Raw genomic sequence first — 143,550 nt, forward strand, 5'->3', positions numbered from 1 at the left:
CTGAACGCCTGTAGTGAAATAATACAACACTCAACATGGTAAACTGAATTTATTGACTGTAACTCGTGTGTGATTTTTTTTTTCTGTGTGTGTTATAGTTATATTATACAGCGATGTATGTCGAACACACCCACGGGGAATTGTCACATTCTGCAGCTCCACCAAAAAAAAATGAAAATGAATCTTATTTCATGTTTGAGTCATTCTTTGAGCTAGGCCTTAATGTGCATGCTAATTGAAAACAGCATACATCTTATGGTTATTTCCTCGCAAGCGTATAAGTACAGTGTATGTGGTGATATTTCAAACGTTACAATTGAATTCTGAGATTCATCTAAATTCTAGTTATGTTTCGTTGGGTTGTAAATAGGAACAAAAAGGACGACAGAATAAATATGACGTAAATAAATATAATAAATATCAGCCATGAACAATATTATTTGTTCATGGCTGTATTAGTTTTGCCAGTCAATCGGTTTTTCACTATAAATATACTTCAGAAGAACGCTTACGCCCCTTGGTGGTGAGAAAAAGAAATGACGAGGAGATCAGTGTGAAGAATTGTGCCCTCTAACGGCAACATAACCTTTAAGAAATTGGTGTGAATGTGAAGTGCATATCTTCTCACATACAAAAAAACGTAACTGTGTGTGTGTGTGTGTGTGTGTGTGTGTGTGTGTGTGTGTGTGTGTGTGTGTGTGTGTGTGTGTGTGTGTGTGTGTGTGTGTGTGTGTGTGTGTGCGCGCGTAGAGAAAAAATACAGTATTTTCCAGTGTATAAGGTGCACCCTAAAGCCTTGATTTTCTTCAAAAGATGACCCTGCGCCTTATATGCAGTTGCGCCTTATATATGTAGTCATATTGATCCACAACAGGTCTCGCAACTACTGTCAGAAGCCATCGACTTCATTTCCCCCTGTAGAAGAAGTACAGTGCGTAATCGCAGCCTCCACTGTAGCGCCTTTTAATGTGGTATACCTTATACTGCATTTGGAAAACTGTTATATATTTATTTATTATATTTGGAAAACGTTTTTCATTCATTAAAGATGTGCCTTGTAGTCCATTGCGCCTTATGTATGGAAAAAGTTTGAAAATACACCATTCATTGAGGGTGCGCCTTATACTCTGGTGCACCTTATACACCGGAAAATACGGTAAATGTTTTGCGAATGTAAGATGAAATAGTATATTAGCCTCGATGACAGATAATGGGAAAAAGATGGATTTAAAAAGAAGTCTTTCTGAATTACATTAGTCTTTATTTCTTTGAATATATTTTATCAGATTTGAAACCAAACATTGTAAGTAAAGATGTAACAGTTTCTGACTAGCAAACCTCAACACCATCAAAACAGGGGAACATTATTGATACATAATAAAGCGTCGTATGTTGGGTATCAAGGCTGAGAATTAGCCAACAGACCTGTTACAAAATTGTTTTGACAAAGTCAGCCGACATGTTTTGGAAAGAAAGTGCACATACTTGATGCGTTGACCTGGTGCAAAATGCATTTCTTTTTCGTTTAAATCTGTGATCCTGTCGATTGGATATTATTATTTTTTTAAATTCTGTCCTTCAACAAAGTTTTGGAAGACTTTGACTATTTACAATTCAAAAATTGGCCCCAAATGTCAAAGTGCAATTCAGTACTCCACTCTAGGATAACAATTACAGTAAAGTCTCGTTATATCGATATCGGATATATCGATAGTCCCGGTTATATCGATACTATTTCTATGCACGCACTGAGAAAATTACATGCAAACAGGGTCGGATATATCGATAGTCCCGGTTATATTGATATTTTTTCGGACTCCCTTGAATATCGAAATAACGAGACTTTACTGTATTATTGAAATCTGTCATTGAATTGGCTCCTCCCGTTGACCGTTTTTACTTTAAAAAAACCAATTGAGTTTACAATCGCCATTAAGGTGTAATAATAGGGAAGCGGCTGGGGAAATGTTTGAGAAAATAACTAATTGTATGAAATAGTATGTGGGCCGGGTCTATTTGCTGGAGAATTTTCCTTACAACTGCAAGGCCTAAATTCCCAGATAAACATACAGCAACTGACTAAATCCAATCGCATGTCTCCTTCATTTTCATTTTATTTTCAGATGCCTCTAAAGACTTTGGAATGGTTTCACTCGTTTATGCTAAGCTAATTCGCTGTGCACTACACTGTCAGAAATACAGTTGGAGTCAGCTAGCTAATTATGGGGCAGCTAGCTAACTGGTGTACCCTTCCCATGAACTGGAATGTACAAGCATTGTTTCAAAGTTATACAATGTAAGGGTCAATGGTACAAAAGCAGTACTTGTAGGTACTACATTTCATTTCAGACAAGTTAACGTAGCCCTGAAAATAAGATGTGATTTTTATTTTTATTTTTGATTGTATGGCTTTGTATTTGCCTTTGCGTGTGCAGCTTCTCAACTTTTTTTCCACAATATTTGTCCTGGAGTCAACACCACATCATATTTATTTATCCGTGCTGTGATGCCATTGTAGATTAGTGTTGGAAAATTCCCGACATTGTCCAAACACACAGACTGCTTCCAACTACAAGGTATGGTTTATCAAACATGACATCGTTTTAGATTTCGTGCGGTTTTAAGAGCATTTTTTTTGTCCAACGGACTGCAGGGTAGTGGGGAAAGGGGTCATACGATACACAACATAAATACAATTTTACTTATACCACATTGGTAAATTTAGCCACCAACCATATTTCTATTAGAATGGAAAACAAAAACCCGTACTTTGTTGACAAATTTTGAATAGTTGCGTTATACACTGAAGTGAGCAACGTGAGATTTTGAATGGACAACAGTCGGTAGGCAGTGTTTAGCCTGAGCGGAACACAAACAGAACAGTCAGATTTTTTTTCTCTCGAGGATTACAGGAAAACACTTACAGAAGTTAGAAAAAGACAATGGCGTTCACGGTGAATGGGATGATCAGATATTCAATTTTTACACTGTGCAAGGTCAAGTCAACTCTTTGGAGGAGGAGGCCAAATTCAAAGATGATGTCACATTTGTGAATTGAAGCAATAACAGGATCACTTTAATGGCTGAATCAATGGAATGATTGAAGAAATGACGCCGTGGCACATACAGTACATAGGCTAGATAAGGGTTAGAATATCTATACACACACTGTACACATTGTAATATACAATTTGCTGTACAAATTAACACCGGCTGGCTTTCAGTAACTTTCTTTAGCTCTATCCGTCATCAAAAAATAAAGGTGAAATAGTTTGTCCAATGGGTGTTTACATTCCCTGCCTCACTATTCCATCATTATACATGTCGAACATGATGAATAAACAGTCAGTTGATTATCCTCACCAGGTGTTTGGGGGACTGTCGTTGCCTATGCCAAAATCCCTACACCCACCCGATGCTTCATCAAAGTGCTGCTGCTCATAACATAGACAAATACAAGTAATCATCTGCATCTATTTATTGTCTTGGACACATACATGCATACAAACACACACACACACACACCCTTCCTGAGTATGAACTGTAAAATTTTGGCTCTATTAAAAGGAAATGAAATAGCAAAAAGACAGGCGCCACTGAGGCGCTGATGTAGCATGTATGTACTTGAAGACAAGAACTTCTTTGAGGAAAAGTTTGTTTTTACTACTACACCAGCCTGTTTTTTCAATCAGGCCAACCTGATCAGTCTCTAACAATACGCTCACCTGACCCATCAATCTCCCACAGCTCAACTGAGGAGCTTTCAACTAACTACTTTAACAGAAGACGTTGTGCTTTAGCCATCAACACACGTATTACTCAGCCAGATGTTTTCATAAACAGAAACTCTTGACCATCAGATTTCAATTTGTTGGCAGAACAACTCACATTTTGGCTTAGAATTTCCCCAAAACAATTTGAACAAATCAGGAGGTGTACACAATCCACAGTGCAGGACCCACAATCTGCGTTTTGTCCCACTGCACAGTACTTATCCAGCCCATGACATGATACGCTAATGGGACATAAACCACTCATCAGTCACTTATCAGTTGGGTGGATTCATCGTTGTTGGATCATAGCTTATAAGGACGTGTGGCTAGAACACACACACACAGAACACACACTTATACCCTCTCGCTAGGCCTTAGCTTCACCCTCGATCAGTGGTTCTTAAACTGGGTTCGATCGAACCCTGAGGGTTCGGTGAGTCGTTCTCCGGGGTTCGGTGGATCCTCCGCCACAGAGGTCCACTTCTCAGTCTAGTCAGTCTGCAGTTAATGGGCACAGGCATTGAAAGAAGCGTTCGGTGAATGAGCATATGAAACTGGTGGGGTTTAGTGTTTCCAACAAGATAAAAACCACTGCCGTAGATATTGAAGCGTTATCTGAGAAAGGTTTCAGAACTGGTATCACGCGGGATAATTTTCAAAACCAAAACTACAAAATAGTTTCCCCTTAGAAGATATGCTTCTTGGTGACATTCAGTATGTCCTGAGCCTTTTTCAGGATGCCTTCATGCCCCCAGGTCGGTATTCTTCTCCAGTAGATACCACTGGAGGGCCGTCAACATGGTCATCTCGATATTGTCCACCTCTTCCGTCTTTCTGCCTCTCTACTCCATTCTAGTGGTGTTTACTTCAGATTGATGAGCTTTCCCCATCACAGTTTCTCACTGTTCTCTTTCAAAGTGGAAAAACGAACCAACCTCAGCTGAGTTGAGCGCATACTATGCAGTGGAACTGCGGCATCAGATGCCGCAGGGTAGTGAGCCTACAAAGGGACGGCGAGCTGATGGCGAAGGAGAGTACTTACGAGCTGTAGATCCACGCACTGTAATTCCCTCAGGAAAGCAAAACAGAGCTAAAAGGGAGAGTGAATTTGATCAGGTTTCTGCGAGACTCCAAATGGAGGTTGAGGTTTCTTCTTGTCTGCTGGATGTGTAATAAGGCAATCGTTTGCTGTTGCTTTACCAGCTTCCGTTCATATTGCATTTTATATCTATACAGTTTCAGAAATAGGGGAGTGGGAGTCCATTTATGCCACTCAAGGAACAATCTACTTTACCAAACAGACCTAATGGACTCCAAGGTAAAGGTAGACACTGTAGTTAGTGACCAGAAAGGTACAAGGATATATGTTTTCAGAGAGTACATTGTTGCTATGGAGAAATTATAGTATTATTATAATAGTATTCTGATTGTTTAGATAGAAACACTGCATGTAGCCAGGGCCGAAAACACCCTATCTCGAGGCTGCCTGGTTTCCATAGAATTAATTGAAGTCCGACGGGGAAGGTGTGATTGTGCGACTCTTCGCAGCCATATTGCAGACGCATCAGTATCAAATTACAGAGCATTGTATTGGTTCAAGGTGCAGCAAACAACACATCCCTGACTTCATAAGTCAGAATTGAGGACAAAAAGCAGTGGTTTACATTCATACCTGACCCCTGTCTACTTCATGTGGCTAACTTTTGACAAACACACAGACACATCCACACAATCCACGGCAGCCCATACTTTCCGTAGTGTTTGTACCACAGGTGTCAAAGTCAAGGCCGGGCGGCCAAATCTGGCCCCCCACATCATTTTATTCGGCCCAAAAGCAAATCAAACTTGTGAAATTTCATGATGTTTGCTAAAGTCTGAACCAAAATTTCAAATTGTCCCATGTAAACCATCATAATAGTCATTATTCTTGACTTTACATTTGAAAACTAGTTATTCGTTAATTTGTTGTGTGCTCTACATGTAATATGTGGAGGGGATTAAATATTCTAATATCTTCTCCTAATTCATAACGCCCCCTGAGAGGAAATTGTAACTACAATATGGCTCGCGGCAAAAACTGAGTTTGACACCCTTGGTGAAACTCGTGAAATCATACAATGATTGATCTTTGACTCTGAAATGTAGTTGCACTTCCAAGGTCACATGATCCAAAGACAAAATCTAATGTCTCACCTTTTACACATAAACATATGTTCTGTGCTTGTTAATGTGTGTTAGTCTAGGATGCCATGGCTGTGAAGGATGTGACAGCAGAGATCCAGCTCATAATGGATGGCACACTTCAAGGTGTCTTTACCAACACTCAAATTCAACATTCATACTGCACTCATTTTTGCTTACAGCTTGATTGCACTGATTGCACAGTGTGTGCGACCACACGCTATACTTGGTTGAAGGTGGCGAAAAACCGGTGATATACTGTGTCAACTCTGCTACCGCGTTGTAGTCCGACGAGAGCGAACACAGAGTAGATGAACACAGTACAAACATTTTTTTAAGGGGGCCTCCATCATCTATAGTTTGATCAGGCATTTTTCTCTGCCGCTGCTCGAATGGCCCTCTATGCTGATTTTCACCTCCTGAGAGATGATGGAGGGTTTGAGTAGAGTCAACGGAGGCTCCCCATCGACCCTTCTAGTCTGGTCCGACTCTGGAGCAGACCATCGTCTCTTGCGAACAGTGGTTCTGTCTGGATCTCCGTACTGTATTTTGAAAGGGGTGACCTTATCTACTCTATCTGATCCCTGTCTTTTATGTGAAGTCTCAGAGATTACCAGCACTGGGTCTCCTCCACAGATCCCATCCAGTAAACCTGGATTTATTTCCATTTCAGTTGGTACCTGTCGACTTGACCCAGATCCGGCTATCCTTTCGACTCCGGAAGCCTTCATAAGAATACCGCTGTTATTGCCCGTAGTGTTTGGCATTAGACTGTTGCACACAGCGGAATCTGTGTTGTCAGAGAGTCTTGTGGTCTTCAGCCTAGCCCCCAAAGACTGGCTGTCTGTTAATGACCCGTTCCTGAGACCCCGAAGGGTCAACGACACACAAACATCACCTACGCACAGTTTAGCGCAGGAGAGTTCAAAGAGCTGCGTGGTGCGGTCAGGACAGCATGAGGACCAGCCTTGGCCAAATACGAAGAAGGGATATTCTAGCAGTACCTCCACACACACCTGCAGAAACACACATATGTAAACTTTAAGCATTCTGCTAAAACTGAATGTTTTGCCGGGCATGTCTACGAGGGACGGGATACCGCAGAAATACTTTCTTAAGAGAGAGAACTTAAAGAGTAATTTCGCATGATCAAACTTCTTGTGAAAACACACACAAAAGGATCATTATGGAGTTTGCGATTGCAAAATTATTGGGAAACATTGCTTCTTTGTAAGTAAATTCAGCAATTCCACTGTTGGACCTTAAATGTGTGTATGCCTAGCGATTCTACTTGCTAACATACAGTATATCAGATTATTTTACAGTGGGGCAACAAGCTTGATATTACCTGAATGTTATTATCTGTTTAAAGCACGTGTCAAAGTCAAGGCCCGCGGGCCAAATCCGGCCCGCCACATCATTTTTTTCGGCCCGCGAAAGCAAATCAAACTTGTTCAATTCCATGATGATTGCTAAAATCTGAGCCAAAATTTCATATTTTTAGATGGCAACCACAATAAAAGTCATTATTCTTGACTTCAGATTTGAAAACGAGTTATTCATTAATTTGCTGTGTGCTCTATATGTAATATTTGAAGGGATTTAAACATTCTAATGGGTTCCCCAAATTCATAACGGCCCTCGAGAGGAAACCATAACTACAATGTGGCCCGCGGCAAAAAATGACTTTGACACCCCTGGTTTAAAGCAATATACTGTAGATGTTCACTGCCTATTAATATATATCAGGAGTTTGTTTTCCGCCATTTTTATTGCACCACCGGGACCAATGAATATTCTATAAAGTAGCATTCATTGCGAATAGTAGGGATAGCAAGGAAAATGTTTCTCTCACCTGGGCTTTGAGCTCCCCCACAGAAAACTGTATGACCGCAGCATTGGGACTCTTGCCACTATCGATTCGCTCAACTGTGCTGGAGTCAATTTTCAGCTCACTGCTGATTTCTGCACTCTGGATGAAGTCCTCAGTTTTGAGATCCTCCACACGCTTCAACTCACCATCAGCAAGCTGGATGATGGAGCCTCGCATAAAGAAAGGTGGGAGAGCCACCGGGGAGGAGGGAGAGGAGATGGTGGGAGATGCTTTCGCGGAAGCGGAGACTGTAGTATTGATGGGGGCTGGGACTGGGGAAGGAGCTGCCACCACTGCAGAGACTGGGTTTGAAGGCAGGGCCGGAGGTGCCGGAGCTACAGTGGGAGAAACTTGATTTCCATCTGGGACTAAAGACTCACATTTGGACAGCGCAGTGGCAAGATAGGCATGGGGCATGGCTGTGGATATTTGGGGTGTAGTGGTTGCAGTCAAGGAACTGACAGCACGGCTGGTGTCCATTTCTGTTCCGTTATTGGCACTACTGACTGGAATGAGGAGGGACTGACCACTAGGAATGACTAGGTGCTGTGGCAGTGCCGTATGGTAGCTAACTGCATGCTGGTTGGCACTCGTAATATAGCCAATAATGGGTGTTTGTGTAGAAGAATAAAGACTGGCTGGGAGCTCATCAGGGGCTAGGGTCGTCTGAATGACGGTATGCGGTGTGACAGACTTTGTCACCTCGGATGACGAGAGGGAGGAGAAGGAGGAAGATCTCGATGTAGGCTTTCCTAAACAGATGCCCCCCTTCTCAGTCTGGACTAAGGAAATCTTATGTTCCTGATCCGGGTTATGGGTTGGTTGGGCCACAAGTACTAAGGAAGTCTGAAGTCCTGTTGGGTTCTGGCCATATTCTGCAGGTACGAGGATGTGTCTGGTCTCATAGCTCTGAACCTGATGTTGATTTGCTGGTTGTGTTGGAGCTTTCATTTGCTTGACCACCTCTAGCTCACCGTTCAGCATGCCCTTAGCATGCACCTCGGGTTTCTTTCCAGAAGAACCATCCGCATACTGAACAACCAACTGAGAGGGGGCGAGGGTCAGCGTTTGAGGGAGCACAGCAGCATGTGGGTGGAGTTGGAGGTGAGTCCCTGGTGTAGAGACGGCGGTTCCACTGACGGTCAATGGTGTCCTGCTATCAAGTTGGATGTACTGGCTTGTGACTTGTGGAGCGCTGGGAAGGGAGACTGGAGCAAGTTCTGCAGGAGAGAGGCCAATTTGGAACTGCTGTTCTCCTTTTGTGCCAGGCGAGATTAAGGTAGTGGTGTAACCATCCAGCTGAGGGCGCTGTCCTATCGGACTGGAATTGGCGGGGACTACATGAGAGGAGATGTAACCAGCATACGGGCCAGAGCTTATGAACTGAACATTCGGTCCAAGCTGAGCAAACTGAATGGTTCCTGTGGGCTGAGGAATGGCTGTGGGATAAACTGCAGGTAGCGAGGCCAGCGGCACTGCTGAAAGAGTAGTCGCTGAGGTTGGAATAGTGGAAGGAGAAGAGGAAGAAGTAGACGGGATGGGACATCTTGGGCTCTCTGAGTCTCTGGATCTGCACCGTTCACTGGCTACACTTGCCAGCCATGCAAGGTTTTCAGTGTGGGGAGCAGGATTGTGATGGACCATCGGAGGGTTGGATGTTGTCACTGTCATCGGCTTCTGCTCCAGCGCCAGAATTTCTCGCTTTTTAGGCGGCAGGCATCCATTACTTCGCTCCTGGTTGGATTTCATTGCGGCAGATGTGTTTGAAGTATCACTTGTTCAAACTTCTATTGTCGTCTGAGTCTTTCTCGCTCTCAGTGTTAATGTTTCCTTCTTTGCCAAGGCGCAAAGACTCTGGTAATCGACCCTAGCATACAGAGCCAGGTCTTAATCCAGACAAGGTGGAATCGTTGCAGCTCATAAAATGAGCTTGATAAACTTCATGTGGAATCATCTCTCATGTAAGAATGTCTTCCGCAGTGTTAGCGGCAATCTGATGACAGAGAGGCAAAAATAATAGGTAAGTGTGGGATGTACATAGGTAAAGTACAGAGGTGTCACATCCATGTCCAGCTAAAAACCATGCCACAGTTTGGTTTTAGCCTCAGGTGCGTCTATTCAACCGGCAGCTCCAATTCGTGGCTTCAGCCAAACTGGCAGGGTTTTTTACTTTGTGTATCTTAATTTGACACTTCTGACACAATAATTGAATAATTGAACAATTGATTATAGAGGTGATCATTTTGCTCTGGTTCTATCATTGCATTAGCATGTAATGCTAGCTCAGTTAGCTTATCTTTCCTAAACATGCTAGTTATAGGAAGGTGCCAAAGTCTGAATGGTTGTAATAAAAGGGTGTCACACTCATTTTTTTGCACCGAGCCACATTGTAGTTACGGTTTCCTCTCACGGGCCATTATGAATTTGGAGAAGCCATTAGAATGTTTCATCCCCTCCACATATTACATATATGACTTATTTGAAGTAAAAAAAAAAGCAGACTGTTATTGTGGTTTACACGGGACATTTACAAATTTGTGTTCGGACGTTAGCAAGCATGTTCAAATTTCACAAGTTAGATTTGCTTTTGCGGGCCGAATATATAATGAAGTGTAATATACTGTGTAATATAATGATGTGGTGGGCCAGATATGGCCCCCGGGCCTTGACTTTAACACATGCCCTGTAATTCATTCTTTGAAGCTGAAAAGTGTTGTGCAACAAAATATTAGTAAAGTCCACAGTGCAACTTGTATTTGCACTGCTCAACTGTCTCAATCTACTTGGGCGTTCACACCGTCGCTGTTTTAAAGAAAAAATCTGGTTATGCAACACTTGTTCCTTCATTTTTCTATTGAAAACTGGACTTTGAAGACATGTATTTGACAGTTATTACAATCATGTGTTTCTCAAGTGGACATCCAGTTCTTAAAAGGCAAACTTCATTCTGATTCACATTTCCCTCCTTTCATGTTTGTAAAGGTTTTCGGCCTCTTATTGCTCTGAAGTTATTTTCATCTTTCTTTTCAAGCTCCGTCTTTAAGCATCCGTTCAAATTCACAAATTGAGCCAGACTATTAAATTGCCACCATGCAACAACATTTTCCTTGACAGAAATTAGTACAATGATATCGTCATCACTTTTGTAATAAAGGAATGAAGTTTCCTAGGCAACAGTGTGTGCAAGTGAACATCCACGCTCATGTGGAGACTATGTGCATAGCTGTTGGCTATGTTAAAGCATTCTGAGGCAAAGGATAACAATAAAGAGTAAGCGTCTCGGAACATTTCTTTTTTTTTTCTAGCTCTCCAAAGGCCTTGAGTTCAGTCAGGGGCAACTGTAAATACAAATGTTTAACTTTAGCCAGACTTGGTCAGCAGGAGCATTATAAAGACAGAACAAAATAAGATGACATTTACACGAGGAGACCTCGGTAAGTTGTAACAATTTTATCATGGATGAGTTTTGTGACAAAGTCGCAGGCCTGAGATACTTGCTTTCGTCAGACTATATACTGTATGTATCTGCGTCAACAAGTCCATGGTCAATATTTGACTGCAGGGATAAATCAACGTATTATATAGCTACACACACACACACACACACACACACACACAGGCACACACAGGCACACAGGTCGGCCTGGTTCCATTTGTTTACTATCTAACCTCAAACAACACCATGCACACATTTGCCTTTCATTGGCTCCTCTACAGTGGAACCGCTATGGTCAAACACAATCTGTCAGGAAACAATGGTCGACCTCTGATTTGTTAGGACTTTGAAACTGTTTTCCAATGGAAATAGTGGAAACAGTCACTGCATCATCAGATTTATCGCAAATATGCAAAAATAACTTTATAACACTTTATAACACTTCTATCTTAACTCATTCACTGCCAGATGTGTAAAAATGTGTCGACTCCAGTTCCAGGGTTTTTGTCATTTTCACTTAAATTCCAGGACCCACAGAACATTGAGTTATATGACTACATAAACATTCAATGCACCGTACGAAACATTAGACTCTCTTCTTTCATCAGAAAAAAAACAGTTAATTCCTAAATTACAGTAAAGTCTCGTTATATCGATATCAGATATATCGATAGTCCCGGTTATATCGATACTATTTCTATGCACGCACGGAGAAAATTACATGCAAACAGGGTCGGATATATCGATAGTCCCGGTTATATCGATATTTTTTCGGACTCCCTTGAATATCGATATAACGAGACTTTACTGTATATGGATCTGGAGTTATATGAGCTGATGAATGAAATGACGGCAGCTCTACAAAAGGCAAATGCTGCCCCCTCGAGGGAGGGAAAAATCTCACCGAAGCTTGATGGACAAGCAAGAAAAAAACAAAACCCAAATAAATTCGGGAATGGTGCTCCACGTCATGCATGCTTTTCATTTCATGAATTAAATCGGGAATGGCAGCGAATGAGTTAATGAATAACTAGTTTTCAAATTAGAAATCAAGAATTATGACTGTTATTGTGGTTTCCATGGAACAATTTGAAATTTTGGTTCGGACTTTAGCAAGCATCATGGCACTTGACATGCTTGATTTGCTTTCGTGGGCCGAAAAAAAATGATGTGACGGGCCAGATTTGGCCCCTGGGCCTTAACTTTGATACCCATGACCTACAAAAAGCAAAAGAATATGCAAAACCAAAACAAGTATCATGAGGAGGCACAACTGCACTCTCGCGTGCGTTCACGCTCGAAAGCGGCTTGAATTTTAGAAGATTTTCATCAAATTCCCATTGGAGGACTTTCCACTTGTTCCACTGTACTTTCCTCGATGGCCGCTTCTTTGATGCAGGTTTATTTGTGGGTCAGTGAATACGACACTAAATTGCTGACGAGCTCGAGGCAGCGCAGAGATTAAGTGTATGGTATATACACACACATATTACATTGCAGGGGTTTCTGAAAAACTACAAAAGGTCCTATGGCAACACAAAATTCCTACCTATTTCAAACCTATAAATACATTAAGATAAAAATTAGTGCATCCAAAAGATAGGCTGCCAAATGAAAAGCAAAGTAATGTTGTTTATTCGATACATTGTAAAAATGAAGATTGTAAAGAGAATGTACATTGGAAAATAAACAAATGTTCAAAAAAAACTATCACCATGGCAGGGATAATGCTAGCGGGCCTCAATCTGCAGTACATCTGCGTCTAAAAGCTAGCAACCACTCATTTGACGACTGAGGTTAAAATCTTAGCGAAAGAAAAATGATCATTTGAAAGGGGATTAAAATAAGCCATTTTTATAAAACAGCAAAACCCTTCACTAAATCGCCATGATGGTTTAAGATTTAATTTAGACCGTGCATACTACAGACTTCTTTTGTTGTTACCGTGTAGGCTTAGTCATGCTAATGAGGTGAAACCAGAGCGAATGAGGCAATCAGTCAGTGATAGAACATTAGGGTTAATCAGACAGAACAAAAGCTCCCCCAACTTCAGAGCAGGTGATACCAGCGCTAATGAGGCCATCAGAGCCAGGGATAAAACATTACGGTTAATCAAACAGAACAAAAGCTCGCCCAACATTAGAGTAGGTGATACCAGAGCTAATGAGGCAATCAATAATAATAATAATAATAATAATAATAATAAATAACAATAATAATACATTTCATTTATAAGCGCCTTTCAAAACTCTCAAGGACACGTTACAGTCACGGAATATTTTTTTTGGGTGAGCAGAGTCAGCCACACCAGACCATTAGGGTTAGTCAGACAAAACAAAAGCTCTCCCAATCTTAGGGCAGGTGATACCAGAGCTAATGAGGCAATCAGAGCCAGGGATAGACAATTAGTGTTAATCAGAGAGAACAAAAGCTCCCCCAACCTTAGAGCAGGGGCCTATCAGAGCAGAGGTCTAGCACTGCCACCTCTGTCCATTAGGGAGATGTATAGGGCCAGAGTTACCAGCACAACTTCAGTTGGCTGACGAAGCTTTTCGGATGAGGAGTGAAATGTCTGACACCTTCAAAAAAGTACAGATAATGGCTGAAGAAACCTTTTCCTCGACACATATTGCATTTTGATGAGCTACATCCTCTTTTTCCACAATATCAAAGGGACTCATCCAACTAGGCAAACACAAGTGGCCAACATAAAATCTAGAGTACTGGACCTTGGTCAGTTTCTGTTTGGTCGAGCCTTATGGAAGATAAGACATGGTTACAAGCTTGTCAAGGAAGCGGGAACACACAAAAAAAAGACAACTCTGAGCAATGTATATGATCCAAAAACGCCTTATGAGCCACCGGATGTAACAAAGGGAGGATTGCTGGAAAGAAAGAGTGAGGGGGAGTAGAAGAAGAACGGCAACGTAGGATGACAGATAAAAGTGGCGTGGATGGTTGAAAGGCAAGAAGAAGATTGGAAAGAGGAAAGCAAAAGAGAGAGCGAGAATAGTGTGAGAAAGACAGCGCAGGTCCTCCTGACCCACATTGAACAGCGCCTGCAGCATCACCCCCCCCCTCCCTCCCCTGCCTTGCCATGTCACCACACACACTAGACGCCGTGGCAACAACCCCACCTCAGCAACACCTGGTATGACATCATCATCCCAGCGCAACACCGCAAGGCTAACATCGAAAGACAACCTCATTTGACATCACATAATAGTGATAGTCCCCCCCCCCCCCCCCCCCGAGAACAACAAAACACCCGCGACCGTGCACATGGTCACACATAAACATCATCTCTTAATCTTCCGGTCTATTATTAGATCAGTTACTAGCGACCGCATACCCCCCTTTTGTCATGGAGAACAAAAGGTGCACTTTCACGACATGAATGTCACAGCGAGTCAATGGACACTTTGGATCCAGACCCCCTGGATTGCCCCATCCCCCCACTTTGCTAAAAGACAAGCATGATAAAGGGATGACATCAGACACGAAAGGGGCGGAGGAGTCATTTTTATATAGTGACATGGAGCTCTGATAAATAAATATATAGAACGTACCATGCTGTGTACGTGTTGCCGTTGTGTCGCCAGGTGAAAAGCAAGATACATGTCCTTTCTTATGCAGCCGTACAAATCCACCCACCCTGCCTCGCCAAAAACTCCACCTGTCCTTGCATTGATCCTTTGCTTCAATGGGAATAACAACACTGCAGTAAGAACAGAACCACTAAGGGGGTGATTTTGTAATAAAATAACATAAAAAATGACCCTGGACTGACATTCACATATGCAATAATGCTTATAATCAGATATAATCTGCATATAGACCAGACATAAAGTCACATCCTTGTTCGGCGGTGAGGCTATATTTAGAAAACAAAAACATCGTCATTTTAAATCTGAAAGGGGGGGATTACAGACAAAAACACACATGTGGGACTTTCTACGTTCAAAAATAGAACTGTGATTTCATACCGCTACCATAAACAAGGCGAATCAATACAATACACTGAGATTTTCTCCTAAAAGACTCATTTTACTGTTACCCTTCGAGTATCTATGTAGGAAAAAAATGTGTGTGTATCCCTTTAAGAGGCGGGACCGGGCTGTGTGCTTGACTACAGCCAAAGAACAGGCGGATGTGCGGAACGCTCACAGTGTTAGTCTCCACGGTGACTTAAGAGTTCTCTGCATCTGTGCCTGACGTACACGGAATAACATATTAGGGCAAAGAAAATATATAATATTCCATAACACGCCGTTTTGAAAAAATACTACGATGCCACAAATCCAAACGTAGAGACAAGCCTCCTCCCACATCTCTCTTTTGCTGGTTAGAGTACTAAGAATAGCTCACCAGTCTTTCCACAGCTTGCAGAACATGTGCAGCGATTCCTCACCGGAGTGGATTCCTGGACCCGTACTTCCTTCGGTAACCGTACTCGGCGGAGGGAGGGGGGGCTTCCTTTGTGCAGCATAACACCTCAAGAACGCTCTTGTGAAGACCCTGTTGAAGCTTCGTTGGCCCTGCAATCGGCCTGATGGCAGAGGAGGTCCCCCCACCATCCCCCTCCGCCGGCCCCCCCTTTCCTGTGCAAAAATAAAAGCCCGCGCCAGGTCTTGCGTGCGAGGCTTCTCCAACGTGTGTTATGCAAGGCCACCAGACCGCCAGCTCTCGTCTCTCTTTCTCCCCCCCCCCCCCCCCTCTCTCTCTCTCTTTCTCTCTCTCTCAGTACTCCAACTGACATGGCTCCTCCTCCCTCCGCCAGCCCCATCACCCATCAGGTATTCATTCAAAAAAAAAAACACACTACACTTGGCTCAGCGCCCAGACTACGCTCACGCAGGGGGTGGGGGGTGCACTGTGAAACAGACGGAGAGTGGGGTGGAGGGGGGCAAATTTGGATTGGATTGGATTGGATTTGCCTTTATTCGTCTCGCAGTGGAGAAATTTACATTACATTAAATTTAGAGAGTCAGCGAGGCTTTACGTAGATAGACATGGGCGTGCATGAATAGAAAGAAGGATTCACATGGGTATATTCATGCAAAGACGTTGGCGCATGCGCACACAAACAAAACTAACTATAGGATTAAATTGTGGAGTGGTTTAGCAAAATTCCCTTTAAAGTCAAAGTCAGCTTTATTGTCAAATATGTTAATATCAGTGTTTGAAATAACGTCTGCCCGGAGGCCCGGGGCGTACAACTTTTACTTTGGGCGTACAACTTTCAAAACGTCTCGACCCGGGTGGCCGACAACTTCTTCAAGATTTTTTTTTTTTCAAATCAAACGTTTATTTTATTCAGTAAAGCAAAAGCTACAAGCAAACCGCTACAAGCCACATGGACTCCTCCTTGTAAGCGCCTTTCAAAACTTTCAAGTACACTTTACAGTCACGGAGGTATAGTCCGAAGCACGAAACAGGCCATTGCCAAATGAACGTTCGTTTGTCAATTATTATTATTATTATTACTATGACAACCAGTCTTCCCCTACTGTAACTGGCGCCAATATTGTCATTGGTTGCCATGACAATAAAATGTATAATTTATTTAGTCTTATTTTCTCAAAGTGTTGAACGTTTCTATGTAAACCTTTATACAGTGAGACCTCAACTTACGAACTTAATTGGTTCCCAGACAGAGTGTGTAAGGCGAAAAGTGTGTATCTCAAAAAAAAATCCCATAGGAAACTATTAAAATGGGAATAATCCGTTCCCGGGTTTCCATAAAATATACCTTTCAACTAAATAAGCCTTAAAACTACACACAACATACCTTATTCTATGTATAATAAATGTGCTATTGTATTGCAATGAAAGAAATACACTGCATTGTATCATAAAGTCACTTTATTTACGTTTGTGATGGTAATTTATTGCTTGATGGAATGGCGTTGGAGGTCGAAGATCAAAGGGAATTGCTGTTTGAAAAGAGAGGCACATTACATGAGGACTGTAATTAAAGAAATAAACTGTGCTGTAAAATAAAGTTTTATTTACCTTTTTGATGGTCGTTGATGCTTATGGAAGGAGAGTCACCTTCCATAAGGACTGTTGCTAACTTAACCTCTGGTGCTGTTTGGTCGTGTGCTTCCGCCGAAGATCACTCCGCCAGCCGTGGTGGGTGTGTATTATGAAAATAGTGCTTATTATAAGGTTTAATTTTCATAAATTTGACGTTTGTAAGACGAAATGTTTGTAAGATAAGGTGTTTGTAAGTTGAGGTCTCACTGTATTTAAGTTTCCTTAAAATCGTTCTTAATACGTTATTTTGAATAATTTGTCATGATCACTTCCGGTTCCGTGTCACGTGAGAGAAATTGCTTGAGAGAGAGAGAGAGAGAGAGAGAGAGAGAGAGAGAGAGAGAGAGAGAGAGAGAGAGAGAGAGAGAGAGAGAGAGAGAGAGAGAGAGAGAGAGAGAGAGAGAGAGAGAGAAAGAACGTGACAAATGCGGGAGAGATCGCCTGAGAAAGGGAACGATAAAGTCTACGTCATTAAGTTTGTCTACTTTCGGTTTACAAGGTGCACACGGGACGTTATTAATTTGCTTATTTATTGTATGTCTTGTCGAACATATTGTACTAATGTCGATTGTTGTTTTAAATGTCTTTTAGCTTTCACGGTGTTCCACAATAACCGTTTGTGACATCACTACGAAGCGTCATCCTTGACCGGGGTAGATACACTTACTTTTTTTTAAAACCAAACTGCACGGATAAACACCCACAAAAAGCCACGTAGCCCTCTTCGGTCCACTTCGGTCCACTTTCCCCTGCTGGGTACAGGGCAGGGAGCGAGCCAGGCGTCACTCTGGTGCCAGGACAGACTGCTATCTGCTTGTTTGCAGGCGCCACATGCACGGTGGGCCTTGCTAAAGTGACAGCTAGCACGCTGTGGGGGGGGAGAATGGGATCCAACAAAATTGGGCACTGACAAGAGGACTAATAAATATAGCGAAATGTCCTTTGGATATAATGGAAGGGTTCCAAAGTTTTCTTTGGAGGACCAGAACAAAAGGTGGTTAACTCATTCACTGCCAGATGATGCGCAAAAATGTGTCCATTCCAGTGCCAGGGTTTTTGTCATTGTCACTCGAATTCAAAGACCCACAGAATATTGAGTTTTAGGACGACATAAACATTCAATTCAGTGTAAGAAACCATAGACTCTCTTTTTTCATCAGAAAAAAAAGTTAATTCCTAAATTATATTGATCTGGAGTCATATGAGCTTGAAATGAGGGCTGCAAAAATACAATACAATACATACATATCGGTTAATGTAGCACTCTAACAACAGCTGACGCTGGAACAAAGCGCTAACAGAAAAAGGGACCGTGGTCTTGCCCCCAAGGACGTTTGATCAGGCACGCAGGATAATTTAAAAGTGAAAAAAAAATGCACAAATGACATGGAATTCATATTTGCTATTTATTAGCTATCTATTAGCTGTTTGGCTGTCTATGTAGCTAGCTAGCTATTAGCTATATGGCACATCTGGCTATCTTTTCTATATAGCCGGTTATCTATTCGCTATCGATCGGCTATCTATTAGCTAGCTGGCTAGCTTTCTATCCTTTTGAGTTACTTCCGGGTTGAGTGAACACTGGCGCAGGTGGCTGCCGCTGCTCACCCACAGAAAAACTTATCCTGTGAGTGTAAAGTGACCATGAGAGTTTTGAAAGGTGCTGAGAAATTCAATGTATTATTATTATTATTATTATTATTATTATTATTATTATTATTATTATTATTATTATTATTATTGTTGTTATTATTATCTCATGGGCTGTTTAAAATTAATGAATAACTAGTTTTCAAACTTGAAGTAAAAAATAATGACTGTTATTGTGGTTTACATGGGACATTTTGAAATTTTGGTTTGGACTTCAAGCATCATGGAACTTGACTTGCTTGATTTGCTTTCACCGGCCGAATAAAATAATGTGGCGGGCCAGATTTGGCCCCTGGGCCTTGACTTTAACACCCATGTGTACAAAGTAGTCTTGTCTTTTCAACTGAGGGTGAATTAAGACCTTCATTATGATTTTTTTTTCCACTTTTTACAGTTGCAAAGTGAAATTTATTTTTGAGTCACCATGCCGTTCTATGGGCATTTTTTGTGCTAAATGCTAAAGCTAGGCGTATACTGCCTATTTGTCATAATTGGGTATTGTTGTGCACTAGATATCCCACACGCAGTGTAATCACATATCAGACAGCAACACAAAACCTCCAGTGGTTTCCCGCTTGAGCAGCAGAGATGCTTTGAGACCGTGCCCTTTAACCCCATCTAAAGGTTCCATCTTATGTGAGGCAATACTTTTTTTTTAACAGAGCAAATCTATCCGAGTCTAAAAGTCGACATGTTACAGTACCTCAAAAAAGTTGTCAGTCTTCACAATGAATGGAATCCAAGTGTCATCACTGGCCTGTGGCTTTTCTGTTTCCTCACAGCACCGTTGGCGTGAGATCCTCCTGAAAGTGTGGCAAACATGTCCAGACATGTTGCACTGATCTGTACGCTGATTTAATGAGTGATGTGATAAATATTCATGAGGTCAGCGATGGGTGTGAATGGGGTGTCTGAGGTCACTTGATGAATGATGGCGTAACATGGAGGTAAATGACAACAAGCTTGCTGACTGCAGAGCTCATTCCCACAAAATCGTTAACTGGGCTATGTTGTTTGTATGAGGTTTGTTGTTGGTATGATATCAGAGGACGGACAATATGCGAGCGGAAACAAAACGTCATGAGAATGTTTGTTGCTTTTATTGCCCTATGGTGTTTTTGGAGCAAGGTGGACATCACAATGGAACATCACAGGAAGTGGAATTTGTTGTGAAAATGATTCCTGAACTCAGTATGCGTATGTGGAACTGTCGCAGCTTGGAAATGAAGCGGATTTACGTTGGGACAGGAGATGTGAGACAATCTCTTTTTGTCAATGGATGCTACAGCTTGGTGTTTGCTTTCAACATTTAGCTTAGAGCTGACGTGCACATTTCACCATGACGTCCCGGATCCACTCGTGAAAAGGAGGCTTTGGGCCTCTCCTGTTTCATTTAGAACTGCTTCATACAACAAAGAGGGGGCAGAAAGTGCTGTAGATTGAATGACTGTCTTTGTGTTGTCATATTATTTTTTTATTTGTTCTTTTGACTTCAAGATGGAGAGTGGTTGCCTTTACAGCAGCGCCTGTATTTTGTTTTTCTACTTCTTCCTTTCCTCACGTTGCTGCTGTGAAATGTAAATGTGTCCACTGCGAGACTAATCGAGGCTAACTAATCCAATCCAATATATCATGAATCACACTAACTCTAATGCAATTTTTTGTTGTTGTTTTTGTGTTTTGTTTTGTTTTGTCGCATTGTTTTTCTTGTTGCGTCATGTGGACTGGATGTGGATTCTTTTTCAGCATTTTTTTAGCCATGACATTTTGAATCGGGAGAAATGTCAGTGCCATTTGAGTGTCATTGTGAAACTGGGAGTCGCGGCTTGGAAATGAAGTGGGTGTATACGGGACGGGAGATGTTAGCTAGTCTATCTTTCGTCAATGGACGCTACAGCTTCGTGTTTGCTTTCAAAATTTAGCTTGTAGCAGACGTGCGCATTTTCAGCATGACACGTTCACTTCTACTTTTTCATCTCTACCTGCTTCATACAACAAACAGGATGCAGAAAGGTGATTCATGTTGAATGACTGTCTGTTTCTTATGTGTTGTTGCATTATTTTGTTAATATGACTTCAAGATGGCGCCGTATGAGTGGCTGCCTTTACAGTAGCTCCAATACTTTTTGTTCTTCTATTTTGGATTGGATTGGATTGGATTGGATTTGCCTTTATTAGTCTCACAGTGGAGAAATTTACATTTCACAGCAGCAAATTCTTCTTTTGATAACTTTGTTGCTGTAAATTCAGAATTTCTCCATTCTGAAACAAATAAAAAAAATCTTATTTTTATCCTATTTTATCCATCCTAACTCAAAATGTAATCTTATTTGAACGAGTCACGTAATAATCCGCTACTGTCTTCATGCAGTAGGGCAAGGAAGCAGTAGCCAATCATATTTCTGCAGGGTGTCTCAAACTGTCTCATGCCTGGAACTTGTGGGATGCATAACAAGACACTTTTAATGATTGAAAGGGGCTGGGGGCTTTTTAATTGTGATGTTAAATGTAATGGTGTTTTAGTGGTTTTGAAACCATAACTTTTTTAAACCATGGTTTATGGTCAAACTGTTAACCAGGGTGCATCTCGCCACTTGCCCATAACCCTAATCAGCATTTGAAATGGAACAATACTGTCATGGTGTGTGTGTGTGTGTGTGTGTGTGTGTGTGTGTGCGTGTGCGTGTGTGTGTGTGTGTGTGTGTGTGTGTGTGTGTGTACAATATATAGATAAATAAATAAATAACTACAATAATTTTTGATATGCAACAATAAGAATAACAACCACAAATATCATTTATAAGCGCCTTTCAAAACTCTCAAGGTCACTTTACAGTCACAGGATAACATGCGTATCATACCGCTGAAGATGGAGGTTACTGATTCGCTGTGGCGACCCCTTGAAGGGAAAAGCCGAAAGGAAAAGAAGAAGATAAGTATTTCTGTGGGTGAACAGCGGCAGCCACACGCGCCAGCGTTCACTCAAGTAACTCAAATAGATAGAAAGCTACCTATCTAGCTAATAGATAGCTAGCTAGACAGCTAGCCAGCCAACTACACGCTAATAGATAGCTAATAAATAGCAAACAGATAGCAAATAGATAGGTAGCTTGACTGTCATCATTAACTCAAATAGATATAGAGCTAGCTAGCTAGCTAATAGATAGCTATCAAGATAGCTAGCCAGCCTGCTACACCGCTAATAGATAGCTAATAGATAACTAACAGATAGCAAATAGATAGATAGGTATGTAGCTTGATAACTAGCTCGACTGTTATAATTTATGATGAAACAGAAACCCTATCCATGAAGTGTTTTCAAAGTTTAGGCATTTAGCGCTTTAACAACAGCTAAAGCTGTAACAAAGCGCTAACATGGACTAAAGGCAAATGCTGCCCCCTCATGGAAGAGAAAAACAATGCCAGAGATCTGACCAGCGCTTTATTGACACCACCCGCAAGAAAAAACAAAACCCGCGCTCCACGTTGACTCTTTTCAATTCCCAAATAAATACATAAAAAATACCATGAGTAAGTATGGGCTAACAATAAAACTAAAGCTTGGCTTTGTTCCATTCTATGCTAACCAGAAGTGGTGGGTCACCCTGGGGAAATTATTTGCATTAGTAAAATAGAAAATGGAGAATTGTGAGTGGGAGGCAGAATGATGGGAGCATGTGGTAGCAGAGTTGGAGGTAAAACCACCCTGGCGATGTCTTGCCTGAGAGCCTCCGGCTGTGGCTGGGCACCGGTTCGGAAGTATAGCAGCACGAATGCTCCAATGCTATGCGGGGAGAATGTGAAAATGCTTGCTGCCATGGCAACAAAGCCGCTCCACACTCTCCAGTCCGCGTTAAGAAAGACGGCTCGCAACGTGGCCGCGGCTCAATGGCGAGGAGCATGACACGCTGAAAGAGCCTATTGAGGAGCTTGTGAATTAGTTAATGGCCACAGTAACAAATCAACAATCTACAGGGAGGATGACCTCATTTTAGCTATTTGGAAATATCACATCGCAACCCTGTCGCCATTGTGCCTCAAGGTAAGAAAATGGACACTGGTGTTAGTGCTACAAATTAAAGGAACAAAATTAATTAAACGCTTTTATAACTACACCTAATTTTTAAAAAATAGACACAATTAAAGAATGACCATCCCCTCATGATGTCATTAAATCACCTATTTGGTCGATGTTGGTGGTCCAGCGTTCATGCTAACGCGTGTCAGGATAACATATGTTAGCATGAACGCTAATACTAGCATCCCTATTTTCAGGTGTGTACAATACTTATATGAACTATAAGACACCAAAATGTGTAATTTAGTAAACGCCGGTTGTCCTGTACAACACTTTAAGTTAGCTTGGCTTCTTTAAAGTCTGGCTAAGTGTAACATGACCTTCAAAGTAAAGTTAGCTAAATCGTATACAATTTGACTAAAAGGTGAGTTCATAGTAAACATGACAAAAATATACATGTTGTCTTGAAACTACCCAAAAATGTTTAATTGACAATAATCAACAACTTATGCTAACTACACATAAAGTCTTAACTCGTTTAACTTGAGTTAGAAACTAGCCAATTTGTTTTTTTGTGGCTAACAGTGGCTAAAAAGCAAATCGTATCTTTACAACAAGAGGAAGTGGTAAAACAAATACAGTGATACCTCATCTTACGAACGCTTTAGCTCACAAACTTTTCACCTTACGAACATTAAATTCACGAAAATGTAATCTTGGCATACAAACTAGTTTTCGTCGGACTAACCAAACCACACAGTGCCACGGTGGCTGGCGGACAAGTTTTCCACACCCACTTTCTTTGAGTGCAGACATGGTTTGTTATCGAGTGGAGTACTTTTGGTATTATGGGACCTAAAAAGACACCACTACAGGCTAGCGTTAAACCGAAGAGGCCATAAAAGAAGATTATAGTCGAGCAGAAGAAGATCATCGAAAACCACGAATGAGGTGTGCGTTTGTGTGACTTAGCGTCCCAGTACCCGTATGCTAAGTCGACCATTGCTACGTGTGGCTAAGGGTGTTTCTGTGTTGTCTAAGCAACGGTCTCGGGCAATAGAAGATGTTGACAACCCTCTGTTGATTTGGATTAATGAAAAGCAGCTATCATGGGACAGTATGTGTGAGGGTATTATCGCCGAGAAAGCATTGCAACTTTACTCGGATATCATCAAGAAGCAACTACATCAACTCAACATCAAATAAAATGACTTTATTATGAAGTCGAGTTTATTTCTTCAATTACAATCCAATAGCACAGTTATTGTACATAAAATAGTTTTAAAGCTTATTTAGTAGAAAATTATGTTTTTGGGAACGGATTATTCTAATTTTTAATGGTTTCTTATGGAAAAAAAATGTTTAGCAGACGAACTTTTCGCCTTACATACACTTTCTGGGAACCAATTAAGTTTGTGAGCTGAGGAATCACTGTATATTCATCACTGTTGTTTTAAATGTGTGCAATTGATATTGGTATTTTTAATGCTAGAAAAAAAACATACTTTAAAAAGGCATTTAAGTTTATTGAATTGCTTTAAAAGCTTCGGGCATTTCAGTTACGGGAAATGGTTATAAATACATGCCCGTAACGTCGGCTGTTCATTGTACTGAAGGATGTTTATTCTTTTATACCCGGAAAGAAGTTTGGAAACATTGTTATTTTCTGCTCAGGATGTTATTTACTGTAAATCGCTCAAAGTCACCGTTGAAAAAGTGTCTGGATGACATTTGACAGTCAATACACCTTTTCCAACATACAGTAGACGACAATGAACCACAATTAATTTCTTATGGAGATACTGAAAGTGAAAATCATCAGAACCAAACAGGTTTCTCCTCGACTGAATCTGAGTGCCAAGACTCCTTTTCATTCAGCTCAAAATAGAGTCACTGCTTACGCACGTCTCCACAGCATAGTTTAGGCCGGGGGGGGGTGATTTGTGGGGGTGGAGTAACAAAATCACGAGGAACCAAAAGTATCTGGAAAATGCCAAACGCAACCGGGCTGTAAATCATTGGCTTCATCTGCATGTGAAAAGCTCAGCCGCCTCTCGGAATTAAACCAATGCGACATTCTAAGCATGTTTGGAACATATTGATTTAAATGCTGCGCCATGTTGTCTGACAGGTTAGGTTCATATGAGGATTCCAAGCATCACTTCAATGACCCACTGAAACTTGCCCAGTACACCTCCCCACTGCGGCAGAATCACTGCAGCATAACAACAGCAGAGGGCAGCACTGAGCACATTACAAACACATACCGGTAATTATTTATCTATTGAAGTAGCTGAAGATAGATATTGAATTATATTGATAAAAATCAATAAGGGTAGTATGTTAAATAAAACCTGACACATCCATCCTAATTTTCAATCATTCATTTGAAAACAATTACATGAGATTTCAAATATAAAGCCTATATGTGCATATATATGTGTATTTGCCTATATATATATATATATATATATATATATATATATATATATATATATATATATATATAGAGAGAGAGAGAGAGAGAGAGAGAGAGAGAGAGAGAGAGAGAGAGAGAGAGAGAGAGAGAGAGAGAGAGATTTATTCCATAATGAGGTCATTTAACACAGGTTTGTCATAAATTGGAAGAAATGAGTTGGTCTTTTCTCAGAAATCTCACTCCTGTACATTTTGCCAACGTACAAAATCCACGCAGAGCATATACGTATATGGATAGCTAGATAGATAGCTAGCTATCTATATAATGTAACTAGCTAGCTAGTTAGATACTGTAGCTAGATACAGTAATGGAGCGAGATAGCTAGCTAGATAGCTAGGTAGCTAAGTAGGTAGGTAGGGAGGTAGATAATTAGGTAGGTAATTAGGTAGATTATTTGATACATGATAGATGAATATGTAGATAGGTAGGTAGTTAGGTCGATAGATAGATAGATAGATAGATAGATAGATAGATAGATAGATAGATAGATAGATAGATAGATAGATAGATAGATAGATAGATAGATAGATAGATAGATAGATAGATAGATAGATAGATTCAGTATTTTTTTTCGGCAGAGATCAAAATTTTCGTTTTAAACCTAAGTACGTAGCAAGAACCGGAGACAAATATGATCAAAAAGAAATTGTTTATTTCAGTTAAATAGCATTTGTGACAGTTATGTGGCATCTGCTGAGTCAAAGAATGATCAGACGTTCCAACAAAATGTTGATGTTATGTATGTACTTTGTGGTCGTTTTAACAAAAGATCCAAACAGTCCTGGTGTTTAAGCCTGCTCTCATCTCAGGCAAAGTGTGAGATTTTTAAAATGTATTTATTTAGGTAAAAAAAGTGTAAGCAGATCAGACTGCTGACCCTCGGGTTAGAACCACAATAGTCAAGTGTCCCCAAAGTCATGCAATTAAGTGATTAGAAGAGAAATATTCACAAATCAATTCCCCATGCCCTGATTGCAAGCAGCCTCACATTTAAAGCAGTAAGACTACAGTGCCGTATTGTCACTTACAACAAACAGGTTATATTTTAACTTTAATAATAGTTTGTCTTTTGCCACTTCCTTTTAATTTATTTTTGGTCAAGACTCGGCTTTTGTTACATTGAACTAATTCACTGGCAGATGATGTGCAAAAATGTGTCCACTCCAGTGCCAGGGTTTTTGTCATCTTCACTCAAATTGCAGTACCCACAGAATATTGAGTTTTAGGACTACATAAAGATTCAATGCAGCGTAAGAAACCTTCTTTCATCAGAAAAAAAAGTTAATTCCTAAATTGGATGGGTCTAGAGTTATATGAGTTTGATATGGGGGTTGCTGTACAAAAGACAAATGCCGCCCCTTGTGGGAGGGAAAAACATTGCCAGAGGTCTGACCAGCGATTAATCCCGTCCCCCCCCCCCCCCCCTGCAAGAAAACCCAAAACCCCCAAAAAATTGTGAATGGCACTCCACCTCATACAATTCAGGAATGGCAATGAATATGAGGACTGGTTCATTTCCTTTAAAGGACAACCGACGTCTCCGGACAAGTTGTGTCCATAATTTGTAAAATGGCTTCAAATGACTTCTACTGGGTGTATATTAATAAGATGCCACCGCGTATACTGTAGCTATATTTTACGTTTTAAGACTCGCGCTGAATATTCAGGAAGTCTTGTTTTCGAGTTGAGGACGATGCCTGACGTGACGTCACGTCTGCAATGCCCCTGACTGAGAAAGCGACACACAATGCATTTTGGGTACTTTGTTTGGTCTGAAAACTTTGTGTTGATCCGTGTTGATGGCGAATTCAGAAGGAAAACACATAAATAACGCCATGGTGATCGTTGTGTGTTGCACCAAGACTACTATTTGATACTAGTTGACACAAATTCCCAGCAGAAAATCAGCCATTTCCAATGGAGCTTGGGCGCCATCTTGTGCATTTTCTGGGACGCTACAGTCCTAAAACAAAAAAAAAAAAGGTGTCGGTTGTCCTTTAAAATGAGATGGTCAGCCTTAAAGGACAACCGACGTCACTTTTTTGTTTTTTAACTGACACCAGAAAAACGTTTTATAACATCTGAAATACCCTAAACACGCAGTATATTATTAGTCAAATGCAAAACACCAATAAAAATGACTTAAAGTGTCCAAAATCTGCAAAAAAATTGAGCTGCGAATTGGGCATTTTCAGAAAGTCCCGCCCCCAGTTTGTGACGTTACGCCAAGACGTCTTGCATTGCTAGTGAATCAAAACAATGGCTTCAGATTCAGAGAATATGCTTTCTTGTTCCACATCATTAATGTCTCTCTGTGTCTTTGTTTTGTCATATTGTCTCTATGCTGTCATGTTATTTGTTATTTAGTTTTTTTTGTTCTTTTGACTTCAAGACGGCGCCCCAAGAGTGGCTGCCTTTCCAGCAGCTCATGTATTTTGTTTTTCTACTTTCATTCCTTTCATAACTTTGCTGCTGTGAAATGCAAATTTCTCCACTGTGAGACTAATAAAGGCAAATGCAATCCAATCCAATCCAATCCAGTGATGAATATGTTTCAAATAGTTCTGAAGAGGAAAGCATACATGTTTGCAATCGATTAAAGAATTTATTTGTGCCATTTTGAGGCAACATTGGGGAAAAATCGCTCACCCAAAAACAGAGGCACAAAATGGCGACCTCATGTGGCCACCTCCGTTTCCACAGGCTGATGAATTCCTTATATGGCGCTTGGACGCCCTCTTCTGGCGGCTTTTGGGTGCAACACGAGGTCCCCAGACAAAACAAGTACAGCAAAATACATTGAGGTGATGGAAGGACCGCTACAATGCGTATTTTTTACGGTAAAGGGCGGTCCTTTAGTGACGTCACGTACGGACTCGTCACCAACTCAAAAACAAGACTTCCTGAATATTCAGCGCGAGTCTTAAAACGTAAAATATAGCTATATGCGGTGGAATCTTTTATAAAATACGCTCAGTAAAAGTCATTTGAAGCCATTTTACAAATTATGGACACAACTTGTCCGGAGACGTCGGTTGTCCTTTAAGTTTGACACAAGTGCCTTAGCGGCTCCACTGTAGTCCAATTTCAACCACAAACGTTTTTCCATTGTGTTCCAATAGCTTATGGTATGTCACATAAAATCATGCAAACTGACAGAATGTGCCAAGATGAAGAGGTCAAGTTTCAAAACACTGATTGTGCCTTTGAAAAACAAAAGTCCTTAAGCACCTGAAACAATAAACCAAAGGGCTCCATGTTTTGATGTTTGAGTTCACTGAAACTGAGGCTGACGTGCTACAAATAAATAGATTGCGAACTGAAATATAGCGTAAACAAATACTCACCCCGGATCGAAAATAGTCTTTTAAAAAAGGCAAATCTCACCCCGGCCTTATTTGAAGAAGAGACATGAACTTGGCACAGACCCATACCCATGCAGCCGTTTGGTCAGACACAAACTAAGTGCAGGTTGAGGCTCGGCGATCATCTCTGCCCTCATAATGGAGCACTGGTGCACATGAACCAGAAATAAGTCCTGCAACCTATTTAGTTTCAAATACTAGATGCGGTGCGCTCTGTGGGTAGTGGCGATGCTTGCTGGGGGTTGGGGGGTCATCTGACCCTGGAGCGCTTGACAACAATGGTGCCAGCGACCATGTCGTATACAGTCCTGTTATGCTGGAAGAACAGAAGTGTGATGAAAGCTGGGAAGAAGAAAGCGATTGAAAAGTTCTTGCTCAGGGCTCGCACAGTTGATCTGTCAGGATGCATAGAAGGAAAAAAAAAATTAGAGTTGGACAACACAAAAACTCCAAACTTGGACACCTCAGAAGAATGTAAGACTGCACCTCCAATTATAAAATAAAACGAAACAAAATAAAATAAAATACAAAAAAATACAATAAAATAAAATACAAAAAAAACAATAAAATAAAAAAATAACAAAAAAAATAAAATACATCACAATTAAATAAAATAAACAATAAATACAAATAAAATACAAAAAAGACAATAAAATGAAATAAAATACAAAATAAAAAATAAAGTAAAATAACAAAATAAATACAATACAACACAATAAAATTAAATACAAAATAAAAATAAAATTTCAATAAAATAAACAATACATTAAAATAAAATACAAAGAATCTGATAAAATAAAAATAATAAAAGATTTAAATACAAATAAAATACAAAAGAATTAATTTAAAATAAAAAATAAAAATAAAATACAAAACAACAATAAAATAAAAAATAAATTACAATAAAATAAAACACAGCAAATACCATAAAATAAAATACAAAAATAACAAAAGAATACAATAAAAAATACAATACAATAAAATTAAATAAAAAATAACATTAAAAAAAATAAAAAATAAAATACTAAAATAAAATACAACACAATAAAAAATAAATTACAATAAAATACAAAATAAAATACTAAAATAAAATACAATACAATAAAAAATAAACTACAATAAAATACAAAATAATGTAGAATAAATAAATAAAGTTGTATTTTTTTTATGTTGTCATTTTAGTTTAAAAAAAACATCAAATGTGTTGTGGGAGTGACAATAATAATTTATTGAAGGGTAGTATGGTTGCACTCACGCAGACAGAGACACGTCAGTTGCCGGCACCACGAGGACCCGGTTAGGTTGAACCAGAACTGATGAGTCACATGTCACAACTCGAAGTCCAATGAGGAATTTTCCTGGCGTGGCTCCTCCAGCTCCCCAAATGCACACAATCTGCAGATACACGTCAGTGGTTAACTACATTGCCGACTTACAAAAAGTAAAAGTATCATATTTACCAAACACTGCCTGTCCAAATTCACAGACTATGTCCTTCGGAGGACCCTTCACATGCTGGGTCCTCCAAAGGCTTGTCCTCATGTAGCTTCCGTGAACTGCATAAACAGTGGTAAATTTGAACAGGCCGACCATAGTAATAGGCCTTTGAAGGATGTAAACTATGAATTTGGACACGGCCACTGTTTTATTTTTCAAACAATGTCAAAGAAAGACAGTGGAAAATTTTAAGATGAATGATCATGAGGGCCGACAGTTTTGGAAATAGAAAACATTACGCATGACGTCCCCGATGCCATCAATCTTCTTCTTTTCCTTTCGGCTTTTCCCCTCAGGGGTCGCCACAGCGAATCAATGTCCTCCATCTATCCCGGTTTTGCGCATGCTCTTCTCTCACACCAGCTACCTTCATGTCCTCTTTAACAACATCCATAAACCTCCTCTTCGGTCTTCCTCTCGGCCTCCTGCCTGGCAGTTCAAGACTCAGCATCCTTCTCCCGATATAGTCACTCTCTCTCCTCTGGACATGTCCAAACCATCTCAGTCTGGCCTCTCTGACTTTCTCTCCAAAGCCTCTAATATGAGTTGTCCCTCTAATGTACTCATTCCTGATCCTATCCAACCTGGTCACTCCCAAAGAAAACCTCAACATCTTCATCTGTGCTACCTCCAGCTCTGCTTCCTGTCTTTTCTTCAGCGGCACCGTCTCACCATGGTTTTATACACTTTTCCTTTCATTCTAGCTGAAACCCTCCTATCACACATCACACTTGACATTTTTCTCCAGCCACTCCAGCCTGCCTGGACACGCTTCTTCACCTCTTTTCCACACTCTCCATTGCTCTGGACAGTTGACCCCAAGTACTTAAGATCCTCCACCTTCTTTATCTCCCCCTGTAGCATCACTCTTGCACTTGGATCCCTCTCATTCACACACATATATTCCGTCTTGCTGCGACTGATCTTCATTACTCTCCTCTCCAGGGCATATCTCCACATCTCAAGTTTCTCCGCCACCTGTTCCCCGTTCTCGCTACAGATCACAATGTCATCTGCTAACATCATGGTCCAAGGAGATTCTTGTCTAACATCGTCTGTCAGCCTGTCCATCACCATAGCAAATAAGAAGGGGCTCAGAGCTGACTCTGGTGGAGTCCCACCTCCACCTCGAATTCCTCCGTCACACCGACAGCACACCTCACAACTGTCTTACAGTCATGATACATGTCTTGCACCGCTCTGACAAACTGTTCTGTCACTTCAGACTTCCTCATGCAATACCCCCGATGCCATCATAGTAACAACTGAAAAAAAAATAAACAGCTCTGTGACACCAATTTCCTAAAACATCTTCCCCTGAAAAAAATATTGATTAGCTTGCATGTCTTCATAATATTACGTGGTGTTTTTTTTGTGTATGTACTGTATCAACTAACACGACTTACCTCATAAACGCACACCAATATTGGGTATACAAGAGCAACCAGCATCATTTTCTGCAGCTCCTCCATTGACGTTTCCTCGTCTATTTCGTCGATGATAAAATGCATTGCGAACTTTGACACATCCCTAAAAGAAGAAAGCAAAAGAGATTATTAGGGATGGCAAAAAAAAAATCAAGCATCACTGCATGAACGGACTTGATTCCACTCAGGTGCATAATACTGATGATAATGCTCGCTTTGATGAAAAACAGAATGAAGAAGTCCACAATTTCAGCAAGGAGTCTTTGGAGGGGTGAGGGGATGGTGTACTCTCGACCTGGAGAATGGATCAGAAGCTTGGGTCAGCACAGAAGCTTTTGGGAATACAATACAATACAATACATATTGATTTATATAGCGCTTAAACAATAACCGAAAGTGATAATGGGTAATGCTATTGCAGAGACCTTAAATTGTGACTGCGTAGCTTAACGGCATTGCAGCGTGTTGTAATGCATTGATTTTCTTCCATTTACCTGGCCTGCGCGCGTTTCCATTCTCCTGAGGCAGCTGTTGCGGCTGAGTGGGCACTGCAGCCCCGCCCGCAGCTTCACCTTCTCGGCTACTCGGGGAGCCGGAGGCGGCCGCAGTGTACGACGAGGGGACCCCGAAGTACTGAGCGTTGGGATCGAAAGGCGCCGTCGACGTCCCGTTGACCGAGTGCAAAACACACGGATACGACATGGCTGCTGACGCCGCCAGCCAACTCTGCCAAGTCACAAAGCCGGTGGAGTACTGGCACATCCACGTCTGTAACTTCTCGCAATATTCCGAGGTGGTGCAACTTGTAGGTATATCTTTCTCTTCTTTGGGTGTCTCCTTTCGGTGTGAATCTTCACCGACGCGGCGTTTAAGCGCATTAGAGGATTCTCCCTGATCGGAGTCCATGTTTGTGTTTTCCGTGTCCGCCATGTTGGACGAAGATGACGCAACGTTTACGTCATCCTGAACGTCATCCGCATCTGGACTTTTTTTTAAACTAGGATTTGACGGAGTAGTCAGGTCAAATGTTCTTTAAAATTTACTTTTGAACAAATTCTATTTTTACCCAATATTTATAATTAAGACAAGCTCAATATTGAGTTTTTTTTGTTTGGGCGGCACAGTAGTAACTGATAGCATGTCCAGGGTTCGCTTCCGGGCTCCAGTCTTCCTATGTAGTTTGCATGTTCTGCCCGTGCCTGCATGGGATTTCCTCCCACATTCCCAAAACATACATGGTTAATAAGCACTTGAAAATGACCATAAACGTGACCGAGCGTGAACGGATGTAAATGTGCCCGCCTACTGCCCAATGACAGATGGGAGGAGTGGCTCAGATGATTGATGGATGGATCGACCACTTAAAAATTAGATTGAATATTTCAAAATAAAACACTGAATCAGTTTTAGGGATTTTTTTTTATAATTTAAACTTGGGGCAAACTGTCGTAACTATCCTTCACATATTTGACAATATGTATATTTTAAGGGTTTTTGACTAAAAAATGTAATGTAGTTAGACACCATTAGTCTACTTGCACTACAATATTGGATTGGATTGGATTTGCCTTTATTAGTCTCACAGTGGAGAAATTTACATAAATACATAATATAATAAATTTCATTTATAAGCGCCTTTCTAAACTCTCAAGGTCACATTACAGTCACAGGATAAGTGTGTGTGTGAGCAGCGGCAGCCACACGCGCCAGCGTTCACTCAACCCGGAAAAACTACAATAGATAGAAAGCGAGCTAGCTAGCTAATAGATAGCTAACCAGCTGTGATACCAATATAGCTAGCGAGATAGCCAGCGAGATAGCTAATAGATCGCAAATAGTTAGCCAGCCAGCTCGGTAGCTGGATAGCTACATAAATAAAAAGTGAAGAGAGGAAAACTCTACCCCCATTTTGCAGTTTTGTGTTAAAAAAAACAGCCAAACAAAATGGTGCCCTCATTTTTAAAATGCTTAGCTTGGTGTCTCGCATCATTTCATTAAAAAAATATTGTGTTTGAAACAATTGTAATCACATTCATCGGGTGTATTTTAATACAGTGCTTTAATAAAACTGCATTGAACCAACATCACAATTGCGGGAGTAATCGAACTCCATGTCCTCTGTTTGGCATGGATTTGTGTTCTCTCAGCGGTGACGTAACCCAAATTTGTGAATGGTAAACAGTAAATGGAGTGCACATACATATATATATATATATATATATATATATATATATATGCTACAGTGCATTAGAGTCAACGCTAATGCATTTCTAAAACTAACAAAGTTTTTTTTTTTAAGAAAAAAAAAAGACTACTATTCACTTGACAAGTCTTGCACACCAGGCGTCCAATGCCCCAAAAAAGGCTTCATTAGGACAACTGCACTAGCTTTACTTCCAGTCTATGCATCCAAGACAATTGGACTAGCACGTGAGAGGTCAACGCGTTGACCTTATGGGGTTTAGCCGCACCACCACCCAGGCATGAGTCTACACACCAATATTAGGAAATGTGTCCTTGCTCAAACAAAAGACCCTTGTCAAGGAATGAGAGGGGGAACAAAAAAAGTTGAGTTGTCAGACTTCAGAGCAACTAATGACATACAAAGTCCTTTTTAGGAAAAAGTTTAAAGTCTTAAATACAAGTCAGATGTTGAACCCAAATTCCTGTTAAGCACAAAATAAGCCTTAACTCTTTCTTATAAAGTCTGTTCACATGGGCATAGAATTAGCCTGTTAGTTGCAGACCCAACTGTGCATGTTGAATTGTGACAATTACTTTTTAAAATGTTTATGTAGAAACCACACATGTCACACACACACATGTATTTTATTGGAAATTTTCCTTTTACAAAACGTATCTTTGTAGTTCTTCATACATTGATTGGTGCAAGAGTGAACTTAAGCCTCTTTTTCATAGGTCCTCATCGCAACAACATCACCCATGATGCATTTCTGTGGAGATAAAAAAAGATGGAGGGGGTTAAAGGGTTATTTTAAAGAAACAAATGTTGCATATTGCCATTGTGGTTACTAAGTAACTTACAGCTGTTAGCTTGCCATCCTGAATTTCTCGTTCTAATCTTGTAGACTTGCCATCCCATGTTTGGTTTTGCACAAGTTTGCCATTCTCAAAAGTGATGATTGTCTGCAGTCATAATTTGCTTCAATTGCATGTCAAATAACTTTTGTTTTTTGTTTAGAAAGTGCATTTCTTCATTTATAACCCACCTTAGTGTTTCGATCATCCGCAGTGTTCTCATCAAATTCCTCATTGAGTTTGAATTTAATTTCTTTAGTCTTGAAAGTGCTCTCAGACTTCATGGTGATGAAGCCTGAATCATCCACGTTGATCACAAGGTTTGGTTTTGCCATGTTGCCCACCCGCCGTGTAGCAAAACCCACACCTACGCGCCATACAAAATATGCTTCAATTAGCACTACTTTAAAGCAAAGTCATTATTGAAGTAAGCCAATGTCAAATGTATCCTTACCAATAGCCTTCATGTATTCATCAAAATTCTCACTGGCAGTGAGTTTCCAGGTTCCAACAAATTTCTCAACCATGGTGGAGTTAAAGTTGTGACGCCGAAATCACACAAAACTAGAATTCTTCCTTTGGTTGCAGGACGCGGACAGAGTGACACGCTAGTGGAAATGTCATATTTGAAGTCCGGTGGGGCGAGTGCTTGATACGCAGCCGCCCAATCAGGCCCAGGTGCTTGCCGTTGCCATGGTGACAATGAGGTTAAGGGGCGTGTCTTTAAATCAAATTCTGGTGTGTGGGTTTGAAGGGGGACAAGTTAGCACATTTATTTCATGCTAACACAAAATGAGGCTTTGTTGATTTTTATTTAATAATCACAATGGGCAAAGTAAACCTGCATTTAATTGACTAATATTCCTGTGTCCTTTTTTAAAAAACAAAATAATAATACATTTCATTTATAAGCGCCTTTCAAAACTCTCAAAAATAAATAAATGTAATAATTCGTTGGATATTAATGACATTAAAATACAAATATATATAGGAAATGAAAGTGGCTGTCCAAAATATAATGCAATACATAATATTGGTTTATAATAATAATAATAATAATAATAATAATAATAATAATAATAATAATAATAATAATAATAATAAATGTCATTTATAAGTGCCTTTAAAAACTCTCAAGGTCACTTTACAGCCACAGGATACATTTTTCCTTGGGTGAGTAGCGGTAGACACACGCGCCAGCGTTCACTCAACCCGGAATAACTCAAATAGATAGAAAGCTAACTAGCTAGCTAATCGATAGATAATAGAAAGCTAGCTAGATAAATAATAGTTAGATAGCTACATAGCCAGCTAGCTAGATAGATAGCTAAGAGATAGCAAATAGATAGCCAGCATGGTAGCCAGCTAGAGAGCCAGCTAGATAGTTAATATTGTGACATAGCGCTTTAACAACAGCTGAAGCTAGAACAAAGTGCTAACATGGAAAAAAGTTTATCAGCACCCAAGCATAAAAAAAAAAAACAAAACCCAAACAAATTCGGGAATGTCATATTTTCAATTTGCGATTACATTTGCGAATATCAGTGAATGAGTTAATTCAATTAAAATTACACAGGCAAAACAATCAGTTTCTATGGGCATACATTTTATAGGTTCCTATGTATGGTTTGGCATAAATGAATACATAAAATACATTTTTGTTATATTCTACAGATTGATGGTAACAATACACCCAAATTCCAAAAGGAGTGTCATTTGTTTGGACAAGTTGAAACTATTCATAGTAATGGAAACAATTCAGGGACCTTTCAGATATGAACTCATACAAAGGGCAGTTCTCATTCATCATGAAACACCATGACAGCCTACTATGTCTGTTCAGAGATGAATTCACACCTTCATATGCCTTAGCATGTTCCGCACCTGTTTTTCACATGGTTCTCGGATGACTGGATGCCACTCCTGTAGTGCAAACATTCAAACAGCTCAAACTGCTTTGTTTGATGCTGTTTGATCATCAATCTTCTTCAGTCTTGGATGAGCCATGGCAGTTTCTGCTTATCTGGTTGTCTTCAGTCCACTATCTTGGCCCTGCACTATTGAGTTGAGAGCCATTGTCAAAATTTGAATTAAATATTTTGGGTTCCTTTAATTTTTTTCCCATAGATTTTTATTTTGAAAATACAAAAGATTTCTAATTGCCTTTTTAATGGGCTACTTTACAGTTAAAGGACATCTGACACCATTTTTTTTGTTTCCTAACTGACATCAGAAAAACGTTTTATAGCATCTAAAATACCCAAAACACGCAGGCTGATATTTTGAGTCAAATGCAAAACACCAATTAAAATGTGTTAGTGTCCCAAAACTACTTCAAAATGACACCGGAAACGGCGAGTTTCAGAAGGTGACGCCCCCTTGTTCGTGACGTCACCCCAGGATGTCTTGCCTTGCTCGAGAATCAAAACAATGGCTTCAGATACGGAGAATATGCTTTCTTGTTACACATTCAGTTATGAATATGATTTAAATAGTTCCCTCCCCCCATCTCCTTTATTTTTGCTCCTGTAGATTCCATTGTGGGACTATTAAATGCTTTCTGATTGTGATACAAATAAACAACAGCTGAGCCATTTGTGTTTTAAATCTAAGCATTTGTATTTATATATCCTCTTTTTACACTGCTTAACCTCGTTGGGCCCTCCCAGTGGTCCAGTGCGTAGTGTGTCAAATTCACAGTTCACAAATGGACCATTGGAGCCAAAATCTTAGAAGTGACTTTGTTAACCATGAGTCCACCATGCTGCCCAACTAACCTTTACATTTTGCACAAAATCCCAGCACACGTTTTTTTAAGTATTGATCACATCATTAAATTCAAAGTAAAACAAACTGCATTTTAAATGCCATGAAGTTCCAGTATTTTATTTCAATCATCATCAATGAAATGTAAATAAAATGTATAATAATAATAATAATAATAATAATAATAAATAATGGACATTGTGTTGCAACATTTAATACATTTTCACATCTTTCTGTAAAGGCTACCTCTCACCACTTGATGGCGTGAGAAAAGCGTGTGTCAGAATCTGGTCGCTGGTCATGAGGTTCAATGCAAAAACTGCACGAAATTCTTCTTATGAAAGGATGTAAATCATATATTTCACCTCTGCACTAAAACATTCTGTCCAAATCTATGGTAGTGTCAATTATAACTGTAATTTCACGGGTATTGTAAAGTGTCCTTGAGAGTTTTGAAAGGTGCTTATAAATGAAATGTATTATGTATTATTATTATTATTATTATTATTATTATTATTATTATTATTATTATTTCACGTTCTTACATGCATTGTGCAGTAGCTGTAGTTTTCTTTCAACCAAGGATTTTGTTACATACTGAAATATAGCATATTGATAGCCAGCCAATCGCACTGCACCCAAGAGGGTGAGTCACAACTATTTTAATGATTTAAAATGTGTTTTAGATAAGATTTGAAGGACAACCGACATCAGTTTCTTGTTTCTTAACTGACTTCAGAAAAACGTTTTATAGCATATAAAATACCAAAGCACGCAGTATGACATTTTTAGTCAAATGCAAAACACCAATAAAAATGACTTAAAGTGTCCAAAATCTGCAAAAAATTGAGCTGCGAATTGGGCATTTTCAGAAAGTCCCGCCCCCAGTTCGTGATGTCACACCAAGACGTCTTGCATTGCTGGAGAATCAAAACAATGGCTTCAGATTCGGAGAATATGCTTTCTTGTTGCACATCCAGTTATGAATATGATTCAAATAGTTCTGAAGAGGAAAGCATACATGTTTGCAATCGATTAAATAATTTATTCCGTGTCATTTTAAGGCAACAGAGGGGGGCAGAAGATGGCGACAAAGCTCCGTGTAGGAATTGGCTCAAAATTTTTGTCACAACACACAAGGATTCACCATCGCCGTATTTATGTATTTTCCTTCTAATTTCGCCATCAACACGGATCAACACAAAGTTTTCAGACCAAACAAAGTACCGCAAAATGCATTGACGTGATTAAAGAACTGCTACAGTGTCTCCTTTCTCGGTCAGGGGCGTTCCTTCAGTGACGTGATGTGAGGACTCGTCACCAACTCAAAAACAAGACTTCCTGAATATTCAGCGCGAGTCTTAAAACGTAAAATATAGCTATATGATGTGGAATCTTTGTAAAATACGCTCAGTAGAAGTCATATGAAGCCATTTTACAAATTATGGACACAACTTGTCCGGAGGCGTCGGTTGTCCTTTAAGTTTCTTCAAGTCACACGTTATTTCCTGGCTAACGGCATCATCTAGTGGACGTGTAGCAAATCACACCACGCTCGCAGCTGGGGATTGATTCAGACGTAGCACTATTGAAAGCCTTGGGGTGATATAATAATAATAATAATAATAATAATAATAATAATAATAATAATAATAATAATAATAATAATAATAATAATAATACATTTCATTTATAAGCGCCTTTCAAAACTCTCAAGGTCACTTTACAGTCACAGGATCAGTTTTTCAGTGGGTGAGCAGCGGCAGCCACATGTGCCAGCGTTCACTCAACCCGGAATAACTCAAATAGATCAAGTTAGCTAGCTAGCCAATAGATAACTAATAGATAGATAGCTAGCTAGGTAGCCATCAACGGTGACCCTGTTACTTACTTAATTTAGACCAGAAATGTAGTTAAATGCTCTATGCTTTGAGCTCCAGTGCAGGAGTGACCAGCAGCATTTTGGACCAACTGAAGTCACTTGAAGGAGGATTGAGTGAGTCCAAAATAAAGTCCAGGACAGTAATCCAGTTGTGATTTAACTAAAGCATCCATTCAAAATGCTGTCATGACATGCTAAATGCTAATTCATGATATATACATTAGCATCAAGCACTTTTGTCGTAACCCTCAAGATTGGATGTATAATGGAATGTGCAAGAAGGCCTTCATCTGAACACGCAGAGAAGTCTTTTCCTCCTGGTTTTCATCAATACTTTCAAGCTCCATTGATGGCAGAACAGAGTCCGCGGACAAAAGCTGCATATACTGTACAAACAGTGCAGTGAGCGGCAGCACACTGACTCATTCTTTAGTTTGTGTGAGAACGGAGGGGGACCCCTTTTAGCTCCTTTGTGTTGGTGTCTGTCAACAGTGTAGTTGCAGGCCGGGCCCATTGTGGCGGCCAGTGTTGCGTATTGACACAGGGCCTCGCTCAGCTTGTTCCCAGGGTCCAACCTGAGGACTCATGAATAATGGAGAGAAGATCCTCCAAGGCAAAAGGAAATTGAAAAGTTGGGCTTGGATTCTTGGAGATATAAATGGCTTCGTTTTATATCTGGAAAAAGTTTTAAAATATGTCATTCATTGAAGTTGTGCTTTATAATCCGGTGTGCCTTATATATGGAAACATATATAAAATGTTATTTATTTAAATTGCGCTTTATAATCCGGGGCACCTTATTCTGACTATGGAAAAAGTTTTAAAATATGTCATTCATTAAAGTTCATCGATGAGAAGGTTTCTTCAGCTGTCATCTGTACTTCTTTGAAGGTGTCGGGCGTTTCGCTTCTTATCCAAGAGGCTTCGTCAGCTAACTAAAATCTGCTGGTTGTTTTTGCCCTATATACATTTATCCCTACTGTCCAGGCATGGTAGTGCCAGTCTCTGCTCTGATAGGTCCCTGCTCTCAGGTTGGGGGGGAGCAGAGGACTATTCCCTGAGGCTACACTGATTACGTCTATTGTCCTGACTGATTACTTCTATTGCCCTGCCTGATTATGGGGTCTACGACTGGCCTGATTGCCCAATTTGCGCTGGTCTCACCTCATCAGCATAACTAAGCCTATGTGGTCTAAGAAGTCTGTAGTAGGAACGATCCAAATTAAACCTCACCCCACCATGGCGATTTAGTGAAGGGTTTCGCTGTTTTATGAAAATAGCTTCTTTTACTCCCCTTTCAAACCATCTATTTTCATTCGCTAAGATTTTAATCTCATTGTCGTCAAATGAGCGGTTGCTAGCTTTTAGGTGCATATGTACTACAGATTGAGCCCCACTAGTATTATCCCTGCAATGTTGATAAAGTCTTCTTTTGGAGAATTTGTTTAGTCTCCCCAATGTATTGTACTGCTCTTTACAATTTTTATTCTTACAATGTATTACTTTGGTTTTCATTTGGCAGCCTATCTTTTGGATGCACTAATTTCTGCCTTAAAGTGTTTATCGGTTTGAAATGAGTAGGAATTTTGTGTTGCCAATAGGACTCGTAGTTTTTAAGAAACCCCTGCAATGTATATAGAGCCAAAACTATCAGCAAATTTTAGTTAGCTGACAAAGCCTCTTGGATAAGAAACGAAACTTCCGACACCTTCAAAGAAGTACAGATGACGGCTGAAGAAACCTTCTCATCGATGGAACACTCCTGTACGACTGAGAGCTTACACAGACGTATTCATTAAAGTTGCACTTTATAATCGGGTGCGCCTTATATATGGATTTTTTTAAAAAATATTTCATTTATTGAAGTTGTGCTTTATAATCCGGTGCGCTTTATATATGGAACAAGTTTTTCAATATGTCATTCATTAAAGTTGCACCTTAAAGGACAACCGACGTCTCCGGACAAGTTGTGTCCATAATTTGTCAGATGTCTTCAAATGACTTCTACTGAGTGTATTTTACAAAGATTCCACTGCATATGGCTATATTTTACGTTTTAAGACTCTGAAGCGTCTGAAGACGCTGAATAATCCGGAAGTCTTGTTTTTGAGTTGGTGACGAGTCCTCACCCTACGTCACTGAAGGAACGCCCCTGACCAAAAAAAAGGACACATTGTAGCAGTCCTTACATCACATCAATGCATTTTGCTGTACTTTGTTCTGAAAACTTCGTGTAGGACCAAAAAGAGGCAGAAGAGGGCGACAAAGCTCCATGTAAGGAATTAATCAGCTCGTGGAAACGGGCTGATGAATTCCTTACACGTATTTGTCGCCATTTTCTGCCTTTTTTGGGTGCAACATTTCCCACCCCTGATGCCTCAAAATGACACGGAAGAAATTTAATCGATTGCAAACATGTATGCTTTCTTCTTCAGAACTATTTGAATCATATTCATAACTTGATGAGTAACAAGAAAGCCTATTCTCCGAATCTGAAGCCATTGTTTTGATTCTCCAGCAAGGCAAGACGTCTTGGGGTGACATCATGAAAAAGGGGCGGGATCTTCTGAAATTGGCTACTTCCGGGTTCTTTTTTTTTTGTTGTTGCAGATTTTGGACACTTTAAGTCATTTTTATTGGTGTTTTGCATTTGACAAAAAATATACTGCGTGTTTTGGGTATTTTAGATGCTATAAAACATTTTTCTGATGTCAGTTAAGAAAGAAAAAACGAATGTCGGTTGTCCTTTAAAAATTGGTGCACCTTATATATGGGAAAAGTTTGAAAATACAGTATGTCATTTATTGAAGTTGCACCTTATAATTCGGTGCACCTTGCAATCCGGCAAATACGGTAAAAATATTTGTTAGGTGTTTACTTTGACCTCCCTTCCTGCTCTCGACGACTTGCACACTGTAAGAACCAAGTCAAGGGCATGGAAATTCCTATTGGACCCTCCACACCCTGCTCACCACCTTTTCCAGTGACTCCCCTAAGGCAGGTGCTATCGATCAATGCGCAGACATTTAAACAGCTTTTTCTCCCTCGCCATTAACTCTCTAAATCTAAACAGAAACCCCAATCTAACTGTATTTGAACTATATGCAATTTTGCACAACCCTTTGGAACAGCATCCCTTTATAATCATTTATAGCGCTCGCTCTGTACTCACTTGGACCACAACCAACAGGGGGCATCACTTGAAATCTAGAAACCAAGCAGATCTAAGCCATATGCTGAAAGGCTCACACAGGCTGAGTGGTGTCCCCCCCCCCACCCACCCCAGCCCCCTTTGCTTTTAACTTTAGTTGACCGCAACATTTGGGGAAGAACCAGAGGGCAGCGTGGGCGCCGAGTGTGCGACCGAGAGTGAGTGGTCAGACTGGGTGCTTGTTTGCTTGCATGCTTTGAGCTTTTTCATGCATCTAGCTTTCATCTTCCTCATCCCTTTATCCCTCCACGCTCCCCGTGCCTCTGGCTCCTGGTTCACGGCACGCCGACGGTGGTTTGGGGGCGGGATTTCAGGGGGAGGGGAGTTCACAGAGAAACTTCTTGTTCCGTTAATAAAGTAGAAAAGCAGGGACCTCCGCCCAAGGCGTCATGCCACCGGGTGCAGATTGCAGTGGGCGGGGTGGATATGTGGGAGGGGGGGGGGGGTGTTCTAAAGGGATGCACATACTGTACAACTCTCTGATTCTTTTTTATGCTCTTAGATCCCCCACTAGTGGGCTGGAATTCTTGTGTGAAAAAAAAACCTACCGCAGTGCTTAGAGGGTGACCCCGTGACCTCTACATGGGAAAGTCCAGCGTTCAGCTGCTAGTTATATAAAGCCTGCCAGAATCATGACTGATGAATCACTCAAGCCTCTAATGTCTCTTTGCATATCACGTGGAAATATTATTTTCTGTTATTTAATACAGCCTGATTTTTTTTTTAACAAAGGCTTGAAATAGACTAAGCTCAGACATGGCCATCGATCGTCATGTGTTGCCATGTCACTATTGATGTCAAAGAGCATCCTTTATCTTCCCGGAGGATGATAATCCTCAGACGCATTCTCCCCCCCGTACCCCCACCTGCTGAGCTTAGACTGGGAAAAAAACAGATGCGAAGGCACAGAGCATAACCCCTAATTGAAGATTAATTGGATCGCAGGGGCACTTACCTTTGTTTAGACATGTGGTAAGTGTTAGGCCGTGACAAGCAACTCAGCCATCTCAGCAGATGACTGCATTTAATATTTCATGACTCACTTTTAGAGGAAGGAGGTGGGGCGGGGGGTGCGTCCCTATTGCTGCCTTATGGGGTAATCAGTGCGCACTCAAGTTGAGGACGGCATGTCTGTGACACTCGTCTGTGTACTGGCGAGTGCTGTCTAACCTTTGCTGTCACATCCAATCATTTGTGAGTGTGGATCAATGGGACAAGTGTAAAACGTTCAAAAGTGTTTAATTTTTTACAAAGGCAAGCTAAAAGTAGAGGACAAGCGTTGTTGTACTCACCTTTCAAATTTGGTCCATGGAGGAATTATGAACATTAAGTGAATGTGCGCGCTGGTCAACATTGTGAAATCCTTTTTTAAATAGGACCATAGAAGATTAAGGGCTCTCTCCCAAAAGAAGCATGTTTCTATTCTGTTTCTATTTCACTTGTGCTTTAATTGTATTTGAGGAGAGACATTTTATCATTCTCATTTTTTGGTCAAATAATTACAGGTAAACACGCGAGTAGCGGGGTATAGCCATTGGCAAGACAACAAGTGTTATGACAGTGTCATAAACTATATCAGATAGCTAGATAGCTAAACAGCAAGCTAGCTAGCTAGCTATAGATAGCTAGATAAATAGCTAGATAGAGAGCTAGATAGATAGCTAGTAAGATATATAGCAAGATAGACATTCCTAGCTAGATAGATAGACATAGCTAGCTAGATAGCTACTGTAGGTAGCTAGATAGTTAGATAGCTAGGTAGCTACCTGACAGACAGACAGACAGACAGATAGATAGATAGATAGATAGATAGATAGATAGATAGATAGATAGATAGATAGAAAAATAGATAGATAGATAGATAGATAGATAGATAGATAGATAGATAGATAGATAGATAGATAGATAGATAGATAGATAGATAGATAGATAGATAGATAGATAGATAGATAGATATGTGTGTATATATCTATATACAGATGATAATAATAATAATAACAATACATTTCATTTATAAGCGCCTTTCAAAACTCTCAAGGTCACTTTACAGTCACAGGATACATTTTTTTCTGTGGGTGCAAGCGTTCACTCAACCTGGAATAATTCAAACAGATAGAAAGAAGTAGAAAAATAAGATACAGGAGCTGCTGGAAAGGCAGCCACTCTAGCGGCGCCATCTTGAAGTCAAAAGAACAAAAAAACTATATCACAAATAACAGGACAACACAAAGACACAGAGTCATTCATTCTTCAGCACTTGCTGTACCCCCTTCGTGACATGAAGCAGTTCTAGAATATAGATACAGTATATAGATATAGAAATACAAATCAGAATCAGAATGCCTTTAATTGTATCACAATGGGGACATTTGCAGATATATAGATTAATAGATATATAGAAATAGAGGTATATGGTGGTATATATTTTTCTCAAACAGGCTTGCCGCAGCTCACTGGCAGTTTGACTGCAGCAGAGAGAGTAATGGGGCTGGCAGGGCGGAATCAATTACTGGCCACAACCGATTTTCCCACAGGATCGGAGCTTGGGAAAGCAGTACTTTACTGCAGTGCAGACAGCTGGCATTGAACATCCACTTGGAAGGGAGCCGGATTGCAAAGCAATGTTTTTATATCAACTTGTAAGTCATCGTCGTTAGCTGCTGTTTCTGTTGTTAGGGTGAATGTTACTGATTTGCGGTGTGTGAGTAGTTTGATGACATTCACAACACTAAAGTCCCCTTTTTGGCTACAAGTGACTCAAAATTAATAATTTTAGCCTCCATGCAAGTACAGTGATACCTTGGCGATCTCAAAAATTAATTTCCCATAGGAAACCATTAAAATGAGAATAATCCGTTCCCAGCTCCCCATAAAACATAATTTTTGACTTTCTAATTTTCTAAGCCTTTAAAAACTACACAAAATATACCTTATTTTATGTATAATAAATGTGCGATGGTAGTATAATTTAAGAAACAAACTGTACTGTATAATAAAGTCGTTTTATTTACCTTTGTGATGGTCGTTGATGGCTTGATGGAATGGATAGCTTTTTGCATAAAGTGTCTCAAGGATCGCTGGGTTGTACATCTTGGAAGTTGTGATATTGCAACAGCAACAGATGCAAGCAGACACACTAGAAACATCATTAATAGCTGGTGCCCTTCCTTGTCTTTTCATTTCAAATGGCTAGTGCGGGTTATTTGCGGAGCCTGATTGATGGGAATTTTTTACCTTGCAGTCTACACTCTGCCTTTGAACTATGTCTCTTTAATGTTTAAACCACCTCCCGTTCTTGACCAATCACGTGGCTTTAACCGACGACTGGGGGCGGGGACTAGAGGACCAAAACAAGCCGGCTGCCATTTTCTTTCATGGGAACTGGCTCGTTCGCGAATGACATGTCACTCATTGTGGCAGCTCCGTGTGTATCCCGAAAAATAGTTTGTATGCCAAGGTAAAATGTTCATAAATTTAACGTTCGTAAACCGAAAGGTTGGTAAACCAAAGGGTTCGTAAACCGAGGTATCACTGTAGATTGATTATATCACAGATTTCATACACACACACAGTTCAGAGTTGAGAGCGCTGGGAACAGTGAGCTTTTCCCTGCATGATGAAGATACATTTCAATTAAAAGCTCCAACATTCCCCACACGCTTCTCCACACACATATACACACACACGCAACCCCATTGAAATGCAAACAATGTTTTTTTTTCCTACTCCGACACAATGCGTGGCCTTAAAAGTAGCCGGCTCCACAGTCCAGCTTTTCTCATACGACGGATGGCACGTGACGTCTCCTGTTGCGCTTATTTGGAAAGCGGTGCTTGTGGTCTGCCATTTCTCTTATGTGGACTCGCTAAGTTAAGTGTTAATGGGGAGCATACTTGTAAACGCCATGGCGCTGTCATTGTGAGGGGGCTACTGAAGGAGCGTGCACCTTTGTGAAAAAGACTTGGGGTACAATGACCCAGTGAAAATGCATCCGTAAAAAAGGTTAAGATCAGGATAAGATGCATTGTGGTAATGTTCCCCGTTTACCGGTTCATGTACCTGAATAATAACTGACAAGATATAAATAACAAGTGGTGGGAAATAAAAGGGGCAGATATTTTGTTTGTTAAATTGTTCTGGAATCTGAAATTTATTGAATATTCATATTTCTGATTACAGTACAGTGATATCTTGGCTTATCAACTTAATTGGTTCCCAGACAGAGTGTGTGAGGTGAAAAGTGTGTATCCCAAAAATTAATTGCCCATAGTAAACCATTAAAATGAGAATAACCCGTTCCGAGGTCCCCTTAAAACCGAATGTTCTACTTTCTAATTTTCTAAGCCTTAAAACTACACAAAAATACAACTTATTTTATGTATAATAAATGTGCTATGGTATTATAAATAAAGCAGTGGTTCTTAACCTGGGTTCGATCAGGGGTTCGGTCTCAGGGGTTTGGTGGATCCTCCGCCGCAGAGGTCCACCCCTCAGTCTAGTCTGCAGTTGGTGGGCAGTCATTGAAAGAAGGGTTCAGTGACTGAGCATATGAAACTGGTGGGGTTCGGTGCCTCCAATGAGATTAAGAACCACTAAATTAAAGAAATAAACTGTTCTGTATAATAAAGTCGTTTTATTTACCTTTGTGATGGTCGTTGATGGCTAGATGGAATGGAGTGGTCGGTTTCATCAGCATTAAACACTTGATGAGGAACGTAACCTTCTTCTTTCACCATCTTGAGGAATGATCCCTTGTAGGTGCTTTCTCTGCGATAATTTTACCTTGTTCCTCGTCAATTGTGTTCTGTTTATCTGGGTTGATAGCTTTTTGCATCAAGTGTACAGATGGCTCGTGCGGTTATTTGTGGAGCCTGACTGATGGGGTATTTTAACCTTCCAGTCTACACTCTGCTTTTGAACTATCAAATTTGAAACAAGTCCAAATTTCACTGTTTTCTATCCATTTTCTCACCATTTCACTTTTGGTTTTTTTTTTTTCACTTTTTTTTGTTTCAAGCTCTGTCGTCTCCCTTTCGTGTGTGTGTGTGTGTGTGTGCGTGTGCGTGTGTGTGTGTGTGTGTGTGTGTGTGTGTGTGTGTGTGTGTGTGTGTGTGTGTTTTCTCACTCTCTCTGTCGTCTGCCTGTCTCTTTCATGCTTATTCACTGTATGTTTTGTCGAACTTATTGTAATGTTGTCGTTTTAATGTCCTTTAGTTTTCACTGTGTTCCAAGTGTTTCACAATACACGTTGTGACATCAGTACGAAGTGTCATCCTTGACTGGGGTAGATACATCATCCATATATATATATGTTGACACATATTCTTGCTTTCACTGTCTGAGTTTTCAAAAAAGTGGACTCATGTCCCTTTTCATGTCTGCATTTCCACACTCTAATATTAAAAATTTGAGCATTCCCCCCCCCCCAGAACTGTCGGGGCAAGTCCCTTTGGGGAGTCATATTTGCATTATTAATAACATTCGAACTGATGCCCAACCACTATCACGCACGCATAATGCAGATATACCGTATTTTCCAGTGTATAAGCCGCACCAAAGATAATATTATTAAATAATAATAATAATAATAATAATAATAATAATAATAATAATAATACATTTCATTTCTAAGCGCCTTTCAAAACTCTCAAGGTCACTTTACAGTCGCAGAATGAGCAGCGGCAGCCACATGCGCCAGTGTTCACTCAACCCAGAAGTAACTCAAATAGATAGAAAGCTAGCTAGCTAGCTAACAGATAGCTAATAGATAGCCAGCTAGACAGTTAGCAAACTATATAGATAGCCATATAGCTAATAAATAGCCAGCTATATAGCTAGCTAGCTAGCCAGATAGCTATAAGGCGCACTTATTTTTTTAAAATAATGTACTTGTACGTTTTATCTGATGGCACTAGTAGAATCTGGACGGTCTTGAAAATACACCATTCATTGGAGGTGTGTCTTATATATGGAAAAAGTTTGAAAATACACCATTCATGGAAGGTGCACCTCGTACTCCTGTGCGCCTTATACAGTAAAGTCTCGTTATATCGATATTCAAGGGAGTCCGAAAAAATATTGATATAACCGGGACTATCGATATATCCGACTCTGTTTGCATGTAATTTTCTCCGCGCGTGCATAGAAATAGTATCGATATAACCGGGACTATCGATATATCCGATATCGATATAACGAGACTTTACTGTATATGGAAAAGGTTTGAAAATACACTATTCATTGAAGGTGCGCCTTATGATCCAGGAAAATATGGTATCTATCATCCATGTTGAACACCATTTCCTTGTAGTCAAGAACTGTGGCGTGCAAACACGTCCTTACGATAATCAACTTTTTGTTTTGTTTCAACATTCTATCCCAAGTGGTCATCCAAGACATGATGAGATAATTTTGATTGTTTATATTGTGTGAGTAACTCCAAACTTTGTGACGGGCGCCTGCCGCTGAGATGTCGGTGTCATTCTAACAATATGAAAAGTTGTCTTGAGAGTTTTTTTTGCAAACAAAACAAAGAAACAAGGAAGTCAACACATCTTACCTATCCAAAAAGCACAATGAGAATTGATGCCAACAAAGGCAGGAAAGTAAAGAATGACAAGGAGACGTGGGAGTGGGGGTAGGGGGGTCCAACGATACGAATGGGTCTCAAGCCCCTGGTCTTTTCCCTGCCCACCATAGAGACTGGGCGCTTGTTGGAACCAAACGGGGGGGGGGGGGGGGGCAGCAGCCAGGAAACTGCTTCATAGGATAACATTGTTGTATTGGAAGCTGTCTGGGAGAACATTTCCCTTTGTGGGACGAGCTATTTACAACCAGCATGGGTGGCATTTGCTTTTTTTCCTTGCATAATGCGCCATAGCTCAAGAGTGTCTGTATAATAATACCACCGCACCTTTTCGTGCACGAGGCTTCGGCGAGCCGCTCGACCAACACACACACACACACACACACACACACACACACACACACACACACACACACACACACACACACACACACACACACACACACACACACACACACACTTGAGCAGTTGTTGAATGACAGGTATAAGATATCAGCATTACACGCACACAGGATGCAGGCACGGCTGCGAGCGCCGCTGCCGCCGACAGCCTCGACGGTTGACATAGTAAATCAATCCTGATGGGAGGGCGGGTAGCACGGAGGCCAACGAAGGGTAGGGTGGGATAAGGCGAGGAAGGGGGCAGGGGGGCGAGCACTGGGACGCTCTGTCAGACACGCTCAGCCACTCGTCCAGCCAGAGAGAGGGGGACTGTCGACGGGTGGGAGAACACTCGCCGGGAAGCGCTCACACGGAGATTGAGTTACCACGGAATTAGATCAGGGCTGTGGGAAACAGCACCTCCTAAACACACTCGCACACTCACGACCGCACACACATAAACACATGGCGGCGCACACTCCGGCCGCACTCTTTGCACACTAGAAAGGGTCACCAAGGGAAACCTTGAGGGGAGATGGAGGAAGGCAGCTGGGCACACGCCAGTTTTGAACAAATGCTTGCTCATAGGTTCTTCGCTTTGAGGAGATGTTTCTATGTAGTTCAGCCGTGGTCAACAGGCGCCGGTTGGCTTTTATTTAAAAAAAAAAGTTGATTATCACATAAGTCAAGTAGAGATGAAGAAACTATTTGGATGCGGTGAGGTGAAATGTCAAGGATTGTGCAAGGGAAAATCCTAATTATGTTTAATGGGCCAAAGGAATGTCAGTACTAATGTGAAGGACCTTGACAGTCAGGTGTGAGGCGAGTGGTTTGTGTCAACATATAATGGATACCAGATGACCCCCCCAGTATGTCCACTTTGGTATTATAATAGCATCAAAAACAATGCTGAAGTCATCCCAAATATACTCAACATGGAGGCTGTCTTTGGGAAAGTCATTGAAGGGACTGTGGATGGTTTTGACTGGGTTAAGGGCAAGGAAAGGGCAGACGCTAATGGAGCTCAACCTGTCCCCATTACTTGCTGAGATGGGGGGTGGGGGGGCAGGTTCTATCCTTGGGAAATACTTGAAAAAAAAGTATTCGGACACCTAGTCATGCAATATACAGTGATACCTTGGCTTATGAACTTAATTGGTTCTCAGACATAGTGTGTAAGGCAAAAAGTGTGTATCTCAAAAATTAATTTCCCATAGGAAGCCATTAAAATGAGAATAATCCGTTCCCAGGTCCCCATAGAACACAGGTGTCAAAGTCAAGGCCCAGGGGCCAAATCCGGCCCACACATCATTTTTTTTGGCCCGCGAAAACAAATCAAAAGTGTGAAATTCCATGATGCTTGCTAAAATACTCACCTAAATTTCATATTTTGAATGTAAACCATAACAACAGTCATAATTCTTGACTTCAGATTTGAAAACTAGTTATTCATTAATTTGTTATACGCTCTATATGTAATATGTGGAGGGGATTAAACATGCTAATGACTTCAAATTCATAACGACCCTCGAGAGGAAACCATAACTACAATGTGGCCCGCGGCAAAAAATGACTTTGACACCCCTGCCATAGAACATAATTTTAACTGCGACGTATATGTTCCATACGAAACTCATCCTTTCCCAAACTGTTCACATCATGTTGGGAACACAAAATTGCCCAATAAGGAATAAAAAAGATAATACATTAACTCATTCACTCCCACACAGGGGCAGAAATGTGTCCACTCCAGTGCCAGGGTTGTTGTCACTCAAATTCCAGGACCTACAAAATATTGAGTTTTAGGACTCCATAAACATTCAATGCAGCGTAAGAAACCTTGGACTCTCTTCTTTCATCAGAAAAAAATGTTTTTTTCCTAAATTATAGGGGGCTGGAGTTATCTGAGCTTGAAATGAGGGCAGCTGTTCAAAATACAATGGAAAGTCAAAGTCAACTGAAAGTCAGCTTTATTGTCAAATGTGCTAATATGCATGACATACAGCACAGATGAAATTACTGTCCTCTCGGACCCAACGTGAAAGGCACTTAGAATGACTTAACAAACATAATAAACACGAAAATGGCAATTAGCCGGGAGAGAGGGGAGCCGCTACGTGCTTACACGCCGCCATCTTGGGGAAAAAAGATAACAAATAACAAATAATATGACAACAACAAAAAAAGAGACATACATACATATTGGTTTATATAGCGCTTTTGCAACAGCTGAAGCTGGAACAAAGCGCTAACACAATAAAAGAGAGATACCGCCCCCTTGTGAAAGGAAAAACACTATTGCCAGAGGCCATTTCTAGTGCTTTATCGGCACCCAAACAAGAAAAATCAAAACCCGAACAAATTCAGGAATGGCGTTCTACGTCTTATTTTCATTTCCCCAATAAATTAGTGAATGGCAGTGAATGAGTTAATCTATTGGGAATTTTGTGTAATATCTCTATTTTTCTTGAAGCACCGTATTGTCGCAAGTCAATATCGATCATCCACAGAAGGAGTGAGGAAGTAAAGTCCTTAAAAAAAATCATGGATTCCCATTTTTGAAGGAAAAGTGTGTGCTGACAGAAGGGAGATGGTGTGAACGGTCACCCTCCCACCTTCTCCACTCACGACATCAACAGGTCGAATGAAGCTTTCACGTCGGATCTATCACGCCGCAACCTGGCTGACATTCCGGGTCGGCCGGCCTGCAGTTGCTCCCTCTCGTCTGCACTTGTCTGGAAAACAACTGACCTGGTGGACGGAGCAGGGAAACAGCTGCTCCTCTACAAGCTACTGCAAGGGAAGACAGCAGGAGGGTCACCCCACACCCCCCACCCCCTGATGGCCTTAGCAGACTTGTCAGTGTAGGATTAAACGCTGACATTGTCTATGTCTTTCACCGCAACAGAAGGGGGAATGGAATATGACTTTTCAATTGAGAGCGAGTATTTTATTGACCCGTCTGCATTTAGCTTCAATGTTTTATTCACGTGTCGGTTTCAATATTGGGTGTACATCAAAAGGACACTCTTACATTGACAGGCGATTGTAAATTTGACGATCATGGAAAAATATGAAACACTGGAGTGATTCAGGTTGCTGTGAATGGTGGAGAGTTCCAATAGCTCGACATTTAGCTAGAACCTCACCAAAGTCCGATGGGTTCTTCGATCAACAGCCAGGTAGTTTACAGTGTGCTTAAAGCCAGAAGGAATGAATGAACAGGACATGTTTTTGTTTACCAGCTCTCATTTGACTTTTTGATTTTTGTTCATAAAACACATGTTGATTTACTTTTATTTCAGTTTTTTTGTATTAGTATTGGGTAAAAGGGTTAAGATTAGGATACTTAGATTGTGGCAATTACCAGTTTATGGACCTGCAATAACAACTGAGAATGGATGGATGGATGGATGGGTGGATGGATAGATAGATGGATGGATGGACTGATGGATGGATGCGTGGGTGGGTGGATGGATGGATGGATGGATTGATGGATGGATCCGTGGGTGGATGGATGGATGGATGGATGGATGGATGGATGGATGGATGGATGGATGGGGTGGGTGGATGGATGGATGGATGGATGGATGGATGAGTGGTTGGGTGGAAGGGTGGGATGGATGAATGGGTTTGGGTTGGGCTGGGTGGATAGATGGATGATTGAATGAATGGATGGATGGATGGATGGATGGATGGATGGATGGATGGATGGATGGATGGATGGATGAATGGGTTTGGGTTGGCTGGGTGGATAGATGAATGAATGAATGAATGAATGAATGAATGAATGAATGGTTGGATGGATGGATTGAATGAATGAATGAATGAATGAATGAATGAATGGATGGATGGATGGATGGATGGATGGATGGATGGATGGATGGACAGCTAGATAGATGGAAGGGTGGGATGGATGCATGGGTTTGGGTTAGTATTAGGATGGATGGATGGATGGATGGATGGATGGATGGATGGATGGATGGATGGATGGATGGATGGATGGATGGATGGATTGATGGATGGGAAGGGTGGGATGGAATGATGGATGGATGGATGGATGGATGGGAAGGGATGGATTGATAGATGGATGGATGGATGGGTTTGGATGAATGACTCAATGAATGAATGGACAGATGGGTGGATGTGATGGAAGGGTGGGATGGATGGCTTTGGGTTGGGATGAATGGATGAATAAATGGATGGATGGACAGATGGATTTGGGTGGGTGGGTGGATGGATGGCTAATATATTTTGGCAGTGGGGTGACCTCAGGTTTTGTGAATGGCAACTGACCATTCTCCAGTGTACCTTTCCACTTGCTCAAAGTCACCTAGGCAAGATCCCAGTTCACCCATGACATTATTCAGTTCATGTTTCTCTCAAGAACAACCTTTGGAAATTGTCAAAGTATTCATTCTATCCCTCGTCGTGGTTGCATTGACAAAAACACTCGGGCAACAGTCATGCCAATCAATGTTTAAACGTGTTTCAAAACATTGTCGTCAACATATGTGTGAACTAAGAGCCTCCATGACGCAATAGAGGTCAGCACCCCACCGTTGCCTACATATACACTTTTATGTATAAACATGAACTCAACATGTATCGGTTACACTTTGCAACACAGACGTGGAAAGCTACTGTGTTTTATATAGTGTGCCCTTTGACCCCTTGCAGATTAGCAGGGTCAAAAAGCTCACACCTTCACTAGACCACCCGTGTCCCCAAGCAGCGCGAGATGACTGACACGCTTTCATAGGTCGACGGTGTACATAAGTCGGCGTGTCTGTTTATTCATGTCGCTCATAAGCAAAACCTCCGTTCACACATATATGAAGCTTGAGCCTCTAAAAACATTTCAACCTCCTCATTCCCAGCCCGTAGCGGGCCAACGCTCTGATTTGTGGATGAATGATTCCCTGGGAAGCACAGTCAGTTGACCTGTTTGCAGTTTCCTAGGAGAGCCCGGCAACGCCGCCTAACTAAAGTTGGGCCTCCCGACCGATTCAGAGTCGTGGCCGTATCACACAGCTGACAGCAAACAATGAACAACACACTCTGCTAATAGGCCGTGTGTCCTGCGCAACAGTAAAGAGGGTGCACACAGACGCTGAACACACACACACACACACACAGAAGAAAAAGGGCTTCAAGCCAAGAGCAACTCTCAGTGGGAACCTCGATCTTTCCAAGGGGAGTTTTATGAGCATGATTAAATTGTTTAACAGCAGCTTAGCTGTCTACTGTTTTGGTGATGTCATTTAGACAGTATTGAATAGCCCGCAAGTGGTCATAATAATATGGCTGGTCAGTGCATCATCCTGCTGAAAACTGTCATATAACAATGGCTCGTAATGACCCAAACGTTAAGTACCGTATTTTCTGCACTGTTTGGTGCACCTAAAAGAAAATATTTTTTCCAAAAGCTGACCATGCAACTCATAATCCGGTGCGCCTTATGTATGGAAAACGTTTTAAAATATGCCATTCATTGAAGGTGACCCATATAATGCGGTGCACCTTATGTATGAAAAAGATGTGAGGTTCCTGTTCCTGCAACTCGCCGTACATCGATGGAATGGTGATGGGAAGGAACAAATCCTTGCCCTAGAAATGATTCAAAGACATCCATGATTATTATCTATTAGCTATTTATGAGCTAGCTAGCTATCCATTAGCTATAGCTATCTATTAGCTATATGGCTACCTAGCTAGCTATCTAATAGATAGCTAGCTATTTATTAGCTAGTTAGCTAGCTTTCGATCTATTTGAGTTATTCCGGGTTGAGTGAATGCTGGTGCGTGTGACTGCCGCTGCTCACCCACAGAAAAATTTATTCTGTGAATGTAAAGTGACCTTGAGAGTTTTGAAAGGTGCTTATAAACGAAATGTATTATTATTAAATATGTCATTCATTGAAGGTGGGTGTTATATTCCAGAAAATACGGTAATCTTTGAAACATGCAAACATATTAAATGTGAAGTACTATCTTAAATTTAAATTGCTGCCTCAAATAATACTCATTAAGGTTTCAAACTGGAATTAAATTTAATTTAACATGAGAGCTTTTGACCTTTCGTAAACAAAGATTGGACAAACAAATTAGGGAAAAATATGAATGTATATTCTTTTAAACACTTACTTTTGAGGAAAATATAATGTTGATGTATCATAAAAATATAGAAATGTTGTCAAATGTTCATTTTTTTTTCTTTCCCAAACCAGTCTTAATAAACACCACAATACATTTTAATTTATGACCTTATTCAAAATTCATTTTTATTTGACACTGCATTGATTAAGATATCTTTTTTCAGCAATTGACGTTAATGACAAGAATAATCAGTAATTTTGAGAATGAAAATTTACAAAAAAATATCATATTTAAATTGTTTGTAAATTAACTTAAAAAAATGGAAGAAAACTATATTTAACTGTATCGTTCCTTGCCCTGCATTGAGGCAAATGTAATCCAAATCAAGAATATAATATCATTAATAAAGAATTCTTAAAATGTGTTTTTTATATGTGACTGTATTCGATTGTTCCAACACCAAATTTAAAATCTCACCAGAACAAATACAGATAAATATGTCAACAGCTTGACATGAAATCGCACAAAACAAACACACAAGCAAGACATTAGTGATAATATTTCAGCAAAATAATTATGTGGGCATCACAAAGAAATGTCTATTTTTGAAGGGCGGTTTATTTTTTTCGATTATTTCGAAGTCACATTTAACTTTTGGTATGCATTGTGCTTAATTAAAGATTTTAAAAAAATACCAACAAATAAATAAACAAATGATACAAAATGTATTATTATTATTATTATTTTAGTAGTAGTAGTAGTAGTAGTAGTAGTAGTAGTAGTAGTAGTAGTAGTAGTAGTAGTAGTACACAAGAATACATAAATTGACGTCAAATTGTACCACGACCCTTTATAGACACGCTGACGTAATCGAGTGAGTACTTCAATTTAATTGGCTTAAGTTTTAATCAATCATTCCCATGTGACTTTGTGTGCAACGCCCCCTTTCCGAGAAGCACGTGAGCCCTGTTAAAGTGAAGCTGAGTGGAGTTGTTGTTATTTCTCCTCCAAAGCCAACGAGACACTCGCGGCATCATGAAGCGCAGCAACAACTACAGCTCGTCCGATAGCGACTTGGACGACAACATCGAAGTGGAAAAAGACAGCGGCGACGAAAATGGGTTCGTGTCTCTATTTGTCCTGACAAAAAGGACATTTCCAGACGTTCGTTTGTTTGTTTTTGCTCAAACGTTGATGGTGATGTTGTCTCAGGCCGGCTGATTCTCACGGCTCAATGTCACCGTCCACTGGCACCACTCAAGTTCAAGCTAGAAAACGACGCAGAGGGGTAAGTCATACGTTTTAACTTTAATTTATTCGCTCATCACAGTGTTCTAAATTATGTATGTTATTTTTGTTTACTTTCTTTTTTTAGATAATTGAGAAAAGAAGACGTGATCGCATTAATAACAGTCTGTCAGAGTTGAGAAGACTGGTGCCAAGTGCTTTTGAAAAACAGGTAAATTAAAACCGGCGTGATTATTTTTGTGAATTAAAAATTAAATGATAACAGTCAGAAAAAAATGTACGAGTTAGCATTTTAAGATTGTCTCTCAAACCTATTTGGCCATTTCCTCGGTTTACGACGCAGTTAGAACTCAACGTTAGAAGAATGCTAAAATAACAATGACACATTATGCGTGTGCGTGACCGTCAATTCGAATTAACACAACACGCATTTGTTTTCCATTGTAAACAGGAATCTACATAGCTCTTTTTGTTCTTTATGATAAATATCATTGTCATTTTTCCTATTTGCATAGCCTACTTTGATAGAATCATTTACAACGGAATATTATGCCATAAATATTCACCTTGAATTACATGTACATTACATCATCTGATTATGTTTCTAGTAATAGGGGACTCTTCATATTTTGCTTTTGCTAAATGAGTCATTGGAAGGCTATTTACATGCATACATATTGATTTATATAGCGCTTTAACAACAGCTGAAGCTGTAACAAAGCGCTTAACATGGACGACTATCCTATACAGGAAATAAAGAAGTCACAAAGATAGTCGAAAACACCGGGGAGTAAAAGCTGAGTCGGGACCCATTTTGGGCTCTGATGTTTGAGTTTGGGAAATGCAAATAAAGTTTTTTTTCACTTGCTTGGCTGTGCAGGGATCAGCGAAATTGGAAAAAGCTGAGATACTGCAAATGACTGTGGACCATTTGAAGATGCTGCATGCATCGGGAGGCAAAGGTATGAACTATCTATCAACATTGTCATATGACCGCTTGTTGCATGATCAAGTGTTTATTTATGTTTTTATTTATGTGTTTACACATTTATTGTGGGTCAAAACATGCCACATAGAGAGGCCATACAAAATAAAATACAGTAAAGTCTCGTTATATCGATATCGGTTATATCGATAGTACTGCTTATTACGATACTATTTCTATGAACGCAAGGAGAAAATGTACATGCCGCAGGATCGGATATATCGATAGTCCGGTTATATCGATATTTTTTCCGACTCCCGAGAATATCGATATAACGAGACTTTACTGTAATTGTAAGGGGTAGAGACCAGGCTGGCCTGCAAATGGCCAAATTCAATGCGAAATTGTTGAAAATTATTATTTTTTGTAGCTTGTTTTTGTGAAAGCGGAGAAATTATTGAAAATACAAAAACAAGAAGAAGAAAACTGACATAAAATTGAATCTGAAAAATATTGAAGGAAAAATATTATGTTGTCATATAACCAATCGCCACTAGATGGCATAGAGCGACTCATTGCACTTAACTCATTGGCTGGCATTCCCGAATTTATTCAAGAATTGAAAAGAGTGTCGTGGAGTGAAGCGCCATTCCCGAATTTGATCGGGTTTTGGTTTTTCTTGCGGGGGTGTGTGTGCTGATAAAGCGCTGGTCGGACCTCTGGAAATGTTTTTTTTCATCCCACGAGGGGCAGCATTTGCCTTTGGTCCATGTTAGCGCTTTGTTATAGCTTCAGCTGTTGTTACAGTACTATATTAATCAATAGGTATTGTGTTGTATTTTGTATAGCCACCCCCGTTTCAAGCTCAGATAACTCCAGACCCATATAACTTAGGAATTAACTTTTTTTCTGATGAAAAAAGAGAGACTAAGGTTTCTTACGCTGCATTGAATGTTTATGTAGTCGTAAAATTCAAATATTCTGCGAGACCTGCAATTTGAGTGAAAATGACACAAACCCTGGCACTGGAGTGGACACATTTTTGCACATCATCTGGCAGTGAATGAGTTAAAATCATGAGTGAGTTAATTTTTGGGAAAACAGGTATAACATTCGTTCTTGTCTTTAACGTTAGTTTCTTGCATGGCAGATTTGTGCTCTACTGCAGCGGTCATTTTTATGCAAGAAATTTGTGTTATTTGCTTTAATCAGAATCAGAATCACACAAGGAATTTGTTTCCGGTAGAACACGCTGCCTTTTGATGTCAATGTATAATAAAAAATAGCTCACGAACGTAATTGGTTCCCAGACGGAGTGTGTAAGGCGAAAAGTGTGTATCCCAAAAATGAATTTCCCATAGGAAACCATTAAAATGAGAATAATTCAATCCCAGGTCCCCATAAAACATAATTTTCTACTTTATAATTTTCTAAGCCTTAAAACTACACAAAGTATACCTTATTTTATGTACAATAAATGTCCTATTTTATTGTAATTAAAGAAATAAACTGTACTGTATAATATAGTCGTTTTATTTACCTTTGTGATGGTTGTTGATGGCTTGATGGAATAGAGTGGCCGGTTTCATCAGCATTAAACACTTGATGAGGAACGTAACCTTCTTCTTTCACCATCTTGAGGAATGATCCCTTGTAGGTCCTTTCTCTGCGATAATTTCACCTAGTTCCTCATCAATTGTGTTCTGTTTAGCTCGGTGGATAGCTTTTTGCATCAAGTGTGCAGATGGCTTGTGCGGGTTATTTGTGGAGCCTGATTGATGGGATATTTTAACCTTGCAGTCTACACTCTGCCTTTCAACTATCAAAGTTGAAACAAGTCCAAATTTCAGTGTTTTCTATCCATTTTCTCACTCTCTCCCTGTCGTCTGCCTGTCTCTTTAATGTTTAAACCACCTCCCCTCACTGCTGCGTTCTTGACCAATCACGCGGCTTTAACCGAAGACTGGGGGCGGGGAATAGGGGACAAAAACAAGTCGGCTGCCATTTTCTTGTTAGGAGAACAGGCTCGTTCGCGAATGACACATCACTCATTGTGGCGCTCCGTGTGTATCCCGAAAAATAGTTCGTATGCCAAGGTAAAATGTTCATAAATTTAACGTTCGTAAACCGAAAAGTTTGTAAGCCAAGCGGTTCGTAAACCGAGGTGTCACTGTATTTTGTTAGCATGTTTTTTTTGTCCTTATTTTAGAAACGGATTTTTGTCACATATACCTGGTTACGAAGTATGTAATTAGCATTTTAAAATGGCAGAAAGTTTATTGTTTATCAAGATCCAAACTATTGTTACTTGAACACACATAAAACAATATTCATAGTTTGTATATTGTCTCTGTTCTGTGGTAACAATTAAAATTAAAGCTGTGTTTCACTATATAGTACGCAACAATGTGTCTAATTGTGTGAGAGTCTCTCTTTCAGGTTACTTTGAGGCGCACGCCTTAGCAAAGGATTACCGCAGTTTGGGCTTCAGGGAGTGTTTAGCTGAAACGGCTCGCTTCCTCAGCATCATGGAGGGCCGGGACAGCGCGGACCCCCTCCGCGTACGTCTGCTGGCCCACCTGAGTAACTACGCGTCTCAGAGGGAGGTGCAGGCAGGACTGGAACACTTAGCCTGGGGCTCGTCTTACGGCGGCGCCCCCGCTCCCATGCCCCACCCCCTCCTCCTGCAACCCCACCAGGCTAGGACTCCGGCTTCCAGGGGAAACAGCCGCCCGCCCTCCACGTCCTCTTCGGAGACTTCGATTACGTCCAGACTCCTTTCCCCGACGGAGTCGCTCAGGGTGCCCCCCAATGGCTCGCTGCCCCTCAGTTTGCCCACGTCCAAGCTTTCGCCGCCGCTCCTGTCGTCCCTGTCTTCACTTTCGGCCTTTCCACTTTCCTTCGGGGCTTTACCGCTTGTCCCCCCGGCGGCTCTCGGCGCAGTTGGCCCCCCTTCTACCCTGCCCAAGCCTTATAGGCCATGGGGCACAGAAATTGGGGCCTTTTGAATGACTAGACTGAGGCGGCAACAGCTGAGCTGGGCCACGATCGCGTGGCCATCTGTTTTCCAAGTTAAAGACAAGTGAACACAACTGGCCTTGTTTGATTATTTGTCAAAAATGTTAGCGCTGATGTTTAATATTTGTTCAGATTTTAAAAAAAAACGGAGCGCTGGATGATTGTATTTTTATAAATTCAAATAAACTAATTTAGCTAACGTTCACTCTGTGGTTTGAGGACACATTTGTAGACTCGGTATTGAATCTTTTCAAGCTATCAAGCAACAATTTACAATATGTATTTAATATAGAGTGAGATAATTTTGATCTGCTTGTTTGTATCGGGGCTATTTGGAAAGCGAACTTGCTCACATTGGGACTGTTGCCTTTTTATATCTGTAATATTTTTGTATCAATAAATGAAAGTCAGAATGATCTTTTTTTTCTGCCAAATATGTTGAAACACACAAGGAATTTATCTCCCAGGATTTGAACTCGACTCTAAATTTATGTATATTTAAAGGACAACCGACACCTTTTTTTTTGTTTCCTAACTGACATCAGAAAAACATTTTATATCATCTAAAATACCCAAAACACACAGGATGATATTTTTAGTCAAATGCAAAACACCAATAAAAATGAGTTAGTGTCCCAAAATTACATCAAAATGACCCCAGAAATGGTGAGTTTCAGAAGGTCGTGACGTCACGCCGGGACGTCTTGCCTTGCTCAAGAATCAAAACAGTGGCTTCCGATTCGGAGAAGATGCTTTCTTGTTGCTCATCCAGTTATGAATATGATTCAAATATATCTGAAGAGGAATGCATAAATGTTTGCAATCGATTTAAGAAGTCCTTCCAGATCAATTCGAGCCATCAGGACTCCAATGTAGCGTCCCAGAAAATGCACAAGATGGCGCCCAAGCTCCGTTGTAAATGGGCTGATTTGTCTGCTGGGAATTTGTGTCAACTAGTATCAAATAGTAGTCTTGGTGCAACACACGATTCACCATCGCGTTATTTATCTGTTTTCCTTCTAATTTTGCCAACAACACGGATCAACATGAAGTCTTCAGACCAAACAAAGTACCCAAAATGCATTGTGTGTCGCTCTCTCGGTCAGGGGCGTTCCTTCAGTGACGTCACGTCTGGAATCGTCACCAATGTATTTTGTTTTTCTACTTTCATTCCTTTCATCACTTTGCTGCTGTGAAATGTAAATTTCTCCACTGTGAGACTAATAAAGGCATATCCAATCCAATCCAACTCGAAACCAAGACTTCCTGAATATTCAGCGCGAGTCTTAAAACGTAAAATCTAGCTATATGCGGTGGAATCTTTAGGAAAATATGCTCAGTAGAAGTCATTTGAAGCCATTTTACAAATTATGGACACAATTTGTCCGGAGACGTCAGTTGTCCTTTAAGACACACTGGATACACACTTACAGTATGAAGATTATTTGACATCGTACAAAAATCTTATGAACATTTTCTTAAATACACACATTAGATGCATCAAACCTCTGAAGATGGAGGACTGATTCGCTGTGGCGACCCCTGACGGGAAAAGCCGAAAGGAAAAGAAGAGATGCACCTATTGGGATTATATAAAAATAGAATAATCTTCAATTTTGTTTTGCCACTGTAGGATGTTTCCTCAAACATGTTAATTATCGTGGTTTTAATAAAAATATGTCATTTATAAGCGCCTTTCAAAACTCTCATGGTCACTCTACAGTCACAGTAATAAGGATATCTAAGAGATAGCTAGCTAGATAGCTAGCGAGCCAGCTACATAGCTAATAGATAGCAAATAGCTAGCAAATAAAGTGCTCGCTAGGTAGCCAGATAACGTATGGATAGCGCAATATGGGTAAAGAAGAATTTGAAAGTAGATTTTTAGATTTGTATTTTAATATTGGACCCCTCTAATGAAGCATATTGTGAAAGCAAAATCTTAACAAATATCCTTTCAATATCGCCTATAACTGAAATAATAATGATACTAATTTTGTATCAGCAGGGGTAGTCAAACTTGAAAAATTAAAACCTGCAAAATATATGTATTAACATGATAAAATCATTCTAGTTATACGTATTATATCAAGATTCTTTAAATTATGATTTGATACATGATTTAACTGAGATGTGAATTCAAAATAGTTTACAGCATTAATATGTGTATGGAATCAGTTAAACTATTGAAAGATGTATTTAATATTATAAATTAGAATTATCCCATTAACTCAATCACTGCCATTCCCGATTTTATTCAGGAATTGAAAAGTGTGATGTGAAGCGCCATTCCTGAATTTGTTCTGGTTTTTCTTGCGGGGGTGCCGATAAAGTGCTGGTCAGACCTCTGGCAATGTTTTTTTTCCTTCCACTCGGGGGCAGCAATAGCCTTTCATCCATGTTAGTGGTTTTTTTTTACAGCTTCAGCTGTTGTTAAAGCGCTATATAAGTCAATTATGTATGTATTTTATCGTATTTTGTGCAGACTCCTCCATTTCAATCTCAGATAACTCCAAACCACTACAATTTAGGAATTAACTCTTTTTTTTCTATAGCAAATTGAGTGAAAATGACAAAAACGCTGACACTGGAGTGGACACATTTTTGCACATCATCAGGCAGTGAATGAGTTAATAGGAGAGAAAAAAAAAATTCTAAGTGAATGAAAACCCACACGTGCCTTACAATATCCCAAACAAGCGTCATTACTTTTGGAAAGCGCACACAACCCTTGGAACAGCTCAAGCATGCAGGTGTACCTAATAAAGTGTCTAGTCATTATCCGCAGGTGCACAATCACCCAAAAAAAAAACCATAAAATCTAATGAGACAGTAATGAGGTTCCATTTATGGACCGCAGCAACCATTCCTTCGCTTCATGCCAGGTAAGTAACCAAATCCAAGAGTATTGTTACCCTTCTGAATAGCCAGGAAATCATTAAGAGTCACAGGAAATCCTTTACAATGTTGCCCTGACCTCACTGTCTTGGGTTGGTCCAAATCGGAGACAATAGTGTGAACAGGATGCGAACATTGGAGGGAAGCGGTCACGACTTAAGGCAACACACGCATGGCAGCTGCGCCTCGAACTGCAGTGATTTTTTTTTAATCTTCTATTTGAATGTAATCTTTGAAGACAACTCGTTAAACTGACGCAAACTCCAACAACCCTAGACAATTCCATTTGTCACCAATGAAATTGTTTTTTTTCTTCTGAGATTTAAAGGACAACCGACGTCACTTTTTTGTTTCTTAACTGACATCAGAAAACACGTTTTATAGCATCTAAAATACCCAAAACACGCAGGCTGATGTTTTAGTCAAATGCAAAACACCAATAAAAATGGCTTAAAGCGTCCAAAATCTGCAAAAAAATTGAGCTGCGAATTGGGCATTATCAGAAAGTCCCGCCACCAGTTCGTAACGTCACCTCAAGACGAAAGTTCTTCTGCCAAACATTTATTACCCATAAGAAACCATTAAAAATGAGAATAATCCGTTCCCAGGTCCCAATAAAACATAATTTTCTACTAAATAAGCCTTAAAACTATTGATGTAGTTGCCTCTTGATGATATCTGAGTGAAGTTTCCCTGCTTTCTCGGCGATAATACCCTCACTCACAATGTCCCCTGCTAGCTGCTTTTCGTTAATCAAAATCAACACAAGTTTTTCAACCTCTTCTATTGCCTGAGAACATTTCTTAGACAACACAGAAATGCCCATAGCCACACGCAGCAATGGTCGACTTGGTGTACTGGTACTGGGACGCTAAGTCACACAAATGCACACCTTGTTCGTGTTTTTTGATGATCTCCTTCTTCTGCACGACCGTAATTTTCTTTTGTGTCCTCTTTGGCTGAACACTAGCCTGTGGTGGGGTTTTTTTCGGTCCCATAATAGCAAAAGTACTCCACTCGATAGCAAACCATATCTGCACTCAAAGGGGGGTGTGGAAAACTAATCCGCCAGCCACTGTGGCGCTGTTCGACCATGTGGTTTGGTGTTCATCCGCCAAACACTAGTCCGCCAGTCACCGTGGCGCTGTGTGATTTGGTATGTCCGCCGAAAACTAGTTTGTATGCCAAGATTATAGTCTTGCAAATTTAATGCTTGGTATGCGAAGAGTTCGTGAGCTAAAGCGTTCGTAAACTGAGGTATCGCTGTATGTACAATAGTAAGATATTTAGTAATATTAAGCATTTTTTTACCTGAAACTTAAAGGTGATGTCAAAATTCTCTATAATAATACACTCTACTCAAGAACCAGTAGTGAAAAGATAGTATTCTGATTAATATTGGGTTTGTACATCATGATTTAATGTGTAAATTACAACTGTTTTGAATCAATCTCTGGGAGACAGCCATTTTATTACCTTCTGTCAATTAAAAACAACCTCACAATGGTGGCTCAGGTAACAACCAATCATGGCTCAGTTTGTCAGTCACATGACCCAAATAACAAATCAGGTGCTTTCATCATACAACAAAAATAAAGGAATTTATCATGCTGTTCCATTATTTAGGGGCGGGGGGTTATAACATTCCCTGTTAGATTTATTTTTACGAACAAATTTGCTTTCGCCTATCATAAAAGGATGTTGTTCAAATAAGAAACTAGGCAGACTTACATTGTTCACCATATGCTGCGTCCCAATCACGAAGCTTCTAAATATGGTTCCTCTTGAGTAATCAAGGGGTTACGCAGTTATGAGAAAGTATCACCTGGGAAATTATCAATGATGATTAGATCATTTTTCCCGTTTGAAGTCGTATAGCCTCTGCGTTTGTCGAATTGTTTGCCTCCATTTGGAGGTGAGGGCATTAGTGTATCATAGTTCATTTAGTTAAGAGAAATCTTTTACTGCCTTCTACTGGTGGGTTACTGTACTGCATATAAATGCAAGCTTCATGGAAACTCCGGAAAATTTGTCACCGTGTGCAATGATTAAACGTTCCCTTACGGGGAAAGAAAATCAAAAACTGTCGGAAAATTCTGTGTTAAATAAAATATGTGGCACGTGAGTGATTAATTGAAATAAAAATGTACCAAATGTTTATTTCAGGAGCTTTTTTTAAATACAATTCTATATTGTACTTCTATATAATATCCATCCATCCATCCATCCATTTTCCAGACTGCGTTATCCTCATTGAGGTCATTACGTAGAATATATTGCAACTGTATTTTATGGTTTAATTACTTTTTCATGATTGCATTTTTATGTTTCATGCTCATTCGTTATTGTCTACAGAAGCTTTTTACTGTTGTTACTTTGTTTTTAAAATTAAGCTGTGATGCATCATGATCATCTTTGATGTTCATCAAATTGGCGCACAGCATCCCAGATGGTATAAGATTTAAATATGTCAAGTGGTGACAAAGCCAACCAGTTAAAATGACAAATTATATTTTGGTTGGAATGTTAAAAAGTTTTACATTATTCGTATTTTCGGATAAACATATTTATCACATTTTCTGTGTAGCTCTATCTCTTGTTTCTATTTATAGTTGTATTTTATTGATTGTATTCTATTTATAATTGTATTTTATTTATTGTTGTATTTATGCTTGTCTGTGACTGTAAAGTGTCCTTGAGAGCTTTGAAAAATGCTTGAAATAAAATGTATTATTAACATTATTATTATTATTATTATAATTATTATTATTATTATTATTTAATTGGCCTTCTGCTTATGACAGGGCAGTTATAAAAATATCTCTCCTGTAGAAGTACCGCAGATTATAAAATAATTGAAAATAGAATTTTATCATTGAGCAAAGATTACCACAAAAAATATTCTGAGGATCATACTCTTGTCTCTTAAAGGACAACCGACACTATTTTTTCATTTCCTAACTGACATCAGAAAAACGTTTTATAGCACGCAGGCTGATATTTTTAGTCAAATGCAAAACACCAATAAAAATGACTTAAAGTGTCCCAAAACTACTTCAAAATGACCTCGGAGATGCAGAGTTTCAGAAGGTCCCACCCCCTTGTTCATGACGTCACGCCAGGACGTCTTGCCTTGCTCTAGAATCAAAACAATGTCTTCAGATTCGGAGAAGATGCTTTCTTGTTACTCATCCAGTTATGACTATGATGCAAATAGTTCTGAAGAGGAAAGCATACATGTCTGCAATCGATTAAAGAAGTACTTCTGGATTATTTTGAGGTGTCTGGACTCCAATGTAGCGTCCCGGAAAATGCACAAAATGGCGCCCAAGCTCCGTTAGAAATGGGCTGATTTGTCTTCTGGAAATTTGTGTCAACTAGTATCAAATAGTAGTCCAGGTGCAACACACAACGATTCACCATCGCATTATTTATGTGTTTTCCTTCTAATTTCGCCATCAACACGAAGTTTTCAGACCAAACAAAGTACCCAAAATGCATTGTGTGTCGCTTTCTCGGTCAGGGGCGTTCCCTCCGTGACGTCACGTCAGGCATCGTCATCAACTCGAAAACAAGACTTCCTGAATATTCAGCGCGAGTCTTAAACCATAAAATATAGCTATATGCGGTGGAATCTTTGTAAAATACGCTCAGTAGAAGTCATTTCAAGTGATTTTACAAATTATGAAAAAGCATTGCTTGTCATTTAACTCTTGTCTCAACAAAGAATCTCATAAGACGGTGCCTTCCATGTTCACAGAACCCCAAATCTTTATTAAGCAAAGCCTTTTACAGAGAAATTTATGAAGTGCGGGGAGGAAAAAATCACAAGCAGCAGAAGTTGCAGGCAGATATCAGCGTTGCTGTATATTAAAAAGAGACTACTCGGTTTGTTGAATGTATACTATCGCAATCCTGCATCCTAAATTCAAGGCCAAATGCACCTCAACGCTGAGCTCCTATTCCCTCGCAGCCAAGTAAGCGCACACTTTTTTTTTCATTCATGTAATCAATCTTACAGTTTGAGAATGTTCACTGAATCGAGGTGCATGGTACTGATGTCAATACATTTGAATGATGGACTCAAGAAGTGAATTTATGGAAATCTGCATGGATTGAAACAGTTGCCACCTTTTTTTTTTCTTTTTAAAAAAGACATTCTTAATCATAATAAAGCACTAATTAAATAATCAGGTTATTTGAAAATGGACATTTTGTCAAATACATTCCAAGCGTGCGTGACAGGAAGATACAGGTGCCTATTTTGTCTGCTTTGTCTACCCTATGACCTCAGATACACCTTACATTCTTTACAAAGACACACAAAAAAAAACATCATCGTTGTTTTCATGACATTGTCGTCGTCACCAAAAATACATTGCAAACGTCAGTCTACATCCATCTCACAATTCACAAGAAGAGATTGGTGCCATCCAACAATAACAAAAATAAAAAAACATCACAGTGCATACACAGAAACCAATAGATAGCTTGCTATCTTACCAGATTGGATGGATGGATGGATGGATGGATGGATGGATGGATGGATGGATATAGGTAGGTAGGTAGATGAAATTAATATGTACACAATAAGACCGATCCCTCCTTAAAATTCAGAAATCCTTGCAGCCCTCGAGTGACGTCGATGTATGTCTTCAGCGGCGATACTGAAATGACTGATTAAATTGTTGAGTGTTGTGATGTAATGGTGAGGTCCTCCACCTGTCGGGCGCTCCATTATTGGACAGGGTCGGAGCAGGTTGAGGAAGTGGGGAATGGATGGATTGATGGATGGATTGATGGATGGATGGGTGGATAGAATGAAGAAAGATGGAAGTTGGAACTTTGGGGCGGCGTTCACGCTGTCAACACGTCCCTCATCTCTTTGTTTCTGCGCACCAACGCCGCGTGTCTCTCCTAGGAAATAGCATCACACAAACGTGCACACGGAAAGCTTAGTCATCGCTACAGCAGGTGGACACCAGCTTGTGACCTTTCTTGTGATTTTACATTACGTAGATTTCAGGGCGTTATGATCGAGCTATATAGCTCGCTATCTATCTGTCTCTAGCTATCTCTCGTTAGGTATCTATCTGTCTCTAGCCATCTAGCTGGCTAGATATCTATGTCTAGCTATCTATCTATCTCTAGCTATCCAGCTAGCTAGCTATCGCAATCTACCTAGCTATCTGGCGAGCTATCTAGTTCACTAAATAGCTCGCTAGATAGCTAGCTAGATATCTATCTAGCTATCTCTAGCTATCTAGCTATCTATCTAGCTAGCTCTAGCCATATGGCTAACTATCTAGCTATCTAGCTAACTAGCTCTAGCCATATGGCTAACTATCTAGCTCTAGCCATATGGCTAACTATCTAGCTATCTCTAGCCACATAGCTAACTATGCTAACTATCTCTCGCTATCTATCTATCTATCTATCTATCTATCTATCTATCTATCTATCTATCTATCTATCTATCTATCTATCTATCTATCTATCTATCTATCTATCTATCCATTTATCTCTAGCTAGCTAGCTATCTCTATTTATCTAGCTAGCTATCTAGCTAGCTAGCTATCTCTATCTAACTAGCTAGCTACCTAGCTATCTCTATCTATCCATCCATCTCTAGATAGCATGCTCGCTAGCTGATTGTGCCATTATTAAAAATATGACTTTTAGAATATTACAATTGTTTATGATTTTTATTTATTACCTAAGTAGTTTAGCTGCTATTTTATAAACCCCCCTCTGCAATGATATTTTAAGATCCATTGACAAATAATAGTAGTGCATATCACCTTCTCCTGGAAACGCTCCAGCTTGGCTGCCAGATGGGCGTCACGGTTTTCCTTGATCTGTTCCATCTTCATTTGGAGCTTCTCCTCAGCCATCTTACTAAAGTTATTGTTCTCTTCCAAGGCCTTGAACAGCACATCCCTCTCATGCTCTCGCTTTTCGGCCAAAGCCCTCAGCACCTGTGTTTCTTGGTACTAAAAATCATCAAAACACAAAGTCATTTGTAGCAAGGGGGGATTGAAAATGTTATATGTCTTCTGGAATGTCATCAAAGTCACCTTTCTTCGCTCTTCTGCTGCCTCCAGTTTCTTCTCAATGTCATCCAAGGAGATGTCCCTCTTTGGGGGAGACGCCAGGTTGTGGATGACATCTGATACTGGAGACAGGGGCTTGAGAATCACCTCAAACGACTGGCCGGAGGCTCGCTTGTTTATCGGCTTCACCTCAATATCTGCTGCAGGTCACATTCGCCTTGTCAGGATTATAAGAACAGAAATGGGTGGGTAATCAGTCCCTTACCTTCCAACTCATTCATGACGTTGTTACGCACTTCCGGGTAAAAGCAGGAGCAGATGAGCGAGAAGACGGAGAGTTCCTTCATCTTCTCCTTGTATGCTACGGGAGGAACATTATCCAGGTGAGTCAGCATAACAGGAAAACAACAATGTCATGATCCCTCAAAAGTGGACAGTCCAAATCCATAACAACCTTGTTAATAATTCATTGCATGCCATTATTCTTTGATTGTCGAAGGTTAAGCAATCGTTTGGATTTAATGCGGGAGCATAATGGAAACCCGGGCACTCACAACACGACCTGAGTACTAATACCAAGTATCAAAATCAGGCTGATAGCAGTCTCCTTTTAACTCATTCACTGCCAGGCGATGTGCAAAAATGTGTCCACTCCAGTGCCAGGGTTTTTGTCATTTTCACTGAAATTGCAGGACCCACTGAATATTGAGTTTTAAGACTATATAAACATTCAATGCAGCGTAAGAAACCTTAGATCAGGAGTGTCAAAGTCATTTTTTCCGCAGGTCATATTGTAATTATGGTTTCCTCTCAAGGGCCGTTATGAATTTGGGGAAGCCATTAGAATGTTTCATCTACTCCATCTATTACATATAGAGCGCACAACAAATAAATGAATAACTAGTTTTCAAATCTGAAGTCAAGAATAATGAGTGTTATTGTGGTTTAAATCCAAAAATATGAAAATTTGGTTAGGATTTTAGCAAGTATCATGGAATTTTACAGGTTTGATTTGCTTTCGCGGGCAGAAAAAAATGATGTGGCGGGCCGGATTTGGTCCCCGGGCCTTGACTTTGACACCTGTCGCTTAGACTTCATCAGTCTTCTTTCATCAGAAAAAAAACATTTAATTGCGAAGTAATATGCTTTTGGAGTGATCTGAGCTTGAAATGAAGGCGGCTGTACAAAAGGCAAAGGCAGCCACCCCGTGGCTGGTAAAAACATTGCCAGAGGTCTGACCAGCGCTTCACCCAGGAAGTGCTTAAGAATGAATGACTCTCTGTGTCTTTGTGTTGTCATGTTATTTGTTATTGATTTTTTTTTTGTTGTTCTTTTGACTTCAAGATGGCTCCGCCAGAGCGGCTGCCTTTCCAGCAGCTCCTGTATTTTGTTTTTCTACTTCCATTCCTGTCATAACTTTGCTGCTGTGAAATGTAAATTTCTCCACTGCGAGACTAATTTAATCGGTTGCAAACATGTATGCTTTCCTCTTCAGAACTATTTGAATCATATTCATAACTGGATGAGTAACAAGAAAGCATCTTCTTCGAATCTGAAGCCTTTGTTTTGATTCTAGAGCAAGGCAAGACGTCCTGGCGTGACGTCACGAACAAGGGGGCGGGACTATCTGAATCTCGCCATCTCCGAGGTCATTTTGAAGTAGTTTTGGGAAACTTTAAGTCATTTTTATTGGTGTTTTGCATTTGACAAAAATTATCAGCCTGTGTGTTTTGGGTATTTTAGATGCTATAAAACGTTTTTCTGATGTCAGTTAGGAGACAAAAAAATGGTGTCGGTTGTCCTTTAAGATTCAACCAATTCAGCGTGTAGAGATCCAAAGCCAACTGTCTTCAGCTCCGGTTTAAGCTGAAGAGGCTAAAAAAATGATTGGATAAATTCCAAAACAGTCTCAATATATTGTTCAATATCTTTTTAACAGGGCCAATCAAAGCATAGTGAAGACAATTTTCGGCACATCTCTTGAGTTGGATCTCATCCGATTTCCTTGCGGTCGAGCAGTAGCGTGATAAGGAAGCTGGCCATGTGTGTAAAGTGAATTTAGTTCCTGCATCCTCTGCACTCTCATCTGATGGGTTGGTCTGTCTTCACTTGCTTTTTTTTTTTTTTTTAAGGTTGGACAGTATGTGATGAGGTTGCCAAAATGTCGTCCTCCCTGCAGGGCTGGCTGGCTTCCCACCTCAAACGAATCCCTTCTGCTATTTGCTTTTTTTAATCTGGTTTGTTTGCATGTTTCAATTGTATTTTAATAATGATAATAGTAATAATATTACATTTCATTCATAAGCGGCATTCAAAACTCTCAAGGACAAAGCTGTATTTGGAAAAAAATAGTAAAATTAGCGCAATACGGGCACATTTTTAGAAGTCAAACTTAAAAACTAAAGAAAATTAAAATATCTCAAAAGCCTAATCTGGTAGAAAAAGATACACTTAGTAACGTAAATGTACAGTATACAGTACAGTGATACCTCGGTTTTCGACCATAATCTGTTTCAGAAACCTGTTCGAAAACAGATTTGTTCAAAAACCGAAACAGCACTTTCCATTAAAATCAATGTAAAAAGTCTTAATCCGTTCAAAGTCTAGAAAACAACTTTTTAACTATTTCATCACATAAACCGGATAAAAACTTAATAATAGAGCAGGTCATGTGTAAAATTCTATAAAAACTAACCTTTATTTTCACTAATTTTCTTTCTGCCACGGGGCGTGTTGGCACCTATCCCAGCTGTCTTTGGGCAAACACAGGGCACACTAACTTTTCAAACCATCCTCTGCTTGCTTTAAAATCATACTATTCAGGAGATCTTAACCAAATATGTCAGCATTTTCGCAAAAATAAAACAACGAAATTAATGCGTCGGTCACAATGAGACAATGAGGAAGACGTGACATAAAAGGAAGTGACGTATAAGGAAGCAGAGGGTAGTCGAGTGATGCATTCAGATGCACTCAGTTTGGTTGACAACCAAATTTCGGTTGTATACCGGGGCATAAAAAAAACGAAATGGGATGAGAACCGAGACGTTCGAAAATCGAGGTTTGACTGTATATCTGAATAGAAATTTTCTGGTGACTAGCATTATTTGAGTTAGAGACAGCAAACCATGTCCCAAGAGAGTATTTTATGAGGCTCGCCCACATATGCTCATAATACATTCGTTTAATTGCTGCATCATGTTTTTCCATTAATGTAGTATATGGCTCTATGGTGAACTGGGGCGGAAAAAACCAGAAATGGTCCCTGATCAGAAAAAAGATTGGCAATGATGTTTGATCATTTTAACTCATTTACTGACATTCACAAATTTATTCGGGAATTGAAAATATGACGTAGAGCGCTATTCCCGAATTTGTTCAGGTTTTGTTTTTCTTTAGGTGCCGATAAAGCGCTGGCCATGGCCTCTTGCAATGTTTTTTCCTTCCACAAGGGGCAACATTTCCCTTTTTTTCATGTTAGCGCTTTGTTCCAGGTTCAGCTGTTGTTAAAGCGCTATATAAACCAATATGTATTGTATTGCATTGTATTTTGGACATTCGCCCTAATTTCAAGCTCATATAACTTCAGTCATATCACCAATCACCACTAGATGGCATTGAGCGACGCATTGCACTTAACTCATGCGCTGCCATTTCCGAATTTATTCGGGAATTGAAAAGTGTGACCTGGAGCGGAGGGGCATTCCGGAATTTATTCGGGTTTTAGTTGTTCTTGAGGGGGGGTGCCGATAAAGCGCTGGTTAGACCTCTGGCAATGTTTTTCCCTTCCACGAGGGGGCAGCATTTGCCTTTTGTCCATGTTCGCGCTTTGTTACAGTTTCAGCTGTTATTATAATTGGATTGGATTTGCCTTTATTAGTCTCAGCGCCTTTCAAAACTCTCAAGGACCTTTACAGTCACGGGATAATATATGTTTTCTTTCTGCGTGTGAGCAGCGGCAGCCATTTGCGCCAGCATTCACTCAACCCGCCACTAATGTGAGTGTCAAAGTGCTATATTAATCAATAGGTATTGTGTTGTATTTTGTATAGCCACCCTCATTTCAAGCTCAGATAACTCCAGACCCATATAATTTAGGAATTAACTTTTTTTCTGATGAAAGAACAGAGTCTAAGATTTCTTACGTTGCATTAAATGTTTATGTAGTCCTAAAACTAAATATCCTGTGGGTCCTGGAATTTGTGTGACAATGACAAAAACCCTGACATTGGAGTAGACACATTTTTTGCACATTTGGCAGTGAATTAGTTAATTCTGTCACTCTACTTAATCAAAAAGAAAATGGCCTGTAATACAAAAGATCCATTTAGGATGACCATCCCATGCATTGTGTGGATAGCTAATAATGCCCCTTTAGCATAGCGCTTAACCCTGTTGGAAAGATGACTACATTATGAGCACGAGGAGATTAAAAAGAAGAAAATGAAGAATAAATCTAAGTTTTGATTGACACCCAGATATTCATTTGTCAAGCTCAATGTGTGTGGGTGTGTGGTTCTATTCACTGAATGAAAAATAAAGCAAAATCGGATCTAATATGAGTAAAACCGTTAAATACAACAATACAATGCAGTTTTCGTGTATAACTTAACCTTCCGAACAGTTGAACATTGCTGCTACATGTTCAAATGTGAAACAACACAAGTACACATAACAAAGGATGATGTATCCCCTCAATGTTTTTATATAAATAGAGTCATTTCCATTCAAAGATGATTATTGTAGAATGTATAAATATGTGTATATATATGTTTTTTTAAGTTGCAAGTATTAGTGGGCTAGCAATGACAAAGTGATAACGCCCTCTCAGGCCACAATAGTGGGCACCATCAGCATCTTGGGTGGGGTCCGTCTGCATTATGCTGCATATCGAGGCCGATAGAGTGATGGAGCGCGGATAGCTCAGTCAAATTCTTGCTAAATGTACTATTTATGATAATCATAAACAAACGAGAATAACAGACAAATGAATAATTACACATTTAATCTCGACGTGGGTATAAAACGGCTAATTGGATCATGCTTGCGTTGCACAACCACGGAGCTAATTTCACGAAATATCATCAGCGTAGTCAAAAACCGAAATCCACCATCTGTTCAAATATCACCGTGTATGTTCGCGTATCTTTTACTTATGATTCCAAAAGTGACGATTTGTTACAATATGCACAATCACTGGCTGAGAGACGGACGACATGCACGCCCGGCCCATTAGCGAACCATTGAAAATAAAAAATAAAAGTAAAAATACAGTAATCCCTATTCTTTTTCCTGTTTCTCAACGTGTGATGGAGAGGAAAAGGAGACTTACCGGTCGCTGTTTTGGCCATGGCTGCAAGGGGTTTGTGCGGAGAGGATGCGAATCTACTGCTTCTGTGCTGCGTTCAGGTGAATGACGAGAATGTTTAACCAAGGCTCGTCAGCGGCAGCGTCGGTGACAGGGGCGGATCGGGCGACGAAGAAGACACGCGCGCACACATACAGTGGAAGCTCGTGATGGGAATTCCGGCTCTTTTCAGAGAGCTGGTGGTTTTGGCCCGGCTCACTTAAAAGTTCTGGCTCTTTGGCTCTCAAATGGCTCCTCAGTTTTTTTTTGTTGCTTAAATTAACTACCAAAAAATCATGTAAAATTAAGTGAAAAGGGAATTACTCATGTGAAAAATACACTATATGAAATACAGTAAAGTCTCGTTATATCGATATCGGTTATATCGATACTATTTCTATGCACGCACGGAGAAAATTACATGCAAACAGGGTCGGATATATCGATAGTCCCGGTTATATCGATATTTTTTCGGACTCCCTTGAATATCGATATAACGAGACTTTACTGTATTTTTATTTATATGGCTTGATTTCTATGTGCACAGAGAGCATCCACAAACTTTTAATTTCCCTGTGATTAACTCAGGTCTGATGATCAGCTGTCACTACTTTGCTTTTCGTATTAATAATGCCATCATACCAATTAGTGAAAAACATAATTGAATAATAATAACAGCATCATGTCTTTGTCCACCTGTCAACCCCCCCTCCCCTCCTCACTGCTGCGTGTCTGTAATTCTCCCCTCCCTCCTCTGCCACGGATATTGACCGATCATGTGCGGCTTTAACCGAAGACCAGGGGCAGGGAATGGAGGACAAAAAAACCTCGGCTCCCATTTCCGGCTCCTTGTTCGGCTCTATTCTTTCACTTCAGAGATCCGGCTCCAAGAACCGACTCATTAGCAAACGCCACATCACTAGTGGAGGTAGCACCCATTGACCCAATGACACAAAGGCATACACGAAGATGGAATTCCAGAAAAATCCAATATTTTCATAATAATAATCATAATAATACATTTCATTTATAAGTGCCTTTCAAAACTCTCAAGGTCACTTAACAGTCACAGGAGAAGTCTGTGAACGGTCACTCAACCCGGAAGTAACTCAAATAGATAGAATACTAGCTAGCTAATAGATAGCTAATACCTAGCTAGCTAACATATAGCTAGTCAGCCAGATAGACAGCTAATAGATAGCAAATAGCTAGCTAGCTAGACAGCGGACGTCACGTCAGGAATCATCACCAACTCAAAAACAAGACTTCTTGAATATTCAGCGAGAGTCTTAAAATGTAAAATATAGCTATATGCGGTGGAATCTTTGTAAAATAAGCTCAGTAGAAGTCATTTGAAGTGATTTTACAAATTATGGACACAACTTGTCCGGCGGCGTCGGTTGTCCTTTAAATAAAAGGAAATCTGCACTATTCCATTTCTCAAAACAAGACACTGTACAACGATACTGAGGGAAAAAAAGCAATTATTCGCTTGATTGAAAGAACCAGCACAAAAAATGATTTAATCTAACACAATATTTATATTTCAATTTGAGGTGTCAGAATTCACAGACAACAATTGCAAAACATGTCATCTAAAAAAAAGGTTACTTCTGAATTGCTTTTTGTGCCTTGAGCTGCTTCTTAATGTAATGCCCCACAAGAATCTGAGGTCGCTGCTCATAGCTGTGGAGAATATCATGAGAGATGGTCACCTGGTCTCCCTTCAAACGATCCACGAAAGTAGCGCAAACCACGGCCGCTTTCATGTTGGGGGGGGGGGGGGGGGGAGGAAAGGTCTGACGTTTACACACAAAAAATGAAAAATGATGTCACCCGGATAATTTTGCTGATGTCATTCCTCACCTCGCAGCCCGCTCAGTTTGCACATGGAGGCAAAAGCGGCTGACTCCATTTCAATATTGCAGACACCCGCTTCTTTGGCTTTGGTCAAGTATTGGTGCTTATCTTCCTCCGTGTAGAAGCAGAACGCTCCGTCTAGACGGCCTTGACCTACACGACACAACAAAATGGTTACTTTTGCCTTGGAACCAGTCTGTTAAGAAAAACAAAGCCCACAGTCGTAATATTTTTCTCATAATATTCCTGCGACAACCATAAACCGGTGATCGGAGTGGATTGGATTAGCCTTTACTAGTCTCGCAGTGGAGAAATTTATACGTCATGGCAGCAAAGTGATGAAAGAAAGAGGAAAGGAAAAGGAGAAGTAGAAAAACAAAACACAGGAGCTGCTGTATAGGCGGCCACTCTTGCGGCGCCATCTTGAAGTAAAAAAATGGACAGTCTGCGGCTGGATGGGTGCATGGCTTGAGGAGCCCGCGATCAGAAGAAAGGAGCGTCAGCGCACAGTGCCGATGCATATGTGGAACTGTCGCGGCTTGGAATCGAAGCGGATTTACGTGGGACTCTCTCTTTTTTGTCAATGGATGCTACAGCTTCGTGTTTGCTTTCAACATTTAGCTTGAAGTTCGACGTGCACATTCCACACAACGGGTGCAGCAGACCTTCATAGAAATCCAGCGTGCACAAGGTGTCGCCCATCACCGTGGTGAACTGGCCCAGCTCTTTACTACACAGAAGCAGCTCCTGGGCCAGGCCGTAGTCCAGGTCGGTGTCGCGGACCACCAACCGCCCCAAGATCAGCTGCTCAAATCTGGGTGCCAATGCGCCATTTACAGCCTCTTTGGTCACGACGACAGTACCGGGCTCAAGCCCTAAAAAAAATAAAAAATAAAATAAAAACAAGAATTAAAATGACAAGAGTGAAATACAGAAAAATACATGTGCCAAATACAAGTTTGTTTAACTCATTCACTGCCATTCCCAAATTTATTCGGGAATTGATAATATGACATGGAGCACCATTCCTAAATTTGTTCGGGTTTTGTTTTTTTTCTTGCGGGGGAATGCCGATAAAGCGCTGGTCAGCCCTCTGGCAATGTTTTTCCCTTCCACGAGGGGGTCCTTTTGTCCTTGTTCGGGCTTTGTTACAACTTCAGCTGTTGTTACAGCACTATATAAATCAATATGTATACAGTGTATTGTATTTTGTACAGCCACCCCCATTTCAAGCTCAGATAACTCCAGACCCATATCACTTAGGAATTAACTCTTTTTCTCTGATGAAAAAAGAGACTCTGAGGTTTCTTACTCTGCATTGAATGTTTATGTAGTCCTAAAGCTCAATATTCTGTGGGTCCTTTGATTTGAGTGAAAATGACCAAACCCCTGGCACTGGACTGTACACATTTTTGCACATTGTCTGGCAGTAAATGAGTTAATAACATTCACTGCCATCCCCAAATTTATTTGGGAATGGAAAATATAACGTAGAGCGCCATTTCCGAATGTGTTCGTTTTTTTTTTCTTCATGTTTGGGTGCCGATAAAGCACTGGCCAGACCTCTGGCAATGTCCACGAGGGGGTAGCATTTGCTTTTTGTCCATGTCAAGGCTTTGTTACAACTTCAACTGTTGTTACATCGCGATATAAATCAACATGTATTGTATTTTGTACAACCACCCTCATTTCAATCTCAGATAATTCCAGACCCATATAATTTCGGAAAAAAAAACTTTTTTTCTGATGAAAGAAGGGAGTTCAAGGGTTCTTTAACTGCATTGAATGTTTATTTCGTCCTAAAACTCGATATTCTATGGGTCCTGCAATTTCAGTGAACATGACAAAAACCCTGGCACTGGAGTGGACACATTTTTGCACATCGTCTAGCAGTGAATGAGTTAAATATGCACATCTATCAATAAGACATATGCGGTATTATTAACAAACTTACCTAGCCCACCTGATGTTCCAATGCGTATGATTGTAACATCCGTGCAACGTGCATGGTGGAGGAGCTTTATCAGCTCATGCAACATTAATGATATGGATGGGATTCCAATTCCATGCTGCAAAACACAGTCAATGATATCGCAATACTTTTCATAACATTGCACTCTTGAATATAAATATGGTTAGTTATTTTTGACTTACACTAACAGAGAGCACGGAACCAATTTTGTACATGGCAAAGCGGTCGGTTCCAGCACAAATATTAGGGTAGTTTGATTTGGGGTCTTGGATTCCAAGCTCTTCAGCAATGTACTCAATGAACTCTTTCATGCGCCAAACGCTGCCTCCAACACACACAAACTGGAGGAGAACACACAAGAACGATTCAAATATTGGCAGAAGTTGTTTTGTTTTATTTTTTGTTTAAAAAAATGAAAGTCTCACTTTGACATCCCCAAACAGAGCAGGAAGGTTGTGTGTTGCTGTTCCCAGACTCAAGTGGTACAAGATGTCATCTTTCAGCCCACGGAGGTGAGGGTTGTGTACGCTTACAGCCCTTGAACAATGTGTTACAGCTCTTAACATTCAAAGAAGAAATTCAACGAAAAATCAAAGAGGTCCAAGATGGCGCCCGAGTAGGCAGCCACCTTGGCTCAAAAAAGCATGCGCTCTGATCAGCCATGCTTTCTTTTGTTGTTTTTGTGTTCTCTCTCGTCACTTAGTTGTTGTGCGTCATGTGGAACCGATACAAATTGTTTTTCTGCATTTTTAGCCACAACGTTCATCGATGAGGAGAGACTGCTGAGCGGTTGCACCTTTTTGACAGCACTGGTTTTGATTTGGAAGGAATATAAGTGCCATTTGACTGTCAGCGCTGGAGAGCTCTGGAGCGATTGTGTTTTTTTGGCCTGCAATGGGCTGCATTTTCACAACCCTGCTTTGTTCAGCGGAAAGGTCTGTGCTCGCGATGAGAAGAAACGAGCGTCATTGCAGAGCACCGATGCGTATGTGGAACTGTCGCGGCTTGGAATTGAAGCGGATTTATGTGGGACAGTAGACGTGAGACAATCTCTTTTTATCAATGGATTCTACAGCGTCATGGTCAGCTTGTAGCAGATGTGCACGTTCCACCATGACGTCCCTGATCCACTGGCGGTCTTCGGTCTACACTTTCATCTAGAACTGCTTCATACAACAAAGATGGTGCACAAATGCTTAAGATTGAATGACTGTCTGTGTTTTTTGTGTTGTCACATTATTTGTTTTTGTTTTTCTTCAAGATGGGGCCTCAAGAGTGAATACCTTTACAACAAGTCCTGTATTTTGTTTTTCTACTTCTTCCTTTCCTCTTTCTTTCATCACTTTCATCACTTTGCTGCTGTGAAATGTAAATTTCTCCACTATGAGACTAATAAAGGCTAATCCAATCCAATTAATTCATCTCTCTTAGGAGATAGTCCAAACAGAATATGGACTAACGGCTTTCTTTTTTTAGAGTTTTTGTGCTAAATTAATAAAACAATGTGACACTTGCATTCCACAAAAAGTGCCTTTCATTAGGTATCGTTTGTTATTTTCATTAGATATCCTAATACACACATTACATATAAATTTAAAGGACAACCGACATCATTTTTTTGTTTCCTAACTGACATCAGAAAAACGTTTTATAGCATCTAAAATACCCAAAACACACAGTGTGATATTGTTAGTCAAATGCAAAAATCACCAATAAAAATGACTTAAAGTGTCCAAAATCTGCAAAAAATGAACCCGGAAGTGGCCAGTTACAGAAGGTCCCGCCCCCTTGTTCGTGGTGTCACACCAAGACGTCTTGCCTTGCTCGAGAATCAAAACAATGGTTTCAGATTCGGAGAAGATGCTTTCTTGTTACTCATCCAGTTATGAATATGATTCAAATAGTTCTGAAGAGGAAAGCATACATGTTTGCAACCGATTAAAGAATTTATTCCCTGTTATTTTGAGGTATCTGTGGGGGGGGGGGGGGGGGGGGGGGGTAGCACCCAAAACAGGCAGAAGATGGGGACAAAGTCCGTGGAAACGGGCTGATTAGTTCCTTTGAATTTTTGTCAGCGAATATCAAATAGATGCTCGGTGCAACACACCAAGATTCACCATCACGTTATTTATGTGTTTTCGCCATCAACACGGATCAACACGAAGTTTTCAGACCAAACAAAGTACCGCAAAATGCATTGACGTGAATGAAAGGACTACTACAATGTGTACTTTCCCGGTCAGGGGCATTCCTTCAGTGACGTGACGACTCGTCACCAACTCAAAAGCAAGACTTCCTGAATATTCAGCGCAAGTCTCAAACCGTAAAAAATAGCTATATGCGGTGGAATCTCTGTAAAATACGGTCAGTAGAAGTCATTTGAAGAGATTTTACAAATTATGGACACAATTTGTCCGGAGGCGTAGGTTGTCCTTTAAGTTACCCGGGGATTAACACTAACAAACAACAAATCTCTCAAAAACTTTTAAAACATTGGAAAATAATAATTGATTCGACAAAATAAAGAGGGGAAATCATACCTGCTCTTTTCCTTGTTCTTCGAGTCCATCCTCTGTGTGGGGAAAATCACTAAATTACTAAAATCAAAACAAAAGACAAAGTTAAAGCTGTAGTTCTTAAACGAACCCTTTCAGATCCACAGAGCAGTGTGAGAAGGTAGTGACACTAAAGATATAAAGGCAAACTTTCAAAGCAAAGCTGGATACCATTTTTTGCTTTTCCCCATTCAAAACGAGGTCAACCGAACGCACCGTGAACCCGGATGCTCAACTGGGAAAGTTGGAGAAGGTTCGCAACCTCTGACCTGACCTCCACTTTCTACTGCATTCCTCACCCCACACGTTCTAGAGATAATTTAGAATGAAGGTATATAAAAAGCATCATAAACTCTACTTGGTTTTAAGTTTGACAGGTGAGTTGTTGTGAGCATCCGGTGTTAATCGTGTTTGTTTTGCTTGCTCACTTTCCTCTGAATTGTCAAAGATTAACGAGGTTAAAGTTTTCTTTATTTTTATTTTTTTTGAGGGAAGGGATAGCAAGAGAGAGAAAGGGCGAGAGATAGAGGACGAGAGAGGGAGATAGATATAGAGAGATAGAGACGGAGATATAGATTGAGAGGTGAGGTGGAGAGAGAGACGGAGAGGTGGAGAGAGGGACGGAGAGAGAGATGGAGAGAGCTAGCTAGATAGCGAGATAGCTAGCTAGATAGAGACCATGGAAGAGAAAAAATGAGCGGGAGATAGAGAGATGAAAAGAAAGAGAGAGAGAAAGACTGACAAAGTAGGATGAAATAAGAGACTTGGATAAAAGAGAGAGAGGGAGAGGGGAACAGAGATAAAAAAAAAAACGAGAGAGGGAGCAAGAGAGAGAGAGAGAAATTTGAAAATGGCCTGGACTAACCAACCCTTGGACGATACAAGAAAATTTACATTGTTTTCAACAAAATCTGTTATTGCAGATTGAAATTGTTCTTTCAAATTTCAACAACAACCAAAGAGTCCAGATGGTTCAAAAGTGAGCAATTATGTTGGCACAAAAATTTCAGGATGCTGCTGGGATTTTTTTTTTAATGAAAAGAAGATGAGAATACTGAATAAATAAATGAATAGGCAAATAAATAAAAACACTCACACATCCTCTTCTCCATTCCTCCAACTGCTTTTATTTACTGTCAGAAAACTTGGAACTGTCTGTTGAAACAATTATCATCAATTACATTATTCTATGGCGACAGAATGCTTTTGAACGGACACTTTTGTCTAGTGGACTTACTGCTTTGGATAAGACGAACGGATAGTCTGGTAAAAATTCCGGCCTTTCCTTGGCTGCAGAACAACTCGCAAGACCAATTAAAAAATCGTGAGAGTAAGACAATCTCTCTGTAACGAAATATTAGGGAGGCAGTGAAGAAAAAAACATTTCAGTCATGGCTACCCTTGGCTCAAATCAGTAAAACAAACAAATATTATGGATGTTACTTTTTTTCTGGTCTTGGGGATTGACCATCTCGACAAACTGCTCAACTGTAATATTTTCCTGTGAAACACACAAGAGTATTACAATCAAGTTTCATTAAATATCAGGGTTAACGTTTTTAGAAAATGAAGTAAATTAACACAATGGTGTCAAAGGTAAGGCCCAGGGGCCAAATATGGCCCACCACATTCTTTTATTCGGGCCGCGAAAGCAAATCAAACTCGTGAAATTCCATGATGCTTGCTAAAGTCCGAATCAAAACTTCAAATTGTCTCATGCAAATAACAAAGTCATTCTTTTTGTACTTAAAATTTGAAAAAGAGTTATTCGCCATTCCCGAATTTGTTCGGGTTTTGTTTTTTCTTGCACGGTGTGCCGATAAAAGAGCTGGTCATACCTCTGGCAATGTTTTTTCCTTTCTACAAGGGGGCAGCATTTGCCTTTTGTACAGTCGCCACCATTTCAAGCTCAGATAACGCCAGACCCATATAACTTAGTAATTAACTATTTTTTTCTGATGAAAGAAGAGAGTCTACAATTTCTTTCGCTGAAATTAATATTCGTATAATCCTAAAACTCAATATTCTGTGGGCCTTGCAATTCAAGTGACAATGACAAAAATCCTGGCACCGGAGTGGACACATTTTTGCACATTGTCTGGCAGTGAATGAGTTAATCAAGGTGCACAAATGCTGCTTTGGGCTAATTTCTTTTGCACTCACATCCATCGTTCACGCACACTTAAAGAAAATGTTTCAAAACCTTACAGTTACAATAGTTTTCTAAGATTTTTTTTTACTCATTCACTGCCATTCCCGAATTTGTTCGGAGTTTATTTTTTTGTTTTTTTTTGCAGCATTTCCCTTTTTTCCATGTTAGTGCTTTGTTCCAGCTTCTGCTGTTGTTAAAGCGCTATATAAACCAATATATAGCGATACCTTGGCTTACGAACTTAATTGATTCCCAGACAGTGTGTAAGGCGAAAAGTGCGTATCCCAAAAAAATAATTTCCCATAGGGAACCATTAAAATGAGAATAATGCGTTGACAGGTCCCCATAAAACAATTTTCTACTTTCGAATTTTCTAAGCCTTAAAACTACACACAATATACCTTATTTTATGTATAATAAATGTGCTGTGGTATTATAATTAAAGAAATAAACTGTACTTTATAATAAAGTCATTTTATTTACCTTTGTGATGGTTGTTGATGGCTTGATGGAATGGAGTGGCTGGTTTCATCAGCATTAAACACTTGATGAGGAACGTAGCCTTCTTTCACCATCTTGAGGAATGATCCCTTGTAGGTGCTTTCTTTGCGATAATTTTACCTTTTTCCTCATCAATTGTGTTCTGTTTAGCTGGGTTGATAGCTTTTTGTATCAAGTGTACAGATGGCTTGTGCGGGTTATTTGTGGAGCCTGATTGATGGGATATTATAACCTTCCAGTCTACACTCTGCTTTTGAACGATCAAAGTTGAAACGAATCAATATTTCACCGTTTTCTCCATTTTCTCACCATTTCACTTTTTTTTGTTTCAAGCCCTGTCGTCTCCCTTTCGTATGTGTCTTCTCACTCTCTCTCTGTCGGCTGCCTGTCTCTTTAATGTTAACCCCTCCCCTCACTGCTGCGTTCTTGACCAATCATGTGGCTTTAACCGAAGATGGCATTTTGTTTTTCGGAGAACGGCCTCACTCTCTCTCTGTCTGTCTGTAACCCCCACCCCCTCACTGCTTCGTTCTTGACCAATCACGTGGATTTAACCAAAGACTGTGGGTGGGGAATCGAGGACAAAACACCATTTTCTTGTTATGAGAACGTGCTCGTTCGCGACCAACACATCCCTCATTGTGGCAGCTCCGTGTGTAACCCGAAAAATAGTTAGTATGCCTAAAACCCAACATTCTGTGGGTCCTCAAATTCAAGTGACAATGACAAAATCGCTGGCACTGGAGTGGACACATCTTTGCACGTCTTGCAGTGAATGACTTAATTATTTGAATGTGATCAAATCTGAGGGTGACTGACATTGTGGCGGATCGTGCAATCCCGAAACATTTCTTACCTTTTCATCCACAATGTCAATCAATGCCTGCGCACACGAAGGAGCATTCGCAGTGGTTTCTAAAATGGACAAAAAGATTCCGTGTGAATTAGGAGTGGGTGATTAACGCCATATGATTACACGCATGGATGCACACCAGGATCTTTACTGGTGTGTGTTTGGCCAGTTGAGTCACCGCTGCCAACAGGAAGGAGGCGGCGCAGCGGTCTTGCAGGCATCAGAAGCGTCTGGGGAATTCGCCGCCTTGGTAGCTTCATTATGCTCGCAGTCGGGTTCAAATGTGCTTTTAGATTTTTCATCACAATGGTTTATGTGACATTTCTCAAAGCTGACATTCTTTGTGTATGCAGTTGGTTTGACAGTGAGGATCAGCAGCATCTGTTGCTTGGATTTAATTTGTATTAATGTGTATTCGATTCAAACACATTGATTTATACATCCATACCCATGGATTGCTGTGAACTGAGGCATATTGCAGCTGACGTTGCTTTGAGGAAAAGGCAGGGTACACCACGGCCTGGTCACCAGCGGGTTAGGGACTTGATACAGTACTTGTTACACTTTGAAAAGTAAAATGGGGATTAAAGGTATTTGTTTTCTTTATTTGTATTGTTTCAAGGACAGGGATTTTTACTTTACAAGAAAAAAATGTAAATTGCTTGAAAATAAGTCAACTGGAAGCCTACGAAAAAAAAGATATCGCAAATGCCTGAACTTGATTTGAACGAGTATATATTGATGTCATATTAAGCTTGGCTCGACTTACTGAATTCTTGTGATGAACACAATTTATATCCCAATTTAGAACTCCCTAAATCCCACTTATGTGCTTCAGGGCAAACTGGGTATTAAACAAAACGTCGACGTTCTTGAAACAATATAGACTTTGACGAAAATGTTCAAAAATAACACCAACTAATTGGAATTAGCATTTTCACCAAACACCGTTCCCTGTCGTTTATTTACGATATAACTGCCTTGCAAAGTGGTTTCCTCTTGAATTTAAGTATTTGCATAGCCTGTATAATTCGATGTTATGACTTTAAACAGGTATTGAGAATGCTAAACGATGGCCAAGCTACAATTTATTTTCTCGAAAAGTTAACCCCTTATCTACTGGAAGCAAAATAGTTTTGCAGTCACATTTACGAAGGGAAAGAGAATATACTCGGTGGCCGTGTTCAATACGGTTAAACATTCCATGTAGAAAAGCACTTTACGGTCGTTTAGTTTAAGATGTAACCACTCTGTACAAAATAAACGTGTTGCCCCTCTTTAACTGAATCGTTCTTGTGTAAAGTGCGTGTCCACAGAAGAAAACTATTTTAACCTTCCACAAGTTTGCGTTTACTGACAAAATTGTATACTATATATTTAGATCAAAATTCTTACTTTTAATAAGGAACAAACATTTACGGTCTTAATTGATGGCATTACTCTGGTCTTCAAATACATCGGAGCGATTAAAAAGTTGACGTAAACCTTTATCTGAGGTTTTTGTCCGGGTCCACAAACTTTGCTTTGTATTTAAACTTAATAAAATGTGGATAACTTCATTCACCTGCAGTTGGGACTTGAGCCGTTCATCAATTAGTCGACTTTCACCTGGCCCGGAAATACGTGGTAACATAAATCCGGTCAAATCCGGTATGGTTTCAAAATAACGGCCTTTACATTTTCAAAGTAAAGCAATGTTGTGAACGAAGCGTCCCATGCTTTGTTCTATACATAAAGCTTACATGTATTTGATATAATTCAAAAAAACTATCGCCTATTAGAAGTAAAATATTAAGCCCCTTAAATTTTCCGTCAACTCTTAAAAAACTCCATCAATGATAGAAAAGTAGGTTAAGGTAACCTCCACAGAAATATAAAAGATGTAAATGTTTATAATCTTGTTCACCTTAGATTTCGTTACAAAGGATTTCATTTGTCATTATAAATACTCCCGAGTCCTCACAAATGATATGGAATTTTGTTTGCCTCGGGCCTGCAAATCAAGTTAATTGGTCGGGCTCGGGTCAGGCTGGATTTTTTTTGGGGCCCAATCTTACCCCGACCGCCTATACCGTAGATTCAGATTTTAAACAAATTATCGTGGGGTGATTCAAAGGACGGAATGCATTTAGAGCACAGGTGTGAAACTCAAGGGCCAAATGTGGCCTGCCAGTTTATTCGGCCCATGAAAGAGAATCAAACTTTTGCGAAATTTATGATGCAGACTAATTTCAAATTGCCTTTAGAAACTCTCAAGGTCACTTAACACTCACAGAATCAGTTTTTCTGCGGGCGAGCAGCGGTAGCCACACGCGTCAGCCTTCACTCAACCCGGAAGTAACTCAAATTGATGGAAAGCTAGTAGGCTAGCTAATAGACCGCTAATCGATAGATGGCAAATATCTAGCTATCTAGGTCGTTAGACAGGATGCGAGCTAGGTCGCGAGCAAGCTAGATAACATTTTTTTTTTCTAAAACATATTTGAGGTAATCAATGTTGTATTGATGAGATTTGAGATAAACCTTTATTCGTCTCACATTGGAGAAATAGCAAATGTATTATTATAATAGTAAGTCATTTTTTTACATCAAATTTGAAAACAAATTATTCATTTGTTGTGCGCTCTATATGTAATATGGGGAGGGGATTAAACATTCTAATGGTTTCCCCAAATTCATAACAACCCCGCAAGGGAACCGTAACATGAATGTGGCCTGCAGCAAAAAAAAATGTTTGACACCGTTTATTTAGAGAAAAAAATAAAGTCCGAAAGAGAAAAAGGGAATGAGATGCAGTATTTTTAATAATCATCACAATCGGCAGTAGGTAACCCACATACAATAAACAATAGAATAATGGAACTTCCCCTGGATGGAGTCAAATGTTATCTAAAATGAAATTGTAATTGCAAATTGAATAGACTGCCTTTCAAATAGGCAATGAAAAAAAGGCAATAACCCAAAATAAAAAACATAAAACACAGACCGGGAGCTGGGCGGGGACATCGAATGTCAAGACAAAATAAAACTACAATTTCCCTCAAACTGACGGTGACATTTGAGGAGATCAAACCAGACCATTTGAGCGTGTTGGCTATCTAAATCCCAAAGTCACGTTTAAAGAAGCTGTAGCTGAATCTTTCGGGCACCAATTGGCCTCCCATTGAGTTCCTCCAGTGCTATAACTGCCTCCTGTCGAGTCTCAAAAACCACGGTTGCGGTACCTTTAAACGCACCGTTCCTGTCATACTGCAATGAGATGGATCCTGGGATAATTTGATATCCATGGAAAAAATCATAGATTTCTTCTGCTTTTATTTGGAATGGTAAATTAACCAGCTTTACACACGTGGGCTCGGTGATCTGTTGCCTCGGCGGACCACCACCGCTGCCCCTGTTAAGTGGGTCGCAGTAAGACTTGGCGCCTCCGTGGCCTTGAGGGCCTGCATTCATTAGCATATTACCAGAATGAGGGCCACTGAAGTCACAGTACTCGCCGTCACCAGAACCCTGGAACTCATTAAATCTTTGCGATGGTCCGTCGATCAACTCCCGCATCTCAGAACGTGTAATGTATTGGAGAGAAATCTTCTTGCCGAGAAACCTTTGTCCGTCGAGAGAGAGGGCCCTCATGGCCATTGACTCAGAATGGAAGAGAACCAAAGCCCTGCCGGTCCCTGAACCTGTATTGTCACGCAGCAAGTGTATGTCATCTTCGGAGAGGTTCATCCCAAATAAGAAGTCTTGGACCTCCACTTTACGCACGTCGCAGGGCAGATTTTGTACAAGTAAGCACTTCTCGGGGTCGGAATGATCCATGGTGTTTCTTCTGAAGTTTCCAGAAGAACCATCCTCCATTTTCTGAGATTCAAAGATGGCTAGCATTTTTTCTCTTGAGATTGGCGAGATATTAATCAACCGATTGAAAAAGGGTTTCGACTCCTCTTCGATTGCCTTACGATACTCTCGAATAGTCTTAAAGAGTACAAATGCAGACCTGCATTTTGGGTCAAGATTCATGAACAAGATCTGGTCATCATCCAGTCTCGCGTGGTAGAAAAGTCTTTTTATGTCTTGCATTTCCACAGCAAAGGAGAGGTTTTCCACCAAAACGCAATACTCCTCATTGGACGATGAACCCCTGTGGCCTCCAGGTGATTGCGACCTCCTATGGAATTGGGAATTCCTTTGACCACGTGAAGGCGATCCACGTCTTTCAAAATGGCCGCCTCCCTGGCCAGCTCTCATGGATTGCCACCTTGAGGTTGACCGCTGCCAGTCTGATTCTGACGTTGGACAAACCTCCACATACCGAGAACCGATGTATGCCTTGTCCCTTTTCAAGGCTTCCGCTACTTCTGCAACGCTGGAAAATCTCACGAGACCCATCCCGTTGGTTTTTCCGGCGGCATTTCTACACAGGATGAGGTCAACGACACGCAAACCACTGAAAAATTCAGAAATTTCTTCATAAGACACATTGAATGGCAGTCCTTTGAGAAAAGCACACGGGGAGTCTTCATTTGAGATTGAGGGTCTCTTTTGGCGTGGTGGAGGACTGATGTCCGCTCTACTAGCGGACCTCTTCTTAGTGTCAGATTCCACAGATCTTCGGGCATGCCGTGTGTTATCCTCAACATTTCTCTTTTTCTCAATCTCTGCCATGACGGCACTTTTCTCAAATACACCCTGCATCTCTGCTTTGCTACTGAGTAGCAAAGTCACGGCCCCGCCCCGAATTAGGCCCCCCGAGCGTGTCATTGCTCTTCTCGCATCTTCATCAGATGCAAAAATAATGAAAGCTTCATCCTGCTCGCCTCCTATTATGTGTACACCACCATCAAGAATTTTGAGTCCAGTGAAGAATTTGCGAATATCCTGAGAACCGGCATTGATCCTCAATCCCTGTAAACGGATGACGACTGCCATATTGAAGCACAAATAACAGCACCTGCAGACAGAAGGGTATAGAATAACATTATTCCCATCAGATCTTGGAGCGCTACACTCCATTCCAACAGGTTACTCACCACAACCTGATAAGCAACTTTGTTTCAAACAGAAAATCGGAAATTGGATTGAAGCCCATGGCTCAAAATGGACACACCAAGCACACCATTACTAAACTGACCACCAGCACTCGATTTTCAATGAAGTTGTCACATTAATCCACTAACCAATTCGGTTTGGATTCACTGATTAGCCACTACTCTATTCATGAGTTTAAGTCATTCCGTGATCATGCTCATAACTGGAAAATCACTCATATCTCAATGTCATCTTTCGCCACGGCAAAGAATGGAAACGTCAATCTATTTCTGTGCTACTGTCAAATAGGCGGCTATTTGGCAGTTCATGTTAACTATAGTTTATTCCGTCCCAAAACACCACTCCAAAGTCAAACCATACACCAGACAAACCATTAAAAACCTCACCCCTGCCTCGGCCACAATTTGCATGGTAGGCTGAGAAACTAATCAACATTTCTATCAATCAAACCACTTTTTCGTTTCCTTTTGGCTTTTCCCTTCAGGCGTCACCACAGTGAATCAGTGTCCTCCAACTTCAGAGGTTTGATTTCCCATGTTTGTTTTGGCCAAGCTTCTACATCGGATGTCCTTCCTGACACAACCCTCTGTATTTATCCGGGTTTGGGACTGGCACAATACGACACAGGCCTGTGTCCCCTGCTGTTGACAATTACATTGCTAATAAACAGAATGTTCTGGATACGCTGTTCGATAGGTATTCAAGTTCTTAGGAACATCACAAATTCAGCAACCGTTTCCCCCAAAACTCTCCCCATCCAGAGAGGTCAGTCATAACCGTCACTGGTCCAAGCCTTTATCAAACCAACACTGATTTATGAGTCACCCAGAAACTGTCCATCAGGCCACCAAAGTGTTTTTCCAGTTTCCATCACAACACCAAAGTATTTTTCCGCAGTCTACAACAATTGTTTGTTGAGAAAACGACATCCCTTCATCATGTATTCCGACGTGACACGCATTGGTGGAAAAACCATTGCAAAAAGTTCAACACTTTGAAAACTAATTTGTGTCTTGATACATCAAATCAGCTAAACAATGTCAGTATTGCCAATCCAATTCACACTAACACGAATAGCAACTACTGTACATTTTCCGTTACTTGCCTACTCACAAAGAATAGTTTGAAAACATAAACTACACTACAAGGTGACAAATCTTCCTTGTGTGTGACAGCCTTTGTCCATTGCACAATCAACAGTACAGCTACAATATTGTATCCAGTGTCCGACACTACAAAATGAAATTCCGGTTGTGACAAATCACAACTAAGCAATGTGGATGTGTACCGTTTTGTTCACCGGCATAGCCATGCACAAAAGAGGGTATTAAAAAGGACACAGGAGAACGAGGTTGTCCTCAACCTAGGACAACCACTGGCCCACATACATTAATACTCAACTACTGCAAAACAATATCAAGAAACACAGACTAATAAGTAATTATGATGTGTATAAGTGGCTCCCTCCCACTATGTGCGTCAAGAGATTCAATGTGTTTTTGGATTAGGGCAATTTTGAAAGATAATCTCATGTGTTTTTTTTTCTCATATCAATAATGAATTTGCAATTGAGATATAATCTGATGTCATTTTTAATGAGAAATCAAAAATGTTCTTTAAGAAAAATGTTTGTTATTCAACTAGTCCTCAGCTAAGCAACTCCAGCCGTACAGAGCAGCAGTCCTGCTTGTATTACAAATTCCCTCTTCCAACACACCCGATTCAAATGATCACAATCATCATTAGTTTTTTTTTACAGATCAGATTGGTCATTTGGATTAGATGTGATGGAGCAGTGTTATATGGAAAACATGCATGGCTGTGGCTCTCTTGTTTTTTTCCCCATCTCTGGCGGAGACCATTTTGCTAGACGTTGCTTGAGGCTCAAGTAGAGCCAATCGTTGGATTGGATTTGCCTTTATTAGTCTCGCAGTGGAGAAATTTACATTTCACAGCAGCAAATTTATGAAAGGAAGATGAAAAGAATGAAAGTAGAAACACAAAATTGGTTAGCTTGTGAAAGCAACTGCTCATAAGCGGAGCTTGATGATTTCATTTTCTCTCGAGATTGAGTGGCAAAATGGCTGCCCACTGATAATAGCTGAAAACTGGTGGGTTCTGCTGATTGAATCATATGCCAAAAATGCATTATGAATCTAAATGCCATGCTGAGACTATGATGCGGCAACAAACGCATTTGTTAAAAAAAATTACACTTAACCTCCCCTTTTAGACTTGTCTGAATTTCTTCTAAATGCCCACATTTCATGCAATACTTTGTTTGTGAATAGATACGAGATAATTATTTGAGTACAAAGAGACTTGCACTTTTGGACATTTTGTGTTCAGTACTTTGACGTGACATTTTCCAGTGGAAAACGGAAAGGGAGAACACTAGAAATACACATCACTAACACACCACGGGTCGTAATCACGGACAACGAAGAAACAACCATCTGCGGAAAACAAAAAGCTTCTCAACGGAAATTCAAAAAACCTCATATCCACACTTTAAACCGGTCTCACCCTGTACGTTACTGAAGGCCGAATCGACGTCAGCTCCGCAAGTCTTTGTCCGCCATTACAAATATTACCCGTAGTGGCTAACCGCTCACGGTCGCATGACGCACATCCAGAAAGCAGCGTGCTTTATCCAATACCCAGCCATCTGATTGTTCAAAGACATTATTTGAACTAGGCCGAATGCTGTAATGCTGCTAGATCGTTAGACACGACGATTTAGCAAAATGCTAACAAATATTAGCCACAATCCTGCCTAGGCCTCTCGCAACAATTCCTTCCAGATCCAAACAATATGTTCAATATGACAGTGAAACACCCACAGTAACCAACAACACAACTTACAAATGCGACAAGACGACTCTTGTGCAAGTATTTGGAACAATGCAAGCGAAATTTTGCACAGCCTATATTTGCCAGCGTCTTCACAGCAGTCGTTGTTCGTCTTCTTCGCTCAACCCCCCACAGCACGTACTGTACTCCGAATAAAAGTATCGATGGCGCCATCCACTGGCTGCGAGTCGCAACATGCATACAGTTCTTGTATTTTCAGTAAACCGTCGAAAATGTGTATTTTTTTCTACGGCAGAGGATTAGGGTCCACGAATGAAATAAGGTTGACAAGAGTCTCACTTTAAACTAATAATTCCCACTTTATTTTCCGAATTTCGAATTGAAACTCTTTGATTCAGACTCGAAGTCTTTGATGTCAGTATTCTGTTAGAATGTTTATATTAAAGTGAAGATTGCTAACCTTTTTTCTTCAGTGGCCATAATCCTCTTTCGCACTACCCTTCCGTACTTTTCTTTTTAGTGACAAAGCATTTTAATAGAGCATGAGTAGGTAAAAAATCAAAACAGCAGTGCCAACACAATTTTTCGTCTAGATAGAGAGAGGATCAAGACACGCAAAAGTACCGAGAAGCAACACACAAAGTACAACAACCTTTATGCATTTTTACACTGTTCATATCAGGTGGCACTTTTACAGAAAATGCACGTTGATTTAGTGTTGTTACATTTGCTAGGTAGATGTCATGGATTTATTTTGCCACCTATCACCATAACCATTTCCCATCAAATTAAACAATTCCTGTATCTCATGCGCGTATTTGATATGATAGCACATTGTTGGACTGGGGGCCAAGGTGATTTACAGTTCAGTGTTGGCTAGCGATCAGGCCGTGCCAGCTGTGTCCGTGCATCATGTGACGTCGCTGCTACAAGACACACCAAATACCGCAGAGGAAAATGTAAACGGGGACATCGTCCTTGTATCGTTTGTTTCTCGTAGAAAGCATCAGATAAGTTGAAGCATATCGCGGGTGCTTGTTGTCGTTGTGGGCACAGTTGTTGGGAAGAGGCAACTCTTCGCACAGTCCTATCAAGTTCGCTAAGTATGAGCTAATGCTAGTGGGGTAGCACAACATTGACTGAGGCGCAGCGGAGGCACTCGGCAGCAGAGCGTCAGCCGACCGTCACCACTGACAACCCCGGACGGATTTGACGGGGACTTGATGTTCGGCGAAGGACACTGTCTTGGGAATTTCGAAGATGGAAGAGTCTCTTGGCCTAAAACACTTTCTGAAGTGAGTATATCCTAAAATATACAGGTGTTTACTTAGGTTGTATGTATTCAAGGAACCCATACACGCAACTAAGCTAAAACAACCCCCCCTCCCCCCTAGCATGCTCGTGATGCCGGATGGACGGTTTCACGAAACCACGGCGTACTACTATTCATAAGGGCTCCCAAACAAAATTCTGCACACTATTAACCAAATATTGTATTACAATCAAACGAGATAAAGAACAGGGATTGTAAAGGATGACGTTAGCCTCCACGCTGCTAGTTGCATGTTACCTAGTTAGCCGCTAATGCTCACCCGAGATTAATCTTTTAGACAAGAAAGAAATTTGTTGACCCCCCTGTTGGACCAAGTCGAACAAAAATACACACATCGTTTTTCAAGCATAACATGTAAAACGCGTTGGAGATATTTGAGGCAAAACAGACGAATAAACCACGTCGATACTAATATTAGCTTAGATATGTTAGCTCTGTTGGGTTGGGCATTTTTGTGTATATTATCATCAAAATGTAACTGTTATTGTAAAATTGCAGCCGTTTGCCCACTAACCATAGCCGCCTTTCATGTAACAATCAAATATTTTACAGCGGAATCGCGTGAAATCGATGGAATCGCCTTGTTGTACAGTACACACTCGCGTTTAAAATGGACAGGAACTGGCTTTTAAAAGGCCATGTCGGGCTGCATGAAGGCTTCCCGCACAGGCCATGTTGAGCCACCTTTGCAAATGTTTCCAAAAACACATGCTTATTTACGGTATGTTGTTGTTATTCGACAGTAAAGACGTATGTAACATTATATTTACACTCCTGGGTGGTTCCTTGGCCTTACCAATTACAATGGTGGCCCTACTTTCATCTTTGTGCTTCCGTTTTTCAACTAACTCTTCATGTATTGTTTTTTTTTTCTTGGGATGCATATCCACATATCAAATCCACACTGAATAAAATCAAGCATAAGAGACTGAAAACACAGTCTGCCTGAAAATATGTGACTGCTTCCGCTCATTGCAGTTATTGATAACCATGAGAGAAGGCTTCAGTTGAAACAAGCCAAGCCAACGGTCAAAAGCATGTGCTCCCTACATGCATACCCTACCACTATTCAATAAGTGCTTCTGGTCGATAAGTCAACATGCTTGTTGGACTTATTGTTAGCTGTTATGGAGACACACCACACTTCATTGCAAACCTATGTCTCTTTTTGCCAGGTGTGGCGTCACTTTGGAGGGTTCGTTTCTCTGATTTGGATTATTCTTGGCCAAGCAACGTCCGCAGGCCCACTAATCCTAGACGAGTTTCTCAATGGACACTCTGCTGAAGTCAGAAATCAGGTATTAGATGGTAGACAAGACAGAATTTGCTGTGTATAAAGGCTTGAGGTTGAAAAAATGTTGAAGTCACGAGGGCAGGGTATTGTTAAGATTCTTACAATTGAAAACTTACAATTCAATTTCAATTCCTATGGTTATCACATGATTTAAGAAGTATAAATATACAAATAGGGGTATATTTTGATTATTTGGCTGAAGGTCACATGAAGGTGTCTTTAGGTCTTTAGTGGCCTTTCTTTTCATGAAGCCACCTCCAAAAAAGTGACCCAATGAGGTTCCTGAAAATGTTCAAGAGTGATTATTAACTCAATTTTTGGAATGTGTTGGTGTAGAGGTGTAGTAAATACCTCCGAAGATGGAGGACACTGATTTGCTCTGGCGACCCCTGAAAGGAAAAGCTGAAAGGAAAAGAAGATGGAAAAATCTTGAAATTGTTCAATCATGTTGAGATTAATTGATTACTCATATAAATGTCTTATTAGTTTTACAATTGCAGACATTCAGTGAACTTTTTTATGAGTGTATAGTGGATCCAGTTGAGTCTGTTTAAAGATAATTGATCTCTATTTTTTAGAGATTCTTATTTTCCCCTTGAAACGAATGAAAAGAATAAACTGTCATCATAAGACCTTTATTAAATGGCAAGCCAATGTTTGAAGTATAATTTCCTTTACTATTCTCCTAGAGCGTGATAAGATTGTAAAAAGCAAGAAATTGCTTCGTATGTTTGGCATAATATGTCAAGGCTAAAGTGTGACTCACATTAATGTTATCGTCAAAAATTAATCACAGTTAAAATTAAAATGCATAAAGAAAAGCTACAGACAAAACATTTATTTCTCCCTAGCTTAAGGAGACTTTTTTTTTTTTGTGTGTTTTGTAGGCCTGTGCAGAAATCAGTTGTAGTGTAAACTGAGTAGCTAATTGACAACCGCTGGGTCACATTTGAGTCAGAATTCCTCATGGCAACGTGTGTGATGTAGGTCCAAAGACCCGATATCCAGAAGTGTTTCAACATGTATTGGACTGATTCATCCGCATAAGATTGCTGGAACCCTGTTTGCGGCGCCTGTTTATGTTTTGACGTGATATAATGTTGGCATGAAGAGTGAGTGTTTGGGTTGCATATGTTTAGCCTTTGAATGATGTGAGTGTGGGTATTTGCTTGTAGCTGCTTTCCTGCAAATTTGTCTTGAATGCTGCATTAGGGATTGGCGGAGGCAGAGGGGGTCCTAAAGGATCAAATGACCCAGATACCAAGCACATTTAGTGAGCTTTCACCAAGAAAAAAATTTCTGTACTTTTATCTGCCAAATGAGAGCAAAAGAAAAGTTAATGAATTGCAGTATTTTTAAATGTTAAATGAAAAATCTCTTTTCTAATGTGTCAGTTGTTAGTAATGATGTTCAAGGTGGAGTAAATATAGTCTTGAACTGTCACAGAACTAGAAAGATACAAGCATTGGGTTTTTCGGATATCTCTTAGCCATATTTTCAGAAACTATTAGCCATTTCATTAGTCATTTTTATCTGCTTTTATGGGAATACGCACATCATAACACATTCCTGGCACACTTGGTCTCCTCACATTACCAAATAATGCAAGTATTGAGCAGGCTGCTGCCAGTTGGTGGGCAAGTCAATCTGTCAGCAGCAGTCGTTATTTCAGGCCGGCCTATGTGAACCCAGTCCATCCTTCGTCTGTAACAGCCACTTGGCTTCAAGAATGAATGAACTGGATCACACACAGGCGCCGCACAAGCCGTCATTCAGCAAGATCAAGAAAAAAAAAAGTAGCATTTGCCTGCATGTTAGGTCGTTGTCAAGTAGCCAACAATGTTTCTTATTTTACGAATATGTATGTATTGTATTGTATTGTAATCAAGTTTTCTTCCTCTCTCTCTTTTATCTCCATCCCGTTCCCATCTATCTCAGAGACGAAGGAAGTGGTGCCTCGGTAAGTCCATTCAATAACATTTAACATGATTTAGACCAGTGGTTCTTAGCTGTTATCACCCTGGCACCCATTTTTTTTACTATTGTTGCATATCACCATTATGTGTTCCACCTCAGACCAGTTCTGTCACTATCAAATCTTTTTAGAATTGTTTTTGTCCGTCGATTAATTCACAGTTTGATGTATTTGTTTTATTTTGTACAATTAACATTTGAGCATGTTTTTGATATACCAATGAAAACACTAAAATAGTGAGTTTGGGACAAAAAAATCCTTTGGGGAGTTCACCATATCATAACATTAAATACATTGTTTCCCACAACTCACCCAAAATTAGGTCAGTTATGGGTTCCAACACACCATTTGAGAATCACTGCATCAGATGTGCAAACCTGAAGAAATTAAAATCACACCGATCTTTCATTGAGGAGTTCATTGTCTAGCATAGACAGCGGATTCAACCAATTATAGGTTCTGTCTCTCGTGCCTGTAGGTCAAAGTGGAGGGTCTTTCTAAGGCAGCTCTCCTCAAAAGTTTGTCTCCACGCGTCATGCTCTCCAACCATCTCCTGCCTAAAGGGACCAAAATGAAGGTCAACCTGGAGGATCAGAGTCGTCAAAAAGTGTCCTTCAGCTTCGCTCAGACCAAGAAGCCACTGCACAGCATTTTTGTTATTCCTTCAAGCCCCGAAAAGTCTGACACTGAACCCAACACTGCCTCATCACTGCCCACAATTGACAAAGGAAAGGTTTCTAACAGTAAAAATGAACAAATGCAGCAGCCTTGCGCAGTGCCAATGTCAACGGAACCGTCATCTTCCCAAGTTCCAAACTTTGCTGCGAAACTGAAAATGGACTTGGCTAAGATGCATTTTAAGAAGCAAATTCTTAGTGTGTCCGTGACAAGAGAAAAGCTACCCTCTGTTCTTCGGGATGAAACGGCCACTCCTAATCTGCTCGTTTTACAGAAATCGCCAAGTCACGTTGAAAGCAAATTTCCAAATTTGCTGCAGCAGAACCCTGTAAGTGTCTTCCCTTCTGAGGATATTCACTGTCAGTCATCTGAGAGACGGACAATATCGAGTCTCAAGAAACCTGCTGCATCCTCAGGAAAAGAGGAGGAAAGTTCCACAAATGAACAGGATACAAATGTGTACAAAAGGAAAACCAGGTCACAAACCGAAAGGCAAACAGAGACTGACAATCTAGTCCCGATGTCTTCCAGACGCAAATCCGTCGACTCCAAAAGTAAAACACATTTGGATAGCAGTCACAAAGCAGTAATAAAACGGTCTTCCCCTCGCTCACGTGGGGATGAAAAGGAAAAAAGCTCATCAAAGCGATCCGAGAATCACGAAAGGTCATCTAGTTACACAAAATCGGATCGTGATTCTAGGTACACTTCTTCAAGGTCACTGCGATCAGACAAAGATCGTAGAAGATCCAGATCAAGGTCTAGATCCAGGTCGAAATCCAGAAGCTCTCGTACCAGTTCAAGATTAGAGCGATTGAGGGGTGATAGAGGGTCCCGTTCAGACAGGTCTTATTATCATGAATCCGATCGCAGATCGTACAGGAGTTCTCCACGAAGAGACAGACGACGATCTCGTTCTCGTAACGACAGGACTCGGGACAGCTCAGACTCTGAAGATGACCATCGCAAGACGAGGACAAGGACAAGTGACTCCAATCGATCATCCACCTATTCAAAGTCCTCGTCCTACTTAAAATCCGATAAATCATCGAAATCTACAGATTTGCCCCATTCGTCAGAATTATCGAAAAGAAGTCAAACCTCCTCTTCGACGTCAGAAAGGACTACTTCAAAGCGACTGTCAGATTCCGCCCCCCATTGCAAAAGCCCTCCTGGTGTGGAAGCTGGGCATTATAAATCTAGCAACAGTCATACGTTAGACACCAACAAAAAATCCAACTCTTCCACTCAGCATACCTGTGAGGATAGTGAAAAACACAAGCCTGAAAATCATCTGAAAAGCAGCCCGAGTGACGCAGAGTCGGATCAAAGGAAAAAATCACCGACAGGCTCCGTTTTAGATATTTGTAAAGAAGAGAAAATTGATCAGCTTGACTCTAACCAGATCACCTGCTCCAGATCTTCCGAAGAAACTAGTGAACACGATAGACAATCAGAAAACATATTTCATGACCCCAACGATGAACCAAAACACAAAGCTACCATCAAATCATGTGTGCTTGATGAAAAGGAAAACGACGGTGTAAATAGAATTGAAAAAGAAAATCACGATGACCACCAGGATAGCCAGTTGACAGAAACGCAAAATAACAGGTTAGATGAACCAAAATCGAACCTTGAATTTGAAAAAGAAATGACACCGCCTGTAAGCTCAAACGAAAGCATGCTGCATATAGATGTCACATTTGAAAAGCTAAACAATACGAAAGATATTTTGTCTCTTCAAAATATACCACAAGTAACTTCAACTGCTGAAGGTGTATTCGCTACTAGTGATATTCTAGTGCCCAACCCGGACACGAAAGATGCTGAATCTTCTCAAGTTTCCATACCTGCGCCGAATGAAATCGATACAGCCGATGCTCAGAGTTGTAAACCGACGGAAGTGGTATGTAATGTGATGGCCACAGAGCAAGCGCCAAAAAACGCGCAGCTACCAACCGAGGGGTTATTTGAAACTGAGTATCTAAAGACACTTAAACAAGGGGCTGACAACGCTAAACTGAGTAGTCCGCCTAAAAAGTCTCGCTGGGATATCGTTGGACAGAATGTCCCAGGCAGCCAAGAATCACAGAATACACTTTGCCCCGAACAACCGAAAAAGATAATCTGTGTGAAAAAAATTGAATTTCCCAAAAACCAAAGTCAGATAGAAATAATACAAACCACACATTCAGTCCCGGAGCAGGAGACTGAAGGGCCAAAGCAGGAAATTCGTTACGATTATGACCAATCATCACAGGGTCTCACTCCCATTGACCATAATCAAAACGCAAAGTCAATCCAGCTTCTTTGTAACAGTGATGCAACTCTGCTCAACAGCATTTCAAATGTAGAGAACTGGAATGGTAACATGAAAGAGAACACTGAATCTAACACCCACAAGAATGAATCCCACAAAACATTAGCCAGTCCAGAAGCTGAAGCAGGACATAGCGAAGCCAGTGATAGTGACAATTCCGAGTATGACTCTGATTGTGACGAGGCCATAAAACGACTGCACTCTGTTGTAGTTGTGCCAAAGAATTCAACACTAATAAATGACACACAGGACGCCGGGCCTTCCTCATGCAGTTCAGTTATTTCGGAATCCCACTTTACAAATAACGTGCCCATTCTGAGTAGTCATCAAGTCCAATATCAAGCCAACTCTCAACCACGACCAGAAGGTGCTTCATACCACGCCAGTGCTCTTTGTCAATCCCAGAGTAATATGATTGATAGCACCAGTCATTTAGAGGGTGCTATTAGTGTTTCACAGCCTTATGCGACTTGTCCTACCACCGTCCACCAGGGTGTCAGTAATTTCACACACAGCCTTGACGCTTCCGGACATTACGCCCAACTGCAAGGTCAGCATTATGTCAACAATAGCCATGAAGTGATGCACGCACATTACCAACATTCTGCCAGCGTTGGCAGTATCAATAACTGCGTTGGATACACCCCAAGCTGGAGTGTTTCACAGCCAGAACTGCCCAGTAGTACATATCAACAGCCGGATAGTAGTCACGGAACACTGTTACCCCAATGTCAAGTTCCTGAAACATTTCCCAGCGCACAGCAACATGGACACCACAGCGTTTCTTGGAACCACCAAACTTCAGATACACAGATCAGCAAAACACCTTACCTTCACCTTTATCAGGAGCTGGCAGGTGAAATCCACCCAGATTCACTCACGAATGACCATGACGATTATTGCCGGGCTAAACCGTCCACTCAAAGCAAACCGACCTTGGACCACAGCGAAACATTGCTGCCCTCGGGTTTTGTACAAGGTCATGAAATAAGCAGCAACAGCAAGTTGTCCGCTGTCCCCGACCCACCGAGAGACGATAGCTTCAAGCACCACCGAAGCCGGGGACCTCCCAAGAAAAGACGTCCGGAGATCGAATCAGATTCGGACAACGAGGCCGAAGCTGGACCGGCTGCCAAGAAGGAACGTCAAGGAGACGCGGAGAATGTGAAAGAAACTCAAGTCCAAGTGGATGTGATTCGCCCGTCACTCACTCTGCAACACTTTCATGACTCCGCTCGATGGAAAGAGATTGCCAAGACAAAGAAGATGCCTCCATATTTTGACCTGATTGAAGAGAATCTGTACCTAACCGAACGGTAAGATTTGTCCACATTCAAATGAGTTCAAATCATTTCAGTCTTTGAGATCTTTTCAATGTTTGTAGAAAAAAGAGCAAATCTCATCGGGATATCAAGAGGATGCAATGTGAATGCCCGGTGCTGCCTAAACAAGACCGGCTCAGGGGGATATTGGCGTGCGGGGAGGACTGTTTAAATAGACTGCTGATGATCGAATGGTGAGTTAAAATACACGCTGAACACGTATGCGTTGTTGGACGAAACTCAGCGTAACGATTTATTTTACCATAGCTCATCGCGCTGCCTGAATGGACACTACTGCTCAAATCGACGCTTTCAAATGAAGCAACACGCCGACTTTGAAGTCATCCTCACCGAAGACAAGGGCTGGGGCCTCCGTGCGGCAAAGGATTTGCCTTCGTAAGGATTCTCACTCCATGGCTAACATCAGCCGCACTACGGAATCAATATCGGGGGTGGTTTTGACATACAATGCATGTGTTTTGATTCTATCCCAGAAATACCTTTGTGCTAGAATACTGTGGGGAAGTGTTGGATCACAAAGAGTTTAAAACAAGAGTAAAAGAATATGCACGGAACAAGAACGTCCACTACTATTTCATGGCTCTAAAGAATAACGAGGTAAGTAAATTCATGAGGGTGAAATGCTGGGCTAACTAACAGTGATACCTCGGCTTAGGAACGCTTTAGCTAACGAACATTTCGCCTTACGAACATTAAATTCGCAAGAATATAATCTTGGCATACAAACTATTTTTCGGGAAACACACGGAGCGCCACAATGAGTGATGTGTCGTTCGCGAACGAGACGGACGGTTCTTGGAGCTGGATCTCTGAAGTGAATGAAGCTGAAAATGGCAGCCAGCTTTTTTCCCCTCTTTTCTCCTCCCCCAGTCTTCGGTTAAAGCCGCACCTGATTGGTCAAGATCCGTGGTAAAGGAGGGAGGGGACACATGCAGCAGAACACACGCAGCGGGGGAGGGGTTACAGAAACAAACACGCGCACACACGAAAGGGAGACGATAGAGCTTGAAACAAAAAAAGTGAAAAAAACAAAAGTGAAATGGTGAGAACATTAATGGAAAACAGTGAAATTTGGACTCGTTTCAACTTTATTGATAGTTCAAAGGCAGAGTGTAGACTTCAAGGTTAAAATATCCCATCAGGCTGCACAAATAACCCACACAAGCCATCTGTACAATTTGAGGAGAACATACAAGCAAGGGAACCAGCGATTTATGAAGTTTCTAGTGTGTCTGCCTGCATCTGTTGCTGTTGCAATAGCACAACCTCGAAGATGTACAACCCAGAGCTCCTTGAGACACTTTATGCAAATAGCTATTCATTCCATCAAGCCATCAACGACCATTACAAAGGTAAATAAAACGACTTTCTTCTACAGTACACATTATTTCTTTAATTACAATACCATAGCACATTTATTGTACATAAATAAGGTATATTGTGTGTAGTTTTAAGGCTTATTTAGTTGAAAATTGTTTTATGGGGACCTTGCAATGGATTATTCTCATTTTAATTGTTTCCTATGGGAAATTAATGTTTGGAATACACACTTTTCACCTTAGACACACTTTCTGCGAACCAATTATGTTCGTAAGCCAAGGTATCACTGTAGTTGCAAAAATTCCACAATGACTTTGCATTCTGTCTCTCCAGATCATCGACGCAACACTGAAGGGTAATTGCTCTCGCTTTATGAATCATAGCTGCGAGCCCAACTGTGAGACTCAAAAGGTACGTCGGGCAAAGGAAGTCATCGAATAATACAGCTCGGTTAACATGCGCGGTTCGCTAACTGTTGATTTTCATCTCGTTTCAGTGGACGGTCAATGGCCAGCTTAGAGTCGGCTTCTTCACCACCAGGGCAGTCAGTGCGGGAACCGAACTGACGTTTGATTACCAGTTTCAGCGATATGGGTATTTCTTTAACTAAATACAATAAAAATGTGTTAAATCATAATAGAATAGTGAAATATTTACTTTTATTTCATCTGCTTTTAGGAAAGAAGCCCAGAAGTGCTTCTGTGGAGCTCCCAGCTGCAGAGGCTTCCTCGGAGGCGAAAACAGAGTCAGCGTCCGTGCAGCTGGAGGGAAGATGAAAAAAGACCGGCCTCGAAAGAATGCTCTCATCACAGTCAGTTCACTTCTGGTTATTAAGCAATGTTATGAAAGGAAAAGAAAGGAAGTAGTCGAAAAACATAACAAATAACACATTATTTGTGATAACACACAAAATACGGACAGTCATTCAATGCTAATCACTTCCTGCTCCCTCTTTGTTGTATGAAGCAGTTCTAGATGAAAGAGGAGAGGATCAAAGGGTCCTTTTCACCAGTGGATCAGGGACGTCATGGTGAAATGTGCACGTCTGCTACAAGCTAAATGTTGAAAGCAAACACGAAGCTGTAGCCTCTGACTCCTCACATCTCGTGTCCCACGTAAATCTGCTTCAATTCCAAGCCGCAACAGATCCACATACGCATTGGCGCTTCCCAATCAAAAACAGTGCTGGCATATTCGTGCTGACGAAAAAGCTCAACCGCTCAGCACAGTCTTCTCTTTGATGAAAGTTGTAGCCAAAAATGCTGAAAAACAATCTGTATCCATTCCACAAGACGCACAACAACAATTGGGGGTGATGTTGGGTTGATGATGGTTGTTTTGTAGGACGTGGAAGTCATTGTTTAATGTCATTCGGACAGCTGGAATAAGCTTTTCACTTTTAATCTGTTATGTCTAATTTTCTTTAGGTTGATGAGGAATTGGAGGCGTTACTGGAAAATGGTGAAGGACTCTACGATGGGAAACAGGTGGTGTCGCTGTGCAGGCTTATGGTTCGCGTGGAGAACATGGAACAGAAACTCACCTGTCTTAAGCTCATACACGTAAGTATCCATGAAAACAATGTTAATGCGTGAGGTGTGAACTACTTTAAACAGCATTTTTTTCCTGTGCTATGCAGGACACACAGAATCCATCATGTCTGAAGCAGTTCTTGGATCATCACGGCTTGTCTTTGCTTTGGATCTTCATGGTTGAGATTTCTGAAGCAAAGGGCAACTGCGCTAATAACATCAAGCTACAATCAGAGGTGCGATAAATGCAATCTTGTCATCGCGTCGTTTGTAAGATAATTGTGTCGATATAAAAATTCACAATCCATTTGTCTCCAGATTCTGAAGACCTTGGCTGTGTTACCCATCTCCACGAAAAACATGTTGGAAGAGAGTAAAATCCTAACCTTCATTCAGCGATGGGCCCAAACAAAAGCACTCCCTCAGCCCACCGAGATGGACGGTTACTCAAGTGAGAACACTTCTCGCGCTCAGACGCCCCTCAACACCCCTGATGGTTCCTCCTCTAAATTAGGACTGGAATGTGACAGGGATACCTCCAAACCAGCTGTGGACCGCCGCCTTAAAATCATCAGTGAAAACAGTCTGGACAGTGCGCTCTCAGATGCCAGCAAAGCTTCTGATGGCAAGGAGGAGGAAGAGGAGGAAAATGATGAGGAAGAAGATGAATCTTCTCAGGGTGTACCACCTGATGACAAACAACATAAGGAAGACACGGTCAGTGAAGGCCCTGATCCAGTGAGAGACAATCCAGAAGAAGAGGTGAAAGACAACAAAGTGCCGAAAGCGGAAGAGACAGAAATGGCTTCAGATAGAGAAGAACAAACTCACATTGAAGAGGTAAAAGACCAAATTGAGTTGGAAGTGAAAGTGGACATCGACACTCAACTGGATAAGGAACTTGAGTTATCTGACAAACCTAGTGGAGAAGAACTGACAGTCCAGGCACCAATAGAAATCCCAGAGGTAGAAGGTGACCCGCCTCAAGTTGAGATTCAAGACCCAGAAATCGAGTCAGTTCAAATCAATGTTGATCAGGCACTAACAGAACAACCCGTAGAGCAGATGGTCCCGAAGACAGAAACACCTGAGCCCGAAAATCCACCCATTTGCTCCGATGCCCAACTGGATGCACCTGCCCCTGTTGCTCCCCCAAGCTCTGACACCCCAGAGGTCATCCTGCCCACTGAAGACACACCAGCACCCGCAGATCCGCCAGCCGTTGAAACGCCTTCCCAGGATGAAGAAGAAGGCATTTCAGATGTGGAAAGTGAGCGGAGTCAAGAGCCCCAAGTTAGCGCTTTGGACATTAGCAGCATGGCAGCCAGGCTTCTGGAAAGCTGGAAAGATCTCAAGGTGAGCTCAAAGTTTCACTGAAAGAATAAGAATCAGAATCATCTTTATTGCCAAGTATGTAGAACACACAAGGAATTTGTCTACGCTAGTACACGCTGCACTAATATCATCATAAGAACAATTGAGGCTCTATGCAGTTATATTTTGCGTTACTGTTTAGAGAGTTAATAGTGACGGGGGGAAGAAGCTATTTAAATTTCTACTGGATTTGGTAGCGCCTGTCTGAGGGGAGTCGCTGGAAAGGGTGGTGAGCAGGGTGCGTAGGGTCCAGTACGATTCTCCGCACTCTTGATTCTTGCAGTGTGCAGGTCCTCCAGAGTCAGTAGGGTTGTTCCAATGATTTTTTTCCCGCTGTCCTAAGGGCATCAGAAACAAAATGTCCAACTACCAGATTGAACTCCCAATAATTCAATTATATTCCATGTACATTTCCAGGGTGACCCAAAAAGATGTGTACCCATGAACATTTCAATTGTGGCTTTGATTAAAAAGCTATTTATTTGAAATTACAACCACACTTCATTCAGTTTATGGAAGACCATTGTGTCAATTTTTAGTTAATTTATGGCTTTCCCAAGATGTGTTCCAAATGTCCACCATTTCGTTGCAAGCAGACCTGTACTCGTCTGACAAAGTTCTCAATCACATTTACACACTCCTCTTTAGGGAGGGTGACCCAAAAAGATGCATCCTACTGAGTCCCTCACTGCAGCAACGTTTTCTCCCTAAAGGGGAGATCTACTGCATCTTGAGAAAGCCATAAATTGACTAAAAATTGACAGAAATAGCTGAAACTCTGGTGAATGGTCTTCCCTAAACTGAATAATGTATGGTTGAAATTTGAAATAAATAGCTTTTTAATCAAAGCCACAATTGAAATTTTCATGGGTCCGCATCTTTTTGGGTCACCCTGTATTCTCATAAACTCGGCATTAAATGATCTGATTGTCTTTCAGGAGGTGTACAGAATACCCAAAAAGATTCAGGTCGAAAAGGAATCAAATGGTAAGTCAATTTTCCAGCTCTTCAATCACTTTCATAATTTTGACAGAAATGTTATTCCGAGCGATCGTCGATTGTCTCAAAAACAGATCGCAGCCGAGATCGCGACACAACGTCGACTCCACGCAACACCTCAGGTAGTCGAGAGCGTGAAAGGGAACGTGAAAAAGATCGCGACCGGGACAGAGACCATGACCGGGATTGGGAAAGAGATAGGGAGCGAGACAGGGATCGGGATAGAGAACGAGACCGGGACAGGGAGCGTGATCGAGACAAAACCCCACGCAGCACTGAAAGACGGAGGCGACGATCCACATCGCCGCCCCCCTCCTATGAGCGGAGCAGTCGGCGCACTGAAGAACGGTATGAATTCCCGCAGTGACCTTTTGACCTTTGCGCTCTTTAGGATGTCGAGCTGTGTTGTTTTATTTTTATGTGGATCATTTCAGGTTTGACCCGTCCAAGACACCGAGGGGTGTTAGCGGCAAGGAGCGCAACAAGCTGTCTACAGAGGAACGCAGGAAGCTGTTTGAGCAGGAGGTCGCTCAGAGGGAAGCCCAGAAACAGCAACAGCAGCAGCAGCAGCAACAGCAGCAGCAGCAGCAGCAGCAACAGCAGCTCCAAACTATGGCCTATGACCCCGCCTTGGCCTATGCCTCCACTTCCGGCTTCATCACTTACCCACCTGGATACCCCCTCCATTCCTTTGTGGATCCCAGCAACCCCAACGCAGGCAAAGTACTACTACCCACCCCTACAGCTGACCCCACCATGACCTATGAACTGACTCCTCCCCAAAGACTTGTCTCAGAGCTTGGGCATCCCTCGCCGTCATCCACTTCACAAGCCACTCCTGTTTCTAATATCTCTCAGCACATCACCACCGACAACCTCACGCCTGCAGACACCCAGCAGTATGCCCAGCCCGCCACCGCTGCAGCCCAGGATTCGAGCATGCCCGTCCTGTCCGTTCCCGCCCAGACGACGCCCCAGATCCAAGGCCAGCAGGGCTACGCCACTCTGTGGGATCCCGCCACGCAGCAGACCGTGACGGTGCAGACGCAGCCAGCGCAGCAGTACGCCACAACACCGGCGCAGGGCGCCACACAAACTGCGATCTACTACCAAGGCCAGCCGTGCCAAACTATCTACAGCATCCCCGCCGCATACCCTCAGACCAACGCACCGGTCATACAGGTGGGATAGTCATTATATAGTATAAGAGCCAAATGCCACTAATTAAAGAACACATATTATGATCGAACTCTTGGATTTTTGTCGAATTAGGCCTGTTTAGTCCAGTGGTACAGTCACAGAAAAAATTCAACAAGGTACCGTATTTTCCGTTGTATAAGGCACACCCAATAGCCTTGATTTTCTTCAAAAGATCAGCCCGCACCTTATACGCAGGTGCACCTTACATGTGAAGTAATATTGAGCCACAACAGGTCTCGTAGCCACCGATTCCATTTCCCCCTGTAGAAGAAGTAGTGTGTAACCCCAGCCTCTAATGTAGCGTCTTATAATATGGTGTGCCTTATATTTATAGCTACGTGGCTGTTTAGCTGGCTGGCTGGATAGATAGCTATCTATTAGCTAGTTAACTAGCTTTCCATCTATTTGAGTTCCGGGTTGAGTGAACGCTGGCATGTGTGGCTGCCGCTACTCACCCACAGAAAAACTCATCCTGTGATTGTAACGTGACCTTGAGAGTTTTGAAAGGCGCTTGTAAATCAAATGTATTATTATTATGATTAAAACTTTTATATATTTTTATAATACATTTGGAAGACAAGTTTCATGCATTTAAGGTGTGCCTTATAGTCCGGTGCGCTTTATATATGGAAACTTGAATATACACCAGTGGTTCTTAACCTGGGTTCGATCGAACCCTAGGGGTTCGGTGAGTCTGTCTCAGGGGTTCGGTGGATCCTCCGCCTCAGAGGTCCACCCTTCAGTCGAGGCTGCAGTTAGTAAGCACAGACATTGGAAGAAGGGTTCGGTGAATGAGCATCTGAAACTGGTGGGATTCGGTGCCTGCAACAAGATTAAGAACCACTGATATACACCATTCATTGGGGGTGCGGCTTATACTGAGGCGCACCTTATCCACCGGAAAATACGGTACCTCTGCATTTGGATGGGATCTTGACTGCAGGTGGGAGCAAGAAAACTCAACTCAGTGCAGGTCTTAAAATTTAGAAAAGTACACAGGATTTTTAATATCTGATTTTTCGAAATGGTTCATGCAGGTGAGCCTCATAATTTTCAAGGCATCAAACGTTAACTCCAGACGATGTGCAAAAATATGACCACTTAAGTGCCAGGGGTTTTGTCATTTTCACTCAAATTGCAGGACCCACAGAATATTGCGTTTAACATAAACGTTCAATACAGTGTTAGAAACCTTAGACTCTTCTTTCATCAGAAAAAAAGTTAATTCCTAAATTATATGGGTCTGGAGTTATATGAGCTTGAATTGGGAGCGGCTGTCCAAAATACAATACAATACATATTGATTTATATAGTGCTTTAACAACAGCTGAAGCTGGAACAAAGCGCTAACATGGGGGGGGGGAATGGAAATGCTCTCCCCTTGTGGAAAAGCAAAAAAAAAACATTGCCAGAGGTCGTAGCCAGCGCTTTATCAGCACCACCACAAAAGAAAAAACAAAACCTGAACAAATACGTCATCCTGGCAATTCCCGAATTAATTTGTAAATGGCAGTGAATGAGTTAAACAAATTGTCAAATATCTGTTTTATTTTTTTAATCAAACGTACTGTTGCAGATTATAAACACACAAATGCTCACATTTTGCGTGGACCTTGATTAATTTTTGTGAGTTCGACTCTACTGGACCTGGATTTGAATTGTAATAACACTATTCACCACTAGATGGCATACCTTAATTATTCTCCCACTGCCTCTTCTCTCCGGGCTGTCGGGTGGGTGTGTACTTTGCGGTGAAATGCAGTGACAAAAGCAATTTAAAATAAGTATGCTCACCAAAATAAAATCAAATCCAGAAAGTTAACTATCGGAAATTTTCATCTGAAGTCACCACTGCAATAATCCCAAAGGTACATAAGTAGACCACCAGCAAGACTTGTAAAAATTAGCAATTTGTACCAATTAAATTATTACAACTTTAATGTCAAATTCATGAGTGAATCGTTTCAGTCATTTACAAATCCTTTGTCTTTTGCAGACGTACTCTGACCCCTCGGCCAGCTACCTGCATGGCCAGACGGTGTATCCTGGCCATCAGCAGGGTGTGGTGGTGCAGCAGGGAGGCACAGTCACCACCATTGTGACCTCCCAAACTGTCCAGCCGGTAATAAAGTCACCTTAATTCACTATATGTTTCACATTTTTCTGTAAAAGGGTATTTTTAGATTGCTGTGCACTAGCTTTTGAACATTTTTTTATTTTATTTTTTATACATATAACTCACCTTTAGATGTTTGCTTTTGAACGTGTTGCTTTTGTTGTAAAGCAAGGGTGTGAAACTCATTTTTGAGTGGGCCACATTGTAGTTACTGTTTACTCTTGAAGGCTGTTATAAATGTCGTGTATCTTTCATCGCCTCCACATATTTCATACAGAGTGCACGTCTGTGTAAGCTCTCAGTCGTACAGGAGTGGTCCATCGATGAAAAGGTTTCTTCAGCCGTCATCTGTACTTCTTTGAAGTTGTTGGACATTTAACTCTTCCGAAAAGTTTTGTCAGCGAAGCCAAAAATTGCGCTGGTAGCTCTGTCCATTAGGGATATATATAGGGCCAGAGCTACCAGCACAATTTTAGTTCGCTGACTAAGCTTTTCGGATGATAATAATAATACATTTCATTTATAAGGGCCTTTCAAAACCCTCAAGGTCACTTTACAGTCACATGCTAAGTTTTTCTGTGTGTGAGCAGCGGCAACCACATGAGCCAGCGTTCACTCAACCCAAAAGTAACTCAAATAGATAGCTAATAGCTAACTAGATAGATAACTAGCCAGCTAAATAGCAATGTTTATATAATTATATTATTGTTAATTCACCATGGTACAGAAAATAACAATATTTTGACTGCACGGCATTTCAACAAACTAAATAATTTTTAGTCCAGGATTCAACTTAAAAAAGAATAGATTCAAATTTTACCGTATTAACGAAACGTCCGACACCTTTAAAGAAGTACCGATGTCGACTGAAGAAACATTTTAATCCATACAGAGCACACAACAAATTAACGAATAACTCATTTTCAAATCTGAAGTCAAGAATCATGCTGTTATTGTGGACAATTTGAAATATCGGTTCGGACTTTAGCAAGCATCATGACACTTGACATGCTTGTGGGCCGAATAAAAGGATATGGCGGGCCAGATTTGGCCACTGGGCCTTGAGTTTGGCACCCGTGTTGTAAATTGTTCTTGAGTGTTTTTGAGTTTAAACCACCATTGCGTTATGACAACAGGCAGATAAAATAATTTGAGGTAAGGTTTACTTTTCCACATGCATCATTTAGTCACAAGGGGGCAGTGTACATCTACATTTCACACTCCCAAGAACTGTGTGGAGACATGAAGGCATTATCATCTGGTGATTCGCATTTTCCATTGCGAGCTAAGCAGATATGACAGATGGTAAATTACAATCCTATTTCTCTCCTCCAGGAAATGATCGTACCCAACAATGTGATAGATCTGCCTCCTCCATCTCCCCCGAAACCCAAAACTATCGTTCTACCTCCTAACTGGAAAGTGGCACGGGACCCTGAAGGGAAAATCTACTATTACCATATTGGGACAAGGTGAGGAAGGGGGGGAATGTTTATCCAGACGGGCCCCTTCGAAACATTTCAAAGTGTCATGGTGTAAATATGAATGTTTTTCTTTCAGGCAAACTCAGTGGGATCCTCCAACTTGGGACGGAAGTAGCGACACCAATATGGACCATGACTCCGAGATGGATCTTGGCACTCCTACTTATGACGAAAATCCTTCCAAGGTGCGCTTGTAAATATATCAGGGTACTTATTATCCATGTAAAAGTGTGTTTAAATGCCATCCTGCCATTATGTGGACTGTCGCATAATCACAACAAGGTTCTGGAACCTTCGGGCCTTAGGCTGGGTACACCTTGAACTGGTTGCCAGCCAATCGCATGACACGAAGAGACAAGCCACCATCTGTTGTCACACTCAGGCATAGGGAAAATATGGATTGGATTAACCTTTACTATACTCGCAATGGAGAAATGCACATTTCACAGCAGAAAGGTTATGCAAAGAAGTAGAACACAAAATACAGGAGCTGCTGCCACTCTCGCAGCGCCATGTTGAAGTAAAAAAAAAATAAATAGCAAATAACATGACAATAGAAAGACACAGAGAGTCATTCATTCTTCAGCACTTGCTCTACCCTCTTTGTGACATGAAGCAGTTCCAGATGAAAGAGGGGAGGATCAAAGCGTCCTTTTCAGCAGTGGATCAGGGACGTCATGGTGAAATGTGCACATCTACTACAATGTATAGGCAAACTCCACACAGGAAGGCCACACCCCGGATTTGAACCCAAGACCTCTTCACTGTGAGGCAGACATGCTAACCAGTCAACCACCGCGCTGGCTGTCTTTAACTATGATGGGGATGCCTTAGCGTTCGCTTCCCAGAAGGTTTGAGGTTGAATCCGAGACCTGATTATAGCGTTTGTTCTTCGGGGCCCATTGAAGATGCTGCCCGGTGATTACTTTCAGCTGTGTTTTATGGAGAGGAACAAACGTCATCATAACAAGCCTTCTCCAGGGCGCTTAAACCAGCTCCTCCATATTTGTCCTTTGAAGACAATGACGGTCTTGTAACCTGGTCCTAGTACTTATCTAAATATTCTCCCCCAACCCCCTTCGCTCGGCACTGTAAAGTAAGGGGAGAGATTTGCTCTTTTTGTGTTTGCCATCTCATTCTTCTCCCTTTTTTTACTTCTATCCCCATTGGGATCATGGAAAGCATCTGAACAAGCCAAAAACTCAACTGAGGGTGTTTTTTTTCCCCTTTTCTGGCACTTACTTAAAGGACAACCGACACCTCCTGACAAGTTGCGTCCATAATTTGACTTCAAATGACTTCTACTGAGCGCATTTTACAAAAATTCCACCGCATATAGCTATATTTTACGTTTTAAGACTTGCGCTGAATATTCAGGAAGTCTTGTTTTTGAGTTGGTGACGATGCCCCAAGTGACGTGACATTTTTAACACCCCTGACCGCGAAAGCGACACAATGCATTTTGGGTACTTTTTTTTTGTCTGAAAACACAGTGTTGATCGTAAAATTAAAAGGAAAAGTACATAAATAACGTGATGGTGAATCGTTGTGTGTCGCAGCCAATTGCGGTAACACGCATAAAGAAGGTGTAAGTTTACTATTCCCAGCGGACAAATCAGCCCATTTCCAACGGAGGTGAATGAGGAAGCTAACCAGAGTTAGTGATTCGGCACTTGGATAGCGGAAGTTTGATGCATGTTTACTCATTTAGTCACACTGCATGCTAACTGTGAGTTCACCTGGTGAAAGAGAACAATCGCCATATTAGCGGACAAAACCGATCGGACAAACATCCACTTTCCACCGTGTCATTTTTACTCTGTAGCGCTGTCGGAGCTTTCTCTGTCGTCTCAACATCTGATGTTCGTGTGCTTGTTCGAAGTGTGACGGTCTCCTCTGTGTGTGTGTGTGTGTGTGTGTGTGTGTGTGTGTGCGTAAAGCCCACCCCTCTGTCTTCTACCACGGATTTTAACCAATCACGGGCGGCTTTAGGGCTCTGATAAGCGGCTTCATATACTGGACGAAACGCAGCTAGTGCGCCATCTTGTGCATTTTCTGGGCGCTACATCGGAGTCCAGATCTTCACCGGTTTCATTGCTTGCAGACGGCTCGAATTGATACGGAAGGACTTTTTTAATCGATTGCAAACATTTATGCTTTCCTCTTCAGAACTTTTTGAATCATATTCTTAACTGGATGAGTAACAAGAAAGCATCCTCTCCGAATCTGAACTCTGAAGCCATTGTTTTGATTCTGGAGCAAGGCAGTTTTGACCCGAAGTGACGTCATGAACAAGGAGCGGGTCAACTGGCTAGTCTTTGGGACGAAATTAAACGGAGATGTGATTTTTACATGAAGAAGCACCCCAAGGTCTCACGGGGTTGAATCTTTGACACATGCGCATCTTTTTTTAAAACTACTTCACTGTCTCAGCTGTTTTTTTGTGTGTTTTTTTTAATCTGCGCACTTGGCACCTCAGCTGTTCTTGTCTTCGGTGTGGTAGTCAAATACTGTTTGATACCCCGGTTGACCTCCATGCCAACTGTTTGGGGCCATCAGCTGCCATGCTCAATTGGGGCCCAGTTGTGCTCCTTTGAGATTTGAATTTGTGTGCTGGTTTTTCCACCCCTTCCGTGGCCATCTTTTCACGCAGCTGAAAAAAAATCATGATGGAAGTTCAAATTACCTTTTGAAAGACATCACACTCAGAATCAGAAAGCCTTTAATAGTCCCACAATGGGGACATTTGCAGTCCACAGCAGCAACTTTTTTAACTCACTCATTCGCTGACATTCCCGAATTTATTCAGGAATTGAAAAGTGTAACGTGAAGCGCCATTCCCGAATTGATTATTATTTTTGTCTTGTGGGGGGGTGCGGATAAAGTGCTGGTCAGACCTCTGGTGATGTTTTTCCCTTCCACGAGGGGGCAGCATTTGCCCTTTGTCCATGTTAGCGCATTGCTTCAGCTTCAACTGTTGTTAAAGTGCTATATAAACCAATATGTATGTATTGCATTATATTTTGGACAGCTTCCCCCATTTCAAGCTCAGATAACTCCAGACCCATATAACTTTTCTATATATAAGTTTTCTGATGAAAGAAGAGAGTCTATGGTTTCTTGTGCTGTATTGTATGTTTACTTTGTCCTAAAACTCAATATTCTGTGGGTCCTGCAATTTGAATGAAAATGACAAAAACCCTGTCACTGGAGTGGACACATTTTTGCACATTGACAGTGAATGAGTTTTTTTTTTTTTTTTTTTTTTTTTTAGTTTTCAACCAAAACAGCCGAAGCAGACACTTCAAGTGAATTGGCCAAAAAAAGTAAAGAGACATTCCGCAAAGAGGTAGGCAATCTCCACCTTATGAGCTCCTCTTTGTTGGCCATGAACTTGTCACTTTTTAACATGTGTGTGTGTGTGTGTGCGCGCGCGCGTTTGTTCCTCAGATGTCCCAGTTTATTGTGCAATGTTTAAATCCTTATCGGAAGCCGGACTGCAAACACGGCCGCATCAGCAACACTGAAGACTTCAAACACCTGGCAAGAAAGGTAACAGTTATGGATTGTTTCTTCTCCGAAAAAGAAACAAAGATCATGTATTAGTTTAATGGCACCAACTTTGCTAATCGGCTGCTAGCTTTGCAGTTAGCAAATGTAGCATGAGTTGAAATGTTCCATATTTTTTTTCTCCAATTTTCCCTTGTAATTCAAGGCATGTTTTAAATATGTTTCAGATGTTTCAATGACTCATGAAAAACAGCCCAAAGTCACAAATTGCAACCCCTTTTACACACACATTTTTACCTTGCTAAAATTTACCGATTGTGAGCTATTGCGCAACATGCACAATGCAGACACCCCCCAACTTACGAACGAGATACGTTCCCAACAGTCGTTCGTAAGGTGAATTTTTTCATAAGTTGAATTTGTTCATAGGTTGCTTCAGTGCTATATTTTGTATGGAATGTATGTTTAAGGCTTATATAAGTATTTTTAAGGCTTGTATGAGTAACATGTATTGGTTTGAAAAATAAACATGTAATAAAATATATGCTATATAAATATATGTATATGTACAACTGGAGAGAATACTACATATGTTACAACAAAAATATTTGTATGTACCGTTGTTCGTAACTCGAATGTTCATAAGTAGGGAAGCGTCTGTATACAGGAAAGGCGAATGACCATTAAGGTAAAGGAAATAAAATATTTTTTACATGTAGAGGCAGCACTTCATAGGCTAGCTAATTTGTGCATAAGTGACGCATAGAGTGCCCGAGTGCAACTCAGGCAAGCCAAGATTCATTCACTGCCAAATGTATGTGTCCAAAAAGATGCTATTTGAGTTACTTCCGGGTTGAGTGATGGCCTATGTAGCTATCTTTTCGCTATCTATTCGCTAGCTAGTTTTCTATCTATTTGAGTTACTTCCGGGTTGAGTGAAGGCCTAGCTAGCCATCTGTTCGCTATCTATTAGCTAGCTAGCTTTCAATCTATTTGAGTTACTTCCGGGTTGAGTGGAGTTTTCTCTTTGCTATCTATTAGCTAGCTCGCTTTCTATCTATTTCAGTTACTTCCGCTGCCGCTGCTCACCCACGAAAAAATTATCCTGTGACTGTAAAGTGACCAGAGTTTTGAAAGGCGCTAATAAATGAAATATATTATTATTATTATTATTATTATTGCCAGAGGCCAAGGACAGCGCTTTATCGGCACCACCCGCAAGAAAAATCAAAACCCGAATAAATTTGGGAATGGCTTTTCAAAATAATCTCCTATTTCCTGATTCGAATCCAATTCAGATTGTAGAACTTCCTCGCCTCGTCACCGTCATGTCCCGCCCACTAATATATTTCCCTTATCCCCATTAGCTAACGCACGGTGTCATGAACAAGGAACTGAAAGCGTGCACCAACCCGGAGGACTTGGACTGCAACGAGAACGTCAAGCACAAGACCAAGGAATACATCAAGAAGTATATGCAGAGATTCGGCGCCGTCTACAAGCCCAAGGAGGACACGGACGTCTACTGACCGCATACTTTTTTGCCTTTCCCCCACCCTTTGACCTACCTACCATTGCGCTTTATTTATAATGCGACGTTGAATCCCCGCAGGGACGGACGGACGGACGGACGGACAGGGATGTTACATGCAATCTCCACAAACTGTTTTACTTCATTGAATTTTTTGGGGTTTTTAAACAGCTCTGATTGAAGAACAAGCTAACTCTTGTTTCTTTTGACACACGTTCCACTTTTGAAAACGGATCAACGAACAATCCGCTTCATTTTTCTGGTGCTGCTTTTTAAACACGGAGGTCCGAAGCTTTCACTCGTTGAAACGCCTGCAGGTCGCCTCGAGGTCCACAGTGTGTGCTGGTCAGCCATTTTTTTTTTTTTTTTTTTTTTTGTCACGCACTGTCTTTTTATCTGTTCCCGTCAGTTACGATCTCAATAGCATGGTTTGATGACGACGTACTGCCACCCCCCCCCCCCCCCCCCCTTTAACCACCCCTCCTCATTTCCTCTTCAAACTGGACTCACGCAGAAGTGTGTAGCATTACAGTTTTAACTTATCCACATTAGATTTTAATTATCGGTAATGTAATTCTGAGTAACGCAGCCTTTTTATTCATTTGCCACAAATCCCATCAACCATCGGCAGCCTATTGCATTCATTGTGGATATTATCAAATTGTCATTTTGGGGAATGTTTAAACTTTGTAAAATGATCATGTCATGGTTCTCAAGTGTAAATATGTTATTATGTGTATGCAGGAGCCACAAGTGACCAGCTTGACCCTTACGTCACCATTGCCGGCTCATGTTAGTGTGGGGCGGGGTGATTTTTGTTTTTCTATTTTTTTTTTAAATAATGTACAAAAATTTTCACCCTACTCAACTGTAAGTAAGTATTGTGCAAGCACATTGCCATACTGAGTGTACAAACGTTTTAAAAGATAATAAACAGTTTCTTTTTGTACATCCTTGGTCTGACCTAGTGGAGGGGGGGGGACTCTTTCAGGTGTCAGACCAAAACTAAATACAGTGATACCTCGGTTTTCAACCATAATCCATTTCAGAAACCTGTTTGAAAACCTAAACAGCACTTTCCATTAAAATCAATGTAAAAAATCTTAATCCGTTCAAAGTCTAGAAAACAACTTTTAAACTATTTCATCGCATAAACCGGATAAAAATTTAATAATAGGCAGGTCATGTGTAAAATTCTATAAAAACAAACTTTTATTTTCACTAATTTTCTTTCCGCCACGGGGCATGTTGGCACCTATCCCAGCTGTCTTTGGGCAAACACAGGGCACACTAACTTTTCAAACCATCCTCTGCTTGCTTTAAAATCATACTATTCAGGAGATCTTAACCAAAAATGTCAGCATTTTCGCAAAAATAAAACAACAACAATATTAATGCGTCGGTCACAATGAGACAATGAGGAAGACGTGACATATAAGGAAGCACAGGGTAGTCGAGTGATGCATTCAGATGCACTCAGTTTGGTTGAGAACCAAATTTCGGTTGTAACCGGGGCATAAAAAATATGACATTTTTGCTTGAAAACCGAATGGGATGAGAACCGAGACGTTCGAAAACCGATGTTTGACTGTACAGTGATACCTCAGTTTACGAACGCTTTAGCTGACGAACTTTTCGCTTTACGAACGTTAAATTCGCGAAAATATAATCCTGGCATACAAACTATTTTTCAGGAAACACACGGAGCGCCACAATGAGCGATGTGTCCATTTCTTGGAGCTGGATCTCTGAAGCGAATGAAGAGCTGGAAATGGCAGCTGACTTTTTTTGTTCTCTATTCCCCGCCCCCAGTCTTCCATTAAAACTGCACGTGATTGGTCAAGATCCATGGTAGAGGAGGGGACACACGCAGCAGGAAACACAGAGCTGCACATGAACAGGAAAGGCAGACGACAGAGCTTGAAACAAAAAACAAAAGTGAAAAAAAAGTGTGGCTGCCGCTGCTCACCCACAGAAAAGCTGATCCTGTGACTGTAAAGTGACCTTGAGAGTTTTAAAAGGCGCTTATAAATGAAATGTATTATTATTATAATGATTATTTACCCATGGTGCATTGCAGTATTTACATCGAAAATGGGGGATGGTGACAATATGGAGCGTTCGAACATGAATAATACCACGAAAATTATAGTATTTTAGATGCTATAAAACGTTTTTCTTATGTCAGTTAGGAAACAAAAAAATGGTGTCGGTTGTCCTTTAAGTAGACATAAGTAAGAAATATTGTCCTAAATCGGTTTATTTTATGTAGGAATAAATTATTTGACTTGAGTTAAAGTTGTTGATATACGTATTAGAACAATTGATTTTAATCCAATCATAGTTTTTCATTTGTAATTTAAAAATCTCATGCACCAATGAATGTATTTTCATTTATTTCTATCAGTGTTGTATACTTTGGCAATCTAGTTAAATCGGGCCCCATCCATTTTAGAATTCGGCCCCCTTTTCACACATATGGGGGGCAACTGGCCCCCCTTTTTTAATTTCTCAGATGCATCCCCGTAGTAGTTTATAATTTTTAGCATTGTGGGCTTATTACCCAGAAACCTCAGAAGACAGACGTCGCGATAATTACGCTTACTAACAGTGACATCAGCATCCGGTGTCAGATTCAAGAGAGAGAAATTATCCACTAATAGCCAGTGTAAAAAAAAAAATCTGTCTCGGGGGGGCTTTTGAAGTCCTTTTAAATATATGAGCGAGTGAGGGGACAATGTTCAGCCCTTTACCCTTTAAGCCGTATTGCGTGTGTGTAATGGTGTGTGACGCTAGTTTTGGCCATTCAGGCACATTGCAAGAGAACAAGAAAGATCATTAGCAGATTGGAGTTGTGAGGAAAAAAAGCTTTGCTCCACTCTATTTTCATTACAGCTTTAGCACATAGCACCCCCCCCCCCTTTAGGGCTCTCTTTTGGAGAGGAAAGGTTCTCATTGCACTTAAATCCCTTAATAAGGGACAGCGCAGTCCAAATACATCTGGATTTAGACCAACCCCCCCGGCCCCGCATCCCTCCTCACTGTGTAATCCATCAAATCGGCATGAGTGACAAAAACTCCATGATTATCGTTGAGTATATGCTATATATGCTAAGCCATCTGAGAACATCACACAGATGTCCTAGCGTAGCGTGGAAGGATTCCTATTTGAAATGGTCGTAAAATAAATACAGGAAATAAAAAAGGAAAGATGTTCAGTTGTAATCCCTTTCATCAGTTCTCTCCATCTGAAACTCGACGTATGCTATGGACAGACAAAATAATATTTACAATCACGGCGAGGAAGAGCTTAAAGTAGAGTTAAAAATCAACCATAAAACTGCCTCTTTTTTGATGTTTGGCTCTTTTTTGAAATATCAAAAGAGAACAAAATAATAAAAAATGACATACGCTGATACAGATATTTTAAGTGTTTTGTCAACAATGATCTCCTTTATGCATGCAATCTACTTTTCAGTCTTTAACTATTGTCACGTGTTCTATTAAGAGACCCTTTGGGAGAAATTCAATGAATCTATTTGTAGGTGTAGATTACTTAAAATTGGCTCATGTGTATAGAAAAAAAATGGACAATGTCGAGAACATAGGTGTCAAAGTCAAGGCCCGGGGGCCAAATCTGGCCCGCCACATTATTTTATTCGGCCCGCGAAAGCAAATCAACCATGTCAAGTTCCATGATAGTTGTTAAAGTCTGAACCAAAATTTCAAATTGTCCGATGTAAACCACAATAACAGTTGTTATTTTTCACTTGAAATTTGAAAACTAGTTATTCATTAACTCATTCGCTGTCAGATGATGTGCAAAAATGCGTCCACTTTAATGCCAGGGTTTTTGTCATTTTCACTCAAATTTCAGGACCCACAGCATGTTGAGTTTAAGGAATACATAAACATTCAATTCAGCGTGAGAAACCGTAGACTCTTTTCTTTCATCAGATATAAATAGTTAATTCCTAAGTTATATGGGTCTGGAGTTATATGAGCTTGAAATGGGGGCGGCTGTACACATACATGTTAAGGTTCAGAAATCATAAAATGGGAGATTTATGTACTTCCGACTCTGGTGCGTGTTAAAATATTGTGAGCGTTACAAAAGTGTAAAGTAAATAGAAGTAAAGTAAAACTCAAAAATAGAAGTAAATAAAACACAAAAATGCTTTCATTATTTATTTATACATTCAATTAGTATAACATTATTTTGTTTTTACATTTTCTTGTGTGTACAAATGAACTGTATTGTGTCAATAGTTGCTTTACAAAGTGAGTCTTGTGGTCAAAATCGGGAGTCTCCCGACCGAATTGTGAAATTTAACATGTACCTGTACAAAATACAATACAATACATATATATTGATTTATATAGCGCTTTAACAACAGTTACAGTAACAAAGCGCTAAAATGGGAAAAAAGGGAAATGCTGCCTGCCTCGTGGAAGGGGAAAAGCATTACCAGAGGTATGATCAGCGCTTTATCGGCACCAAAGCCCAAACAATTTCGGGAATGGCGCTCCACGTCACACATTTCAATTCCCGAATAAATTCGGGAATGGTAGCGAATGAGTTAATTTGTTGTGCGCTCTATACGTAATATGAGGAAGCTATTAATGATTTTAAATGGCTTCCCCGAATTCATAAAGGCCCGTAACTGCAATGTGACCCGCGGCAAAAAATGACTTTGACACCCTCGGGTCTCGCATATTAAAAACGAATGTTTCACTATGACAGTTCCAATTGTAGATACATTTTGTGGCCTGTGGAGGTGATTATCGATAAAAACAAATACAGTGGGGCCTTGGCTTACGAACTTAATTGGTTCCCAGACAGAGTGTGTAAGGTGAAAAGTGTGTATCCCAAAAATTAATTTCCCATAGGAAAACATTAAAATGAGAATAATCCGTTCCCAGGTCTCCATAAAATATAATTTTGAACTAAATAAGCCTCAAAGGACAACCGACATCACTTATTTGTTTCCTAACTGACATTAGAAAAACATTTTATAGCATCTAAAATACCCAAAACACGCAGGCTGATATTTTTAGTCAAATGCAAAACACCAATAAAAATTACTTAAAGTGTCCAAAATCTGCAAAAAAATGAACCCGGAAGTGGCCAGTTTCAGAAGGTCCCGCCCCCTTGTTCGTGGTGTCACCCCAAAACAATGGCTTCAGATTTGAAGAATATGCTTTCTTCTTATACAGTTATGAATATGATTCAAATAGTTCTGAAGAGGAAAGCATACATGTTTGCAATCGATTAAAGAATTTATTCCGTGCCATTTTGAAGCAATAGGGGGGGAAAATATAGCACTAAAAAAGAGGCAGAAAAAGGCGACAAAGCTCCTTGTAAGGAATTCCACAGGCTGATTAATTCCTTACACGGAGCTTTGTCGCCCTCTCCTGCCTCTTTTTGGTGCAACATGAAGTTTTCAGACCAAACAAGTACAGCAAAATGATTTTACGTGATGGAAGGACTGCTACAATGTGTCCTTTTTTTGGTCAGGGACGTTCCTTCAGTGACGTAGGGTGAGGACTCGTAACCAACTCAAAAACAAGACTTCTGGAATATTTAGCGCAAGTCTTAAAACGTAAAATATAGCTATATGCGGTAGAATCTTTGTAAAATACGCTCAGTAGAAGTCATTTGAAGCCATTTTACAAATTATGGACAGAACTTGTCCGGAGACGTCGGTTGTCCTTTAAAACTACACACAACATACCTTATTCTATGTATAATAAATGTGCTATTGTATTGTAATGAAAGAAATACACTACAGTGTATAATAAAGCCACTTTATTTACATTTGTGATGGTCGTTGATGGCTCTTAATTGACACCTGTTGCTTTCCGGCTTGCTTCTGCTTGTCCTCTTGAAGGCAAATCAAATCCTGTGTGTTGAGGACCTCATTATGGTCAGCAACAAGCTCCTCAATGTCATCTGCATTCACTTCGAGTGTCAAGTTCTGTCCAATGGAAACAATGTCGTCCAAAACAACAGAGTCATGAGGATCAAATCCTTCAAAGTCCCTCTCAATGATGCATGCGGGACACAAATTCTTCCGTGCTGCTTTCAAGGATCGAAGGGTAACATCATGCCAAGCCTTTTCTATCAGCTGAACACAATGATACACGTTGAAATGGACTTAGAAAACCTTGTTCGTGTTTCTCAAGGATCTCCTTCTTCTCCTCGACTGTAATTTTGTTTTGTGTCTTCTTTGGCTGAACACGAGCCTGTGGTGGGGTCTTTTTCGGTGCCATAACAGCAAAAGTATCTGTAAAAAAAATCCTTGGACGCAATCGACGTGTGGTCCGCAACAACCCACGGCTTCTACCCACGGCTGGTAGACAACGGCGGTGCCTCCAAAATGTTACGCTCTCCACTATGGTAAGGGAGATACGGTGTTGTGGGATTCAGAAAAAAAACACAGACAAGTGATGGTGTACATCCACCGTGGTTTACTTTGAATGCAAACGTATGCCCACAACAACTTCCTGTCCAACAATTTAAATCGGTCGGACACGAAACACTAATCAAAGCAGGTGTTCCTTGTTTAAATAAACATTTCAGATATATAGTAAGGTACTTTGTAACCTGTCACAATTACAGCAAAAGTATTGTTGAAAACGATTGTGGTGTATTAACCTCAACAGTTATATACAGGTTGTTTGGACGCACAGGCTTGGCGTTCCTTGCGTTTGTCATCTACCGCGCAATGGTGTAAATGTTCTGGGGGCGCTGTTCGGTCGTGTGCTTTGGTGTTCTTCCGCCGAAGGTTAATCCGCCAGCTGTGGTGGGTGTGTATCCCGAAAAGTAGTGCTTAATCTAAGGTTAGATTTTCATAAATTTAACATTTGTAAACTGAAAAGTTCGTCAGGCAAGGTGTTCTGAACTGATGTATCACTGTACAGTGGGGCCTCAGTTTACGAACCCCTTGGCTTACGAACTTTTCGGTTTACGAACGTTAATGAAAATTTTATCTTGTCATACAAACTATTTTTCGGGATACACACGGAGCTGCCACAATGACTAATGTCGTTCGCGAACGAGCCCGGACTCCTACAATACAATGGCAGCCAGCTTGTTTTGGTCCTCTATTCCCCGCCCCCAGTCGTCGGTTAAAGCCACGTGATTGGTCAAGAACGCAGCAGTGAAGGAAGGTGTTTTAAACATTAAAGAGACAGGTAGATGAGAGACAGAGTGACAAACTGGATAGAAAACAGTGAAATTTTGATAACTTTGATAGTTCAAAGGCAGAGTGTAGACTGCAAGGTTAAAATTCCCATCAATCAGACTCCACAAATAACCCGCACAGGCTATCTGTACAGTTGATGCAAAAAGCTATCAACCCAGCTAAACAGAACACAATTGATGAGGAACTAGATAGAATTATCACAGAGAAAGCACCGACAAGGGATCATTCCTCAAAATGGTGAAAGAAGGCTACGTTCCTCATCAAGTGTTTAATGCTGATGAAACCGGTCACTCCATACCATCAAGCCATCAACGACCATCACAAAGGTAACTAAAACGACTTTATTATATAGTACAGTTTATTTCTTTAATTATAATACTATAGCACATTTATTATACATAAAATAAGGTATGTTTTGTGTAGTTTTAAAGCTTAGAACATTAGAAAGTAGAAAATTATGTTTTATGGTGACCTGGGAAGGGATTATTCTCATTTTAATGGTTTCCTATGGGAAATTAATTTTTGGGATACACACTTTTCACTTTACACACTGTCTGGGAACCAATTATGTTTTTAAGCCAAGGTATCACTGTAGTTTTGATTAAGGCACTTGTAGAAATCCTTCAGTAAAATGACACTTTATGGGACAATATTTTTTCTCTGTATACAGTATTCGAACGAATGACATTTTTCCAGGATGAACAAACAACCACTGCCATGCTTGATAGTCTTAAAATGGCGTGAGTGGGCCTGTGCATGTAAGTGTGTGAGTGGTGGTGTGGTTGGGGGGGGGAGGGTCTGCATCAAACGACCGAGACACCCTGTGTGGGGCAGTTTATCGCCGAAACCACGTCGGGCCTCTCGATGCGAGCCAACGCCGAACACAGCACTCCCAGAGTGGAACCTTCTTTCAAAGCCCAATTGGAGAGCAGAGTGTGCGCGGGGGCCTCGCCGCGCCCAAACAGGTCCAGCTGTTCGGTTTCGTACCCCAGCGCCTGACCCAGTTGGCGCCAGCCGCTGCCCGCTCCTTCCTGCAGGAGGCGCTCGATTTCTTGCTGTCGGGTGGGCGCCAGGTTGATGTAGAGGCGGGTGTCCAGCTTGCTGTCTCTTTTTGTACCTGTAGGTCACAGGTGTCAAAGTCAAGGCTCGGGGGCCAAATATGGTCCGTCACGTTATTTTATTCGGCCTGCGAAAGCAAATCGAACTAGTGAAATTCTATGATGCTTGCTAAAGTCTGAAGCTCTCATCTCATCTCATTTTCCGTGCCGCTTATTCCTCATTAGGGTCGCGGGGGTTGCTGGAGCCTATCTCAGCTGTCTTCGGGCACGAGGCGGGGGACACCCTGAATTGGTTGCCAGCCAATCACAGGGCACACAAAGACATACAACAGTCACTCTCACACTCACACCTAGGGACAATTTGGAGTGGTCAATCTGCCTGCCATGCATGTTTTTGGAGTGTGGGAGGAAACCGGAGAACCCGGAGAAAACCCACGCGGGTCCGGGGAGAACATGCAAACTCCCAAAAAAAAAGTCTGAAGCAAAATTTCAAATTGTCTCATGTGATAATAATAATACATGTCATTTATAAGCGCCTTTCAAAACTCTCAAGGTCACTTTACAGTCACAGGATAGGCTTTCCTGCGGGTAAGCAGCGGCAGCCACACGCGCCAGCAACTCGGAACTGACCCAAATAGATAGAAAGCGACCTAGCTAGCTAATAGAGGGCTAATAGCAGCGCCGCGAGAGTGGCTGCCTTTCCAGCAGCTCATGTATTTTGTTTTGCTACTTTCATTCCTTTCATCACTTTGCTGCTGTGAAATGTAAATTTCTCCACTGTGAGACTAATAAAGGCAAATCCAATCCAATCCAATAGATAGCTAATAGATAGCTAGCAAGATAACCAGCCAGCTAAATATTGACTATATAGCTAGCTATATAGCTAGCCAGCCAGATAGCTAACAGATAGGTAACTAGAAAGCCAGCCAGCTAGAAAGCCATAGAGCTAATATATAGCCAGCTAGATAGCCAGCCAGCTAGATAGCTAATAATGCCAATGAACAGTTTCGCTACGACGTGCAATTACCTTATATGTGTGAAACAAAAGTGGACATGTGGATGTAAATCATGATAAGTCATTATTTTTTACTTCAAATTTAAAAACTAGTTATTCCTTAACTCATTCACTGCCATTCTCGAATTTATTCTGGAATTGAAAATATGACGCCAGGTGCCATTCCCGAATTTGTTCGGGTTTTGGTTTTTCTTGCTCGGGGTGCCGATAAAGTGCTGGCCAGACCTCTGGCAACGTTTTTTCCTTTCCACAAGGGGCAAGCATTTTTTTCCCATGTTAGTGCTTTATTGCAGCTTCAGCTATTGTTAAAGCTATATAGAGCAATATGTATGTATTCCATTGTATAGTTTCTATAGTACAATTTATTTATTTAATTATAAACCAATAGCACACTTATTATACATAAAACAAGGTATATTTTGTGTTGTTTAAAGGCTTATTTAGTAAAAAAATATTTTTATGGGGACCTGGGAACGGATTATTCTCATTTTAATGGTTTCTTGTGGGAAATAAATGTTTGGAAGATGAACTTTTCGCCTGATACACACTTTCTGGGAACCAATTAAATTCATAAGCCGAGATATCACTGTAGTTTTGAATCCTCACTATAAATATGTGCTCGTTAGTAGCATACCGCACCTTTGCAAGGCTGATTGTCTTGCAGACTTTGCGAATCGAGAAAAACTCCGCTGTCACTTTGTAGCTTCTCGCCTTCTGGAGACGCTCCCAACTCAGCAGCGCGCATTTTTGACAGGGCCTTCTTTTGTTTACATGATCGCCAGCTGCGACCAGCAGAGAAAACAATGTCAGGAAGACGAGCTTTTTTTTCTAGAATCCTTTATCGGACCAAACAAGGACACCGATGAGGACTTACCACTTGTAAGCCACGTAAACGAGAAGGCCCAGGACGACCGCAGCTAGCACGGAAACATAGATCAGGATGTTGTTGCTGCTCTTTCCACCCTGTGGGGTGAACTTGGGGGTCCCCGGGGTTAAACTTTCTCCGCCTGGCGTCACGTCCTCTACACCGGACTTGCTCGGCGAGTCACGGGATCCATCGGAGAGAATGTGTAGCTTTTTGTCTGGGGAAAGAAGTCTAGTTAGTACATATAATAACAACAACAACAGTAACAACAGTATCAGCAACAGTAACAATAACGACAACAGTGATAACAGTGATGACAATGACAATGACGATAATAATAATAATAATAATAATAATAATAATAATAATAATAATACATTTAATTTATAAGCGCCTTTCAAAACTCTTAAGGGCACTTTACAGTCACAGGATGAGTTTTTCTTTGGGTGAGCAGCGGCAGCCACATGCGCCAGTGTTGACTCAACCCGGAAGTAACTCAAATAGATAGAAAATTAGCTAGCTAACAGATAGCTTGCTATGCCTTCACTCAACCCGGAAGTAACTCAAACAGATAGAAATCTAGCTAGCTAATAGATAGTTAATGGAGAAAAGGACGGGTGAATTGCGTTGGTATGTTCCTTAGTAGTATTGGCCTATTTTCCAATTGTAATTACATTTATGCCATAAAATTATATCGATCGTACTCTTGTTATCGATGAAAAAGTTTCTTCAGCTGTCATCTGTACTTCTTTGAAGGTGTCAAATGTTTTGCTCCTCATCCGAAAAGCTAACTAAAGCGAACTAAATATTTTTGCTGAAGAAACCTTTTCATCGATGGACCACTCCTGTATGACAGAGAGCTTACATAGACTCATCTTGTAATGTTTTACTAGTTTTATGTCCCACGATTGGTTAGTCAGAGCGAAACTAAATACAGGCAAATTTCACCTAGCAAAACAAACGAAATTTCATAATTAGCATCTGTGGTGAGTATGATGTATTATAGTTCAATGTTTCATTTGTTTTGTCAAATTATAGGACGAATATTGCTCTGGGACTGTCGGGGTCATCCGTTAAAAGTCTCTTGAAGGCTCAGGTACCAAATGCTTCAACTCTGACTGATAGTATCAGCCGTTGAGCTCCCCTGAGGTTTGAAATCTTCCGTTCTCCAATTTTCCCAGCCTTTGTCTCCCTCCTGTGGTTTGACTATTTTAGGCTCAAAAGCCACCAGCTACTTTGGTGACCCTTGGCAGGTCAAAGAGTCACGACATGTGTACAGATGACCTTACCCCCTGGTAGTAAGGGGGCAGTAATTTTGGAAAGCCGGGAGACGAGCCCAATGGCTCGTCTCCAATTTGGTCCTTGGAGCAGTTAACCTCCAAACGGTTAACTACAGTGCTCTTTTCTTCTCTGGTGCTATTTCCCGGTTGGTAAATTCTCCAGTTCTGCTGAGGTGTGGATTCAGATGTTGACCACATGTCCGTGTTTTTCCTCTAAATCCCTCCCACTACTTTCAGATTCTTTTTATCTCTCAGAAGCCATTTATGTGACATTTGTTTGAAGTGATCGAAATGGTCATTTTGGCTGTTCTTTCACACGACATCAGACCTTTGGAACGTACATGAGAAAACTGTTTTCAATTGGGAAGTTAAAAAAAAAAACACCTCATTATCATTTTCGACTGAAAACGGGGACACGTGTGAGGAACAACTGCTCAGTGAGAAGACTACTATTTTGGGGGAAAATGAGGTGAAATTGGATGATTTGCCAAGGCACAAAAATGGTCTTAGTCGATGAAAAAGCTTGGTTGTCCGCAAGCTGGTGAGACACTTGGCTTGCTAGCTAGCTAAAAAGCTATGGAGGTGGCTAGTTAGTGAGATGGCTAGCTAGCGAGGTGCCTAGCTAGAAAGGTGGCTAGCTAACAAGGCGCTTAGCTAGCGAGGCGGCTAGCTAGCAAGGCGCCTAGCTAGCGAGGCGGCTAGGTAGCGATATAGATGGCTAGCTAGTGAGATAGATGCTTGCTGGCGAGATAGATGCTAGCTAGCGATATAGATGGCTAGCTAGCAAGATAGATGGCTAGCTAGCGAGATAGATGGCTAGCTAGCAAGATAGCTAGCGAGACAGATAGATAGCTAGCTAACAAGATAGCTAGCTAGCAAGATCGCTAGCTAGTTAGCGAGATCGATAGCTAGCGAGTGAGATATCTCACTCGCTAGCTATCGATCTCGCTAAGCTATCTATCTTGCTAGCTAGTGAGCTATCTCACTAGCTAGCTCACTAGCTAGCAACCTAGACAGCTAGCTAGCAAGATACATAGATAGCTAGCGAGACAGATAGCAGCTAGCTAGCCATCTCGCTATCTAGCGAGCTGGCAAGATAGACAGATAGCTAGCAAGATAGATATCTAGCAAAATCCCTAGCCAGCTACCAAGATAGCTAGCTATCTCGCTAGCAAGATAGCTCACTAGCTAACAAGATAGATAGCTAGCAAGATAGATAGCTAGCAAGATAGATAGCAAGCTAGTCAGATGGACATCTAGCTAACCAGCTAGATGGATTTATATTAGTGTGTAATTCAATCGCTTCAGACAAATTCACAAACTGAAGTTGAAATACTCCAAAAAACATTTGGAAGATCGATGAATGGTTTAATTGATAGTTTTTTTTTGTTTTTTTTTGCTCCACAGTTGCCCAATCATATTGATAATGGAAGGAAATAGATAAAGGCGAGCAGGTTTAACATATTTGTGAAATGAAATGGTTTGCTTTAATGTTGCTCACTATTGTATTTCTGAAATGACATGGTGGACACAAGTGTACGGCTTTGTTAGTTGTTCCTCCAAAGTCAGTGTGGTTAAAAACACGTCTTCAGTTTTCTTCTCTCTATTTTCCTCGCGACTTACCCATGCAGAGTGTGTCCGAGTTCGGCATGCAGGCCCGGATCTCCACCTCGCTCTCCGTGCAGTGTGTGCAGCTCTGGCACGGTTTGGTGTTAGCGTGCTCTTCAGAGAAGGTTCCTGGACCACAAAGCCGGCACTGTGTGTCCCCTTTGGGACCACACTCCTGCGCCGCCCCCTCGCCACGCTTGCATTTGGAACAAGGCGCGCATAGGCCGTATGCTCGAAAGTAGAAGAAGCCGCTGTCGCATTCGCATTGTGTGTCTTCCGTGGCGGAACACGCGGCAAAAATGGGGACGCCGTACGGGCACCGCGAGCACGGGAGACAACGGCTGAGGTCTTCGGAGGAGGAGAAAGTTCCTGTGAGAATAATAATGACACAGGCCGCTTGTTAGTCTGACATGATGCGCCTCTCGCTCAGACAAAAGCAACAATTAGACAGGTCTTCCGTATTAGTTGGGTAACACTAGAAGATAATTGCTTACCCTGTGGGCACGGTGTGCATTTAGTATCTTCTTTACCGCACTCCGCGATCACTCCAAAGCCAACGGGACAAACACTACAACACTTGCCAGATTCAGTCAACTGGCCGCTGGCGCAGGGATCACCAAAGGCAGCCTGGGAGGTAAACATGACAAAATTCTACATGAGGATTGTGAAGGAAGTTCTGGTTTAAGCTACTTTTTCACAATCAGAATCATCTTTATTGGCCAAATACGTAGAACACACAAGGAATTTATCGTTTTGAGGCCGAAAAAAAACCGACCGTGAATAGTTAGGCGTTTTTAGCTGGAAAAGTGTGTATATATATAGTAAGGCAAAACAGCAAAACCCTTCACTAAATCGCCATGGTGGGGGGAGGTTCAATTTGGACCGTTCGTACAACAGACTTCTTAGGCAACATAGCTTAGTTATGCTGATGAGGTGATACCAGAGCAAATGGGGCAATCAGGTCAGTCATAGACCCCATACTCAGGCGGGACATTAGAAGTAATCAGTCAGGACAATAGAAATTAATCAGTGTAGCCGCAGGGAGTTGTCCTTCGCTCCCCCCAACCTGAGAGCAGGGACCAATCATAGCAGAGTCTGGCACCGTCACGTCTGGACAGTAGGGATAGATATAGGTTCGAAACTACCAGCAAAAGATTTTAGTTCGCTGACGAAGCCTCTTGGATAAGAATCCAAACGTCCGATAGCTTTAAAGAAGTACAGATGACGACTGAAGAAACGTTTTCATCGGTGGACCACTCCTGTACGACTGAGAGCTTACACAGACGTATTGCTGCCTTTTTAGCCAGAAAAGCGACCATGCACAGTAAGGTGTTTTTAGCACCCACAAAAAAATTGTTGAATTTGGGGAACCCATTAGAATGTTTAAATCCCTTCAAATATTACATATAGAGCACACAGCAAATTAATGAATAACTCGTTTTCAAATCTGAAGTCAAGAATAATGACTTTTATTGTGGTTGACATCCAAAAATATGACATTTTGGCTCAGATTTTAGCAATCGTCATGGAATTTAACAAGTTTGATTTGCTTTCGCGGGCCGAAAAAAATGATGTGGCGGGCCGGATTTGGCCCGCGGGCCTTGACTTTGACACCTGTGGTGTATAGTAAAGCAAAACAGCAAAACCCTTCACTAAATCGCCATGGTGGGGTGAGGTTCACTTTGGATCGTTCGTACAACAGACTTCTTAGGCAACATAGGCTCGCCAGAAAAAAACAGCAGTGTATAGTGAGGCCTTTTTAGCCAGAAAAAGCGAGCATGTACAGTAAGATGTTTTTAGCCCCCCTAAAAAACGACCATGTATTCTAAGGTGTTTCAGGCCAAAAAAAACGACCATGTATAGTAAGGCGTTTATCTGAAAAAAAATTACCATGTTTGGTAAGGTGTTTTTAGGCCAAAAAAAATGATCATGTATAAAAGCTGATCAGTTTTTTCCGCTTAAAAAAGCTGCACTTGTATCATCATAAAAAAGACATGACAAAAACTGTAAGTATTTGGTGCACATGGATCGGTACTGAGGGGAGTCACTGGAAAAGGTAGTGGGCCGGGTGTGGAGGGTCCAGTAGGGTTTAACCATAACCTAAAATGTAATTGCAAGATCTTGGTGAAATTAAAAGTAAGAGATTTTATGAAGTCATTATAATATGGAGCTTAATAATTATGTATCCCGTATGCACATTTCTGCTTTTTAGATCACTGTCTCAATATTCATTCATAAATTCATAATGCGAACCACATCATCCTCACTAAGGTTGCTTGCTGGAGCCTATCCCAGTTGGCGGGGGCCACCCTGAACTAGTTGCCAAGGTACATGAAAACAAACAACCATTGGCACTCACACTAACACAATTTTTGAGTGTTCAATCAGCCTGCCATGCATGTTTTTTGGAATGTGGGAGGAAAGCAGACGACCCGTAGAAAACCCACGCAGGCACGGGGCCAGCAATGGCAAATTCCATCAAATTGAGTTTGCGGATGCTATTTTGAGATCACCTTACTTACAAAATACAGTGATACCTCAGTTTACGAACACTTTAGCTCACAGACTTTTCGCCTTACCACCATTAAATTCGCAAGAATATAATCTTGGCATACGAACTACTTTTCGGCGGACGAACCAAACCCTACAATGCCGGTTTTCCACACTCACTTTCTTTGAGTACAGACGTGGTTTGTTATCGAGTGGAGTACTTTTGCTATTATGGGACTGAAAAAGACCCCACCACAGGCTAGTGTTAAACCGAAGAGGACACAAAAGAAAATTACGGTCGAGCAGAAGAAGATTATCGAAAAACACGAACGAGGTGTGCGTTTGTGTGACTTAGCGTCCCAGTACCAGTATGCTAAGTCGACCATTGCTACGTGTGGCTAAGGGTGTTTCTGTGTTCTCTAAGCAATGGTCTCAGGCAATAGAAGAGGTTGAAAAACTTCTGTAGATTTGGATTAACGAAAAGCAGCTAGTAGGGGACAGTGTGAGTGAGGGTATTATTGCCGAGAAAGCACGGCAACTTCACTCGGATATCATCAAGAGGCAACTACATCAGCGACCATCACAAAGGTAAATAAAACGACTTTATTATATAGTACAGTTTATTTCTATAATTACAATACGATTTCACATTTATCATGCATAAAATAAGGTATATTTTGTGTAGTTTTAAGGCTGATTTAGTAGAAAATTATGTTTTATGTGACCTGGGAACGGATTATTGTCATTATTAATGGTATCTTATGGGAAATAAAAGTTTGGCAGACGAACTTTTTGCCTTACACACTATCTGGGAACCAATTAAGTTCGTAAGCTTAGGTATCACTGTCAGTTTTTTTTGGTGGGGGGGGGGTATGTCCCATTTGCAAAATGACACACTTAAAAAAAGAACAAAAAAAAAAGCAAGTGACTAAAATGGGGTCTTTTTTTCTTCTCTTCTTTAATCTTTTCATCTGCCACGGTTTTGGCCCCCCATTAAAATGCTCCGAGGTCTTATCTCCAAGTGGGTAGGTAATGGCGAGCCCAGCGTGAGTTATGACATGAGGGATAGATCAGACATTCCTAACAGATTGTGCAGCGGGGTTTGGCGCCTGACAGCACAGGCTGGCTTTAATCAGATGGCTTTGGAGCACTGCGAAGAATAAGAGGCGGGGGAGGGGGGGGAGGAAGGGAGGAAGGAAGAAGAGCTCCGACACCTCCGGCTCGCGGAGAACGAATGACAAAGGCTGGACTTTGTGTGATTTCTCCGGAGAAAGACGTGGGTGGTGGTAGCGGGGACATTTCAGGAGGGGGGGGGCATGACCAGCCTGAGGCGAGGGTGTCGTTTGCACGCGGCTGCCCAGCATGCGAGTGTCTGTCTGGAGGGGAAAGAGAGCCAGACCTTTGAAGTCCCCAAGAGCCCCGCAGGTGTCTGGATGAAGCTCACTATTTCACGACCCCCCCCCCCCCCTCCTCCCCTTTGGGCAGGCATCTTAAACACGCGCACAGTTTAAAGGCAGATTGGCCCGTTGTGTCCCCGGAGGGGGGCTGACGAGACCTAACAGATGTCTAGCAACTAACTTAAAGGACAACCGACGTCTCCGGACAAGTTGTGTCCATAATTTGTAAAACCGCTTCAAATCACTTCTACTGAGCGTATTTTACAAAGATTCCACCGCATATCGCTATAGTTTATGTTTTAAGACTCACGCTGAATATTTAGGAAGTCTTGTTTTTGAGTTGGTGACGAGTCCGTACGTGACGTCACGAAAGGACCACCCACTGACCGAGAAAGAGACACACAATGCATTTTGCGTACTTTGTTTGGTCTGAAAACTTCATGTTGATCCGCATTGATGGCGAAATTAGAAGGAAAACACATAAATAACGCGATGGTGAATCATTGTCTGTTGCACCAAGACTACTATTTGATACTAGTTGACACAAATTCCCAGCAGACAAATCAGCCCATTTCTAACGGAGCTTGGACACCATCGAGTGCATTTTCTGGTCGCTACATTGGAGTCCAGACGCCTCAAAATGAGACGGAAGAACTTCTTTAATCGATTGCAAACATTTATGCTTTCCTCTTCAGAACTATTCGAATCAAATTCATAACTGGATGACTAACAAGAAAGAATCTTCTCTGAATCTGAAGTCATTGTTTAGATTCTAGAGCAAGGCATAGACGTCCTGGCGTGACGTCACGACCAAGGGGGCGGGACCTTCGGAAACTCGCCATTTCCGAGGTCATTTTGAAGTAGTTTTGGGACACTTTAAGTCATTTTTATTGCCGTTTTGCATTTGACTAAAAATATCAGCTTGCGTGTTTTGGGGTATTTTAGATGCTATAAAACGTTTTTCTGATGTCAGTTAGGAAACAAAAAATCATTTCCGTTTTCCTTTAAATGGAGAAAAGTCACAGCCAACCAAATCACAGATATCTGTTTTTTTATGCCAAGATCTGAAGAAACGACATGGACGTGTGTGAACCTGCAAGAGCTCAAACCAAAATGGCCCCCTTTTCAAGTCAACGCTGTGAACCCAAAAACTGATATGACCACAGAAAGCGTTTAAAATTAGGGGGGGGGGGGGGGGGGCTAGCCCTGGATCCAAAAACAATAGCCGGGCTGAGTGCGGGCCTTTCAGAGGAACTTGATGGTATCTGAGCACCAGCTTGCCACAAAATCCACATCAGATGAATTATGGTGTGGGGGGGGGGGCGGGGGGGTAAGTGGTGGGGTAACGGCATCCGGCACAAACTAGTCAGATGTTTGGATTTGCCGGACCAGGACAGCATTTGGAGAACAGAAAACAGACAGACTGAAGCCCGGAAAAACGGATCCTGTGACTTGTAAGTGACCTTGAGAGTTTTGAAAGGCGCTTAGAAATGAAATTTATTATTATTAGTAGTAGTAGTATTATTAGTATTATTATTTGCTATCTATTAGCTCTGGCTAGCTAGCTATCTGGCTGGCTAGCTAGCTATTTAGCTAGCTATCTATTCACTATATAGCTGGCTGGCTATCTAGTTAGGTATCTGTTGGCTATCAATTGGCTAGCTAGCTAGCTTTCAATCTATTTGAGTTACTTCCGGGTTGAGTGAACGCTGGCGCGTGTAGCTGATGTTGCTCACCCACAGAAAAACTTATCCTGTGACTGTAAAGTGACCTTGAGAGTTTTGAAAGGTGCTTAGAAATGACATTTATTATGATTATTATTATTATTATTATGATTATTATTATTATTATTATTATTATTAAATCTCAACTTTTATTTTTATTTGAAAATGGCAGATCTCACATCACCCGAATATCGCGTTTCGTTTTTTGACCAACGGATGCCACTGCCGGACCCCATCTGCAGCTGCACAGGTGTTGGTCATTTTAATAAGACTTGTGACGTCTTGTCATGTGTTAACTCATGGTTTTGTTTGCTACTTTGGACCTTTCTGTTCTGGTGACTTTATTGTTTGAGATTCTGTTCCTGCTGAGTTTCTTTAACCCATTCACTGCCATTCATGAATGTATTCAGGAATTGAAAATATCACCGAGAGCGCCATTCCTGAATTTGTCCGTTTTGTTTTTTCATGCTTGGGTGCCAATAAAGCACTGGCCATGGCCTCTGGCAATGTTTTTTTTCTTTTTCACAGGGGGCAGCATTGCCCTTTTTTTCCATGTTAACGCTTTGTTCCAGCTTCAACTATTGTTAAAGCACTATATAAACCAATATGTATGTATTGCATTATATTTTGGACAGCCACCCTCATTTCAAGCTCATATAACTCCAGACCAATATAACTTAGGAACTAACACTTTTTTTGCTGAAATAACAGAGTCTAAGTTTTCTAACGCTGTATTGAATTTGTATTGCGCCATTCCCGAATTTGTTTGGGTTTTGTTTTTTCATGCTAGGGTGCCGATAAAGCACTGGCCTTGGCCTCTAGCAATGTTTTTTCTACAAGGGGGCATCATTTCCCATTTTTTCCATGTTAGCGCTTTGTTCCAGCTTCAACTATTGCTAAAGCACTATATAAACCAATATATAATGAATGTTTATGTCGTCCTAAAACTTACTTTTGCGTCGGTGGCCTGACAGTGTAGTTCACAGGTCAGTGTGCTCACATGAAGTGTCGAGTGCAAAATCATTTGTCTCACACCATCTTACGACCCACCTCCAATGTCACACTTTGTTCTGGTAGCCAAGAACCAATTTGGTTCTATTTATCATGAATACGTTCTAGGGGTTAACTGTCGTCAACATAAATCCAAAAGCAGGGTTCGAATTGTGTGCATTCAAGCGAAGTAACTTTTTCCCATGGCTCCAAATTGACAATTCGCTCCTAAAAAAAAAGATCCAAATCACGCACTGAGCTGCCCATTAAAACATCCTGCCGTGACTTTGTGTGCACATTTCAAGGAGGCTTTAAGTGGCTCAAACACAGTGGCACTTTTCTGCTGGCTTTAGGGCGAAAGTCAGATTTGAAAAAGAACCCAAATGGGGGAGTGGAGGGTGGCACAGTTGCTTTTTTCCCCCATTAGGGTATGAAAAAGTTACAATTTGAAGAGAGTCCCTACTGGGAATGGACAGACCACCGAGGAGCGGGGTTTTCAATGCGGGGGCTTTCTACTGCACGGCTGCCGGAGTCCCTCAGTCAACACACACACACACACACACACACACACACACACACACACACACACACACACACACACACACACACACACACACACATGGTCACACGCAGCCAAACTAACATTTTGTGTGTGCTTTGAAGTGAGTCAAAGCTCTCTTTTTTTAAACACATGTGATGGCCTCTCAGCAGTTAACTTAATCTGCGTGAAAATAAACATACAAAAGGGATGCACCCGACACTTCATGTGAGCACACTGACCTGTGAACTACACGGTCAGGCCACTGACGTAAAAAGACAGGCCCTTTTTCAGCACAAAAAGGTCTTGGCGAAGGGTTAAGGGGACTGGGGGTAATGTTTAATAATATTACCTTATTCGAATTGAAAATAGGACATAGAGCGCCGTTCCCGAATTTGTTCGGTTTTTGTTTTTTCATGCTAGGGTGCCGATAAAGCGCTGGCCATGGCCTCTGGCAATGTTTTTTTTTTCTTTTCTACAAGGGGGCATTTCCCTTCTTTCCGTGTTAGCGCTTTGTTCCAGCTTCAGCTGTTGTTAAAGCACTATATAAACCAATATGTATGTATTGCATTGTATTTTGGATAACCACCCTCATTTCAAGCTCATATAATTCCAGACCCATATCATTTAGGAATTAACTATTTTTTTCTGATGAAAGAAGAGAGTCTAAAGTTTCTAACGCTGTACTGAATGTTTATGTAGTCCTAAAACTCAATATTCTGCGGGTCCTGGAATTCAAGTGACAATGACAAAAACCTTGGCACTGGAGTGCACACATTTTTGCACATCGTCTGGCAGTAATAGTAATAATCGTAATAATAATAATAATAATAATAATAATAATAATAATAATAACACTAAAACTAATACTACTGCTACTACAACTAATAATAAATACAGTAAAGTCTCGTTATATCGATATCGGATATATCGATAGTCCCGGTTATATCGATACTATTTCTATGCACGCATGGAGAAAATTACATGCAAACAGGGTCGGATATATCGATAGTCCCGGTTATATCGATATTTTTTCGGACTCCCTTGAATATCGATATAACGAGACTTTACTGTATACTAAATATAAATATAATAATAACTAAATAATAACAATAATACATATAAATATAATAAATATAAAAATACACAGACATATAAATATAATAATAATAATAATCTAAATAAATGTAAATATAAATATAATAATACAATAATAATAAGAAGCAATATTTTTCATTTGTTCAGTTACTTTCGTGTTGGGTGAACACTGGCGCGCGTGGCTCTCGCTGCTCGCCCACAGTAGAACTTCATCCTGTGACTGTAAAGTGACCTTGAGAGTTTTGAAAGGTGCTTACAAATGAAATGTATGATTATTATCATTATTATTATGATTAATCTAGCTAGCTGGTTATCTGTTAGCTATCTATCTATCAAGCTAGCTAGCTATTAGCTCGCTGGCTGGTTAACTGTCTATCTATTAGCTATCTATTGGCTAGCTAGCTGGCTATCTGTTGGCTATCTAATAGCTAGCTAGCTAGCTTTTTATTTATTCGAGTTATTCTGGGTTGAGTGAACGCTGGCGCATGTGGCTGCCGCTGCTCACCCACAGAAAAACTGATACAGTGACTGTAAAGTGACCTTAAGAGTTTTGGAAGGCGCTTAGAAATGAAATGTATTCTTATTATTATTGATATAATAAGAATACATTTCATTTCTAAGCGCCTTTCAAAACTCGTACTACCTCCCCTTTATGCTGATAACTGTCAGTAGTATATGTCGGGAGCATGAGGGACAAATTAAACAATGCTCGGTTGTGCAAAAACTATGATTGTAAATCAAACAGGAGAGATTCATCATGTTAGATGAAAGAGGGGTGAAGTGCTTGAAATTTACAACCCACCCTTTTTCCCCCTCGTGGAGAATTCTGCTCGTTGTAAATCTTGTGATAATACACTACCTAATGAACTGAACCCCCACCACACACACACACACACACACACACACAAACACACACACACACACACACACACACACACGCACACACGCACACACACACACACACACACACACGCACACACACACACACACACACACACACACACACACACACACACACACACACACACACACACACACACACCTGCACAATTTATATGGGCCACAATGTGGGTAATTGCTCAACTCGGGATATCCAGACCCCAGCAATGCTGAACACGAGGCCCCATTTTCACAGCGAGATGCCCAAAGTAACAAAGAGAAAACTTGATTAAAAGTGCAAGCTGGTTAGAGCACCTCTAGTTTGTAATTGAAAAAATAAAGATTGGAAGTTTGTTGACTGACCACAGTCTTTTAAATGTGGAAAAACTATGCGGTTCGGAGAGCGGATGGATGGTGGGATGGATGGATGGAAATTTTGAAAGTTCCTCCTTGTCCTGTCTTTATGGCCTTGTATTGGGTGGGCAAAGAGCGCCGATGCATATGTGGAACGGTCGCGGCTTGGAATTGAAGTGGATTTACGTTGGGATAGGAGATGTGACACGGTTTCTTTTCGTCAATGGATGCTTCAACTCTGTGTTTGCATTCAACATTTAGCTTATAGCAGACATGCACATTTCACCATGATGTCCGTGATCCACTGGGGAAAAGGACGCTTTGATCCTCTCCTCTTTCATCTAGAATTGCCTCATACAAAAAAGAGGGTGCAGAAAGTGCTTAAAATTGAATGACTGTCTGTCTTTTGTGTTGTGTCACATTATTTGTTATTTATTTTTTTGTTATTGTTTTGCCTTCAAGATGGCGCCGCGAGAGTGGCTCCCTTTACAGCAGATCCTGTATTTAGTTTTTTTACTTCTTCCTTTCCTTTCCTCTTCCTTTCATCACTTTGCCGCAGTGAAATGTAAATTTAGCCACTGCGAGACTAATAAAATCCAATCTAATTATTTTTTGTGATTCTGTCTCTCTGTCTAGGTTTGAACTAAAATCAAGTGCCTTGGTGGGGAATTATGTGGCCTGCCGCATTCTATGATCGAGAGTAATTTGTGCATTTACTGTATTTAATGTTTTTGTTTTTTATTAATTTAAATGCATTTTTAACTTTTTTTGTCTGTGAATGTTGATTTATTCATATAATCAAAAAACCAATACAATACATATTGCAATATTATCATTGACAAATGATGTGGTATGCTTTGGATCTTGAGCTTTTCCTTTGATGTGAATAACTATCCAGTATACTGTACATAGGCTATTTATGATCGTTGACATGCTTGGAATCATAAAATTGACATTTTTAGGCCTCGACAAGTCTTTTCGCTGAGGGTGCATATTCAGGCAAGACTACAAAGCCCCAGGGACTTGGAACTGGCAGAATTGTATGAATGCAGGACTCCGTCATTCATTATAATATACAGTAAAGTCTCGTTATATCGATATTCAAGGGAGTCCGAAAAAATATCGATATAACCGGGACTATCGATATATCCGACCCTGTTTGCATGTAATTTTCTCCGTGCGTGCATAGAAATAGTATCGATATAACCGGGACTATCGATATATCCGATATCGATATAACGAGACTTTACTGTATTTTCAGAACAATAGTAACACGTGATGATACGTCACGACATCACTTCTACGTCATAAATCATCCATATGAATTTAAAGACTAAAAAGGAATTTACAAGCTGCTTTATTTCAGCTGTTGCCAATTAGAATGGCTGAGGGTGGAAAATAAAGTGTCATGTGGCGTTCTTATACTTTTCACATAAGCAGCTCGGGTAATGGATGGACGGGTGAATACATTAACTCCTGCCAAAATGAGAAAAAAACGTTTTCCAGTATGAAAACTTCCCAGCAGGCTGTTAATAGTTTTGTGTGTAATCGTGCGTGTGTATGTGCGTGTATATGCGCTTGTGTGTGTGCGCGTGTGCGTTTGTGTGGCAGGAAGTGTGGCACAAAGGAGAAAAATCATGAAGTACCATTAACGGCGACTGTCGTTGTCACTTAAGATAAAAATATGTACATTATAGATTTGACTTTGAGTTACTTATTTTGCACAGTTGGTTTGATAAATAGCTAAAGAGGGGGGGGGGGGGGTCATTGTCAATTGTAATAACTTTTTTTTTCTTACTTTGAGTAGAATAACCACGCAGATGATAAATGGTCCCATCCTTTCGTAATATGCACGACGCAGGGGGGAAAGAAGAAGAGGGGGGAAAAGAGTTAAAGCCAGAAGAATGTCATCCAAAAACGTGTAAAAACGGACGTGAAGTTGTCAAAAAAGTAACGCCTGCTTTGCTTGGCAAAGTAAAAAAAATCGCTCATACTCCAACAAAAGTCTCGTCTTGTCTTTTCAGACAGACAGGGGATGCGTTCAAAGTCCTCCGGTCATTCCTGTAACGTCCGTTTTGGGCGATTGGCACAAAGTTTCTTTTGTTTCAGCTCGCAGGATGATCCGGCCGTGTTGGTGTTCTGAGCGTTGCTCTGCTGATGTTCCACAGCACAGGCGAGAAAAGTTGCGGTGAGCTCGGCGTAAACATTTTCCTCCTCCCATGTCCGAGGACATCAAATGGGCCTCCTGATTGGCTGCATCCTTGAAGGGGCGTGGCCTTTCTGACGGCTGGCATGCTCCTCATCATTTTTTTTAAGATGGCGACAGAATCTAGATTGATGTATTATTTATTTACACTAATCTTAATAATAATAATAATAATAATAATAATACAAATAATAATAATAATAATTAATAAATAAATATATATTTTTTTCTAGTTCCTCATCAATTGTGTTCTGTTTAGCTGGGTTGGTAGCTTTTTGCATCAAGTGTACAGATGGCTTGTGCAGGTTGTTTGTGGAGCCTGATTGATGGGATATTTTAACCTTGCAGTCTATACTCAGCCTTTGAACTATCAAAGTTGAAACTCTCACTGTCGTCCGCCTGTCTCTTTAATGCTTAAATCACCTCCCCTCACTGCTGCGTTCTTGACCAATCACGTGGCTTTAACCAAAGACTTGGGGCGGGGAATAGAGGAATAAAAAAACAGTCGGCTGCCATTTTGTTGTTAGAAGAACGGGCTCGTTCGCCAACGACAAATCATTCATTGAGGCAGCTCTGTGTATGAAAAAAGTTTGTATGCCAAGGTAAAATTTTCATAAATTTAACCTTCGTAAACCAAAAAGTTCGTAAGCCAAGGGGTTCGTAAACCGAAGTACCACTGTATTTGTAATTTTAGAGGTTGTGTTAAACATGTCGACATTGTAAAGGTGGGCTGTTGTGTGAGATTAAACGTCATTAAAGCTTCAGGGATGGTCGTTGCTGGCCTGTGATCACTTGTTATCAGTAACAATAGAGGAACACGCGAATAAAATGGCATCCCCGTCCCCCTTTCCGGAAGATGTTCATGTTTGATGTTTGCAATTGAAAAGATTAGCAAACCAAGACGCGGGCAACTCAATGGCACACCTTGTAAAGTGAAGTGAAATTCATGGCAGGGGGGCTTCGGACATCAGAGACAAACAAATGGGGAGAGACCCCCCCGCAGACACAATACTACTTGCACTTCAAAGGCGGAGGCCGGGAGACGACATTGCGACTCTGATAAAATGCTAACCGTGTTTTGGGAGTGACACAGAGTTCTTTTTTTGTTGGCCCCTTGTCATCATCATCATCATACATTTCATTTCTAAGCACCTTTCAAAACTCGCAAGGTCACTTTACAGTCACTGGATACGTTTTTCTGTGGGCAGCCACACGCGCCAGTGTTCACTTAACCTAAATAATAACTCAAATCGATAGAAAGCTAGCCAGCTAATAGCAAGTTAATAGATAGCCAGTTATTTAGCTAGCTAATAACCAGTTAATGGTGAGCTAGCTAGACACGCAGCCCCTCGTGCATATGAGAGACTGTGAAATTGTCGTCATGTCCAATTATGCTCCAAATAAAATGCCTCAGGTGGCACAGAAATCACATTAATAGACTGTCCATGTTTTTATATTTCTGTTGTGGTTATTATCTTGCTTTGTGTTGACTATTATGTGAAGCGCTTTGTTACAGCTCGAGCTGTTGTGAAAGTGATATATACAGTAAATTAGGATGTAGGATTGTATTGTCTGTCTTTATCAGTGACGTGCGGTGAGGTTCATGGCTGGTGAGGCACTGACGTCATTACAGTCAGATTTACAAACATATGAATGCTACAGAGTAGCTTATTCACCATTTGATTGGCAACGGTTAACGTGTGTTGTTTAAAATGTCTTGTCCGTATTCTTTATATAAACTGTAGCATAGAAAAAAAGAATTAAAAAAACATTATCGTGTTACCTTCACTTATAAATGAAGTCAAAGTCTGTCTCAATGAGATCACTGCCAGTGAAGAAAGTCGTCCTTGATCAGTCCAGTTCCAACTGTATGTTTTCAGT

General features: G+C 40.9%; 9 protein-coding genes across 15 annotated transcripts; 2 read left to right on the forward strand and 7 right to left on the reverse strand.

Annotated features, from left to right (window-relative positions):
- Positions 1-484: 484 nt before the first annotated feature.
- Positions 485-15,911, reverse strand: LOC148896850 (ataxin-1-like). Of its 2 annotated transcripts, none has more exons than XM_088997958.1 (3): positions 15,632-15,911; positions 7,810-9,820; positions 485-6,970 (listed from the first exon to the last, which is right to left on the reverse strand). In XM_088997958.1, the coding sequence occupies exons 2-3, from the start codon at positions 9,574-9,576 to the stop codon at positions 6,308-6,310; spliced, it is 2,430 nt and encodes an 809-aa protein (XP_088854084.1). In that variant the 5' UTR covers positions 9,577-9,820; positions 15,632-15,911; the 3' UTR covers positions 485-6,307. The 2 variants fall into 2 exon arrangements, with proteins under 2 accessions (XP_088854084.1, XP_088854085.1); XM_088997959.1 differs by lacking the exon at positions 15,632-15,911 and adding an exon at positions 14,833-14,915.
- A 10,170-nt stretch (positions 15,912-26,081) lies between these two features.
- Positions 26,082-32,830, reverse strand: LOC148896851 (protein FAM8A1-like). The gene is made up of 5 exons (XM_088999554.1): positions 32,233-32,830; positions 31,913-32,033; positions 31,718-31,841; positions 30,070-30,209; positions 26,082-29,209 (listed from the first exon to the last, which is right to left on the reverse strand). The coding sequence occupies exons 1-5, from the start codon at positions 32,666-32,668 to the stop codon at positions 29,065-29,067; spliced, it is 966 nt and encodes a 321-aa protein (XP_088855680.1). The 5' UTR covers positions 32,669-32,830; the 3' UTR covers positions 26,082-29,064.
- Positions 32,831-34,548: 1,718 nt separating this feature from the next.
- On the reverse strand, positions 34,549-35,395 carry fabp4b (fatty acid binding protein 4b). Its single transcript, XM_088997832.1, has 4 exons — positions 35,232-35,395; positions 34,969-35,144; positions 34,784-34,885; positions 34,549-34,692 (listed from the first exon to the last, which is right to left on the reverse strand). Exons 1-4 carry the CDS (start codon positions 35,302-35,304, stop codon positions 34,639-34,641), a joined length of 405 nt encoding a protein of 134 aa, XP_088853958.1. The 5' UTR covers positions 35,305-35,395; the 3' UTR covers positions 34,549-34,638.
- A 21,264-nt stretch (positions 35,396-56,659) lies between these two features.
- On the forward strand, positions 56,660-61,303 carry LOC148896853 (hairy/enhancer-of-split related with YRPW motif protein 1-like). The gene is made up of 5 exons (XM_088998611.1): positions 56,660-56,823; positions 56,915-56,990; positions 57,078-57,161; positions 57,831-57,912; positions 60,315-61,303. Exons 1-5 carry the CDS (start codon positions 56,738-56,740, stop codon positions 60,881-60,883), a joined length of 897 nt encoding a protein of 298 aa, XP_088854737.1. The 5' UTR covers positions 56,660-56,737; the 3' UTR covers positions 60,884-61,303.
- Positions 61,304-67,537: 6,234 nt separating this feature from the next.
- On the reverse strand, positions 67,538-75,333 carry stmn2a (stathmin 2a). Of its 2 annotated transcripts, none has more exons than XM_088999446.1 (5): positions 75,177-75,333; positions 70,110-70,205; positions 69,869-70,041; positions 69,593-69,784; positions 67,538-68,708 (listed from the first exon to the last, which is right to left on the reverse strand). In XM_088999446.1, exons 1-5 carry the CDS (start codon positions 75,193-75,195, stop codon positions 68,649-68,651), a joined length of 540 nt encoding a protein of 179 aa, XP_088855572.1. In that variant the 5' UTR covers positions 75,196-75,333; the 3' UTR covers positions 67,538-68,648. The 2 variants fall into 2 exon arrangements, with proteins under 2 accessions (XP_088855572.1, XP_088855571.1); XM_088999445.1 differs by having other exon boundaries at positions 69,869-70,044.
- A 1,297-nt stretch (positions 75,334-76,630) lies between these two features.
- upp1 (uridine phosphorylase 1) lies at positions 76,631-86,692 on the reverse strand. 3 transcript variants are annotated; one of them, XM_088998873.1, is made up of 13 exons: positions 85,533-86,506; positions 85,224-85,471; positions 85,088-85,146; positions 83,022-83,079; positions 82,816-82,922; positions 82,675-82,733; positions 81,564-81,620; positions 79,449-79,560; positions 79,206-79,364; positions 79,006-79,120; positions 77,717-77,926; positions 77,058-77,204; positions 76,631-76,953 (listed from the first exon to the last, which is right to left on the reverse strand). In XM_088998873.1, exons 2-13 carry the CDS (start codon positions 85,384-85,386, stop codon positions 76,799-76,801), a joined length of 1,401 nt encoding a protein of 466 aa, XP_088854999.1. In that variant the 5' UTR covers positions 85,387-85,471; positions 85,533-86,506; the 3' UTR covers positions 76,631-76,798. The 3 variants fall into 3 exon arrangements, with proteins under 3 accessions (XP_088854999.1, XP_088855000.1, XP_088855002.1); XM_088998874.1 differs by lacking the exons at positions 85,224-85,471; positions 85,533-86,506 and adding an exon at positions 86,649-86,692; XM_088998876.1 differs by lacking the exons at positions 83,022-83,079; positions 85,088-85,146; positions 85,224-85,471; positions 85,533-86,506 and having other exon boundaries at positions 81,564-81,595; positions 82,816-82,833.
- An 898-nt stretch (positions 86,693-87,590) lies between these two features.
- Positions 87,591-93,113, reverse strand: rbm12bb (RNA binding motif protein 12Bb). Its single transcript, XM_088998872.1, has 2 exons — positions 92,999-93,113; positions 87,591-90,035 (listed from the first exon to the last, which is right to left on the reverse strand). The coding sequence occupies exon 2, from the start codon at positions 90,011-90,013 to the stop codon at positions 88,202-88,204; it is 1,812 nt and encodes a 603-aa protein (XP_088854998.1). The 5' UTR covers positions 90,014-90,035; positions 92,999-93,113; the 3' UTR covers positions 87,591-88,201.
- Positions 93,114-93,871: 758 nt separating this feature from the next.
- setd2 (SET domain containing 2, histone lysine methyltransferase) lies at positions 93,872-117,910 on the forward strand. Of its 3 annotated transcripts, none has more exons than XM_088998545.1 (23): positions 93,872-94,242; positions 95,456-95,578; positions 97,513-97,534; positions 98,028-101,866; positions 101,935-102,066; positions 102,140-102,268; positions 102,367-102,490; positions 103,547-103,624; positions 103,710-103,807; positions 103,892-104,024; positions 104,641-104,775; positions 104,853-104,981; positions 105,064-106,101; positions 107,058-107,106; positions 107,193-107,466; positions 107,553-107,841; positions 107,977-108,300; positions 110,315-110,440; positions 111,770-111,906; positions 111,995-112,103; positions 115,193-115,267; positions 115,369-115,470; positions 116,796-117,910. In XM_088998545.1, exons 2-23 carry the CDS (start codon positions 95,550-95,552, stop codon positions 116,955-116,957), a joined length of 7,533 nt encoding a protein of 2,510 aa, XP_088854671.1. In that variant the 5' UTR covers positions 93,872-94,242; positions 95,456-95,549; the 3' UTR covers positions 116,958-117,910. The 3 variants fall into 3 exon arrangements, with proteins under 3 accessions (XP_088854671.1, XP_088854669.1, XP_088854668.1); XM_088998543.1 differs by having other exon boundaries at positions 105,064-105,196; positions 105,260-106,101; positions 107,553-108,300; XM_088998542.1 differs by having other exon boundaries at positions 107,553-108,300.
- Positions 117,911-124,821: 6,911 nt separating this feature from the next.
- Positions 124,822-141,645, reverse strand: nradd (neurotrophin receptor associated death domain). The gene is made up of 6 exons (XM_088997715.1): positions 141,262-141,645; positions 130,488-130,620; positions 130,009-130,362; positions 127,115-127,322; positions 126,880-127,022; positions 124,822-125,284 (listed from the first exon to the last, which is right to left on the reverse strand). Exons 1-6 carry the CDS (start codon positions 141,298-141,300, stop codon positions 124,971-124,973), a joined length of 1,191 nt encoding a protein of 396 aa, XP_088853841.1. The 5' UTR covers positions 141,301-141,645; the 3' UTR covers positions 124,822-124,970.
- Positions 141,646-143,550: the final 1,905 nt, after the last annotated feature.

Source organism: Hippocampus bargibanti, linkage group LG06 (genome assembly GCF_051943395.1).
Source record: "Hippocampus bargibanti isolate YZ-2025 linkage group LG06, ASM5194339v1, whole genome shotgun sequence".
Classification (NCBI taxonomy): Eukaryota; Metazoa; Chordata; class Actinopteri; order Syngnathiformes; family Syngnathidae; genus Hippocampus; species Hippocampus bargibanti.

Coding starts and splice junctions, on each gene's coding strand:
- LOC148896850 (XM_088997958.1), bottom strand. CDS start 9,576: ATGAAATCCAACCAGGAGCGAAGTAATGGATGCCTGCCGCCTAAAAAG. Junction 6,971..7,809: donor TGGGGGAGCTCAAAGCCCAG/GTGAGAGAAACA, acceptor GTGTTTCTGCAG/GTGTGTGTGGAGGTACTGCT.
- LOC148896851 (XM_088999554.1), bottom strand. CDS start 32,668: ATGGCGGACACGGAAAACACAAACATGGACTCCGATCAGGGAGAATCC. Junction 32,034..32,232: donor TGGAAACGCGCGCAGGCCAG/GTAAATGGAAGA, acceptor TCCATTCTCCAG/GTCGAGAGTACACCATCCCC. Junction 30,210..31,717: donor TATTGGTGTGCGTTTATGAG/GTAAGTCGTGTT, acceptor GTGTATCTGCAG/ATTGTGTGCATTTGGGGAGC.
- fabp4b (XM_088997832.1), bottom strand. CDS start 35,304: ATGGTTGAGAAATTTGTTGGAACCTGGAAACTCACTGCCAGTGAGAAT. Junction 34,886..34,968: donor CGGATGATCGAAACACTAAG/GTGGGTTATAAA, acceptor TTATGACTGCAG/ACAATCATCACTTTTGAGAA. Junction 34,693..34,783: donor AGGATGGCAAGCTAACAGCT/GTAAGTTACTTA, acceptor TTATCTCCACAG/AAATGCATCATGGGTGATGT.
- LOC148896853 (XM_088998611.1), top strand. CDS start 56,738: ATGAAGCGCAGCAACAACTACAGCTCGTCCGATAGCGACTTGGACGAC. Junction 56,824..56,914: donor GACAGCGGCGACGAAAATGG/GTTCGTGTCTCT, acceptor ATGTTGTCTCAG/GCCGGCTGATTCTCACGGCT. Junction 57,162..57,830: donor CAAGTGCTTTTGAAAAACAG/GTAAATTAAAAC, acceptor TTGGCTGTGCAG/GGATCAGCGAAATTGGAAAA.
- stmn2a (XM_088999445.1), bottom strand. Junction 70,045..70,109: donor CGTCATGAATGAGTTGGAAG/GTAAGGGACTGA, acceptor TGTGACCTGCAG/CAGATATTGAGGTGAAGCCG. Junction 69,785..69,868: donor CAGCAGAAGAGCGAAGAAAG/GTGACTTTGATG, acceptor GATGATTTTTAG/TACCAAGAAACACAGGTGCT.
- upp1 (XM_088998873.1), bottom strand. CDS start 85,386: ATGAAAAATCTAAAAGCACATTTGAACCCGACTGCGAGCATAATGAAG. Junction 79,561..81,563: donor AAGAACAAGGAAAAGAGCAG/GTATGATTTCCC, acceptor ACATTGTTCAAG/GGCTGTAAGCGTACACAACC. Junction 77,927..79,005: donor TGGAACATCAGGTGGGCTAG/GTAAGTTTGTTA, acceptor TATTTTTTTTAG/GGCTTGAGCCCGGTACTGTC.
- rbm12bb (XM_088998872.1), bottom strand. CDS start 90,013: ATGGCAGTCGTCATCCGTTTACAGGGATTGAGGATCAATGCCGGTTCT.
- setd2 (XM_088998542.1), top strand. CDS start 95,550: ATGGACACTCTGCTGAAGTCAGAAATCAG. Junction 102,269..102,366: donor GCGGCAAAGGATTTGCCTTC/GTAAGGATTCTC, acceptor ATTCTATCCCAG/AAATACCTTTGTGCTAGAAT. Junction 115,268..115,368: donor AAGAGACATTCCGCAAAGAG/GTAGGCAATCTC, acceptor TTTGTTCCTCAG/ATGTCCCAGTTTATTGTGCA.
- nradd (XM_088997715.1), bottom strand. CDS start 141,300: ATGGGACCATTTATCATCTGCGTGGTTATTCTACTCAAA. Junction 130,621..141,261: donor GCGTGGTTATTCTACTCAAA/GTAAGAAAAAAA, acceptor TTTACCTCCCAG/GCTGCCTTTGGTGATCCCTG. Junction 125,285..126,879: donor AGACAATCAGCCTTGCAAAG/GTGCGGTATGCT, acceptor TGTGACCTACAG/GTACAAAAAGAGACAGCAAG.